A 108,221-nucleotide genomic window follows, 5' to 3' on the forward strand; every position below is an offset into this window, starting at 1 on the left:
CAGAATGTAACGTTTGTTCTACAGAAGATAAACACAGACCACACATTGCCCCAGTTTTTGGATAAACCTTCCTGTTACTTAATTGCCTTAAGCAACAGGAACAGGAAGAATTGCAGGGCTGAATCAATGAAAACACCAAAATGTTTTGTAATGGCAACTAGGAAATGAGACCCGGCAGCTGTTTGGAAGCTCTTGTGTATGTAAGGCTCAGTAGAACGGGTGATCAGTGATTTAGATAGGAAGCACTTCCATTGCTGTGCAGAAGGACTTACAATTAAGTACTTTCCCTTACAGTTTATTCACAATTGTTTTTTTAGCTCTTTTTTCCCAATTGAGGAGAAACACATTCTCAAATATTGATAAATTTGTAACTCACCTTGTAGCTCGGCTGGTTCGCTTTTGCTTTAAATAAAACCCCAGAGTACTTTCTCCAGAGTGTTGCACTGCCATGTTTCTCCTCACTCCTTGGGATTCCTGAAAATGCCTTACCCTACATTAACACTGGAGTCGCCAAAAGTAAATGATATTATTCGTGGCGATTTGGCTAAATTGCGAGTAAATGCAAAGGCATGCACTTCCCCACAATTAACACGAATCGCTGAGAGTAATATAATTTCCTTTCGGCGTCTTCAGTGTTCGCAAAGGGCAAAGCATTTTCAAGGTGATTTGTCGCCTGCTGTAACAATTATCTAACACGGTGGCAAATCTCGCCCTATTTCAACTTGAATGGCTACGCCGCAACTTATTTATATAACTATTTCTAGTTTAACCAGTGCAAGGCAACAGTACATTATATTTTAATTACTCTAAACACTTTCATTTTAGGTGTTACTGTTCTACTAAGAAAGCCACGTGCTCCCTGAGCCTGAAAAACTGTACATATACAGGTGTGGGACCTGTTATCCAGAATGCCCCAGATAAGCTGTCTTTCCATAATTTGGATCACCATACCTTTAGGGGCAGAACTATTAAAACTCGATTTTTAGCTGTTTTGGGACATATTACATTTAGAAAAAGTCTCAAATTCTTTTCTGTGACTTTTGGTGCTGAAAAATCAGAAAAAAAAATCTGAGCATTGGTAAATGACAAAAACATAATATAAACAGTAAATAACCCCGATAGGATTGTTTTGTCTCCAGTAAGAATTATATATATCTTAGTTGGGATAAAGTATAAGGTTTTGTTTTATTATTACAGAGAAAGGGAAAAACATTTGTCAAAATTTGAATTATTTAATTAAAATGGAGTCTTTGGAAGATGGCCTTCTGGTTATGTTATCTGGATGACAGGTTTCCAGATAACAGATCCCATATATGTGGTTTTAATATATAGCTACTAGGTGGATCTAATAGCAGGGTTGTTCTGAAAGCAAGTAGAACCAGAAGTCTTCCCTCTGGGTGAGGCTTAATAGGAAAAGAGTCTGTTTCCAAAAAAAGTCTGTCTGCAGGTTTGATGGATGCCATGAATCAAGCAAAGGGAACCTGCCTAGAAACTACCGCCTCCTCCTTGCAGATATTACATCGAGGACTCTCTTGTGTCCTTACGCCCTGTATATTGCAGTTGTTCATAATAAGAACAGACTGAACTGGTCCAGTCGCTACTCGCAGGTAGTAAGGAGCATGTATGGGAACAAGGTACATTTGTGAATAGCATCCAAACAAATATAATAACACATATAAGTTTTGCTGAGAAAGTACATGGTACTGAAATGTTGAGCTCTGCATATTTTTTATAGTCATGCAGATCCTGTTTACTAGGATTCCTCCTACACTTTGCAAGTGACTGATAATATATGGTGCATGATTTCTGGAACGGATGCTTTACTTATCATATCACATACGCACCTTTAAAGGGAAACGAAAGTCAAAGTCACTTGGGGGTGCCAAAATGTTAGGCACCCCCAAGTGACTTTAACCGCTTACCTCGTACCCCGGGCTGGTGCCCCTGTTAGGAGAAAACAGCACCAGCCCGGGGCACCTGGAGCGCAGCGCTTCCGTCTTCCTCGCTTCCTTTTCCTGAGTGCCAGCGGTGGGCGCATGCGCAGTAGAGTGAAAAGCCGACTTTAACATTTAAGTTCGGCTTTTCACTCTACTGCGCATGCGCGCGCAGCGAATCAGGAAAAGGAAGCGCCGGCAGCTACCCCGGGCTGGTGCTGTTCCTTCCTCACAGGGGCACCAGCCTGGGGTAAAAGGTAGGCGGTCAAAGTCACTTGGGGGTGCCTAACATTTTGGCACCCCCAAGTGACTTTGACTTTATTTTTCCTTTAACTCCTTGTATGCCATTTAGAATCTGAACACTGGTTCTTTAGGCGAACTAGGGATGCCACCATTTCTGGATAAATATACTGCCTATGTTTTTTTTTTATCTTTCTTCTCTATCAATAACTTTAGCATCAAGCATCCTTTTTGCTATTCAGAACCGATAAACACTGGTCAGATGGCAACCCTAATGTGACATGTCAAAAAACACCTCCCGTGCCCTTATAAACCCTGGTTTAATATGTAATGTTGAATACCCCTAAAAGAGATGTTAACATAAGGAAAAGCTAATACACGGGGTGTGCCAGTATGCTAAGCATCCCTAAGGGCATATTTATTATAGTGTGTTAGCTAACTTAACCAGTGATGTTGCGCAGTGATGCCTGTGTTAGGCAGTGCTATATCCAGAAGGGGCCGGTGGGGGGGAAGCATTCTGGAGTTTTCTCACCAAATGATATACATAGTAACTCCCAGATGTTATTGGTGTTTTTTTAGTCTCAGGGTCACCTCTAAGGCTTTGGCACAATATCTGCCTGACTGTTCTAGTAGCATTGTAGTACTGTGTTGCTAAACTAGTTATTTGCCTGATGCTGGGGTTTTCCAAGCACTGCAAATTTGTTAACGAAAACGTTACTCCTTTAGTTGCTACTCTTTGCTTGATTATTTACAATTTTGGATTAAATGGATCTGTTGAGGCTTCCCTGCTGCCTAATCTTTATGCTCCCATCCAGTTAGGCTGTCACTGCCTATAAATAGTCTATTATTTCTCTGTTCAGACCTCCATCCCCCATAGTAGCAGTGTCCGTTTTGAAGCTGTTCTCTTATGTATCACCATCATTTGGTTGTGTAGTGACAGAAAGTTACACATCGCCTTAAAATAAATATTTGAAACAGACCCTTGTTATCACTGGGGAGTCAGTTGGCTGAAGTGAGGTTCAGTGTTGAAAAGTGCAAAGTTATGCACTTTGGTAGAAATAATTTACATCTGAGTTACACACTAAATGGTAGTGTAGTTGTGAGTATCCTTAACTGAGAAGGTTCTGGGGATTTTTGTAGACAACAAGTTGTCTAATTCCAGGCAGTGTCATTCTGTGGCTACTAAAGCAAATAAAGTGCTGTCTTGCATAAAAAAGGGCATTGACTCAAGGGATGAGAACATAATTTTGCCCCTTTATAGGTCCCTGGTAAGGCCTCACCTTGAGTATGCAGTGCAGTTTTGGGCTCCAGTCCTTAAGAAGGATATTAATGAGCTGGAGAAAGTGCAGAGACGTGCAACTAAACTGGTAAAGGAAATGGAAGATGAGACTAGACTGTCAAAATTGGGGTTGTTTTCTCTGGAAAAAAGGCGCATGATTACTCTGTACAAGTACATTCGAGGGCAGTATAGACAGTTAGGTGAAGTTCTTCTTAACCATAAAAACAATCAGCGCACCAGACACCACCCCTAGATTAGCGGAACGGAACTTTCTTTTGACGGTGGTTTTTTATGATGAGGGCAAAGAGGTTGTAAAATGCAATTCCAAGTTATGTTGTGATGTGCTGGAATATATATATATATATATATATATACATGGTTTATGTATGTGAGTGTATAGATACCTACAGTGGCTTGCAAAAGTATTCGGCCCCCTTGAACTTTTCCACATTTTGTCACATTACAGCCACAAACATGAATCAATTTTATTGGAATTCCACGTGAAAGACCAATACAAAGTGGTGTACATGCGAGAAGTGGAACGAAAATCATACATGATTCCAAACATTTTTTACAAATAAATAACTGCAAAGTGGGGTGTGCGTAATTATTCAGCCCCCTGAGTCAATACTTTGTAGAACCACCTTTTGCTGCAATTACAGCTGCCAGGCTTTTAGGGTATGTCTCTACCAGCTTTGCACATCTAGAGACTGAAATCCTTGCCCATTCTTCTTTGCAAAACAGCTCCAGCTCAGTCAGATTAGATGGACAGCGTTTGTGAACAGCAGTTTTCAGATCTTGCCACAGATTCTCGATTGGATTTAGATCTGGACTGTAACTGGGCCATTCTAACACATGGATATGTTTTGTTTTAAACCATTCCATTGTTGCCCTGGCTTTATGTTTAGGGTCGTTGTCCTGCTGGAAGGTGAACCTCCACCCCAGTCTCAAGTCTTTTGCAGACTCCAAGAGGTTTTCTTCCAATATTGCCCTGTATTTGGCTCCATCCATCTTCCCATCAACTCTGACCAGCTTCCCTGTCCCTGCTGAAGAGAAGCCCCCAGAGCATGATGCTGCCACCACCATATGTGACAGTGGGGATGGTGTGTTCAGAGTGATGTGCAGTGTTAGTTTTCTGCCACACATAGCATTTTGCATTTTGGCCAAAAAGTTCCATTTTGGTCTCATCTGACCAGAGCACCTTCTTCCACATGTTTGCTGTGTCCCCCACATGGCTTGTGGCAAACTGCAAATGGGACTTCTTATGGTTTTCTGTTAACAATGGCTTTCTTCTTGCCACTCTTCCATAAAGGCCAACTTTGTGCAGTGCACGACTAATAGTTGTCCTATGGACAGATTCCCCCACCTGAGCTGTAGATCTCTGCAGCTCGTCCAGAGTCACCATGGGCCTCTTGGCTGCATTTCTGATCAGCGCTCTCCTTGTTCGGCCTGTGAGTTTAGGTGGACGGCCTTGTCTTGGTAGGTTTACAGTTGTACCATACTACTTCCATTTCTGAATGATCGCTTGAACAGTGCTCCGTGGGATGTTCAAGGCTTTGGAAATCTTTTTGTAGCCTTAGCCTGCTTTAAATTTCTCAATAACTTTATCCCTGACCTGTCTGGTGTGTTCTTTGGACTTCATGGTGTTGTTGCTCCCAATATTCTCTTAGACAACCTCTGAGGCCGTCACAGAGCAGCTGTATTTGTACTGACATTAGATTACACACAGGTGCACTCTATTTAGTCATTAGCACTCATCAGGCAATGTCTATGGGCAACTGACTGCACTCAGACCAAAGGGGGCTGAATAATTACGGACACCCCACTTTGCAGTTATTTATTTGTAAAAAATGTTTGGAATCATGTATGATTTTCATTCCACTTCTCACGTGTACACCACTTTGTATTGGTCTTTCACGTGGAATTCTAATAAAATTGATTCATGTGGCTGTAATGTGACAAAATGTGAAAAAGTTCAAGGGGGCCGAATACTTTTGCAAGCCACTGTAGGTATCTATACACTCACATACATAAACCATGTATATATATATTCCAGCACATCACAACATAACTTGGAAGAGCATTTTACAACCTCTTTGCCCTCATCATAAAAAACCACCTTCAAAAGAAAGTTCCGTTCCGCTAATCTAGGGGTGGTATCTGGTGGGCCGAATACTTTTGCAAGCCACTGTATCTATACACTCACATACATAAACTATATATATAGTTTATGTGTTTGCTGGGTCCGCTTGAAAGGGTTGAACTGGGTGGACTCAAACCTCAAACTTAACTATGTAAACAAGGGTTATAGAATAAAAGTAGGATAGGAGAGCCCTGCTCATAAGAGTTTACAATATAATTAGCCTGTACGTATTGTTTCCAATTCAGAGCAGTTCCTTAGGTCTGGGTGTTCTGCATCCATTTTGGAGCTATTTCCTTACTCTCTACTGTTGGCAGTGCCATTATTGTCTCTATATTATCTGTATTATCCTGGCAGTCCCAACACTAAGGATAATATAAAAATCGAACAGAATATAATACTGACTTAGAGACACGGATGTGGGATCATCCATGGGATTGCTCTAGTAACTGGGCCCTAATATAATAATTCCCTTCTGAGTCAGCAAGTAGTTGTATTAACGATTACGAGGTAACTGACATCTAAAAGGAACAATGTAGTATAAGGCCAAGTAGCTGTTTATTCTCATTGCAGCAATGATTGATTGCTTTGGTGCAATGTGACTTCTTCCTCACAGTGGGAATTCTGTTTTGTCTCTATATATTATTCATAGGCTGTAGTTTCATTTATTCCTCTCAGCACCTTCTTCTCTTGCATTATTCCTTTTTTTTTTTTGCACCATTCATATTCTATTAGCCCAAGCTGGTAGCAACTTCAGACAGATAACAGCCCGAATGGCTTATCTATATTTTTCTAAAGACAAAGTAGTTTAGTTGTGTGAGAAATTGATTCCTGAGTCAGGTAGCAGAGGTTCAATGGAAAGCTGCGTGGGAATGTGTACCGATGTTCCTGCTTTCCCGAGGCTCTTCTGGAGACAATAACAAGTTTTAGATGTGCTTGATTTGGAGAGAGAACTCAAATAAATCTTATAGATGATGAAAGTTATTAAAGAACAACACCGATAGTGCTGATATTTTATATCTGTAGTAGAAAAGCTGTCATGCGCCAAAGATTTATGAGGAACGCAAACACGTCTAATTGGTTTAAACAAAGCAGTAATTTTTAATCCAAAGCTTCTCTCAGACACAGGCGTGAATAGCCAGCTTATACACAAGCCTCAATATGTTCCGGCCCAGGGGCCAGACCAAAACTAGGAGACCCAATCAGAGTAGAATATGAACAGGACTGTCTTTAGAGAATGTAGGGTCTAAGGCAAACAAATTCCATTCTGTGGAGCTTCTTAATCAAGTCTTCTGCCATGGGAATGTTGGGTTATCAGGCTTTTTGTCATAATCTGTAGGAATTTTGCAGAGCCAAAGATTATTATTATTTAATGAGAGAAAGTCAACATGTTCAAGATCTCCCTACAATGCATTGGAGCCATAATATAATGTTTATGTATTTACATTATTCATTATTATTACATGGTTAATAGTTGTGTTTATATTTCATACCCAGGCCCGGATTTGTGGCGAGGCCACAAAGGCCCAGGCCTAGGGCAGCAAAAATTTAGGGGCAGCATGACACGCTGCCGCACCAGAAAATTTTGCCCACATACAGGGCAATGGGAAGAGGACGCACATAAACTTTAGCGTGTCCTCTCCCCAATGCTCAGTATGAGTTGTGATACGCATGGGCGCGGGGGGGAAGAGGGGTGGTGCGCTCATGCGCGATCGAGGTGGGCGGGCGGCCACGGGGCGCCCCAATCACAAATCCAGCCCTGTTTATACCAGCCTAACTGAATGTTAAATGTAGGCAATGTCCCTATCCACTTATGACTGGACATTCCAACAATTCCATCTCAAACCTGGCTTTTCTCTTGGAGAGCTCCTTTCCTTTTGGGGTATATAATTCATTACTTTCTCACCTAATTTGGGAGAACTGCATGTTAATCGCCCTTAAAATTGGTTATAAATTGAGAGCAGCTGCTGAAGACTGATTTCTAGCATTAAGACTATCTATTATTTTGGTGTGTTTGGTCTGTTTTAAAAACCAAGGTCTTTTCCAAGGAAAGGGGCCTTTAAGAAATAGAACCTTTAACAACAATGCCCTGGACTTTGAGTGTAGTAAAACTTCCAGCATCCATTGACTGTAGTGCAATGTGGCAGTTAGAGGGAAGCAGTTTGAAACTCCTATTGTTATTGCAAGCTGCAGTTTGGAATTGATGCCAGGCATTCCTTTCATTCATGCCAGGCAGAGGGTGCTGAGCTGCGCTGTTAGCAAGGGCCAGTATAATGAAAACACAGACTGACATTGGGTGAGAAAGAAAGAAGTTTTACATTCATTTCATTACTGGAATGGTCAGTCTGCCTCACAGACGCTGCTGTGTTGAAAGGCGATTTTCTCCATCCATCAGTAGTATTTTCACTTACCTGTGTGTGACTTGCATAGAAATGAGGCCCGAGCCTTACTAGGAAATACTCTGGATAATTCACACAAGACAGCAGCAGGTAGCGAATCACCCCCCGGCGGCCGTGAAAACAGCTCACATTATTTTAGCTGCCGTAGCACAGGCTTCTATTTCAGGTTGACCTTTGCGCCCATAGCTATTACTCTTTGGGGGAGGGTCACAAAAATCAATAGTTTTATTCTTTTTTTATTCATTTCTTTTGGTGACATTTAACCGGTGTCAGAGTGTGCTAGAGAACTTCGAGGACTCGCTCTTACAATCATTAGGTGATGTTAAATGTAATGGGTGTCATATAGCCTTATTGTTGAAATGAGAAAGGGCTGATGGAAATTGCCCTTGGCTGGGGCCCATTGGGGGATCCTCTGGTGCTCTGTCAGGCCACTTCAACCCTGATATTACCCATTACTGCAAGAAGTGCCTACATCTCTGACTAAAAAGGACTCCTAGCATGAAGAAGTTGAAGAAATAGCCTAGTTTGATTTGGGAATACATCTATTGCTGTCCCCCCATGTGCCAAGTTCTTGTACTATAGTAATCTTATGTCTCCCAAGTTTGGTATTAATTCCTCATTCCTTTGTAAACTAAGAAATTACAGTCCAAACTTTGCAAACCCAATAACCATGAAATTAAAGGTGCATGGAAATGTTTTCCATGTGCTAAACTGTTAACAATCCACTATAAACTGCATTCTGGTGTCTTGCAGATGGAAATCCAGTACATATGCGGAAGCCATTAGCACTGTAATTGCTGTCTGTCACTATGACAACCAGCCGCTGCAGTCACCTGCCTGAGGTCTTACCAGACTGCACAAGCTCGGCCCCTTCTGGAAAGACAGTGGAAGACTGTAGCAGTCTTGTGAATGGGCAGCCACAGTATGTCATGCAAGTTTCAGCAAAGGACGGTCAGCTGCTTTCAACTGTAGTGCGGACCCTCACAACCCAGAGGTAACACAATCTCATTATCTTTGTCATCGCCTGAGCTCCTGAGCATAGCTGCATCATTATACATGTCTACAAAAAATATACATTTAATGTGTTTGTCCTTTTTGTCAGAATTAGAGAGAGGATGGTTTACTTTGCATGTAAGTTCTTTTTATGCAGCAAGTGAATAGATTGTTTTAAGCACAGAACTTTCCTTGGCTTCATATTTGCCCCTGTATTGGGAGAGCTGTCTTTCTTGGGCCAGACTTTTTCCATCATTTATCCAATAAAGATGGAGCCTTTTATTTTGCAGTCTGCACACAATGCTCATGTGAAATATGGCAGCTCCCATTCATGTTTAACAATGAAATTATGCAGGGACGGAATGTTTTCTGCTCATAATAATCACATTATACATACTTTTGAACTTTTTGTGTGTTTGACTGGTTTTATCATCACTTACAAACTTATAAAAATGGCTGCTTAGGGTAGGGCAGAGAGCCAGGGGGATAATACAGCATTTGGTTGTTCAGCCTACACCCCTACAGAAGTTCTTAACCTACAGCTTCTATAATTCAATCCAATAACCTGTGAGAAGCAGACTGAATCTGTGAGCTGATGCTGACCTTGGCTATGGGCAGGGCATGATTGTCTTTATAAAATGCTGATTGGGGGAATCCATTGTTTTGGGTCTTTACATTATGAGCCAGTATACTGCCCATTTGGTCAGAGGATGCTGAATTGTGCATTGCTAGCTCTAATTTTCCTTTTGCCTTATGTCTATAAGCTTGAGACATTCTTTATCACCCCCATTGTTTTGTAATGGCCTCCAGTCTGCTAAATGAACCCTGACTTTAAAATTGTATTTTTTTATATATATATATATTTATAGTCATGCCCCAGAAAATGTGTTATAGCATACCTCCCAACATTTTGAAAATGGAAAGAGGGACAAAAAGAAAAATTTTAACTATGCCCATTTTTGCAACCACATCCCCTAAATACCACTCCCATTTGACGAAATATGGCAGGTTATTTCAAGTTTGAACACATTTCAGGGGGGTTTTGGGTTCTTATTTTATGTGTTATTACAGTTTTGTTAAGAAATTGCCCTTTAAGCTGCAAGTCTCAGTTCCCGCAAGAGACCTATTTAGATTATTAGTTACAATTGTATCTCAGTGCAGGGGCGGCTTGTTAACTTTCTGGGTTCTCTGCCAAAAGCCCACTTATTTAAATAAATGTGAGAAACAATGTATCTAAGTGCAGGTGCCGCTCATTAAGATTTCTGGGCTCTCTGCCAAAAGCTACTTTTTAATTAAATGTGAGAAACAATGTTTCTAAGTGCAGCTGAAGCTTGCACAAATAAGTACAATGTAAGTGATCTCTGGTCAGACCATATGTACAGTATTTTAACGACACATAAATCAAGTTTGTCAGGTCATCAAAAAATTAAATTAAATACGAAAAACTTTATTGAAGCTACATCTCTATCTTTAAGAATGTAGCTTCAATAAAGTTTTTTTGTTTTGAACTTAACGATTTGGTGACCTATGCATTTTTTTTGAGTGCTGAACTTGTGCATTGGTTTATATGGGTTTTTGCTCCCCTTTCTGAGGGTCTGGGGCTCCTGGACTACGTTTGTAAAAAAGATTTATTTTTCTTCTAATCCTATATACTGTGTAATGCATTATTTTACATCATATGTATTTTAGCCCAATAAAAGAAAGCAAATAATACACAGGCTAAAGTCACCAGCATGTAAAACACAGAGATTTTCACTGTATGTACATATATATTGCATTAAGGAGCTAACTTATTGAGAGAATAAAAATGCTGTAAGAAAATGAAATGTTTAGTCTTTAATATAAAGCTAAAGTATTGAATTAAGGAGTAGCAACCAAGAAGTTTAGTAAATATATTAGTTGTTGGCTGCAGAGGATGTTGCCTGCAATTATTCATAACCTAATCTTTAATATGAAGCTTTTGTTTTACTTTATTTTATGGCAATATACTATCAGCCCTATTTCTTAATTAACAGGCAAAGTGCAAAGCTCCCTGTCTTTCCTGCTTTGCACCCTGACCAGCAGGTTGCAACTGAGGTGTGACTATTTGCCCTCCTAGAATGGGTTGCAAGGAGTTGGGCCTCACTCTGTATGCAGTGCTCCAGAACTCTTTAATGGTAATTGCACATGGTATGCTTTGTCCCCTGCACTTAATCTCCTCCAGAACAGGCCACAAAATGACAGAATATACCTTTCCATTGCTGTCAGTGTGACTAGACTATAAGGGGCCCATTTATCATTGTACAATTGTGTCCAATTACTAAAAATTTGTTTTTTTTCCAAGTTTTAGAACTGTGCTTATTTTCTTTGATTTTATTCATTAATTTGCGCAACTTTTTCGTACTTTGCGACAATTTGTGAGGCAAAATTGTATTTGTAGCAACGAGTACGATAGTTTCGGAATTCATTCAAGTTTCGGTATCGTGACTTTCTTTTGCCCAGGTTGGAGCTGCAGAGTGCCATTGAATCCTATGGGAGGCGTCCAAAATCATGTACTGAAGGTTCAAAGGTTTTTGCGCTGTTTACGATCGTTCGGATGCGAAAATTTCGTAACTTTCAGATCGTACCACGATATTTTCGTATAAGCAAGACGTGACTTTTCACAAAATTAACGCACATCAGAAATTTTCGTATTTAAAGCAAATTGTCTCAAATCATACTCGTAATTTGCACGGAAATTTTCGTATCCGAACTATCGTAAACGGCGCAAAAGGCTTTCTGACTTTGAACCTTCTGTGCATGATTTTGGAAGCCTCCCATAGGACTCAGTGGCACTCTGCAGCTCCAACCTGGCCCAAGGAAAGTCTCCCATAGGGCTCAATGGCACTCTGCAGCTCCAACCTGGCCCAAGGAAAGTCTCCCATAGGGCTCAATGGCACTCTGCAGCTCCAACCTGGCCCAAGGAAAGTCTCCCATGGGACTCAATGGCACTCTGCAGCTCCAACCCGGCCCAAGGAAAGTCTCCCATAGGGCTCAATGGCACTCTGCAGCTCCAACCTGGCCCAAGGAAAGTCTCCCATAGGGCTCAATGGCACTCTGCAGCTCCAACCTGGCCCAAGGAAAGTCTCCCATAGGGCTCAATGGCACTCTGCAGCTCCAACCTGGCCAAAGGAAAGTCACGATACCGAAGCTGGAATGAATCTGAAGCTTTCGTACTTGTGACAAATACAATTTTGTTGCACAACAGTTCTAAAACTGTTAGTATTCAGACACAATCGTACATTGATAAGTGGGCCCCTAGGTGTGTAAAAAATTTGGATAGCATAACCACTAGAGAAGAAGGCAGAAAGAAGGCAATTTCTTTTGGTTATATAATTAAAATGTGTTACTGGTGGCAATTTACACTAACACCAGTGGAAAAGTATTTTTGGAGGATTAGTCTCCTTTAGCCCAGGCACAACAAAATGTACTTTGTGCCATGACAAAGAAACCTGAAATCCATGTATGAAATAACATACAACATACAACATACATATAATAATGGTAGGTGGGCAAACCCTTAGTAGGAGTAGGAGAGAATAAAGCCAAATGAACAGATCTTTTACCCATTTGCCCATTTTGAGGCAGGCAATATTGTTGTGCCCTTGGGCCAAACAATCAGATCACAACGCAGCATGAGCAGGCAGTTGGGTCAAGGACTGCATCAACAAGCTGATGTGTTTCTTGCCTCAACGGGATTTTTAAAACTGCCCAATTGATATCTGGCTGATTTTCAACCAGATATTGGTTGGGGAGGCCCCTCTGAGGGCACCATACACGGGCCAATAAGCTATCAGCATGGCCTCTCTGCAGCTTTTAATGCCTGAAGGTAGAAAGTGGAAAGATGCTTTTCCCTCTGAGATTCAATAGTATACAGTACATTCTATCTATCTATCTATCTATCTATCTGTCTGTCTGTCTATGTATCTATCTATCTATCCATCTGTCTAACTACTTAATTCAGAAGTGCAGTGTGTAATCCACTTGAAGTTACACGTGTATTCATAAACACAACTTGCACGTGATTTCTGCTGACTGCAGGTTTTACGGGCTGACTCATGAGCATTAAACTGCCTCTTCATTTATCCTGCAATTTATATAGAACAACAGTCTGTATAAGTACTCTCATCCTGCCAGTGCAGTTTCATAGACATTAATAAAGGGAAACTATGGCCAAGAACAAGGCATAATTAGCATTCCTTCAGATACTGAGTTTAATGTTTGTGTTTGCATCCTCCTATTTTATATGCCGAGTCAGTACATAGTGCTTTAAGGCAGGTGGAAGCAGCTTTTTAATTACCTCATTTAACTTCTATAATTAGACAATTAGACAATTCTATGGTTCCATGTAGAAACTTTAGAGGTTAGAAAGGCCCTAATTACTTACAAACAGCGATGACCAGATTAATTTACCCTTTCCGCACATATCATATATAGTTTGTGTCTCAAATGTGTGAGTATAAGAGTGTTAAGCTTTCTGTACTTAGATTTGGTTGGCAGTTTGACCAATATTGAACATGCTGGTCATGTATGGCAAATCTGTTGGCTGTTGAGAAAGATAATCCTGCAATCCTAGTGAATCAAGGATAATTGGTCCTGACAGAGGAGGCTTTAAGTCCCATTATCCTAATAGATGTGACAATATAATCCTAACAAACCACAGCTAAAGTCTCACAAGCATATGATGTAGCCAGCTGAACTTCTCTGTAAGTCAGCTGCCAATATCCACAAACTAAAGGGGTTAAAAAATGCAATGAGCATAATGATCCTAAAACCACATTTAGTTCACAAGGAGGCATACTGTGGGGCTGTTGCATGCACACTTTTTGTCTGAGAAACTATTATACTTGTTATTATAGTTAAAACCAAGCCTCCAGTTTTAACATTTTGAGATCAGAAAAACAAATCTATATTACCAAATAAGATCTGGAACAGGAAGGAAGAGGGAACCTTTACTTAAGGTCCCCGTACACGGTAAGATCTGCTCGCTTGGCGAGATAGCCAAGCGAGCGGATCTTCCCCCGATATCCCCCCTGGGGCCAAACGATCAGATTATGTAGGCAGCAATGGGGCACTCGGTTCGGGGACCGCATCAACGAGCCAATGCGGTCCCCGATCCGACTGGATTTTCTAACCTGGCCGACCTATAGCTGGCCAATTTTAGGCCAGATATCGCTCGTTTCTGCCCATACACGGGCAGATAAGCTGCCAAGTCGGTCCAAGGGACCCATATCGGCAGCTTCTATCGGCCCGTGTATGGGGGCCTTTAATCTCCATATAGAAAACCTTCCAGGGCCAATTTCATAAAGAGTTAATGACATCCCATATATTTTTTAGTTTCTAGATTATTTCCAAAATTATTTAGAAGACAGGAGAGGCCAAAGTCTAATGTCTCGTTTCCCCAATTTAAAATATTTTAATCTCCTAATTCCTAACTGCAAGTTCAGACAAGCCACAGCAGTTGTGTAGGGGATCAGAGAACCCTGTCCCCTGTTTCTCAGTCTGTGATCTCATCCAGCCTAGCTACAGCCTGGGGAGGGATCCGGTTGGCTGGCTGCCCCAGTGCACGTCTGGGAGAGGTGTGCCTAAGCTTTGGAGCCAAAAATCTAGGGGCGGGCCCAGCAGTTTATAAAGGGAGCCCCTGCTGTTGTTTGCCAGAGTTGAAAGAGATACAGTGTGAGCAGCCATATTGTGTGTTAGACTTGAAAGAATAAAAGTCTGCTGGGCTGCCAGGAAGGAATCAGTCCTCTGTGGTGTCTCTAGTGTGTGTCCCCTGCTGTGAACAGGTATTGTTCGTTTGCCTGCTACGTGGGAGCAGCCACCTTTATACAGGGAAGGTACTCTGGGGCAGGTAGCGCTACCTGGGGGGACTAAAGAGCTCTTGGGGAAGGGACTGAACTAACCTAAGGGTTGCGGTTTATCCGGATCCAAGTGGGGATTGGGCATCTATAGAGACTGTCGGTGCCAGCTGTGGATAAACTACATGGGTTCCTCAGAGCAGGAAAATCAGTTATACATAAAGTGTTAACTTCCAACTCCAACAGTTATATAAAGTTTAACATTTCTGCCAAACCTGTGTGTGATTATTTCCTAGTGGAAATCCCCTAGAGGTGTGTTCCTCAGTGTCCACTAGGTGGAGGCACTGCGCTGTTCCCAGTTCCCAGTATCAATATTCTTTGAGAACACACATCTCCTGAAAATACAGCCATATATAAGTGAATGTGCCAAGAAAGGGTTACAGTTGTATTGAAAGTACCATTATATTCCTCCACCAAAAATACTGTCCAGAAGGGAAGTAGGGTCTTCGCTCCCTGCTGATTCCAAAATCCTTAAACCACATGAGCTCTAGACCTTTTAGGCAGACTGTCCATAGGTTTAACCCAGGTTGGAGAAAAGTAAAATAGCACAAAATGTTGAAAACCTGCTTTGAATTTCCTGAAATTTTTATGGAAAAAAATCATCCGGCAGCTGAATAGTTTAAACAATCAGAAAATCCCAAAAAAAATAACCTTAGTTTGAAAGAGCCATCCTAGATTAGAAGCATCCTTCTGTTTAGTAATTTCTTTCATAGGCTTCTTAGAAATCAGACTGTCTTGTCTGCCACACACAAGAATATCTGATGAAATTCAGTAAATATCTTGCTAGAAAAAGTGATACAAAAGTAGGGAGAACAAGGGGTACAAGTCAAAAATAATTAGTAAGGAATGCATCCATTAATCACTTCTTGGCTCCAAAGAGCCTATGAAGTCTCCCTAGTCTTACTAGCGGTCAAAAGAGGAGCCCAGGTCAGGACAGCAGACATTGAGTAGACAAAGAGCTAAAACAAAACAGGTGAAGAGATGCTGCTCTGTCCCTTTCTGAAAATGATAGCAGCACTGCATACTCAAACATTGGCATTTGGCACCCAATAGAAGCAAACACCAGAATAAAACGTCTCCCTAGCTCCTCTGTATCTTGGAAAAGTACAGCACCTAGCAGCACAAAGCTACATGCAAGATGGCATTAGCTGCCAAGCAGGCAACAGGACAAGTTTGGGTTGCCACCTTATGAAAAGAATCTTAGCAGCCAATGGGGGGCACGAAAGTGGGCAGACTGTTGTAACATGGGAAGAGAAATGGTGTAAAAGAGGCGGGTAATGACACATAGATGGAAGGGGGGCTGATCATTGAGCACATTGGGGTGGATCTGAGGCGGGCCAGGCACTAAACTTAGGGGTATTACAAATTTACTACATTTCTGGTAAGTTTGTAATACTAGCACCCACCTTGAAAGGTGGTTTACCGACCAGTTGGCAAATCTAAGTATATGGCGGGTAGGGGTAGGGGGCAGAAGGGGGGAATGCACAACCTGAGTGTAAATAAATGATGGAAATAAATGATAAATTCTGTGTATTTCTTGGATAATATCTGTTTCTCTAGTGTCCGCTGCTCCATAACAATGATATTTAACATGTTTCACTAGTTTTTTTTTTTTTTACAAGGAGGAATCTAATAGACAGCAGTTTCAGAGTTTTGCTGTGATTTGTACAATTTATTCCCCAGCCAAACAGCGACGCAGACTGTTACCTTTTGTACAAATGTAAAATAGTCAGTAAGATGACCCCTGATATGCTCAGTTAGGATACGAGCTGAATTCAGAATTATCCAGGTTGGTTTCTCTTGAGGTTGCTTGCTTAAGGAATGATAATATGGCAAACCTTGGTTACCTCAAGTGTGAAGAGCTGAGCTTTAATTTGAGGTTATTGTAACTTTTTAAGTGTCCTTGAAATTTTGTAGTTTTTCCCAACAGAGACTGTGAATATTTTTGTTGAAAATATATTTTCATCTACACCGCTAAAATAAATTCCCAACTTAATAGCACTCAGAGTTCATATTCCAATTATAGTTTGTTGGAATATAATTAAATATTATACAGGGATAAATGTGGACTTTCCACAATTAAAAGAAAATGAGTTTAAGGTGTTGAGTAAGTATTAAAGGAACAGTAACACTAAAAAATGTAAATGCTTTAAAGTAATTAAAATATAATGTACTTTTGCCCTGCTCTGGTAAAGGTGGTGTGAATGCTGCAGAAACGCGACCATAGTTAATATTAATAAGCTGCTGTGTAGCCATGGGGGCAGCCATTCAAGCTGGCAAAAAGGAGAAAAGGCACAGGTTACATAGCAGATACCAGATAAATTCTGTAGAATACAATGGGAATATACACAGATTATCTGTTATATAACCTGTGCCTTTTTTCTTATCTTCAATTTGAATGGCTGCCCCCATGGCTACACAGCAGCTTTCTTTATATAAACTATAGTAGGGTTTCTGTAGCAAACAGACCACTTTTATCAGAGCAGGGCAACAGTACATTATATTTTAATTACTTAAAAGCATTTACATTTTTAGTGTTACTGTACCTTTAACTCCATGGTGGCTTTGCAGGGGACACCTATCATCACAAGCATCTGCCATAAACACAGAATTTGTCAGAAAAGTAACTCATTTTTTTAAAAATGAAAGCAAATCAAATTTTGTCCAGCACTAACCTATTTTACCAAACTATCCACACTACAGTTACACCTTTAAAGGAAAAGGAATGCTACTAAGTCAGTTTATTGCCAATAAATTAGCTACATAGTGCTAGCTAGAATGCAATATTTATTCTGAAGAAAGCTTTATCATACTTGAGTAAACAGCCCTAGAGTCTCTTTCTGTTTGTTTAAGATTGCAGCTGCCATTTTAGTTTGGTCTAACATCACTTCCCTGTAGGCACACTGCTGCCTGGAACAGCTGTCAGCTCAGATTACAGCAGGGAGGGGAGGGGGGTGGAAGGGGGAGAGGAGAGAGGAAGTTGCACAGACTCGTGCCATGCACAGAAGGATTTTGCTGAGAGAAGGAAGTCTGACTCAGAAGATCATGTGTACAGAATAGAAGGAAAGAAATGTGGTATTTCTTTTCACAAAGGACTAAGAGCATTGTTTCTGTAAGTGATTATGGCTGTATTTACATAGACCCTTCTGATAAAGCTTTGCATAAAGACCAAATGTTAGGCACCCTCAGTGATTTGTAATCGAATATATAAGACCCTGGGTCGGTGCTTCTTTCTTCGTGCCATATGCGTTGTAAGGTAAAAAGCAGAACTTGAAAAAAAGGCAGCCTTTTCACTCTTCAGTGCATGTGTTGGCCCTGGGATTTTGAAGAAATAACAAAGAAGGAAGAGCATCGCTCACTTGCAAGCACCCCAGGGCCGGCACAGTTTTGTACTAACAGGAGCACCAACCCAGGGTATCAAGTAAGGGATTATTTACACTGGGGGGTACCTACACCTTTAAGGGAAGTCAGTGTGCAATGTACAAACAAAACAGCCACAACTGGTTATCATTCTTGCACTTTGTATACTGCCTACATCTGTCCCTGAATTGCTGCAGATTATTCAGCATTTTGGCCGTCCCCATGAATAGAGTGCTGCCTGCAATCCGTATCGCTGTACTCATGAGGGATGGAAGGGTGGTAATACATAGGTGTCTAGCCTCTGGTCCTCTAACTTGCACATCCTCATTAAATTCCCACCATGATTTAATGGACTCTTCTCAGTGCTAGGGGCATATTTGGCTGTGCAGTCTAAAGGGTGTTTTTTTTTTTCTTGAGGTTTTTTTTTTCTGGTGTGGTGCTTTGAAAATTTAACATGATGATATAAATGATATCCATATAACTATCCATATATGTTGTGTCACGCTATGGAGCCATGGGCTTTCTACAGTAAATCCTTTATATTTTTGCTTGTATAATAAAATATGTTTCCAATATATTTCTCTATATTTTAAAATAGTATTTAGGGTTATTTTTCCTATTACAAAAAGCTGTCTCTAGACAAATTTAGAAAGCTGAGGTTTACATACATTATATCCTTTTCCTAGGTAGGCAATATATACCCCAAAGAAACCTCAATGTTGAAAAAATAGTTTGGCACTGAAAAAAAAGACAAATATGTATGTGTTGGGCATTTGTAGTCACATCTTTATTAATTCATTTATGCGTTTTTATGTAACCCCACAAATATATTTACTTGAATTTGAATTTGTTTATGTAAATGTAAAATCCTCTTTGTATTATTTAGATTCTGTAGGCAATACCCAATCGTTATCCTAGAAACTCAGTAATTAATGTTTTCATCCATTCATGTATAGCATTCCATAAATGTGCCACTAATTATTAGTGCTAAATTGTCTGTATTAATTGAACTATTGGTTAAAGTATGCATAATTTATGGTATTTAGTAAAAGAAATGGAAGTTAGATGTGGATACATCTAACTTGGATAAACACCAAATTGCAGTAAGAAATGCAAAATCTTGATGTCTGGAAATCCACTTTGCATTCTGCTTTATATAGGGAGGGAGTGTATAATTTGTAAGCATCTCAAAGTGTCAGGCCTCGACTGGCATTCAAAACAGGCCCTGGCATTTCAAGTACACAGAGGCCCAAACAGCCCCCCACCAGCCCAATAAATAGTGACTGTCTATGCTCTATGGCATCTTACAGCAGCACCTCCGACATATGATTTTCTAGAATCCATAGGGCCTCTAAAGTGCAATTTAGGGAATGAATCAGGTAAACACAGGGAAATGCATGAAAGGGGCAAAAACAAACAAAAGAGTCTCAGTTCAGTAGGCTAAATCAGAACTAAAATCCCCTTACAGTGATCTTATAGAACTAGTTCTGCTCTATGAAGCCCATTTTAAGTGCTAATTGGTCAGACAGGAGAGGTGTCCCCTAGCCGATTGGATCAGCTCAAATGTGTATCTGTTTGCATAGGAATTCAATTAAACATTTTAAACAATTAAAAAACATCATTCACATCTCTACCATGAAAAAATGAATATGAGCCAGCTGTTCATATTGATTGAACTGTATGTTTGAGCCACTTGCTCCAATGTGTTGTGTTCTGCTGCCTTTGTGATGAAGCAGATTTAACTAGCACTTTTGGTAGTTAAAGGGAACAGTGCCTGCTAATTCTTTCTACTTAATAAATTCTGCTGCATTTCATTTAAGGCCTAATGCAGTGAGCGTAAAAAAAGTTATCCTGTAACAACATTGCAGACTTGGTTTTTATCCCTGCCCCAGGCAAATGATTTTCTAAGCTAGCACCATAGTATACATAGAGCATTTTTATGGCATAACTTTTAAGCATTATGCTCACTTATTCTTTGTGTCCCATCTAAAAAAAAGTCTTGGAAAGGGGAAAGAGGAAAATGGGGCATTTCAGTATAGCTCATGTGGCTATTGGCAGGACTTCTATAGAACTATAAGTATTATAAATCTCATCCAGGAACCCAATATCCAGATTGCTCTAAATTACATAAAGGCCATCTGCCATAGAGTCAGTTTTAAGCTAATTCTATTTATATTTACCTGTAATAATTAATCTGGAAAAAAAAATGTGTTTCTCTTTACATACCTTCCCAATCAGAGTTGTAAAGATTGCAGCACTTCCCTTCAGTAGCAATAAAACTTCCTTTATTTTTCAACTTTCCCTATGGCAGCAGTGCCCCTGCGTATATGCCACAAATATAGAGCCATGCAGCTCAGATGTTACCGAGAAAAAGGAAATCAGCTTTAAAAATTGAAATTATTATCTTTAAAAGGAGTCTGTGGGAAAATATATTCCCATAATATATAATTTTCTGGATAACTGTTTCCTGAACTGTTTACAGAGTGCAGCCTTGTCCTGGACATTTTTCAAACCGCTCTGCTGATCTTTAATGATTTAGTTAGTTTTGCAAGTTATATTAACATTTATAAAAAAAACTGCATTAGAGAACAAATAGGGAGAATGCCTTACATGATTTAATCATACATTTAAGGATATTATTTTATATTTGCGGTTGCGACTGACATTAATGCGGTACTGATTTCAAGCTTTTTAGCAACATCAGTCATCATTTTAGGCAACAGTAATTGCACTGTAGGACATAATACTTTAAATTAAGAGGTTAGGTGCAATTACTGACATGTTATTAGATGGAACTTGAACTGGTATCTATCACCGAGCCCAGGATAATGAAGAACATAACTGGGGCATAGCTTTGCATGCATGGCTAGCCCCTACTTGGAAAAGAAAACATATATACAGGAAGGGAGTAGAAACTGCAGTGGAAGGGGAAAACAGATTTCGTACATGGTACCATGAAAATCAGGGAGGGGATGTGCTGTATTTTAATCAGGAGTCATTTATAATCCCCTGGGGAAAATGTAAAACCATATAAACTGTTAGTGGAGCAAATCACTGAAATGGACCTTAAGGGCAAGGTTGATAGATATGGGATATTTTAATTTGCCAGATGTGGTCTGGAATGAAAAAACTCAAAGGAGAATATATTTTTTCCCGTTACTGTTAATAATCATACGAATGGTTAATTAAAAGAGCCTATTAAAAGAGGAAATTCTGGATTCCTTTTGAAGTGAGAATTTAGCAAGGCTCCTGTTTATTACATACTCTTTCCCCTTTATTCTTTGACTGTGCTGGGGAGGTATCATGGAGGGGAGAAGCATAGGTTTCCCTGGGGCACAGCTACTTATACTTCTGGCAGATATCAGGCATAATGGAAAATCCTTTTGGCGAGCAGGCAGTTCTCTTCTGACGTGTGCCTGTAGTCCAACTAAATGGCCTGGTGGCCTTAGATTTGTCCACTTTGACCACTTTGACCCTCACTTAACAAGCCAATATTTAAATGCATGGCCAGATTAATAGAATATTTGCACCAATTTTCATTGCAACACATCTGTAAACTCCATACATTTAGGGGCAGATTTACTAAGACACGACACGCTCCAAGTGTATTTTTGCCGAATTGTTTCGGCGCCTGCACAACTTTTTCATACGCTTGCACGAAAAAAATCGTAAAAGGTTTTGCCGCTGTTTAAAAACGCTCAGTACGAAAATTTCGGGACTTTCGGATCGCCAATATGATATTATCGTGACTAATTCGATTTTTTCGTAAGCATTTTCGTGATATTTGCGATCTTCAGAAATTTTCGTATCCAATCTGAATTTATCCCATTCAGGATTCGAACTCGTGATTTCATGAATCTGCACCTTAGTATTTCTTGTTGCCTTTCTTCAGATATAAAGTACTGTAATATTGAGCAGCAACCAAGTGATCACAAAAGCTAGAAGAACCAAAATGACATTAGTATCAAGACTACAGGTTAACGAAAAGTGGATATCATTAGAGAAAACTACTCATGAATATTATATTCTGATAGTAATAAATTAGGATACTTGGTACATTGAAAGGTACTTGGCTATGAAGCAGAGGAGTGTAGAACAGATGGCAACATATTTAACATAACTCTATATTGCTTAGAAAAGAAAACATTTCCTGAATAGGGAAAAAGTTGCCAGAAAACAGATGATTTCTAACATAGTTTGACCAGTTATACAAAAAGACCTCTATGTTTCTATATAAATACCTTAATAGGGGTCAGACTGGTGAACTGGGGTACTGGGTATAGTCCTGGTAGACCCTAGTCCTGCTGAGTCTTGGCCCCCCTGGCTCATCCAAGATCCTGCTTCAAATCATCCCATAGATTTTTGATGATATTCAAGTTGGGGGACTGTGATGGCCATTCCAGAATAGTGTACTTCTCCCTCTGCATAAATGCCTTTGTAGATTTCCAACTGTGTTCAGGGTCATTGTCTTATTGAAATATCCAACCCCTGCGTAACTTCAATTTTATGACTGATGCTTGAACATTATCCTGAAGAATTTCTTGATATTAGGTTGAATTCATCCGACCCTCGACTTTAACAAGGGCGCCAGTCTCTGAACTAGACACACAGCATGATGGAACATCCACCAGATTTGACAGTAGGGAGCAGGTGTTTTTCTTGGAATGCGGAGTTCTTCTTCCGCCATGCAAAGCGCTTCTTGTCTCGAGAAGCACTTTGTCTCATCAGTCCAAAGCACTTTGTTCCAAAATGACTGTCGCTTGTCTAAATGAGCTTTTGCATACAATAAGCGACTGTTTGTGGTGTGAGTGCAGAAAGGGCTTCTTTCTCATCACCCTGCTATACAGATGTTCTTTCTGCAAATTGCGCTGAATTGTAGAATTATGTACAGATACACCATCTGCAGCAAGATGTTCTTGCAAGTCTTTGGAGGTGATCTTTGGATTGTCTGTAACCATTCTCAGAATCCTCCACATATGCCACACATATATGTATATAATGTTCACATTTTCTACATAGGACCAACTAAAGGAACTTGTGTAAAAAAAAAGGGTGTATTTTCCCTTTAAAGATTTTCAACATACGTGATTCTTCCTTGACAGTAAATGTCTAAATTGTGTATTCTGGATAAATTGAGAAATGGACACAAGAAAGAAAAATGTACATAATGGTTAGATAGAGCTGAAAACACTTGCATAATTAGCCATAATTTGCTGAAAGGAAGTAGCCTTGTAGCCTGTTGTGGATTTAATTGTAAGGAAACATAATTAACATTTTATCATAAAAAGGCATATTGCTGCTGGTGTATAATTAGTGACAAGTCCAAAGCATTTTTAAATATTTTTTTCAGTTGCTAAACTAATTTAACATCCTAATGAATTTGAATATCACAGCATGTTCTAAAGGAGATCTATTGTGCTTTTAAACCTTATATATTTATATTTAAAATGAATGGTTTATGCCAAAATTATACCTCAGCTAGCTGCATTTCTTGTTATTTAAGGGGATACTGGAACTATTTCCAGCCCATTTGAATGATATTTATTTACCTTAATATCATAAATTAGGCAATGAGTAATTGTCTAATGCTAAAAAGATTTATTTTTTTACTAATTTACTAATCCACGAATGCTCCGAGCGACGTATTTTGCGCGACTTTTTCGTACTTTGCGACAAAATCATATTGTTGAGCCGAGTAGGAAAGTTTCGGATTCATTCAAGCTTCGGTATCGTGACTTTCCTTGGCCAGGTTGGAGCTGCAGAGTGCCATTGAGCCCTATGGGAGACTTTCCTTTGGCCAGGTTGGAGCTGCAGAGTGCCATTGAGCCCTATGGGAGACTTTCCTTGGGCCAGGTTGGAGCTGCAGAGTGCCATTGAGCCCTATGGGAGACTTTCCTTGGGCCGGGTTGGAGCTGCAGAGTGCCATTGAGCCCTATGGGAGACTTTCCTTGGGCCAGGTTGGAGCTGCAGAGTGCCATTGAGTCCTATGGGAGACTTTCCTTGGGCCGGGTTGGAGCTGCAGAGTGCCATTGAGCCCTATGGGAGACTTTCCTTGGGCCAGGTTGGAGCTGCAGAGTGCCATTGAGTCCTATGGGAGACTTTCCTTGGGCCGGGTTGGAGCTGCAGAGTGCCATTGAGCCCTATGGGAGACTTTCCTTGGGCCGGGTTGGAGCTGCAGAGTGCCATTGAGCCCCATGGGAGACTTTCCTTGGGCCAGGTTGGAGCTGCAGAGTGCCATTGAGTCCTATGGGAGACTTTCCTTGGGCCAGGTTGGAGCTGCAGAGTGCCATTGAGTCCTATGGGAGACTTTCCTTGGGCCAGGTTGGAGCTGCAGAGTGCCATTGAGCCCTATGGGAGACTTTCCTTGGGCCAGGTTGGAGCTGCAGAGTGCCATTGAGCCCTATGGGAGACTTTCCTTGGGCCAGGTTGGAGCTGCAGAGTGCCATTGAGCCCTATGGGAGACTTTCCTTGGGCCAGGTTGGAGCTGCAGAGTGCCATTGAGCCCTATGGGAGACTTTCCTTGGGCCAGGTTGGAGCTGCAGAGTGCCATTGAGCCCTATGGGAGACTTTCCTTGGGCCAGGTTGGAGCTGCAGAGTGCCATTGAGCCCTATGGGAGACTTTCCTTGGGCCAGGTTGGAGCTGCAGAGTGTCATTGAGCCCTATGGGAGACTTTCCTTGGGCCAGGTTGGAGCTGCAGAGTGCCATTGAGCCCTATGGGAGACTTTCCTTGGGCCAGGTTGGAGCTGCAGAGTGCCATTGAGCCCTATGGGAGACTTTCCTTGGGCCAGGTTGGAGCTGCAGAGTGCCATTGAGCCCTATGGGAGACTTTCCTTGGGCCAGGTTGGAGCTGCAGAGTGCCATTGAGCCCTATGGGAGACTTTCCTTGGGCCAGGTTGGAGCTGCAGAGTGCCATTGAGTCCTATGGGAGGCTTCCAAAATCATGCACAGAAGGATCAAAGTTGGAACGGTTTTCCTGCATTTTACGATCGTTCGGTACGAAAATTTCGTAATTTTCGGATCGCCAAAACGATATTATCATGACTAATACGATTTTCCTTAAGCATATTGTTGATATTTGAGATCTTAAGAGATCGTATCCAATCCGAATTTCGTATCGTATCCAATCCGAATTTATCCCATTCGGGAATGTGCCCTAATGTGCCCCTCAGTGGAACTTAAACAGGTCTGTGCCTGTATTTTATTCACAGCATGGTTTACGGCCCTTTCCACTGGCAGTTTGGATATTTAGAAAACCTTCTTTATTTGAAGTGCCTCAGTCATTATTAGTGAACTGCAAACCAAGTATATACAGTATTCCACTCATAGTCTTTTTGTGAGCCTCACCCCTTTTAACAGGTGATGATTAATTCCAACACCTGCCCTGGCGTTTCAGCCTGACTAAACACAGTTCCTGTTATTCTCCACATTTGCTCTGACAAAGCATTCCGGGAGAAACATACCTTTCCTCTGGGGTTTTCTGGTTACTGTGATACAGCACCTAATGATTTTGCAACTGCTGAACAACTATTTTTCCCAGCATGCATTTATTAATGCTGGTTATCATCATAGCACTAACTGCTATGCTATATTTTTATGTTTGGATTAAAATGAATAGTCTCCATGCTATATTTTTATGTTTGGATTAAAATGAATAGTCTTTTCCAATCACTCATCATATTCTCTTTAGGGGATTCCATATGTCTGTGCTTTTGAGCTGCCCTATGGCTGCTTTATTCCTGCAGGATAAATGTAGATCCCTACAGCCACAAGCCAAGGCACACAAGTTCCTAAATAAATGCCAGGCTTATCCACCTTTTCCCTGAGAACTTAGATGATCAGTTCCAGACATGCCTCAGTGCTTACTCCCATAAATACACGGAGCTACCCAACATTCCTGCTTAGCATCTAGTAGATGTGTGCTGTAATAGAATAGGAACAGAGCACTGACTGATCTGACAGCATTAGGCACAGTACAAAATGGTACATCATCTTATTGCATACAGAAACCTAATGCAAACTGTAGCTTTGTTCATATTTAAAGAGCCTTACTAATCTCTCAGTTAGCAATGCACTGCACCTAATCATATTTCCATGGCTATATAAAGAAATGCCATTTTAAAAATGAGACAGCCTAGATCTTTTCTTTTTATTAAGCTTAAAATCTCCCAGCCTGCCGCATACATAGATGCTGCTAAAGCCTGTAATGCTTTTTGACATGCATTCAGAGCTGGAGCATAAAGGCCTGCATGTTCTCTCAGACAACAGAATATCTTCTTTTAAACTGTTGGCATAGGATTTTAGAAGAAGCATCAATCTCGCTGGTGTAGTTTAAAACTATTTTAACTAATTAACTAACTAACTATAAATTCCATATCTCACAAAAGACAGTGCTGTATAAAGGGCCCATAGCATGAAAGAGCCAGTAGTACAATGAAAATTCACCTATGTCTAATCACTTCTTCTGCATTATCTGTAGATAGCTTGGGTGTCTGCATTAAGAAAATAGTTTATTTGCAGGAAACATGACCCAACCTAATACCATGTATGGATCTGTAATCCAGAATGCTCGGGACGTGGGGTTTTCCAGATAATGGGTCTTTCCATAATTTTGATCTTCATACTTTGTCTACTAAAGAATAAGATAAACTTTAGATAAACCCAATAGGATTATTTAGCTCCAATAAAGATTAATTATATCTTAGTTGGGATCAAGTACAAGGTACTGTTTTATTGTTACATAGAAAAAGGAAAATAGTTTTAAAATTTTGAACTGTTTGGTTAAAAAAGGGTCTATGGGAGATGAGATGACCTGTAATTCGGAGCCCTCTGGATAACAGATCGCATACATGTATATCTAATTTCCAGAGTGTGTGTGGAGTCAATAATGGACTTTGCCCATGTGGAGCACAATGCGTATAGGGAGCCCAGTACTCTGCACTGAGTGTCTGCTCGAGGCAGGTACAAAGTAAGCCAGAACATGCTGCACCTTTTGCCATGTATACATTGTGCATATAGGGGAAAGTACCTTCCTAAATTCTACTTTTAAGGACACAGTTCTCATCCTGTTATTGAACCATGCCCTGTGTTTAAATGAGCCTTCTATACTGCTGCAGCTTGGTAATAGACACTGGAGCCTCTTGTTGTGGCATCTCAGGAACACTTTGTGAGGTATGTGTACTGAAAGCACTGAGAACTCCTATTGGAAGCTTGTCTTGTCATGTATATGTAGAAGACTTTTTTGCATTTTTTTCTTGCGACATTGTGTTGTAGTTAGTTTGCTGTCTGCATTTGTGGGCTTCAGAAATGTGCTTGCTGTTATGTTCCCCATTCTTTTATGCTTACTGAAGCTTATCCAGGTGTCTTGTCCTAGCTCAAATCTGGGGGCAACATAAGAACAAGGATCACTGGCAGAATGGACTTATGCACCACCTACCTGGCCGACTGTCAAGTGTCTATCCAAAATGACTAGTGATTTGGCTGACTGCCCCAAGCTTAATAAGATGTACTTTATACATTTATTTACTTCAATATATTGGTGTGAGATGCAGGGCCTTCCTTTAAAAGGCACAAGAGAGAGAAAAAGAGAAATTAAAAATTATTTTCTGACTTAGAAAAGGGTTTTGGATTATTTGGATTAGATTGGCCTACAGCATATTCTAAAGATGCTTTAATGTATTTGTATTTTTTAAAATTAAAAAGAATACTGTGATTGTAATTTTACAAATACAATAAAGTAAAAAAAGCATTCTTATTGATGGGTTCTGTGACCCTATACAGTATTTTGTTAGTGTCGGGCAATGTTAGGCCCACTGGGAACAAAGTTGCTGCTATTAGGGGTCCAAGTCACGCTTGCATCTAGTTTGTGTGCTCAGGGGATCACCTGGAATAGCAAGTGAATTATTTGGAAATGCCAAGCCAGAAATAGAACAGCGCTTTTCTTGCTGCCATTTCTATATTTTCATCTGCAGAGCAAATCACAAATCTAATTTTCAGCCATAATTTCTCTCTCCACAGCTATCATTGTAGAACTACCTCAGAAGGATCATTTTCAATAACAAATTTGCTTCTTTCACAGCAGCTTCAATGACCGCCCAATGTGCAGGATTTGCCATGAAGGAAGTACCCAAGAGGATCTCCTTTCTCCATGTGAATGCACTGGAACGTTAGGAACAATACACCGAAGCTGCCTGGAGCACTGGCTTTCCTCCTCTAACACCAGCTACTGTGAACTCTGTCACTTCAGGTTTTCTGTGGAGCGCAAACCTCGGCCCTTAGTAGAGGTCAGTAAATGCCCAGCAGCGGGAATGTCCATTTACTAATGAATTCTCTTTATTTTGATATATTAGAATATTCTTATTAGGCACACCATTTACCTGCTAGTAAATATATGAAATACACATCATTTCCTATAAATTACTGCTTTCTTTTAAAAAAAACTTCAGATACCACAGCAGCTGCTCATCCTCTAATACCACTTTTCAGTGATAATGATAATCTTATTGATATGCTGATTTTCGGCTTAAAGTGCTGAAAGTGCTGTACAGATGCAAAATAAAAGAACACCATTATAATAATCTGCTGGGCGTGCCTGTAGCATGCTTTCTGATGGATCACTGAGGAAATCAAAATGCTGTAGAAGAATGCCATGCGGTTTTATTTCCATGGAAAATGTTGAACTGCTCACATTAGGGAAGGGCTACGCATGACTTGCTGTTACAGTGACCTGGGATTTCCCAAAGTATCATCCAAAAAATGCACCCACTCACTTTGTGCTAGAGAAAGCAAAAAGTAGAGTCTTTTGTATTGAGACAGAAGTATCATTCTACAGTTCATTTGAACCCTACAGGAAAATGCGTGATGCCATCCTCACTCACTGCTTAAAGGATAACTAAATTTTAAAAATGAAGTGGGCTAGAAATGCTACAGAAAATACCTTACCCCAATTATAGTTGTGGTTTTGAACCAGCCAAAAGCAACCGCAGCCCTTTATCAGGGAAGAGTTGTGCCTGCAAAGATGCCCCAGTAGCTCCCCATCTTCCTTTCTGCTGATTCACTGCACATGCTCTGTGCTGCTGTCACTTACTGAGCTTAGTGACCAATGCAGGATATACAAAATATATACAGGAATAGGATCTGGAAACCCGTTATTCAGAAAGCTCTGAAATGCAAGGAGGCATGTGCATTTTAATCAAATAATTCAAACTTTTAAACCTTTTTCTGTAACAATAATACAGTAGCTTGTTCTTGATCCCAACCAAGATATAATTGATCTTTATTGGAAGCAAAACAATTCTAATGAGTTAAAGTAATGTTTAAATGATTTTTCAGTAGATTTATGGTGATCCAATTAAAGTTAATGTCATAACTTTTCTGCTGTCCAGTATATATAATACAGTATTTTTAGACTAATTTAATTGTAGGCATTAGTTCTCCTTCACGTTATCTTCCTTAGGTAGAGGAATGAGTTGAGAGCAAAATGTAAGGTGTATTACTTGGCCTTGAAAGGTTGTTGGCAACAAAAAGTAGAATCTCACCATGATAATTTAATCGAATGGGTGGTGATTTATTCTTACTAAGTTTTGGAACAGATTTATTAAGCGAGTCTTTGTGGGTTTCTTTGAGGTACTTTGGTTTCCTTACACACTCCTAAACAGGTTAATTCAAAAATATAACAATTGTCTCTCAATGAAATTGCCATTGATGTGTGTATTCTTGTTGTGTGAATGTGAAAGAAATTGAACTGTAACCTACACTGAACCTGATATAAATGTGGGTGAAGTATTGCATAAACATGTCATATAAAATGATATAGTGGTATATTAAGGGTAATCTGAGGGGGCTGCTATACCACACGTGGCCCCATTTATGCTCCCCGCCTGTTTGGCCTGATTGTTAGGAGAACAATCTGATCAGCCTGTGTATGCAGGCCCGGATTTGTGGCGAGGCCACAAAGGCCCGGGCCTAGGGCGGCACAAATTTAGGGGTGGCATGCCGCCCCACCGCAAAAAATTTTGACATTTTGCTCCCATACGGAGCAATGGGGATTTCTCCCCACTGCTCCGTATGGGAGTTAAATGCCTGCGCATGCGCTCTTGTGTCGACGCGACGTAGCGCGGCACGGGGGGTGGGGTTTGGTCGCGCATGCGCAGGGGGGTGCGAGTGGGGGGCGGCCTAGGGGCGGCAGAATTTGAAATCCGGCGCTGTGTGTATGGCCACCTTTACTCATTAAGGGACATGGTCATCGACCTTTACAACATGGCTTTAATGTATTAAACGTGATGCACTGGAACATATTCTGTCAAATAATTGCGTAAAATTCTTTATAAATATGCACAGAAGTGATAAAAATTGCATTGTATTACTCTTTAAATATATCTTTACTGTTTTATAATTAAATGGAATGTATCATAAAAACTTTATAATCCTATTAGCCTTTTAGCCTTTAAACACAGCCTCCAGCAGAAAATTTTTCTTTAATATGGGGCTCGGTTGGCATTAAATACTATTAAATAAGTCTTAAGTGCTGGATTTCTGGGATCAATCTCTCCAGCTTGTGCTTCTAACTCCCCTGGAAACCATATTGTGTATATGTGTGGGTATGGGGGTTCAGCAAATGGAGTATAATGGGGATGTAAAGGTTCTGTAAAATCAATTTCTGTTATATTTGTTATGTGTTATATGTGTAAATTCTTTATAATGCATTACTCCTTTTCTCTAAGGTTCAACCTTCGGACCACATAATTCCTCAGTTTTTTTGTTGTATTTTTCTGTCATCATATTTTGTTTCATTGTTTCATTTTATTTCTAGTTGGTCACACACCTGCCAAAACTCCAGTACTTTTCATTTTTTATTAGATGGGGAATAAATATTACTTCTTGACTTTGTATCAATGCCCCACAGTATTGGGGTCATTTACGGAACAGAAGGCAGTGTGCAAAGTACAAAAGGCTACAATCGGCCATTTTTATGCACTCGCCTGTGCTGACTGTGGTTATCAGTTCTGTATTGATGAGGGGTGGGAGGGCAAGTTAGGCAGTGGCAGTGGTTCTAGGTGTGAGTGCAGCATTTCCTGGGGGGGCAAAGCTAGTGGGGTGTGTTCTCCTTAGTGCTTTAGCATTGGTGCTCCAGGGAAAAGAAAATGAAGCCTTATGGGTGAACATCATGTAGCCCCTGTGTATTCTAAATTGCACCCAAACTATTCCTAATACCATTTGCTGTATCTGCCATCACAACGAGTCCAGAGACTGCATTACGAACGCCTTTAATTTTCCCTCTCTGAAAGGGGAAAAAATTATTTTGCCCGCCATGAAGGGCTTTTTTATCTAGAAGGCCTGCCATAGTGCAATTTGCATTTAATTCAAGGGGAGAAGCTAATAGAGCTGTCGGCAGTATAATTGCTAACACTTTTATGTTTTTTTTTCTGCTGCTAATAGTAAAAACAATTTATTTTCATTGCTTGTTGAAAATGGTTCCAATGATTGCCTGCATTTGTTTAAATCATTTTTATGATGCCAAATATTTTACTTCTAGAAAACGGGAACAAAAGGCAATGGTTCTGCATTACTGATGTGTAGCATCAGGTCCCTTTCAAAGGCACTAAATTCATGTGGATTTTTGTACATGTCATATGAAACCATTGCTATATCAGTTCTTCTGCTCTGGTGCCCAGAGAGAAATCTGTTTTGCTCTCCCTAAGCCTCACAGTTGATTGAAATCTTCAGGCATTTTTCCCCTTCTCCTCCAAGAGCTGCAGACAAGCAGGCAAAATTAGAATGTATACTCTGTAACGCTTCTTAAGATGCAGAAGAATTTGCGAGATTAAAGTTGAGACAGACTAAATCACATCATTATAATAGTTTTTTTTACCCTGCTTGTACTGATTATGCATGTGCCTTGCCTGTTATAAAAGATAATTCAATCTCAGCTTCACTGCTTGGAAATTAACACTGTCTCAGCTAAGGGAGTCCATTGAATTCTCCTTCCTGAATGTGCCACAGGCTGCATCAACCCTGATATTGATTAGTAACTAAAAGCTCATATATCACCTACTGGGTGATAGTGCTTGATGCACTTGCTTGATTTTTTTTTTATATTGTGTCTCTGTGAATAGGTGTTGAAAAGTGGTAAATGGTTGAGTTACACTTCTGAGAAAGCTTTTTTTGCCACTAGATGTTGATATATTGTTTGCTTCCATTCAGCCACAAGAGTATTAGTGAGATTGGCACAGATGTTGGGCAATCAGGCCTTTGCAGTTCATCCCACAGGGGGTGAGTTGGGCTTTGTGCAGACCAGTCAAGTTCTTTTAATCCTCAGCAAACCTATTCCTTATAGACCTTGCTTTATGCAAAATGACATTATTGTGCTGGAACAGGAAGGACTTTCTCCAAACTGTTACTATAAGGTTCAAAGAGGAAAATTGTCAAGAATTTCTTTGTATGCTTTAATGCTGAAGATCTAGTAGAATTAAGCCTAAAGCAACAGGACTGTTTGGGTCTCTTGAGGTTTGTTGAGGTTTTGCTTTCACTGGAACCCACAAACCGTAAAGAACAATCCTAGAGCATTATTATTTCGGCAGTATGTATCCAGACAGATAGCATCCTCTTGGCATCCACCATTGCCATACCCAGATTTGTTGATCAGACAGGCAGGTGGTGTAGTGCAGTTTTTCACTCCTGTTCATCATTACAAGGTCCAGTGGTAGCATCCCATGCATTGCTTTTCTTCAACACAAGGGAGGGAAGAAATGGATGCAGTTTTCTTACAGTGGGACCATTTATTTCTCATAAATCATCTTACTGTGCAACTTAGTCAGTCCAGTACTTTTGGCCATCGCTTGTGTTAAAGTTGCAGACACCTACATAGCTATGAATACTATCTAGGCAATATTTGTGGCAGAAGCTGAAATGCAGGAAAATGACTAGTTGGACTATATGTACATATGGTAGATATCTTCATCTCTTGGATATAGCTAATAAATCAAGAGAAAACTGAAAAGGGGAACCCAAAGACATGGCAGATTGAGAGCCAAGTGCCTTGCTTATGTACAGAGTGATGGACTGCAGGATGTCATTTTGCTTTAAAGCTTTATATTATTCTGCGAGGTGCTTAGGCCTTGTTTGAACAGTGTTTTGCTTCTGATCTAATATTAGCCTTAGCCAACTTGGGTAGCAGAGTCGCACAGTATTATTTGATGAAAGGAGTGTCCATGAGGTACAATAAATATAATTTATCCTCATACGAGAGGCATACACAATGCTAATGCATGATGTCACTGGGAGGACAGCCAACTTCTAAACAGACATCGTCTGCCCTTTGTTGCTGTGTTCCATACAAACCGGAGAAAAATGGGAAAGATTTTGTCTTTCCTGCAGAAGAAACAATACGTGCATATTAACAAATATTTCTTCTGCCACGTGTAAAGTGGAATACATCCCTGGCATGGCAATTCTTCACGTACAAATGTCAGACGTCGGTCATTCGTCTCTTTCAGATCTTTTCAGGTTTTAGGTTTAGAATTTGAGTTTAGATGCTGATATACAGCTTGGGGGTTAAAGAAGGGGGTAGCTAGAGTCTGTGGTCGGCTGCGCCGGGGAGAGTAGTCTGCCTCTGTCTGTCATACTGTGCTAGCAAGAACAATACACTTATAAGGGATAGATTTCCCATCTGACAATCGATTGCTGGCAACATTACTCTTGTCCAAGATCATTCTAGCTTTGATTAAATGGCAGTTTTCTCTGCAATCCTGTGCTTTACAATAGAAAAAATATTATGGAACTGTTTTATGCAGTGCATTGTAGGAATAAACTTTTTAAATGATTTTAAATAAGCAACGTATCTATTACTTGACTTCCTAGGGAATTAAATGCTGAAGACCGATTTGCAATGTTAGTAAATAAGCAATCAACAAGATCAACCAAAGAAAGGCCTAATGAAACCAGTGCTCCGGTGAATTTATTTCCCTTATGCAAGTGGAAAAATACATTTTGTAACTCAAATTTACCGCATCAGCAATATGCTAAGTAGGGAATACAACTACTATCACAGGACTATTTACACTGAATACAAAATGCCTTCTCTTCATGGCACTTTCCTCAGTTCTGTCTCCCTTTAGGGATTCTAGGCACATTATTTGGTTATTACTAATCATGCATCTTTTTTCAGGCTTGATGGTGTTTAAGAAAAAATATCCCAGAACTCTATTCAAATGAACTCAAAATGCTACCAAACTTAAATGTTTGCTTATTTGCTGAAAATTTTGAATATAAAAAACATGATTGAATAAAACCATGAAAGAAAAGTCGTGTGCATCAAATTCATATTTTGCTCATCATTTTCAAAAGTGCAAAGTGAAAAACTCAAATGATTATGGTACCTAAAGTTTTACTCAAAATTAAACAAGTCTCCAGGGCCAGATGCAATATACCCTCAGGTACTGAGAGAGCTTAGTTTGGTTTTATCCAGGTCTCCTTTTCTGATTTTCTCAGATTCACTTTTATCTGGTATGGTACTTATTGACTGAAGGAAAGCCAATATCATTTCTTTATTTAAAAAGGCATTATGATTATAAAAAGGGTTTGTAAACACTCTTGTAAGGTCTCCATTGCTCAAGTGGGATACAATTGAATTGGAAAGAACCAAAGAAGGGCAACTATGCTGGAAAAAGAAAAAGGAAAGTCTCTGTTATGAAAAAAGGCTAGCCAGGTTCGGGTTGTTTATGTTAGAGAACAGGCCCTTAGGGTGAGATAATAACTATGTATAAATATATAAGGGGATCATATTATAATCTTTATAGTGAGAGCTGTGAAGTTATAGAAGTCCCTCCCTGAATAAGTCGTACTGGCTGATACATTAGATAGCCTCAAGAAGGGGTTGGATGGTTTTTCAGCAAGTATGGAAATACAGGGTTATTAATAATAGCCCCTAATACCAATTTGATCCACAGACTTAACTGATTATAATTTTGGGGTCAGGAAGGAATTTCCCCCCCCTAGAATATTTGCGTTTTGGAAGCCCTAATTCAAATGTACGGGTTTTAGCACAAAGAATTTGAATTGCAGCAAAAATTTGAATTCAGACCTTGATAAATCAACCCCTTAGTGTCTCATCCATTTAATGTTGCAAACATACCACTGTCCCTATAGCTAATGGGTGTATTACATTATGTTTTGTTAACGAAGAATGCATGAATGCATAATTTAATTATATGTTGAAGTAATAGTAACTTGCATAGACAATTAAGAGAATAAGTGATTTCTGTAATAGCTGACACAACAGAATAAGCAGTACCCATAATGGACTTGAATCCAACACAATAGAAGTGTTACTTATAATGGACTCATAGACGACACAAAAGAGTAAGTTAGTTGGTGCAAACAAATAAGTTATCCCCGTAGTATACTAAAAGCCAAAGCAATAGATTATGTGGTACCTGCAATAGACTTGAATAGACTCGTGGAATAAGTTATTCCCATAATAGTTTTGCAGCCAACACAAGATAATAAATAGTACACGTAATGGACTCACAGCCCATACAGGAGAATAAATGATAACCTATAATGGACATGCAGCTGACACCACAGAACAATTAATTCCTATAACAGACTCATACCTGGCACAACAAATATGTGATTCCCACAATAGTCTCACAGCCAACACAAGTGGCACCCATAATGAACTTATAGCTGATACAGTGAATAGGTGATACCAATAGTAGACTTGTAGCCAACAAAACAAAATAAGCTGTACTTTGGCCAAGCTGTAACCTTCTGTATCTGATGTTTATGTGGCAGCTGGAGCAGGTGAAAGAGAATATGTGTTGCTTATGGTGGCTAAAGGTGACCTAACAGAAATGGAACAGAGGCTAAAATATACTTCTCTATAATTGCACACTAATGAAAAAGGCATGTAGGGAACCAGATGATAACAAGCCTAGCAAAATAAGTATTTTTATACAGCTTATATATATGGTACATTTAAGAGTTGCAAATAAAGTGATGTACAAGTAAGGTGTGCATACTGTATGTGGCCTCTTATCAAGATCCTATATCCCTTTTTTGTAGCCTTTACGTGTTTCAGATATATATATATATATATATATATATATATATATATCCAAAAAAGACCAGCAACACCGAGTTATGTTCCAAAAACAATCAATTGTGTATTAAAAACGCATGAACAGCCAACGTTACGTTTCGGTCCCCATCGGGACCTTTCTCAAGGCCTTCAAGGGATGTGTTAACCCCTTCCCATGTTGGACAGAGTGCAGTGAATGCACACACTCTATTCAGGGGTAGCCACAGGTCTCTATGATCTGATACGAGCAGAAGGCAGTGTGCAAAGTGCAAAAACAGGTTCATTGTGGCATTATTGGCTCAGTGGCTCAGAGGTTATGATCATTGGGATGTAACTTTAGGATCTAAGCACAAAGCCACTAGGGTGCACCCAATGTGTAAAAAACATAACTTTGAATGTAGGACAATTTAAAACAAAAATTGAAACAACTATAAACCCTTAATTTTAGGGACAGGGCTTTAGTAGGGGGTACAGTGGGTAACTGGTAATCTATCCTGGTGGCAGCGATTAACTAGTGATTGACTGGTGTCTGACTGGTGTAGAGCAGGGGGTGCAGTGAGATTGTACATGACAGTCAATATTATGCAATGTAAGAAGGGAAATTCAAGGCTGTCCTAATTAATTGTCTAAGGACTGTACATAAGGAAAGAACACAATACTCATTAGCAGCAGGATGAACTTATTTTACTTCATTGCTGTTTTATACATTCTAGGTAGTGATGTGCGGGTCAGGAAGATCTCAAGCTGCACCCCTCCCTAACTGTTAAAATGTGGCCATTATAGGATCAGCACCCACCCATACTTGCACCTTTCTGTTCCATATGCAACTTCTGGTTCCAAGTCAGGAATCTTCAGTCTGAACAGCACCCACCTCAAACCTGTATTGTTTGCCCAAACCCGCAGGTTTCAGAAGAAGGAATCTCCGGTGTACATGTGCCACAGCACTTATAAAATCAATGTGCTCATATTGGCATTACATAAGGTATCTAATTTAAACCACCCAGTTTTTAAGCACAAATCCTCACCCTAAACATTGCCTCCCCATGTATATCCCATGTATTGATTTCAATTGTTCGTTCTTTAAATTTGTAACTTCTTGGTTTTTGAATTGTATCATATTAAAAGTTACAATTAACTATCTACAGAGTGCCCAGTAGACGCTGAATGTCACATCTTTGTGTTTCCACTGTTTACTGTTATTGACAGGTTAATAACATAGTAATTGGCAGAGAAAGTATTGGAACATGAAATCAGCTTGTTTTGCAGATTGGGTTTAGCTGCAGATTTTCTCATGGCACGGGTTTGGAAATGGCCCCTTTATTTATGGATAACTTCTAGCCCAAGGTTATTCCAACCTTCTGTTTCAAGCCTCTCCTCCATGCGCATATCTCTCTGACTACTTATCAACTTCATTTTAGTCCACATTCAATCCTGATGTTTTTCTTTAGTCACTTTGACAAATGATTTAGAAAAATATGAAAAGTGTTGAAAAAAGATTCAATATATTCTAAACTGAAAATCATGTCAAAAAGCCAATAAACTATTTTCCTTTGTTTTAAAAGCATATTATTTACTGTCGTACGAATGTCACATTAGCACCAACAAATCTATCTCTGTGAAACTCAACTCTGTAGCTTCTCTTCACTGTTATTACTTTAGCTATCATTTATTTTCTGCCAAACGGCAGTGGCAATGACATGCTGCTGGGGTGAATTCATATCATTTCCATGAATATTATGCTATAGGTATATACATATGTCACTGTTCTCAACTGTTTGGAAAACAAAGCAATTGAAAAAACTTTTGATGCAGTAAACTACACACATTCATTTTCGTTGTTATTTATGAGCCTGGTATCTTCAGTTGCCTTAAAGGAGCAGGAAAGTCATTTTGCCATTTTACTGCCAATAGATTTGCCACATTAGTACCACCTAGAACGCTATATTTATTGTGCAGAAAGCTTTACCACAACGAGTAAAGAGCCCTCAAATTTTGCTCTGTTTGTTTGCAGCTGCCATTTTAAGTAGCTTCCTGCTTGCAGCTCTAGCTGTTGGTAGCTCAGATCACAAATTCCTAAGGGTGGGGGAGTGAGTTTTATGAATTCTTATGGAAGGGGGGAGGAGCAGGAGAGGGGAGAGAACTGCGCAGTCTCTGGCCCTGGGAATGAAGGATTTTTCTGAGAGAGGAAGTCAGATAGCCAAGAACAAGGAGACACAAAATCCTGTGTTTCTTTTAATAGAGGACTTAGTGCAGCTTTTCTGTGAGTGCTTATGGCTGTATTTACATAGACCTTTCTGATAAAGCTTTCTTAGTTTTTACCTTTCCTTCTCCTTTAATAAACAATTGGCTGGGACCATTTAATCTAATACCTATAATTGGATGACAGTATGGAAAGTGATGCCAAGTTGCCTTTACAGTGTAGATGCAGCTACTTGTAATATTATCAGAAGGTGACAACGTATTCTGAATGTCAAAATAATATACTTAAGTACTGGAAGTAAAGTACTTACTCCCAACTGAAGGACCTGTGCCAGATGCAGAGACACCCCAGTGAATGCCATCCAGAGAATATCCTGGGTCCCTTTGCACTGTGGTCCCTATTGAAGGCCAGTATTGCCTGGAGGATACTTACCACACTGTTTGGGGCACTGAGCTGCCCTTGCTCACTAACCCAGCCTGCCTTATACCCTTGGGATGTAGTATAACAGGGTCTGACTGTCATCAATAACTATTCCTCATTCACAGAATCCTACCACCTAATCCAGAAAGGATCTAGTTCATCCTCTGGGCTCTCAGCACTCCTGTCTGCTCCTCAGACAGAGCATCAAAAGCCAAGCACCTGATAATTCCATCCCTTTTATTTTCTAGGAAAAAGGACATCCCATAATATCACAGAGCTAAGGAGAAACACTTCTCTTAAGATGAGGGCCACTCCTATTTCACCTCCTGTCAGAGAGAAAAAAAACAGCCATTTCACATCCTTACATCAGGAACAGCATCTGACAAAGATAAATACTGCCTTTATTCTGACAGATATCTTCCATTTTGTTACCAGAATGTAAAAATAGTTTTATGGCATGTAGGGAAATTGGGAGCTGCTATTGGTACATTTATCAGAGCTAATGAACGTCAGTTTGTTTCAATGTGTTCAACTTCTTGGCTCTGTTAGATACACTCTGTATCAGAAAGCAGCACTGAGCACTAACGCCCATTAGAATCATTAATCCCAGATGCATATTGCATTTGGGGATTAAAAATTCGGAACATTTAATTTACCTTTGAATTTAGTCAATAATCAAGTGTTAAATATTATCATTTTTGTTTTTGGTGTTTTTGCAAATGGAATGGATTGGTAGCACTCATAACATTATTTTTGGGAGTGAAAACATAAATTACAGTAAAAATAACATTCCTGCAAATAGAAGAGTTAGACTTCTGGTTTAAACTGGAGGTTTGGCTTTATGAAAGAGACTACGGTAAGGCTTTTGCCTATAGGAACCAACCCTGAGACTTAACTGGCAGATGGGATTGATAGGTGGGGGCCCTATAGCATCTGCAGCACTCTGAAGCACAATGGTACATCTTCCCGGTCCAGAGACAAATGAAAGGTGTGTTTGATGGCGTTGGGAATCCTTCCCCTAATTTATCAGCAGAACATTTAGTAGAACATTATCTGCTTTGTTGAGTTTTGATATTTGATCACTTTTTATAAAATTCATCATGGAATTGTAGATAGAAATCAAAGTGAGGACCAACTGAGCATTTGTTATATGGTTTGGCCTGCTCATATAGGTTCTTTTATCTGTAAAGCTTCTGAAAATGTGCTTTATAAATAGCTTTTAATACTACAGTAACAAGCTTTGTCGCTCTGGGAAGCTACATGCCATCTTTTAAGTCTTTTACTTTCTTCTCTGTAGAACACTGAATTCATGGCTCAGCAGATGTTACAGTCTAGGAATCTTTGTCTCATTCCTTTAGTCTGATGTATTTTTTGCTTGGGAATTGTAGGTCTGCGTGTCTGTTCACATATTGTATATGTCAGTATACACAATGGCTTAGGGCCAATGAGGCTACAATCCAGAATTCTTATCTGCTGAGTCTGAAATAAGGTAGAAGTGCAAGTGGTGATGTAACAGTTAGCTCATGGGCCTGGATACTAAATTAGTGCCTGGATCCTTCCTCATTCTTTCCACCCAGCACATCGAGCGTTGGCCTTGCTATGTTTTTTACTGCAGGATGGGAGAAGCAGATCCACTATCTTCTGCCTTTCCAAATAGCTGTATTGGCGATCACAGCTTCTGCCTGCATGTAGCTACCCCAAGCAGGGCAAAAGCGGAGTTTGGCCAAAAAATCCCTGCTTTTAAGTTTTTGGGCCAATCTACGCTTCCACTCTGCTACGTGCAGCTACACACAGGCAGAAGCTGTGATTGCCAATACAGCTATATGGAAAGGCAGAAGGGAGTGGACTTGCTTCTCTCATCCTGCAGTAAAAAAAACATATCGAAGTCAACCCTCCTTGTGCCATTGCCCCTATAGTTCCACTATAGTTAGATCATTTTCCTTTACTTCTAAATCCCTGAAGAGTGTGCTAACAGGTACAGAGTATTCTTATGGCAGAGGGAATACTACAGAAGTAACAGGAAGCTGGAAAGCCGAACCATCACCATAGGTATTGTGATTGCATGCATATAGAGAATGTGGTGATGAGCAGGTGGGCCCTGTACTAGGTGCAGTCCAGCAAAATACATTATTAAGGTTAGAAAGCCTTGCGAGTGCGTCTCATCTAGTTTAATGCTAAGGATGCTCAACCAGGCCGGCTTGTTAAGTGCTCTAATTAGAGGCTTAGCTTCTCCAGTGCTCAGATACAGACTGTGTGTATAACCCAGAGGAATGGATGGGGCCTCGGAGAATTCTGCACTCAATATATTATGATTATAATAATCCGTTGTTAAAGTGAGCCAAGGAATTTTACAGATGTAAATTAAAACTGGTTACGGCTACTGCTACATAAAAGGGGAGCCAAGGGTTCTGCCTAGTGGAGGTAGAATACTGATGGAGTAACATGTCAGATGTTCCACAAGTTGCGCTTAGCACTTCTGCATAGTTGCGCTTAGCACTTCTGCATAGTTGCGCTTAGCACTTCTGCATAGTTGCGCTTAGCACTTCTGCATAGTTGCGCTTAGCACTTCGGCATAGTTGCGCTTAGCACTTCGGCATAGTTGCGCTTAGCACTTCGGCATAGTTGCGCTTAGCACTTCTGCCTTTGTCCCACTTCCTCTTCTAAATTTTGCATCTGTTGACGCTGTGGAACCATCACCTCAAAGTGCTAGCGCAACTACCCCTGTTTAAACACAAGAGCTGCAACTGTGTCAATAGTTGCGCTTGAACTATGACGAAAAAACTCATTGTAGGTACAAAACATAGCGACTGAAGCCTGAAATTGCATTCTACCCCTTGGTAGTTAATGACTAGTGTTGCCACTTGGCTAGTGCAAATGATGCCAGTGTTATTAGTAGAGCAGAAATGAGCCCTATTGTTTTGGTAAGGTTTGGGTGCCATTTGATAGCTGTTATGTGAGATAGTAAAAGCAAAGAAATCCAAGATCCAGAACTGTGCTCATCCCTAGCACAAGCGGTCTTGCTACTGAGATTTGCATTGATTGGCTGGGAACCTGTATGGTATCATCTCATTCATTTGCTTCCCCTGTGTTTTTCATTACGCTGAAGATCATTTATTAAGAATTGATTGCAGAATCTGCAGGAATATTTCTCATGAGTATGGGCTTGATTATGCTTATCAGAGGGACAAATGCCTTTCCTGTCAGTGCCCTGGGCCTGTTCTATTGTGTTGCTGCTGAATGAATGTTATGTGGAACCAAATGAAAGAAATTGTAGTTTGAAGCATCTTCCCAGTATAAATTAATTAACATTTTTGCAGTAAATTAAAAATAGCATATGCCTGTCCCTTTCTGCACTGCTGGTTCTAACTCTTCATACAATTTAGCAGTAGTCAGCTCTCCTTCAGCCAAAACTCAGTTTCTTGCAATACCCTGGTCATCTTAGCAGTATTCTGCTTGTTAGTTTCAATAGTCAGAACCATCAGTGCAGAAAGTAGCAGCAGACTGATAATGATTTTAAAAGCAGTATGGCTGGAAAGACAGATTGAAGTTTCAGCATTCTTGTGGCTATTAAACTCAATAGGCTGGTCAGCTGAGCAGCATATTTTCAGATTCCAGGGTATGATGCAAACAACATTGCACAGGCAGCTATACAAATGCACACTTCATTGCTTGAATGCCCCGATCACTATTGTCATAGCAGAAGAATGTGAATAGGAAGTTCAAAGTTTGCATTGGTCTAGTAACCCATAGCAACCTATCATAACAGTTGGCGTGTTTGTGATCATTATAGGGTCTTTAGATTGTAAACTCTCGTGGGACTGGGTCTGATATGAATGTTGCATCCAGTGCAGCTTTTTTGAAGACATTTTTATAGAAGATGTGCACCAGCCTGAGCCACAAGGCTAGCAATTTGACTCACTGGACAGAGGCCTTTAAAATGTTCTTTAAACATAGACCTGTATTATTGTATTTATGTAGAATATTTATGGAGTGTTCCAGGGAATTTCCAGAGAGATGAGATTGTACAAAGAATTTGTCAGAATGTTGCATGATTTTGTATTTTTCACTTTCAGCAACAGGCGGATGAGCAAATGTATCATACTGGTAGGAAATCAACTCAGTCACATAAATCACACTGGGTAGTCACTAGTGTATTTGCTACAAAGCATTCTAGATTATAGGTAAAAGTGTCGGAATGTGACCCTGGGCAGTCCCTGTAATATGTTATTCTTGTGTAGAATGTTAGGAAGGATGTTAATTGTGCTTGGTTTCCTATTGTCCTACTGTTCCCTTTGAGAACATTCCAGTCAATGGGATTTCAGCATGCAAGCCTTGGCCTCGGCACCCCTGGGTATGTGCTGCTGACAAGTACAAAGCCACATTGCTACAGACCGGAGTTTCTCAGGCAGAAGCATGATTCATATAAAAATCCCACTTATAACAGAAGCTTAATTAAACTCATAAACATGATCGATGCCATGGATTAAAGCCAATCCATAAGCAACTAAATAGCATCTCAGTTCTCTAGCAGTTATATACAAATATGATGGAGTCTAGGACAACTTTAGTGGTGGAGTGGCCTGGGGTTAAAATCATCTTTATGTGGCTTCATTATTCCTATAAATTAGAGCTATCCAATCTATGGCCTTTCTTGGGGGGGGGGCTTAGTCTATGTAAAGGACCCAAGGCAGTCGCTCCCTACTTTCACTCCTTGTAAAGACATTTCTGGATTGAGTTAGGAGAAGAAAAACCAACACTGCCGACACAAAGCAAGTGTTTACTAAATGCCTATTCCTGCAGCAGTTGTTAGCCAGTGATCTGCCTGCCGTACCAGATATCACTCATAAGGAATTTACAGAGCTCTTTGCAAAGATTCAGTAGAAGCCAGAAAGATCTGTTTCTTTTTTCTGTACCTAGGAAAGGAAATCCCTTGTAGCGTTACGAGAGGCTGCAGTAACACACTGCATTAATGCCTGCTCCCTGCCTCAATTCATTTGCACTCATCTGCCGACATGCTTGGAATATGAATTCTCAGGGGTCACTGGGGGCACACGGAAAGCAGACTGTAGTGTTACAGCACAGGTGTGTGTATGTATATATATATATATATATATATATATATATATATATACATGACTTCTACCTTATGCTTATAATGCTCTGCTGACGAGTAGTGCTGAATACCGCTCAGTGTCAGACTGGGTCAGATGATTTTTCCTACTGCAGAGAGAGAGCCTATGAAATAGGTCACTTGAATGTACACAGTTCAAGACTAACAAATAGAGCTACTACTAAAGCTAAAAGGACAAATAAAAGCTTAAATACATTTTAAGCCTTGGTGCAGAATAGTGCATTATGTATTTCCCAGTGCATAATGACTGTTAAAGGGCAGCCTATAGCGAAAGTTGGTGCAAGCGGCGGTGTAAAATGTTTGTATTTTAGAGCTTTGTTATTAGCAAGAAAAATTGTTCTTGCATAAAACACAAAAGCATATTATTCTTGCCAAGTTTGAAGATACCATGGAAATATTTATCTTGTGATATATATAGGGTCCATAGATAAACATTTTTTTTACACATTTTGGCCCATAGGCTATGATAGTTTTTGCCATTTCAGGCTTGGCAAAAAAGTTGGGCAAGAAAAGAAATGGTAAGCTAAATATCCGAGGAAAATTGTAGTCAAAATAAAACTACAGTCTGGCCAGTCCTACACTCACAATTATTTGATTCATTAAGAATTCTACTGCATCAATATGCATTTAACAAAGGGACTAAGTTTTACCTGCAACTTGCTTGCTTTCAAGGTAAAACCCCCCAAATGGTTGGCCTTTTATTGGCTCCACTGCGATCACCTGACTGTAGCTTGGAAGGGAAGTTACAACATGGAGCTGGCCACTGGTCCTGTATAAATTATAGCAAACAAGGGAAAGTTATGCTCACCACTAAATTTTTAACCATTATTCAGGGGTGCAATGAGGTTGTGACCACAAAATTGTGTTGGCCAGACTGGGGATGACTTTGACGTAGTTGGCCAGCAGTATATTGCAATATATGGACAAACAACCCCTGTTTTGCTTAAAGGGGAGGGCATTTCTTGGTAGCTTAATGCACAGAATGTCTTAATGTCCTAATATATATTGATAATGGGTGAGTGCAGAGGATCTCTTGTTGTTGTCTGTATAAATTTTGTGGTCGCAGCCTTATTGGACCCTGAGCCTAATGATAAAAAATTTAGTGGTGAACACAATTTTCCCTTGCTTTTGATAAGATACAAATCATCCTTATTGGGGGCAATACAATCCTTCTGGGTTTAATTATTATTTAAATAATTTTTAGTAGATTTGAGATATGGTGATCCAAACTACAGAAAACCCCATGTCCTGAGCATTGTGGATAACAGGTCCCATACCTGTAAAACCTTACTCTGCATGACCAGATCCCATAAGAATAATGTTAACTAAGATTTTAAATAATGTTCAGTTTAGTATTATATAATGAGTGTGTGTGTGCACCTTTGTGTTGGATATGGCAGAAAAGAATAGGGTTCCCACTTTGTGTGCAATCCATCAGCAATGAGTAGGTATGATCAGTAATTCATTCAGCAAAAACACAGCATTGAAACCAGTGAGGGCTGCTGCATCCATCAGAGCTGATTAGGAACACTAATTAGTAACTCCACAGGAGCGTTATAGTATCATTATTGATTGTGCATCTCATGCAAAAAGTTTAATTTTATGTTTAATTACCCTTGAAAAGTGCAGTTAAATACACATTATCTCTCCAGAAGTGCAGCTCCTCCCGGCCTATCGTACATCCACTGCCAGGATCCACCAACGTCCCAATGGTGTGTAACCAGTTAGAGGATTCAAGTGCTGCTAATGGGCTGCACTTAAGGATAACATGACGGTGTTTATAAATATATTCATAAAATATTCATAGAATCAATAGAGACATATTCATTTACAGGATGGCAATATGCTTATTTATTGAAGAATTATGCACTGAAGTACAATCTCACAACTCTCTGTATCCTGCACTAGGCAGAAATGGCTGAAAATCCTGGGATTTATTAAAGAAAAATGTAGATGCAAATGAATAAAATAGTAGCCTAGCGGGCAATCAGAAGGATGTGCGGAGTTGCCCGAGTGCAGCTTGCATACACTTTTATTCTATTGCACACACAGTGCTTGTGATGCTCTTGTAAAAAAAATCAGTTTAGCAATAGGATATTATACGCACTAGGAAATGTGAGCAAAAGTGTTTTTTCAAATTACATAATTGTTGCAAAAGAAACGGGTCATTAGTGCTTCTAAAATGTTCAGTATTAGCCAACCTCTCCGAGCAGTGATGTCTGGGGCTGTTATTATATGATATACAGCTTCTAAATATATATAACAACAACATATAATAAAATTGGGGGGTGAAAAAATTGGAAAAGTTTGAACGTTTTATCCTCTGGGTCCTGTAATTCAGTACACACACTCTTTGAATATAGATTAAACAGATAGATGAATGGATATAATGTGGATAGTTTAGTAGAGCATTCAGAGTAAAGGGTGTGCTCCACTAAGTCAGTATTGTTAGTGGTTACCTCTACACATGGTAAAATTCTAACCCCTGTCTGGTTACTAGGGTAAATAGGACTTTACCAACCAAAGAACTGCTGACATTTCAAACTTTGAGCTGCTGAACAGAAAGTTAAATAATCTTAAAAAACATATGAATTAAAACATGAAGACCAGCAGTCACAGAAACACATTTATAAAATTTGTGCAGCGCAGAATTATTTGCACAGTGAACATATTTGCCCTGCCCATGTATGTGCACATTCTGCGTCCGAGTTATGCCATTTTTTAGTGGTGGAAAAATATATATTCACGCATATTAAACACGCACAGAGTGTATGTTCATGAAAGTCACAATTTCATTCATATATTTTTGTGCGCAATTCTAATTTCACTGCGATTTGCAGGAAAAGGAAAGACGGGTGCAGCAGTGCAAAATTTGAACGTTTAGGGGAAAACAAGCGCAAACAACCATTTGAGAAAAAAATATGTGCTGAGCTTTATAAATGAGCCCCAGTGTTGTATTATTTTTAAACAAGAAAAAAGAGTTATGTGGGTTGGATAATTCATATATTTGGTTCTTTTTCTGTGATTTGAAACACCATGGGCTTCAGTCATCTGAAAAACATGTTTTGAAATAAAAAATAAGTGCTAAGTAGCACGGATAATTCTGCCAAGAAATGTGTGTCCAGATCACATGAAATGTTGTGCTTTCCTTCTCCCCAGCAATCCCATAGAAAAACACAGCGGAACCTCTCCTTCCTAACTCCCCCGACTTTCAGTAGGCACCTTGTGTTTTTGTACTGTGAATCTGTGGCTTTGCTGCCATGAGGCGAGTTGAGAAGCTTGCTTCAGTCGGCAGCACCCCCAAACTTACATGGGGCAGCAAATAACTTACTGGTAACTTTAAGAGCAGAATTTTCATTTTGTAAACTGAAAATTGCGCTCTGCCAGTGCAGAGAGCAAAGTTGTGCTTGCTACACTAGCGATGCAGTCCCCAGAGTGGCATTGCAGGAGCTGCCTTTGGGTGGTTTAGGGGCCAGGGGCCTGACTGTGATCATGGGCAACACACTGGGTGATCATGGGCGACACTGCCACAGGGCTCCCCGGCCCCACCAAATAACATGGCATCCAGGCTCCACTCTTACAACAAAAAGATAGAGAAAATGGCAAGTGTCAAGCTGGCCATACACATTACAATTACGATCTGGTCCAGTACAGATCATTCATTCCCTCCATTGGCGTTCAGAGCTGAATCAGATATTTCAGATATGGAGGTAGAAACAATAGCAATTCTACCCCTATCTGACAATTCAGCCCTAAATGCAGCTTTTGCTTGGGCACCCAATCAAAATGTTTTGTCCCGTCCGATCGGCGAGACAACTGATATCCAAGGCTTTTGCCAGTAACAGTCGCCTCGTGGATCTACCATACACTCCCCGAATATCATGCAAAACATTGTTTCATACTATAATGTTGGTGTGTGTATGGCCAGCTTGATAGATGCCTATAGAAGTGGAAATAACAAATGGCTGATACTAATTGACATAGACTTGGGGCCAATAGGGTCTGGGCCTGCTGGAAAATCCTTTGGTGACCGGGCCAGCAGCAGCACTGAAGGCACTATCATCACTACACTCGGATCACAGTTACTCTCTTGCAGACAATCTGCCATACACATAAGGAAGCCATGTAGGACACTGGCACAGTGTAGTGTTAATGCCCTTCACAACAGACAATTTGCAGTGCTTTACTGTTTTCTATTAAATCTTTTCTGCATTCTTTTGTTCTTAGGATCGGTGACTGAAGAGGGGTCACAGTTATTAAAGTTAGTTGAGAACACCCAACCCTTATCAGCCCAGACAGACTTTAATTGTGCTCGTAGAACAAGGCAAAGGATCTGATATCCGGTAGATTTGACTCACAATCATCGCTCACCTGTTAATATAGCACTGCATGTACTGGAAACACCAGGGCACATGTGTCAGGGGCATTCATTTGGCCATGTAGGACACAATGGCACGTATAATTCATTTATATTCTTTTAATTAATTCTAACTTCAAAACTCTCAAACCTTACAAATTGCTCCCTAATATTTTCTGAAAATAAATCAAAATAGCCGTATATCCTGTTACTCCAGTTTTATTATTATTTCATCGTCAAGCTGACTGCCAATATTCCTAATTACCACTGAGCGTGGCTGTAAATCTGTAGTGGCTCCTATTGCCAGGGGAAATTTATGTACCAGTTCAGACCTGCTCCAATAGTTATACAGTATATTACAGAGTTAGACATGTACAGTAAATACAGCACTTGGCCAAAAGTGCTAAAGCAATAGCGTCAAGTATTCTGGGACAGGGCTCATTGACAAGGGGTTCTCAGAGATCCATGATCACTTTCTGCCTGCCAACAGGCTTGAAGGATGAACTGGGCTTGGGAAATAAAGGTTGTTTTTTTTCTATTGTTAAGAGTTTAAACCAAGGGCAGACATCTAGAGGAAGCAGACCCTGTGGCTGCCTGGGACCCAGTGGTGCAATCTCAATATACGTTTATGAAAAATGTCTTATTTCTAAAGACTACAGGGCCCTAATGTAATTTTGCTGTTGGGACACTTAACTTCTGCTTACTCCACTGCTTTTAAAATTCTACCTTGTATTATTCATCCATTGCCTCTTCCATGTTCTCCTAGGGTAATGGCACATGGGTATTGTACAGTGCCACGGTCCTGTCAAAACACCTGTTGCTACTTATGAACCTTTTCAGTATCTCGTCGTCTCCTTGGGCAATGGAAGTGGAAACTCTTGACAGCTTAAAGTTTAAACCATTGGTTTTGACATGATGGAAGGAGGCACGCAGTGAGGTTGATTTACTAACATAGGCACTGACCTATGGATTCATAAAACCCAATATTAATATTTACATTATAAATACATACAGAATTATATATACCAATTAGGGTTTGGATTCAGTTCAGTATATTTTGTAGAGAGTTCAGAATTTTGCCCAATCTAAAAAATGATATTGGTGCATCCCTAGGCGCCAGTAACAAACCTGCACTGTTGTTGCTTCTGCGGCTCTCTAGTAAATAGAGTGTACATGTATTGCACTGCCTCTTCCTCTTCTAAACTGTTCCTTCTGATTTTATTTGATATCTCCCCCTCCCCCCAGTTCCCAGCTGTACTCCATTCATGTTGAAACATTCTCCTCTACACCTTTTAAAGCTTTTTCTGTGCTTCTCTTTTATTTCACCCATGAACTCCTCTGCCTGTACTCACCTCCATCACTGAACTTTAGGCCAGCTTTTATCCACCCCAGCCCTCCCCTGAGCACTGCCTCTTAAAAACCCCTTCTCATTTCTTGCTCAGCACCCCTAAACACATTCCTTCTTGATATATCTCAGGCTTCTACCTCTGGTAACTACACAAATTATATACGCTCTGGGAGCGTAAGCTTATGTTGAATTTCCCGCTGCAAAAAATCAAATTAAATTAATGAAATATAACTAATATATTGAACCAATATATAAAAACGAACAGCCGACCAAATTAGCTATGATAAGCACAGTCTGGCCGCTGAAACCAATTTAGTAAATAGAATGTTAAATAAGTACCAAACAGTTAGTTCGACTCGGGTGTAGAAACCCCGAGTCAGTCGCTTAGGGTCTGGATATGATCAGCCAGTAACTCAGAGGCAAAGAAATCAACGAATGCTCACCAAAATTCCGTGGTGGTCCGGGTGCTTGCAGCCCTGAACCCGCAGCTGTAGGGAGATTTCTTCAAATTTTTGAAAAGGACGACAAGCATTCCGGACTCTGAGGGATCTTGTAAAAACTCAAACTTTATTCCATCATGTTTAAAAACAAAGGCCTGACGCGTTTCGTGCGTTCGGGGCACTTAATCATAGAGCCTATGATTAAGTGCCCCGAACGCACGAAACGCGTCAGGCCTTTGTTTTTAAACATGATGGAATAAAGTTTGAGTTTCTACCTCTGGTAACACTCCTTCCCTATGCACACGTCAGTACTCCAGATAAGTGAGCTTGTCTTAAGGCCCCCCCATACACGGGCCGATTTTTTACTGTCAAACGACCGATTCCCAAACGATCCGATACTATCGTTATAAGTTATCGTATAGTTGATGGTGTGTGAACGATCGTTGGCCCACTAATCGACCCGACATTATCGTCCCCAAAATCGATCGGCCAGGTTTAAAAATTTTAGTTGTTTAACGATAAAATCTGCCAGTTGGTGTGAGTGTCAGACATTTGTCTTCTAACGATTGTTCTCTACGCATGTCATGATTGCCAGCAGCGGAAGTCAACGAACATAAATAAATAAATACCGCTTCCGCAACGACATTTGATCGTACGTAGATGTACGATCGTACGTATTTTACGATAATGTTGCGATGAAATCTTTTGCAAATTATCGTTGCCCGTGGATGGCATATTGTATGGAAACCCGTTCGCCATACGATCATTTGTCAATATAATCGTTCGTCGCACAACGAGTGAAATCGCCTCGTGTATGGGGACCTTTAGGTATGTCTTAGGTTTGGGTTTTTCCCAAGGATTGATACCTGTCTGCAGGATATGTCTGCATGTAGAACTGTATAGTGCACTGACATTTACACAGTGTTAGTCAATGGAAAATTACAGTAATAGTGTAATCAGGGGGACAGACTTTGCAATAAATAAATATGCATGGTGACAAACATTAAGGTGGAATGCGGAAGAGACACAGGGGTAAGGAGGTCTCGGAATTAAGTATTGGCCAACACTGATACTAGCGGTGAGGAACATGTTAGCCCCCTGGGAAGCAAGGAAGAAGCAGCAGTGCATGCAAGGAACAAGGGGCCCCGTGCTGCTTTAGGCAGGAATTCAGTCCCTTGTGCCTATCTGCTCTCTTGTCTGTGCCCCTTAGCAATCCAATTTTCCATTTCAGAAAAATACTTACATTTAAATTCTGTTCATACAGCTTATCTGTAAAAGACATTACAGGATAATTTCCATTTATTAAAAGGAACTATATCTTTGCAAAAGTTTGTTTTACTTAGTATGGCTTAAAGTAAGCCACCCGTGCTGTAAAAGAGGCAGGGTCATGCCTAAAGCAAAAATCATTTATACCACACTAGCACCTGAAAGCAGCCACACATCAGCCATACTGAATCACATAATGTATGAAGCAGTGATGCCACAGAGGGTGGCAGCACATTGTATAGCTGATATTGTCATTTATACAGATTAATGAATGAAGACCATACTGTAAAATGTAGAGTTCACTGTCTTTTCACCCTTTGATAAAAATACCCCTAGCAATGCTATACAGGTGAATAGTGACCTGCTAGTGCACTGCTAGATAAACTGTAGGTACACTGGCAAGCCACTGAGTAATAAGCATGTTTCCTGGTGTAGAGAGCCACAAATATGGTGTTTGCTTTACTAAATAAAACTTTCCCCCTTCCTTCTGAATGCGGCAAACACAATACAGCGCCAGTAATACACACTTCTCATTACACTGTAGTTATTCCTTCATTGGCCTGATGCCTCGGAACAGCCAGGCTTTAAGGAATCCGCTCACTTCATTTCTTTGCTATTCTTTTAATTAAAGAGCTCTGGTTTGGGGAATGGTAATGGCAATGCTTGATGTAATGGCTCTAATGAGCTTCTTTGCTGTTATAATTAGAAATGAAAATGAATGCCCTGCTTCTGTCCATGAATCATATTTGGACTCATGATATCGGCTGTGGATCTCATCTATACAGTCGCTTAACAATATAATTCAACATTTTCCTTCTTGCCGCCCCCCCAACTGTTTCCTTAACATTTTAATTGCTGAATTAAATTGCTTCCAATTGTTCTGCCTCTCTCTCTCTACAGACCATGCCCATCTCTCTGGGGCTTTATTAATGTCTGGAACTGGAACTAAAAGTCATTCTAGTATAAATGCCTACTTATTATTTTTTATATACATTGTAAGCGCAGTGTTTGCTGCTTTACTACACTGGGGATCATGTTGAAAAGCTAGCATGGGCAATTTTCACATGATTCTTGTGTTTTTGACAAGAGTAACATAAAATCATAGCATGGAACAAGTACAACAGGCAAATTGCAAAAACTGTGCTCTTGGTTTAGCACTTCAGCCTGGCCTCAAGGAGGCTATGACAGTAGAATGCAGAGATAAACTTAACCCTGTTGGGCTTATTTCATGTTTAAATTAGTTTTAAGTAGACTTATCTAAATTACGGAAAGACCCCTTGTAAGAAAAAAACCAAGGTCCTAAGTATATATATATATATATATATATATATATATATATATATATATATATATATATATATATATATATATATATATATATAAAATAATGAATTTTTTTCTAACTACAACATACAGGCACAGTATCAGGGAGGCAATTGTAGCTCTAGGGTAACAGTGCCATCTGGTGGTTGCTAGTGATAGCACATAGCTTCAGCATTGTTCACACAAACTGGTGTCTGCTTATAAGATTAAAAAAAAAAGCACACATTGTGGGTATAGTGGATATAGTTATAAGTCACTACTGAACATGATGGGACAGGTTTGTTAGAGGGATCTCTGTGAGCAGATAGCCATGCAGTAAATCATATTTAGCAATGGCGGGATGTGGGGTTTATGATCACTAATGAGTTAATTATGTTATCATTATTGTGACCCTGCTTGTGGCTCCAGAGCTCCCAAAACAGCAAATTATCATTAACCCCCAAATTGTTCAGTTTGCTACCCATGCTGCCCCCACTTTAGACCAGCACCCTCACTGTGTGGAGGGGTTTTTGTTACAGCAAAGCTGCTATTATTGTTGACCCCCAGCTTACAGCAGTTAATACAAATAATAAATCAGTTGAGAAAATGATATTGCTATAGAATAACATTTGCCTTTTTGTGTGCGCAGTGGCTCCGGAACCCAGGCCCCCAGCATGAGAAAAGGACTCTGTTTGGAGACATGGTGTGCTTCCTCTTCATTACCCCATTAGCCACAATCTCTGGCTGGTTGTGCCTCCGGGGGGCAGTGGATCACCTGCACTTCAGCAGCCGACTAGAAGCAGTTGGACTTATTGCATTAACAGTTGCACTCTTTACTATTTACCTCTTTTGGACACTCGTAAGTATATCTAGGACTGCCCGTATACAGTGGCAGTGTGACTATAGGTGCTGTGTGATTATAGGTACCGTTTTATTATAGATACTATATGGTTAAAGGTGCTGTGTGACTATCGGTGCTGTATGATTAGAGATACTATATAGTTATAGGTGCTATATGACTATAGGTGCTGTACTGAAAGCAGTTAGGGTACCAGAGAGCAGTAGCATGGATACAGAATAAATGTTTACACATTTTTGCTATTTTTATTAATCTTATATATAGATGGCAAGTAGATGCAGAATGCATTTCCCCCAATGCAGGTTCACTGGCTGCTGATGTCAATGACAATTGTGGGGCATATTAATTATAGTGTGTAAGCCAACATCTCCAGTGATGTTGCCCATAACAACCAATCAGTTCTTTGCTTTTTTCTACCTTGTAGGTGACTATACTGATTTGTTGCGATGTGTGTGAATGTGATAAGGATTAGATTGTAAGTTCCAATGGGCAGGGACTGTGCAGGGCACACTGGCACCACTGAAATCACTTATGTGGAAGTATAGTTGCGACACAGAATATAGCTGCATGTTACAATCCAAGTTCTGTTCTTATTGCATGATTCTGCTTCTTCTTTCAGGTGTCTTTCAGATACCACTGTAGATTATACAATGAATGGCGTCGGACCAATCAAAGGGTTATTCTGGTGATCCCTAAATCAGCCAATTTACCTTCCGCTCAGCAGTCTCTGTTGGGCCTGCACTCATTCAAAAGGAACTCGAAAGAAACCATAGTGTGACTGATACAGAACCGGGACTCCCCCTCCTGTTCCTATACCTTGCATTGCAGCACTCGGACTTCACTCACAGACTGTTACCCCTATCTTGGACACGTAACCTCCATTTCCCGGAAAGACAACTTTAAGTGAAAAGATGGATGCTCCGGTTATGTATTTGCTAACATGCCAAACATTTTTATTTAGCCTCTGGCGCCTCACATACACTTCTGTAGTAAAACTGCCAACAAGTAGCCTTTGACCTTCTGATATAATAATGCTATTTTTTTTATAATGTGTTTTCTATATTTTATTTTGGGGGACCCTTCCATTCAGAGTGAAACACTGCAGGTCCCCTGTTCAACTGAAGGCATTCTCAGAATCTAGCACAATATTTACCATTGACTAGCCTCCTGACTGTGGCACTGTACACTGCACATCAGTCAGGTTTTATTTATATGGAATATTTTCTATATCTTATCTTTATTGTTTCTGATACCATATTAATTCAGCCACATCTGATTCTTTTGTTTTGGTTTCACTTTTTTTTTTAATCTACAGCTTTAAACATTCTACTTTTTGCAGCAAATATTATTCTGCTCCCCCCCCATCCCATTCGCTGCTGAATGGCCGGAGATCACCGAGTTGGACTTCATCAGCAGTAACAGGGAACAGAAATTCACATAGGAAATGCAATTACTGGGCTCTTTTTAACAACTGGTTTGCACATACAGGGGACATTATGAATTATAAAGAGAAAACTGTACATTATTTAAATAATAAATATTCCATAAAAGCTTTCTACTAAACATTTGTTATTTTTTTTATTCTTTATTGAGGATTGTTACACCAAATATAAACAAGCCACAATAATATTGTGCTTCTCAGACTGTGGGGCTTCCCCATTGGGGTGTATATGAATGGAACTACATGTATAAAATCTGTTATTCTGAAACCTATAATCCAGTAAGATCTAAATTAAGGGAAGGCTATTTCCTATACATGCAATTATAAAAGAATAATTCAGAATTTTAAAACTGCTTTTCTCTGTGATAACAAAACAGTACCATGTAAAACTGTTTTGTCAATAATAAGTGTAGCTTTAGTTGTCTATCCATGGTGCCCATTTATCTTCCTTTAGTCATGGTATTGTGAAAGGCGTCTGTCTAGGAGTATGTTAAAAACTCCTTATGGGCCTGGTCTGAAGTCTTTAAAGGAACAGTAACACTAAAAAATGAAAGAGCTTTAAAGTAATAAAAATATAATGCACTGTTGCCCTGCACTGGTAAAACTGGTGTGTTTGCTACAGTAACACTACTATAATTTATATAATAAGCTGCTGTGTAGCCTTGGGGGCAGCCATTCAAGCTGGAAAAAAGGCACAGTTTACATAGCAGATAACAGATAAGTTCTGTACAATACAATTGTGTTTTATCTGTTATCTGCTATGTGCCTGTGTCTTTTCCCCTTTGAATGGCTGCCTCCATGGCTACATAGCAGCTTATTTATATAAATTATAGTAGATTTTCTGAAATAAACACACAACTTTTACAAGTGCAGGGCAGCAGCACATTATATTTTAGTTACTTTTATACACTTTCATTTTTTGGTGTTACTGTTCCTTTAAAGCCAAAAGGCAGGCCTGGCATGATTGGCTGATATCGCTATTCTATGTGCTTGTATGGTTTATACAAATGCTGGATCTGAATGACTTTAAGGTGCATATTATATTTTTTTATATTGTCCAGAATGCACATAAGCCGGTTGTTAAAATTTTTTTATTTTTTTGAATTGCCAAAACATAAGCTTCCCCAACTGCACAGGGCAAGCGTGCCAGTTCATCCCAACTGGTGCATATTGACAATCACTGGGGTCAGGGGGAGCACAACATTTGGAGGAAAGGGTGCCCTGCTCTACACTGGGAGTGTCTCAAAAAAAAGTGAACAGTAAAATGATTGGATATAACTGAAGGTTAAGCATTAACCTTGTGTATATTCACCAATCACCTTGCACCTCACGCACACCAGCAGAGATACCCTTATTGAGAGGACAGGTACAGGGTGAATAAACATTAAATAATTGTAAGGGTTACTGACATAGACTGCTGGTACCATGGAATATGCTGGCTTTAATGTGTTACAGTTAAGTTCAGAATGATAGCAGTCTGACATCACTAACCTGATCAATCACTGTTTTTGCCATTTCTAAATGGCAAATAATTTACAAGTAGGTTGTAGTAAAGTAATTCAAAACCAACATGCTACCGATTTGGTGTAATTGAATAATTGATTCAATAACACAGATTGTTGTTCACAATAATAGATTATTGTGGAGTCCAATTAGTGAGGTCATTCATTAATTCTGTGAAAAAACAGGTGTCAATTATGGCCCTTATTTAAGGGAAAAAAAAAGCAGCAAATATTGTGCATGCTGGTTATAGTGCATTTCTCTCTGAAAATGGGTCGTTCCAGACAATGTTAAAGGAAAAGTAACAATTTTTTTTTAAGTAAAATATCTATTCTACCCTGCTCCAATAATTGCCCTATCCTTCCCAGCTTTTATTATTTAAATGCTTTATTAGAAAATACCTTGTAAAAACATTGCATCCGGTCATTTCAAATACAGTGATCCAGAATCCACTATGTGATAATCAACATTTCCTTCTAGCCCGACTCCTTCCTGTAAGAAGGAAGGCTATAGGAGATGTCGATCGTCGTATAGTGGATTCTGCATCTTCTGGATCACCATATTTGAAATGACCGGATGCAATGTTTTTACAAGATATTTTCTAATAAAGGATTTGAAATAATAGCTGGGAAGGATAGGGTAATTATTAGAAGAATAGATTTTTTTACTTTTATTTAAGAAAAACAGCATACTTTGATTAAAAAGTTGATTGGAGGGGAAAACATATAAGGAAGAGCAGAAAATGATAGCCTGCTCAGCTATAATACTAAAACTGCAACCAAAACCTGAAAGAAGTGGAAGAAAACTGAAAACTACCATTCAAATGACAGAAGAATTATTCTGAACACATCTGTGTGTAATGCTGTGCATTATGGAGTTATGTGGACTTTAAAAGTGGGTGTATATAAACTGTGGCTACACATTTTACAGTGCACTGCATACAAATGTTCCACCTGCCTCTCAAGGTTGGGGGTGGAGGTGGTGTCTGGCCAAAGCCCCGATATATGGCTACTAGTTTCGGTTGCTGATCTGCAGCCTTGATTACAGACTCACGCATGGTTCAGCTTTCCTGGGAACCTGGTAAGAAAAAAAGATGTGCTATGTTCCCTGGGACAAAGACTTACTGTGTTTTATCCACATACATACTGTGTCATTTCTAGTAACGTGCACTTTGTTTTGTACGAAAAGACAAGGCCCAGAAATGATTTAGCATCAAGGGAGATGTAATGTTAAGTGTTAAAATATGAAGTCACCATAGAATGTTACCAAGTGATTATGAGTGAGTATTGATAAAATATGATGGGACCAGATAAAATGACTGCATGAACACTTCATGATAGGTAAGACATCCTCTTGGAATTTTTTTTTTTTTTTTTTAAATCTTAAGCTTGAATGTGACTTACTAATTACCCCACAGGAGAAGCAACGGTAACTTGAATGCCTCTGTGCACTGAACCTGAATTCAGCTTAGCACCGATGACCTAAAGCAGCTAAAATTTATATTTCTATTCCTTCAGACAGCTTTGGGGGTAATGATGTGAGCATATATTTAAGGAAATGGTAAATGAATGCAATGAGTGGCTTATGGCCACAAAATGTACTGGGATATTTAACAGCAAATTTATTGCCATTGTGTAGTGTGTATTGCAGTTTCATGACCTGCCTTCTGTATTACTTAGGCTGATCCTGTCCCCCATAGCCCACCGATAAAGGAGCAAAATACCCCTTTGGTTCAACTTGAGTCCAATAAATAGCACTTGGCCTGAGTAACATAACGTAAAGCAGAGGTTTATATACGTTTCTGGTGAGCAATTACAGGAGGAGACAGTCGATAATCAGATCACCAGGGTGCAAATACACCCCTCTCCCCTCAGAGATAAAACCTTGCGTGCAATAAGCCTATCAGGCACAACAAAGGGGAAGCTGGGGAAAGCTGTTCATAAGAGCTCATTATCTCTGGTTAGTAACTAGAGGGATGTGCATAGAAGATGAAATCAAAACAATGACTCACTATCACTGACCACAGCATCCAAACAAAACCACTGCACAGCTTTAATTTTATTTTCCAGCCCTGTTAAATCTTAATTTTGAATTCAGAACAAGTTTCCTGGAGATTAGCAATCTCCTATCTATGCAGAGTAAGCAGCAGAGTCCATTAGGCGCCATCTTCTGGATCCGGATTAGCGCACTGTGCATGTGCCAAAAAGCTCAGTGTCAGGGAATTTACCCAATGAAATTTTGTTCTTCAGACATTTTGATATTTAGTGTTTCTATTAATAATTCCATTCAAGTTGTGAACAGACTGATGGCAAACATTAGACACAGTTTTTGTGGAACTGGAAAGGGAAGGAATAGGAAACCTTCAGTGCTAGTTCGAGTCCTCCAGCAGCTGGGAGTGCAGTCATGTTCCTTTCAACAATGTGTATATAGTAGGGGAACTAGCAGGGCTGCATATAGACACATGTATATCTAGCTCAGATTCCTCCCACACTGTACAGTGCCAAGTTAGACCGACACTGGACTCCTAAATGCTGTTACTATCCACTAACAAAGCATTGTTTTGTGAGTCAGTTTTGAGGGTTTTTTAGGACACACAGGATCTATGTTTTGTGCATAACAGATGTGTGAGACAACTGTTGCAGAACATGTGCAGATATTATGGTATCCAATTCCCCACCATGTTGCAGCTGCCACTTATACAAATATCACCATATCAGCCAAAGTATAGGCACCTGCTAAGGAACATCTGGTACAGAGAGATGCCTGCTAGCCATCAACTCACCACTGCCTCTTTAAATCAGAGGTTTTTTCCCTAAGGGCTCTGGCACACGGGGGAGATAAGTCGCCCGCGATTAACTCCCTGTTCGCGGGCGACTAATCTCCCCGAGTTGCCTACCCCTGCCATCCCGCCGGCGACTAATCTCCCCCGTGTGCCAGAGCCCTAAAGCATCAAGTTTTTCCCCTATTAGGCACCAAGACAGAGCACCCTAAATTATGAATATCAGGGGTCTTTCCAATTAGGATGACCAAAGCATGTGCCATGTAATCAAACATACTGGGCATCAGAGGGCCCAAAATAAGAATGCTTATAAAGTTTTCACTGACTGATGAAAACCAAGCACCCAGGATGCCGTTTGCCAAACAGCCTAAGGGTATATAGACTCTAGAAAGCAATGATTGGTAAATTATTTTGTATTCCAAACTACCTATCTGCAAAGCTTTGCTAAATTTAGTAACTTAAATTTCTGTAAATCGTAATAAACCCTACACATTACATAGGAATATGTGGGAAATAAGATGTGAAGTTGAGACATCCTTAATATGAACACCGGCACTCTTCAGAACAGTAAGTATAGGATTACAAAGCATGTAAGGTTTAGAGCTCCCAAAACAAAAATGGATACGTTCAAAGAAAACCACAAGATAATTAGTTTCTTTAAACCCCCTTTTATTTTGTTCTGTTTATGTAAACAAACAAAAGTTTTGCTACCCCCCCCCCCCCCCATAAAAAAAGCTACTTTCCCCACCAGTTACCTAAAATGTCATGATAAAACATGTTGTATTTTTTTCCACAATAAAAAATTAAAACAAAGCTTCAAAAAAAAAAAAAAAAAAATTAAAATTCTTGATTTTGTGCTAGAAAATAAAACTCAGTACAAAAGATGGAAGTGAGGGAGACTGAGATCCTGCAAGCACCTTTGCACACAGTGCCTTGGAAGTGTGACAAGTGGATAAGCAATAGGCAGTAGATATGTTCCTGCCACAAGTAACAAAAAATATCTACTCCAGGACCCACCGTCCAGGACAGTGTACAAAATACAGTCAATTCACATTTTTGCAAAATCAGATTCTAGTACAAAATGCCCCTGCATTACATTGGTAGAAAAGATATTAAGGCAGTCAATGCTGACACTGTAAATTGTACATGATACAAAAATAGGCTGTGCTTCCAGAAGGCTCAGATCTGTAGGACAATGTGGAACACTGGTATTACATGATGGCGCAGTTTCTATTTCCTGACTTCTGTGGGGGTAAAAGACAACAAGTCAGTAGAGACATATAACAGGGAGCAGAACATTGGAAGTGCCTGTGAACTTTTGCCTGGCTTACACAACAGGGCCAAAATGCTTCAGGAGTAGAGTACAGACAACATTTAAGCCTAATGGAAAGTACAGGTACTGTCAGTTCTGCGACAGAGGGCATGTCTGGGCTGCACCTGCATTCATGCATTTCCCATTGCTAATGGATACTTTGCTGAAGCATTTATGTTTTATTAAAACACACTTATTTAGAATGGGATAGCAATACAAGATGTGAGGTATATCATTAGATGCATGATCAAAGAGCCCTTACTGTTGTCTACTGACAAAAAACAAAGAATTTTTATGTACCTGCTGAGAGTAGTGAGATTCTTTAGTGATCTCCTCCAACATTTCTTCTTCTTCTTCCAGCTCCTCTTCAGGTATGGTGGTAGTATATACTGTTGTGCGCTGTGCTACGTCCTAACATGCAAATACATATTCTCATGTTAACTTATAGCAACATTCTATTCAAGGGAGCTGTACAATTAAGAAAAAAGGGAAATTAAAAAGGCATACCAACACATTTACACAGGATTACGATAGTGCCATATGGTGTTATTGCCTTTTCTACCGAGCTACTTAAGGGATAAAAATCTGGCCATTTAAGTAGCTCCCTGTAGGGAGAAGGCCACACTGGCACACTGATGCAGTCCATCAGTTCAGCACAATTTGGCCCAGTGCATGCGTCAAACAGTGGTATGTGCGTGTTTGGCCAATAATGTAATTTGATCAATGTGACAACATGCAAGAATCTTGCAAGACATTACCCAGATGGCAGATTTTTTTAGGCAAGAGCAAAAGGCATTGAGTCATTGCAATAAGCTGAAAAATTTCTTTCCAGCACCCAACAGGTATACACTGTTAGGACAGGGTAGTATGCTTGTCTGCAGTCCAAAGCACAGGCCCATATGCTAAAGGATGTCTCTATATAGTCCTTTCAAGAAAGAACACTAAAACACTGCATTCCTTAAGTGCTGTAAGCATGGGCCTCCCACAGGATCTATGGCACCTTTTAGCTACCTTCAAGTTACTGGTTAATATTTTGACTTATAATTCTATAGAAAATAGACAAATTCTAAAGCCTTGAGCGAACTGAACAAAATAACTGTACTTGCCTCTCCCTGAGAATTCTTCAGTATGACCTTCACATCTTCTCCTGTTGCCCATGAGTTCTGGTTCTTCCAGATTAGGTCAGAGGGTGGACTCGCTGTAACTCCTGCATCAGCAGCCCAGATCTGTTGGTCAAGAATATAAATAAAAGTTAAAATCAGACTTGTGTCACATAAATTGGCAACATATAAAGAGCCGGTCTAATTATAATTTGGCCAACATTAATTTAAGTTATAAAATATTTTATATTTCAATCATAAACCACTCTTCCATGGTTCTTAACATAAGCACCCCCCATATATTTCAAAGGAAAAGATAAAGGCAGGTAAAACGTGGAGGGTGCAAGGAACAAGACATTTCCTGAGAGCCATTGGCATTTAACACAAAATATAGCATTTGTGCCAAAGTGGATGGCACACTCTGGCCAGCTTCAGCACACACTTATTTGCAGCCAGTACTGCTGGGCAACGAACAGCAGCAAAGCAACAACTATTTGCCTTATATAGCTATTGCGTGCATTAGCAGAGTTACTAACACAGGGGAGCAGGGATTTTGCATTGATCCCCTCTTTTGTATGTATGTTCTAAATAATACTTCCCTTGAAGTATTATGAGGTCAGCACCATTCAAAGTCCGTCACAGCAACAGCACTATCCTTTTATGACCAGTATAACCTACAAATTACACCATTTAAATGTTACCTGCAAATTACATTGGTTTACCTTCTGAGACTTTATACAGATGATTTGGCAAAATATGGTTAAAAGTATAAAAAAAAACAAAAAACAACCCAGGTCAGAAAGAATAAGTGCAAAGAATCAACTTACTGTGACAGTCTGTCCTGCTTTAAGTACGTATCTTGAGGTAAACTTGAAATTCACAGATGCTTCTCCAATTGTTCTGGTCAGTTCCCAACCTCCTAAAGGATGATCCTGTGAAGCATTTTAGATATAGGTTAGTAAAACAAAAAACATTAGTAAAAATGTTGCTGTTGAACAATGATAGAAGCAGGGAAAATGGAAACAAGGAAGTCAATCCAGATGTGTTACATGGAAATGTTAAAGGAACAATAACACCAAAAAATGAAAGTGTAGACTACTATAGTTTATATAAGTAAGTTGCTGTGTAGCCATGGGGGCAGCCATTCAAAGGAGAAAAGGCACAGGTTACTTAGCAGATCACAGATAAACCCCCATTATATGGGGCTTATCTACTAGTTATCTGCTATGTAACCTGTGCCTTTTCTCCTTTTTTCCAGCTTGAATGGCTGCCCCCATGGCTACACAGCAGCTTATTTATATAGTAGCTTTTCTGTAGCAAAAACACCAGTTTTTTGCAGAGCAACAGCACATTATATTTTAATTACTTTAAAACACTAATTTTTTGATGTTACTGTTCCTTTAAACTTTATTTTCAGTGGTGCAGATTTTTCTAAACTGCAGTGCCCACTTAAGCTAAAATATGTAGGTCTGATGGGCATAATACAGCCCATTCCGTTTCAATTTTTGCTTTTGTACAATGGCACAGGAAAGGTTATCCCAATGCTGTTGTAATACTCTTTTCTGCTGCTACCAATTGTCCATAGTCAAAAGTACTGCACTGAGCCAAAAATTTGGATGGATACTCGATATTTTCAGTTCTTGTGCAGCTCTCCTTAGCTACAATTACTAAGTGATTACATTCTGCCAAATACAGACTGTGCTTTATGTTTAAGAGTTACCTGCTCTGAATTGTTTTTCAGTCTGATATATTTGCCATCCACATCAACTTCTTCGATGCTCACATCCCCAGTGGCGGATGCAGAATGAGAAATGCTAACACTGCTGCTGGCCTCAGACTCTTCTACATCAATTCTCTTTCTTTTGCCTTTAGCTGTGCGCACACTGCGACTTGAAGAAGCCCTAGAAACAGTCACGCGGGAAGGGGGGCTCGGAGATAACTTCAGCCTAGAAATAAAAAAAACAAAACTCTTAGCACCATTTGCTAACACAATGCAGCCATTGCCAGTGATTAGATCCTGTACACTGGCTTTAATATCAATCTTTTTCTTTGTAGCAATAGAGAGGCCAGTAGCCATCAGCTCCTGGCAGGGAGGTGCAGGCATCCCTTGGACAACAGGGAATCATGCCTCCAAATACTGTCCTCATCCCTGGTCTTGAGAACTTGTCCAACCCATAATTGGTTATTACATCTGCAAGCTTGGAGGCACTACAGCTATTACTTTACCTAGGTTAGTACTGCCTTGATTACCACCCTGTACAAGGATTCATCCAAAACACACTTAGGGGTATATTTATATCATGCTGTGTAAAAAGTGAAGTGAAACATTACTGATGTTGCCACCCAGAGCAACCAATCAGCAATTGGATTTCAACAGTTAGAAGCCAATCAGATGCTTTGCTTTTCTATGAGCAACATCACTGGACATTTTTTACTCCACTTTTTACACAGCATGATAAATAAACCCCTAAGTAAAATACATTACCAGACACTGCTTCTCACTAACTTTATTAGGCAAAACATGAGTTAAAATTAAGCAGCTAGGACTTTTGTTTAAGTTCAGACTGGTGCACCTCTTGCCTGATACAGCAACAAATGTGTTTGCACTGTTCAAATGTTTAACAGCTTGCTTAATACTTTAAATAAGGTTGTGAGTTTGCACAACAATAAATACGATTTTGCGTCTGTATAGATAACAGCTAAAGAGACAGCAAAATAAATATTAAAACTAAAGTTAGGGGGTATCTATAGAAGCAAATCAGAAAAAAAAAGGTTACAAGAAGACGGCTTTAAAGCAGTACTATTAGCACTAAACTGAGATGAGCAGTTAGTTTCTTGATTTTGTTTTTCCTATTTAACACCGCCTTTGGCAAAATGCTTACAAGAATTTGGCTTTGTTTCATGTTTCTATAGAAGCTCCTTGTTGCCGGCTTCTTTTGGCTTTACTCTACTGAGCATGTGAGAAGTAAAATAAAAAATCTGGCCTTTTAACTCTACTATGCATGCCTAGGGTTGAAGAAAAGACAGAAGCAATAACTTTGGTCAGCAGTTTTCTGGTAACAGGGGGAAACTGGGTGTCAGGTAAGCAGTTATAATCATTGGGGGTGCCTAACATTTTGGGACTTGGCCTCTTGATTTTAGAGCCAGACCTTAAAAGTTACGAGCCAGCAACTGAAAAGTAAAAATCTCAAGACCCAGGTCCCATGCAAATGTTGCAGCAAACTCTCAAAGACGTTAAGGGTGAAGACACACTGAGCTACCTATCATGACTACTAAATGCCAGAAAATACCCTGCCATAGACAACACAAGAGAGCTGCCTCTGGTAAAACACATGTAGAGACAATTAGCAGTAAATGACCAGCATTGTATATTTTAGTAGCTGTGAAAGGTAGCTGCTACTAGTAGCTCCGTGTGTCTTCACAGTTCATGCTTTAAGATACTTTATTTCTTACCTTTCCTCTTCACCTTCCAGCAGTTTCCTGTATGCACTTATTTCCATGTCCAGTGCCAATTTAACATCTAGAAGCTGCTCATAGTCATTAAGCTGTTGCTGCATCTGATCTCTTATATCAGCCATTTCTCTCTCCCTCTCTGCAAGCATCTTGCGACTGTTGTCCTTTTCCTTAGCCAGCATATCCTCTAGTTCTTGCATCCGATCATGCCATGCTCTAGACTAATATTAAGAAAGATAAATCCGTATAAAATGTATCACATGCATATCACTCAAAGAACCAGGACTTTATTTCAATGTCTAGTCACCACATGGTCCCAAAGCTATACAGGATTTTGAATGTCACTGTCCTCCAACACAAAACAGCCGTGGTCAAAATGCCTATACATCCTCTTAAGTAAACATTTTGGCATGGAGATCCTGTCACCACTTTGTTTGCATTGCTCAGGTTGCTTATCATTAACGAATATTAGAAGTGGTGATAAGTATGGCTTTTTGTCGTTCAATGTTTCCAATAGAAAAACTGGGGCATTATAACAATCTCTTCCTTAATAAAAACATTAGATGTGAAAAAGGTACTTAAGTATCCATTACATAGCATAGCCGCCAACGAAAAATTTGTATGTTAAAAATTTACATGGAAGCTTATGATAAAATATGCCTCCCTTGGCTAGCCCAGTAAAATGATCCCCAGTTCTTCATGGCTGAATCGCTTAACCTCCTCACAAATATGAACTACAGAACTTATAGATGACAGTTATTTCTCTTTCAATAATACCTAGATCCTTGCCGCTATACTTATGTCACGTATTTACACCTGTTTAACCCCTTTTTATTTTTCAGTACTACTGATCAATAGCACTATTACAGCAGAAAATGGCACCAAGCAGTCTCCTATGTGTAGGTCAAAAAAAAAAAAAATTGTAGGTCTTATAATTTTACAAATAAACTTGCAGTGTCAAGGAATGAGCATTAATGAGGCTGCTTATTTTTACCTCTTTTTGGAGCTCAGAAAGCTGGGATGTGAGGCTGTCAATTCGATATCGACTTTCCATAAGCTCCTCTCGAGTACTATTTACAGCAGAGCTGTTCATTTCTGAGGATAGTCGTGCATTCTCCAGCTAGAAGAATAATTTTGTAAAGACACAATTTCAGAATACTTTATGAAAAATGAGGAAATGCACCAAATATGGACATTTAAAGAAAAACCACCTAGTCATGTGACTAAACAGAAATTGGCTATTTCCTAAGGAAATGCAGTAATAACACCGTTTGCAACATACTGAATGTTACAATCCAAATACAAATCTAGATGTTTGTAAATAAACAATACCATAAACAAACCCATAACCCTGTTTTATTAAGTAAATGTAGGTGCTAGGCCCCACTGCATTTGAAGAGATTAAAGGGCAAAATCTTATCACTATAAAGGGCTATGGCAGGGCCCACCTTAGATTGGTAGGTGTGTTCAAGTTCTTCTTTGTACAGTGTAACTTGAGAATCATGTTGCTCCCTCATGTCTGCAAGCGCTTGTGATAGTTTATGTTCATACTCTATTTGCTTGCCAGAATCAACCTCCACCAAGCGAGTCTCGTGTCTTCTTCTAGTCTCCTTTATTTCCTGTAATAAATGGGGACAGATGTGTGAAGTAACATATGGTTTAGAAATTCATTCAGGCTGTGTAGGCATTTGCTACTTAGCTGCACTGTAAAGGTTGAACCAGAACAAGTATAGAGATTTGATTAAAAGGCAAAATAGGTCACACATAAGAAAGGACAGACTGATAAAACAGAAGCACTGCTCGACAAAAGCAGATTTGGTTAACCACTCTTTGGTTCACTCACCTCTTCATAAACGTTTTTACGGAAATCTAGTTCCTCAATTAAGGACTGACACCGGTTTTCAAGATCCACCTTTATCAAGATTTCTTCTTCAAGCTGTTTCTTTGCAAGAGCCAAAGCGGATTCCAGCTTTATGATAAATAAAATATTAAAAGATTTAGGATAGATATCACAAACTAGATCCATATGGATATAGTACCTTACAACAAGGGCTTACACTTAAACATTTATTGAAGCATATTAGCCAGGGATAGTCAAACATAAACCTAAATAAAAGGATGAACAAGGAGGAAACCTTTTTTCACAAGTCTGCCTTTACTATACACAGGAGGTATTACACAAGCGGTCAACACATTAAAAAAAAACACCTGTTTTTTGTGCTTTCCCCTCTTTCTGCTAAATGCAGAGCTGCCGGCATTCAGCAGAACTGCATCCCTCTAAAGTGCCCCCTAGCTTTCAAGTCATTTAGGTACAAGCAGGCTTACGCCTGATAGCACTGCACTGTTGGGATTGTTCTGCAATTAGTAATTAACCCTAGTAATCAAGTCACATGTATGTTCTGCACAAGTCAAAGAAACTGGTTTTAAGCACTAACACTGGAAAAAAACAACAGGTATGGGACCTATTGTTCTGAATGCTTGGGGCTTTCCATCTGTAAGATAGGATGGAGAAAGGAGTGCACATTGTACTGGCAATTTTAAAGGGGTCATTCGATCAGACACAAAGATCGGCACATAACGGCCTTAAAGCATTTACAACGCATACCTACCTGCCCAATTTCAGCTTTCAAGTCCTCAACCTCTCCTTGCAGTGACTTATTCTCACTCTGTGTAGTTGCAAGGGCAGCATTTTTTGAGTTGAGAAGAGCTTCAGTTTCTCTAAATCTAGCTTGTGCCGACTCCAATTCAGATTCTTTCTTTGAGAAACTGCATGAAAAACAAATTAAATCAGCACTTAAAACACCAGATATGATATATGGTAATGGAGGTAAATTAGATCATTTAAAATTAGCAAATGTTGCAATAGTGCAATACAAAATATACATATAAATCCTGTGTTGCCAATTATAAAACTTTGGACAGCAGTCTTTGGGTATCCTTAGAAAGTCAGTAATGCTACTCAAAGGGTTAGTATACATCAATTATTTCCATATACCTATGGGTTTGTCAAGAGAAAGACTACTACATAAAGTTATTTGCAGGGACAGGTTAAGGTGGCAGCATGTTTAATTTTTATAAAGAGGAAGCTTTGTGGTTTAGCTTCCCCCAAATTTATAGAAGCAGTGATTCTTACACATCATTCTGTGCTAAATCAGCAATACAGTTAAAGCTATCACGGAACGGGCAATATAAGACTGGCAAAACTCCTCCATTGGCATGACAAAAGTGTCAAGACTGATGAAACAGAGGTGATGTACGGTGGCTGGAAGGGTAGTGAAAAAGCAAAAGACTGTATCCAACTCATTTACATGGTAGAGCAACCTCCTTCATAGACTAAGATTAAGCACTAATACAATGAAAAGGATCGCTTTTTGCTGCATTAATATGTCTGGACAAGGGAAACAAATACCTGCCCAACACTGCAGCCTGACCCAAACCAACATATAATGAACCACTATAAACAGGGTGTCTGACTATTCAGTAGAAATATGCTGCCACAAAATGCTGCAAAGAGCGACTATGGAACTACTTGAATTTAAACATCACCAACCCTGGACTTCATAAAGTGGTGGAAGAATAACGGAAAATTAAAAAAAAGATTCTTTACATTCCTTGCTTAACCTATCTCCAGATGTCCTCTCAAAATCTAGAGAGATGTAAATTCTAAACTCATCATTATGGATTATAATAGGGGACCAGGATTTCCTAAAGGAACCTGGTGCCCCATTATTGTTAGTGAACCAATTTCTAATGACCGTAAAGTGTTAGACACTTTTTTTTTTTTTAAGAAATTGGAATCCCAGCCCAGCATTACCTAAAGGTTTGACATTTAAAGGACCTAAACTGTGTGCAGGTCACAGATGGTCAGACCTGTCAGTCAAGCTGTGCTGGGACACAGTGATCCTCCTATAGGCTCCAGTACAAACCTAAACAGCACTCCAGTCTACTGAAGGATTGCACCAGCCTAGCCCAGTGAGTGACAGATCTGACTCTTTACTTGTCAGACCATAGCTGGGGGCAGGGATGGCTGGAATAGGAATAGGTCAGTAAATAAGTAAATCCCGACATATGATCCAGCAATATAGCATCGGTAGTATCCGCCTGCCCGTTTATATTCTGCTAATTTTTCAGGAATCAGAACCTGAGATACATTTAAACTGAATTTACATTTTAAATGAATTAAACATTCAATCTTTTAAAAGTTGGGTCATAATGGAAAGGTGCTTAGAATTACAAAAAAAAAAAAAAAAAAAAAAAGGCTTTGGGGGGACATCTCCCATAAGCTAAAGGAATTAGTTGAAAGGCAAAAGTGAGCAATTACTTTATCATCTACAATTTAAAGATACTTCTGTAGAACTCGGCAATCAAAAGGCATTTGAAAGTTGTTTCTTTAAGTCATGCATTAAGAACTTAATATGCATCACTTGCGGAAGTCTATACATGAAATTAGCGCCAAAAGGAAGCCAGCAGCTTTGCACCGCAGGAAGGAAATTAAATATGTTAGGGTTTTGCAGAGTGAAGTTGTTTTCTGGCTCGCAATGAATGAATCACGGCAGATTAAGGGGATCAAATTCACGCCACTAAGAGAATGGCACAAAACCGACAACATGAACGAAACACAGAACAAGCAAGATAAAGTGGGAAATCTCACTATTACACTGAAAATGGTTGCTCCCCTGCCACTCCCATGTGCATATTTTACTGTAGGATAACCAATCGTAAGGGACGACAGTCTGCCAAGAGGAGCTAAGAAACAGCCCCTCCCTCATTAACAGACACCTGCTCAAAGGAGGATGTTCCAGAGGATTTTAAAGGCCACCCCCTTTGAGCTAAAATTTGTTGGTAAGCGGGAGAATGAATAATGGGCGTTTACTACAACCAAGATTAACCCCAAACACCAAGTGACTGCAGAATTTCCAGAGCACATATTTGATATGGGCATCTAGATCTATGCAACCCAGGCTGAAAATACTTTGCAGTTCCTCCCATCCGTCTCTAATGAGCAAGGGGACAACAGACACTAACCTGGATTTTAGCACAAGATCTACAATTAAAGGGGATGTAAAGCCAAACATATTGGACTTAAAGATAATTCTATACAAATATACATTCATTACAAAATTCCACTGATCTTACAGAAACCATTAAGTGTAATTGGAACTGAAAGAGTTCCCTTCTGTACATTGCTAGTGCTTTTGAAAAAATCTAGCAGAAGCCAGCCTTGCCATCTTCTTCCCAACTGGCTTCTGCTACATTGTTCCCAATGTCAGTGTCACTAGGGCAGAGAATAGTAAAGGACAGCACTTTCAATAAGAGTTATAGTTGCACATAGCTTTTACTGCCCCTTGGGTAGCTGCAGAAGAAAACGATTAGATACAGAATTATGCCCATCACTCAGCCACAGGGAAGGTTGTTATGTCCATGGACTAGCCTGGAGAGGGTTCTGGCAGGGCACTGATTGCCAGGGCAGCAGGAGCCAAGCTAACTAGCCCTGTCTTTTGATTACATTGCCTTCCCCCATATGGAACCGTGTCTTTGTACACTGCGGGTATAGGGCAGGGAATTCCAGCCGGCAGAACTATAACAAAAGCGAGGAGGGGGGTGATGGGAGTTGTAGTTCCACAGCAGGACCTGGTACTGACCTGGCACGGAGATCCTCATGTTCCACGGAGATCTTACTGAGCTCCAGCTGCAGGCGGGCTCTCTCCCGGGCAGTGTCATCCAGGCTCCTGCGGGCATCGGCCAGCTCGGTCTCATACAGCTCCTTGATGCCGCTCACTTCCCGGCTCCGCACCTCTTCCCGCTCGGTGACCTGTACATGGAGCAGGCTATTCTCGCTCTCCAGGCTGCGCACCTTGTCTATATACACGGCCAAGCGGTCATTCAGCTCCTGCAGATCCACTTTCTCCTGCAGGCGGCTGATACGAGTCGGGCTGAGCGGGGTGTTCATGCTGCTTCGACGGCCGGAGCTCCTGGGGCCGCTTGGCGTGGCGGTGGCCATTGCACAGTTGGCTTCTTCTAATGGTTATATAAAAGAGCGACGGTACCGGTTCTCAGGCTAAACTCTCCTTTATACTTGACGGCCGACACACACTCACCGCCGCACTGCCTGCAAACTTTCCCCTCCTGGGCACTCCACCCGTAGTAGCACACGCAGTCTAAAATACAAGTACTTTTTAAAATTGAAAAACCCCGCAAGGATTAAAATGTAAAATGTGCATACAATCGAATGGGTAATTTTGCAGCGAATCCCCCGCACATGCACTCGCACAGCACCTCCCCCACTCAGCGCCTCACACACTGCCACAGGCTCGGCCTCAATATGGCGCCAGAAAGGTCACGTGCTGCGCCCCGCCAATCACACAGCAGGACGCGCCCACTTTGTTTCCCTGAGACTAAATTCAAATTGAACATGATAATAGGGAAGGGAGGGTGCGGTGTATGTGATGGGGGTGAGGCGCTGCACACAATGGGCGAGGGAGCTGCACCGCCGCCTGTTTAATACGACTGATATCCCTCTGCTTCATACTGCGCGATCTAGGGTTAGCGTTCTTTTGTAGTGACCACATAGTCGTCAGTCGCTGTTTGAGAGCCCTATAGCGCTCGCAAAATTACCCCCGCCCTCAGTGGCCTGTTACTGTACTATATATACAGTTTGTTAGGAACATTCACTAGTAAAAAAAAACGTATTAATATATAGTAAAGCAGTAAGATATTTAAAAATCCATTGGGTTCAATAAAGACAATCATGGTGGATGTGTCTTTTGTGACCCTTTTATAAAAACCATAACTGCTCAAAATAACAATAACATTCTGAGTGGGCCGGGCTTGTCCGTTGCTGTGACAGGGCCCCAGCCCCTAAAGCAAAATAGCTTTGAGAAAGGAATGTATCTTCCATGGTCGTGTTACAGTGCTGGGGAGCCAGTAGATGTTTAATGACACTACCTGTTGTTTTACTCTCTGGTGTAGACTGGTTTCACTCAATGTCACTGTAGTCCCCATCCTTTATAAGTGTCCTTAATTTTATTTCACACCAACATATGCTATAGTGCCTTACATAGTCTACATGGCTCCCATCAGTCCCTTCCCCAACGGAGTTTACAATCCTATGGTCCTTATTGTAAACACTGAAAAACAAATACCCAAAAAGAAAGTTTTTGAGGGAGGAATAATCCCCCCCAAAATCATAGAGCTTGCCACAGCAGGCATAGCAACAACATGCATAAAAATATAACTTTTATTATCATTAACTAAAAAGAAACCAAAGCACGCAGAATACTAAAGTTAAATTATGTACCAGACTCCCCAATCACATAAAGAGCTATTTTACATTTATCCAAAGAACAGCTTCTGACAACATGATCTCAAACAATTTAGGCACAATCACACAACAAGATAAAATATATTTTAAATAAATCTCTGCCATAACGTCCTTGCTGTGAATACATACATAACATCCTGAAAATATGAAGTTCCGGATATGTAATATACAGTATGACGGTTGGTTACATTACCAAATTTGCATTAGAAGGAACATAACCACCCTACACGATAATCTCATTCAGCACCTGGGATTTGTAGTTAGATTTCGGGACAATAGCTCATGGCAGTCCAATGTGCATTTGTTGTATTCTGGTAACAACACTGGTCATGTAGTGCAGTATTTGTTGTTTTTGACTTCACCATATCAGCCACTGATGATTTGGGGGCACATTTATCAAAGTACGATTGTTTCCAAATGCAAAAAAAATTTAAGTTTTCGTAGTGTGTGTATTTTTTGCGACTTTTTCGTTAATTTGTGCAACTTTTTTGTACTTTGCGACAATTTGTGCAACAAAATCGTATTTGTCGCAAGGAGTATGAAAGTTTCGGCTTCATTAAAGCTTCGTTATCGTGACTTTCCTTGGGCCAGGTTGAAGCTGCAGAGTGCCATTGAGTCCTATGGGAGACTTTCCTTGGGCCAGGTTGGAGCTGCAGAGTGCCATTGAGTCCTATGGGAGACTTTCCTTGGGCCAGGTTGGAGCTGCAGAGCCATTGAGTCCTATGGGAGGCTTCCAAAAACATGCACAGAAGGATCAAAGTCAGAAAGGTTTTCCCACAGTTTATGATCATTCAGATACGAAAATTTTGTGACTTTCGGATCGCCATTACAATATTATTGTGACTATTATGATTTTTTCATAAGCATTTTCGTGACATTTCCGATCATCAGAAATTATCGTATCTAACCCGAATTTTACCCATTTTGGAATTCAAACTCATACTTTGATTAATCTGCCCCTTGGAGTAGTAGGGCAACAATAACTATATGGTAACTACAGGTTGGCCTGAACTGATGTAATGTATATTGTGAACCTATTCACCCTTCACCGCAGCCAGTTCCCAAAATATAGGTAAATCTGAGGAGCATATACAACTGTTGATCTACTGGACACCAGTAGTTTGTTACACACAGCCACTTCCTAAAGACTGCTCTTTGTGTTGTTATGCTCAGTAAATTCAGATTTGTTTTCTGCATTTATTTTATTTTCCATATTTCTGTCACCTCTCAGGCGGCTGTACATAGGATAATAATTGTGAAATTCTAACGCAGAATGTTAAAACCTGTGACTGTAACCATGTAATCATCCTGTAGTGATGAATTATTGTGTTGGTGTAGTGGGGTGGCAGAATTTTTTTTTATTATGAAAAGTGCCAAGTGCACCTTGATTTTTATTGTCAGTCACTAATAGCTTGCTCTAATTTATTGATAATATTACCTTTCATTACTGTGGTCTATGCATTTTTTAAATTCTTTACAAAAATCCCTATAATACAGTTTTGACAAAGGGATACATTAAATGGATTCTGCTTTTTATTTCTAACTTACACTGTTTACATAGCAAATAATTCACTCTACGATTTAAAATCTTATTCTTCAACCCATACATTTATTTGTTTTGTGTATTGGTGTGTAGGCAGCCATATCAGTGCATTGTGCCTGAATCTGAGCTTTTTAGATGGAGCCAATGCTACAGATTAGAATTGCTTTCAGATAACCTATTTTTTTCTCCTACTCCCATGTAACTGGAGGAGTTCCAAGCCGTATTTCTTAAGGTGCCCATACACCTTAAGATCCGCTCGCTTGGCGATGTCGCCAAGCGAGCGGATCTTCTCCCGATATCCCCGTGTATGGGGACCTTTACTATTGAGTGCTATTCTGATATCTACTGGGAGCTGCTATCTTGCTGCCTTCCCATTGTTCTGCTGATCAGCTGCTAGGAGTGGGGTAATATCACTCCAACTTGCAGCACAGCAGTAAAATGTGACAGAAGTTTATCAGAGTACAGGTCACATGGCTGTGGCACCCTGGAAAATGAAGAATATGGCTATCCCCATGTGAAATTTTTACATTAAATATAAAAAAAAAATCCGTTTGTGTTTTTGGATTCTACTGGAGAAGCTCTATTAACTGATGCATATTGAAAAAAAACATGTTTTCAAATGACAATATACCTTTAAATCCATGCACATTTTACAATATTCATATTCAGTTGGTATTGAATATGTATTTATGTGAACAAAATCCTTTATGTGAACTGAAACATATTTCTGAGACAGCTGAGAGGTATTCCATAATAATGTACAAAGAGTGCAACTTTCATATTATTTCCATGGTACATTTATTTGCAGATCCTCCAATACAAACACGCTGTGCCCCTGGCATTATTTCTTCAGTTGCTTTCACAGCAAATATTGACCCTCTTACCACCCTATTTCACTTACTTCTAGTGCAGAAGTGACTTTTTGAAACTGTTTGTGAAATGTTCCTCCTATTTCATGCAGGCAAACTGCCAGATGATGAGAGCTCCTTTCAGTTATGGGCAGCTGACTTAACATAAAAGTCAGGTTAAATTACCTGAGTATGAGAAGTGCGGTGCAGCAGAAACATGCCCTGGTTGACATGTGGATTAAAAGTACCCATTGGCTATACCCACCTCTGCCATGCAATTTAAATTCTCATAAATACAGCACAGTAGTTGTTATAGAACAGCAACTAATTTCTGGGGCCCTGTAGCAGAAGGGGGCCCAAGATAAAAAAAACAAAACATGTTCTGCGAGTCAGGGGAGTAGATGGATAGCAGTTTTGACATAATTGGGGAGTGAAGAGTTCACAATAGCTATCTAAAACGGAGACTTACACACCATCCACTTCACGCTTTTCATGGCTTCACGCCACTTCCTCACAAGCTAATATGAATATATAGTAGTTTCTAAGGAAGCACCCTGATTAAGTTTACATCAATTCATGTTTTGGGTTTAGATGGTTCCCCTTTAAATGGTTTTGGAGATATTAATTTTAGATTTTCTGAGATATTTGCAGTTTTAAACTACTAACAGCAGGCATTTTTAAGGCACTGAGTGTTAGCGACCCTTATTTTACTTACACTTTCTGTGCACTTGCTGTATTTAGTCAACCCTCATGTTGCTGGTTCTCGGTTGATCCAAAAGCCTGCTATTTGGTGTTGTGGCCATAGACAATAAGAGGTGAGGACCTTACTGATGACACTATGGGGCAGATTCATCAAAGTACGAGATCGAATCCCGAAATGGGTAAAATTTGGATTAGATACAATAATTTTTGATGATCGAAAATGTCACGAATATGCTTACGAAAAAATCGTAATAGTCACAAAAATATCGTATTGGCAATCCGGAAGTCAGAAAATGTTCATATCCAAACAATCGTAAACGGGGTAAAACCTTTCTGACTTTGATCCTTTTGTGCATGTTTTTGGAAGCCTCCCATAGGACTCAATGGCATTCTGCAGCTTCAACCTGGCCCTGGAAAGTCACGATAACAAAGCTTCAATGAATCCGAAACTTCAGCACGACAAATACGATTTTGTTGCATAAATTGTTGCGCAAATTGTGGCAAAATACGAAAAGGTTGGGCAAATTAACGAAAAAGTCGCAAAAATGTGCACAGTACAAAAACTTTGAAAAATACAAATTTTTTGTAATCGGAAACAATTGTACTTTGATAAATGTGCCCCTATGCCTGAGGTTTTCTATTAGGTGCTATTGCAACTGTGAATGTAAGGTATTGGGAATTAATATATGCCTATGTGGGATCAACATCATTGAGTTGTGGATTTAATTCACTTTAAAAGTGTGGAGGAATAAGTTTGATTCCCCACAGACAGTACCAGGGTACAAAGTTTTAAGGGTCATGTATTTTAAAAAATTGTACACAACCTCAGGAAAGATATCACCATTATTAATGTGTTTTTTGTATTTTAATAACTTTCTAAATAAAGTGTGTCTTTATATTCTAACTACCAGCAGTGAGAGCCCTTTATGGGCAGTTTCTTTAATGGGTTGGGTTTTTTTTTTTTGTGTGTGTACATATTAGCAGTCTAAAACTGAAAACATCTCAGAAAACACTAAAAATAGAAAAGTAATGTAAATTGCAAAAGTGAAACATCCTGAGTAAAATTACTTTAATTATTTTTTAGGGTTTGGGTCCCCTTTAAAACATTTTTACAAATGCCCGCATAGAGCCTTCTCAAGGATAGAGATAGGATAAAGCAGAAACAAAGCCTAAGGAACAAAGAAAAAGGTATGCATTCAGATAAAAGGGAAGCATAAAAGGGAATACATGGAAGGAGGCAACCATACCAGGACATGGGCACCTAATAGATAAACACAAGTATGGAAAGGGATACTAAAGGATGTATACATCATACCATCTTCTACTTATGCATACCCCTGCTGTAAATGCTAGTTGGGAAACAGTGCCCAAAACCTTGCATTTAATACTTATTGGGTACTACACTGTGTAAGTTTGTGTTTTGGGGTATAAGCAGCTGTTTCCCCCTTAAATTACAGTCCATAATTTACATGGTTTAAGGGAAGGTTTATCACAATTTAGAAATTGGAACAAATCACACTTGAGAAATGTTGGGTTAGGTTTTTTCTTTTTTGTTTTTTATGCAATTTTCGCTTGACTTTTCTTGAACGATAAACCCATTGAGATTTTTTTTCTACCATTGTGGATAGACTTTTGTTTAAAGAACTTTATAAAGTGAAGGAAGTTTTTCATTCAAACACCTGTGTGATTTTTGATAAATCTAGATCCGCAGTAGAAAAGAGACAATTTTAGGGAAGTTGCAGTCATATGCTGTAATTATGGTCACAGTTACCCGTGATTTCAGGCCTTGTTTGCCATTTGATAAGACAGAAAGTGTATTGTATAGGATTTGCACACAATGTTTAGATCAAGAATAGGGGTTTTGGTGTAAGTAGGGAGGATTCTGTGACAGAGAATAATGGCTTTGATAGGCAAGCAAAAAAATTGCCACAAAAATGTAACATTAGTATATTTTCTTATATTAATATTTCAGTTACGTGCAAATGAAAAATATTAAATATTGAATGAATGCAGCTTAACAGGAGTGTGTCTGCTGAGGTGGTGATCTGCTTATGGATGGAATTACTTAGTTGTGTTTGTTTATTACAGTACTATATTCTTGCTTGGCCTTTGACAGAGCAGAATTGAGGCATGACAGGAGAAATGTATAATGCTTGCACAGATTTTGTACTGGATTACATGAATCTAGTGAGTTCACATGGGGTTTTGACCATCATTGCACTGAAATTGTCAGCATGAGTGCTTTTAAGTCAATTGTGGAAGAAAGAATGTTGTCATAGACAGTAACGAGACTTGAACGAGTAAGCAAAGAATTGCTGGTCAATAGTATGGGTATTCCAAATTAGGGCAGCGGGGAGACCAGTATATGAATTTCAGACAAAATAAGTTAAAAAGTGATAATTGGAAAGAGGGAAGGGTCACTGCTAAAGGCAGAAAGAGCAGATTATTGGTAAAGACTGAAGCCAGAAAGTGGCCATCCTTGGGTTGATGTGTCTTGTGTGTCCTTAGAGGTTAGATGACGAAAACAAGAAGGCCAAGGTTGAGATGGTTTATCATAGTAGCAGTTAAAATAACCAAGGATGGCGGCAGGGCTGTCAGCACAAAAGAAAAAAAAAAGTTAGTTTTCAAAAAGAAAAGAGGTGTTGGATATTCTGTAAACAACAGTCACATGTACATAAAGAAAGTGAAAGATTTCAAAAGCTTGTGCTTAAAAATAATTGAATGAGAGGGCTGGAGAGATGGAAGTATGTGTGAGCTGAAAGTGAGAAGAGAGGAGAGTTCCTATACTCCCACCCAGCCAGTGGTCTGAGGGGAATAACAAAAAGAGATTGCCACCATGAACGATGGCAGTATCATTCGGGTAAAGCCAACATTTTATTAGCGTAAGAGAAAAACAGATCATGGATCCAATTTTTAGAAGGACTGAGAAGGTAGAAAGAGAAAAGAGTTGGAACCTGAACATGGTTAGAAAGGATATAGAAGAGAAAGGTTCTGAATACGGGTGAAGAATAGCAAGGGTGAAAGCAGGTAAGTATGGAGCAATGGAGGGGGGGGGGGGGGTTACATTACTTCCAGAAAAGATATCTCCTATGATCAGCAGTGAGAGTCAAAGGATATGGGAAGAGAATTCACAGTGACCACACATTTCTCTAATGGGAGTAAGTAGACGGGAATTGTGTTACAAAAGTTGTTTAATGTATAAGAGCTGGAATATGTACAGCAGGGATAAAGATATTGGAATAGAATAATGTCAGTCAATGAGAGGGTAAAAAGGAGAGACTACTTTGGGAAGCACTATAAAGGCAAGTACAACAAATATAAATACCTTTGGCATTGTTGTTCTGGAATAACAGGTAATTTGTAGAATATATAACAAGGAGTGCTGATGAAGCAAAGTGCTGTTAATTGCAAACATTATCAGAACTTGTGTAAAAAATATATAATATTATAATTAAACTGGGTAATTATGTGATGTCTGTATGCCTTTAATCTCTGATTTTATTATTCTACCAGTAATTGGCTCAGTTTTCTGAAAATCATGTTCTGCCAAGAAAGTGCCCAACCCATTTTGAAGGTATGCAATGTACCTGCCAGGACATCTTCCTCTGGTAGAGAATGCCAAAATGTTTCTGTTTTCACTGTAAAAACCCCAGTTGTTCGAGGGAAAATTTGGTTAATAGCTTGAACTTCCTCATATATTTAGATTTAGCCTTGTACTGTGACAAGCTCCTTGCAAATATTGCCCGGGCTGGAATAAAGAGTAGGACTCCAGTGTTGCACTTTGGGGCCCTCAGCAAATCACTTACTTTTTTTTTCGTTCTTCAGATACCAAGCGCCCAAAATAATGTCACTTAAGATGCTGAATACAGCAGCCATTTTTTTCTTTCCTGTTGATATTAATATTGATGAACAGTTATTTCTTACTGGCCAAACACAATTAGAATTTCAGAATAATTTATTTAGTATCAAACTAATTTGATCAGATTGTAAATCCCCAAATCACTGTATGATGTTTTACATGGCAGGGACTCCATCAAGTAGATGTATCAAGTAGTAATAAATGTAAAGAAACATTATTGTTGTTATTCAAAAAGGGCCAACATTATAAAGCCTGTAACAAAATGTACTACAGGTGTATGATCTATTATCTGCCATCAAGCATGGGCTGCTTTAGGTGCTTTAAAGGGGTGGTTCACCTTTAAACTAGCATATAGTATGTTATAGAATGACCTATTATCCTATTATAAGCAACTTTTCAATAGGCCATCATTATTTATTTGTTATAGTTTTTTAATTATTTGTCTTCTTCTTGCAACTCTTTGCAGCTTTTAAATGGGGGTCACTGCCAAAAAAAACTATTGCTCTGAGAAGCTATGTTTTATTGTTATTGTTACTTTTTGCAACTTTCTTTTCTGTTCAGGCCCTCTCCTATTCATATAAAAAAGGAATTTTATGGCAACCAGTCTGTTTAAAGGCTCCATATATACCATATATAACATCATAATTGTATTTTGTCTGGCCCTCGGATATGTTAAATGAGATATCATTGGCCCAATACATGTAGTAAGTTGGCAGCACTGATCCAGTGGGAAACAGAATACAAGAAAAGTGGCCTTTAAAGGAGACATATTGGATAAATGGAAAAAAACCTAATTTTATAGGCAATTATGAATAATATATGGTGCTGGTTTCACTTTGGGCTAAAAATGAACCCTATCTGTAAAAATTGCCCCTTTATTGGAGCTCCCTATAGATCCTATCAGTTCTCTGTCTTTGTTTCAAATGAAGGGTGGGCGTGTCTTAACGGTCCCTGCCAGAAACACAATAAGAGGGGGAGAGCCAATCACAGCCCTGCACTCACACAAGAAAAGACAGGCTTCAGTTCCCTATCAGGTCAGCCTAGCTGCTGATTGGTTCCTATCCTACAGTGCAGTGTACTGAGTGCCACTGCTCCCTTGCACATCCAGAGTATTCAGCCAGCAGGAAGCGGAACAGATGGGCGGGACTAGTGTGGGTTTGGGGTATTTTCTCAATAAATCTGTCCGAAACGCATTTTTTTTAAGCTCAATCCTTCTATATTTAGAGGAGTATAATTCACTGGTACATTCTTAATTTTTATGTGATACGTCTCCTTTAAAAAGTATGTATTAACATGCATATTCTGCAGAGCTGTACAATAAATGGGTGTATACACTGAGTGATTGCAAACAATCTATTACTAATAAGCTACAGAATGTACATAATGTATACATCCAGCACTGGACTGGCCTGCCAGTACACCGGAGAAAACCCAGTAGACCCTCGGTCTGGGCACAGGGGAAAGCTATGTAGCATGGTGGTGGAGCGCGGGGGGGGGGGGGACCAGAATGCAGTAAATAATAATTGACAGCTAATATTATCTGTGCTAGAAAGGTAGCATCTGGTTGTGTGCCAGGGGGCCCTTAGCTAGGGGGTTTTGTGGTTTTTGAATTATTTAGCTCTTTGTTCAGCAGATATCTGGTAGCTAAGGTCTTGTTTACTTTAGCAACCAGGCAGCGGTTTGAATGAGAGACTGAAATATGAATAAGAGGGAGCCTGAATAGAAAGATAAGGAATAAAAAGTAACAATAATAATAATAATAAAATTGATAGAAGAGGAAGGCAACTAATTAAAAAAATATATAAAATAAATAATGAAGACAAAGTGCAAAGATGCTAGAAACAGGACATTCTATAACATATTTAAAGTTAACTTAAACTGAACTAGGTCTTTAAAAAAGCCCCCATGTGTCAAAGTAAATAAATGTATAACGCAGTGACCACTTGCTTATTTGGCATATAAACTCTTATTTTTTTTTAAACTAACTTGTGGCAGACAAATGGTTAATCAGGAACATTCTTTAAAGGAACAGTAACACCAAAAAATTAAAGCGTTTTAAAGTAAATGAAATATAATGTACTGTTGCCCTGCACTGGTAAAAGTTGTGTGTTTGCTACAGTAACACTACTATAGTTTATATATAATAAGCTGCTGTGTAGCCCCGGGGGCAGCCATTAAAGCTGGAAAAAGGGAGAAAAGGCACAGGTTACATTGCAGATAACTGATAAGCTCTGTATAATACAATAGTGTTTTATCTGTTATCTGCTAAGTGCCTGTGCCTTTTCTCCTTTGAATGGCTGCCCCCATGGCTACATAGCTGCATTCTTTATATAAACCATAGTAGTGTTTCTGAGGCAAAACACCAGTTATACCATCGCAGGGCAACAGTACATTATATTGGAATTTCTTTCATACACTTGAATTTTTTGGTGTTACTGTTCCTTTAAGCATGTAACCTCCTTTTGTTTCCTGTACAATGGGAAACCATGATAAGCCGTATGCTTGGCAAATGAAACTAAGCTGTTGATTGGCCCCTCCAGACCCAGGCTTATCAGGCTTATCAACCCTTGTGTGTTCACTTGTCCAGAGAAGTGGAATCTGTAAGTGCCTGTTAACATTTTATTGTTAGCATAATATTGTGGGATTTAACAAGGAGAATTAAGAGGAAAAAACAGAAACAAATACTTGTTTCTTTTGTTGGGTCAATGCCTAGATCTTACTCTGCCGGCAGTATAAACACACCGGTTGATCATAGCAACAGTAACTATGTTGAGGTGTTGTCAGAGGAAACTTCCAGGGCCGGAGGTCTATAGTCAGTTACAGGAGCATAAATAAGTGGGGAAACAAAAGGAAGGGGAACAGGTACAAGAAGATAGGAAGGAAAGGTAAAGGGGTAACGGAGGTGAGAAACCTGACATTTGAGATGACAGAGTGAGTGCAATGTATTGCAGAGAGAGGGGACATAATCAACCATAGACAAACAGCAGCAAGAGAAATGTGCTAAAAGCTATTTGTGCAGGGAGAAGAGTGTAGCTCAGTTACAATAGGAAGTGTGTGCCCTAAAACACATACTGTAATTCCAGGGGGCAACTTATATCATTAACTACAGAGCCCATGTCAGCCAGGAGCAGAGCTACACCAGGTAGTCATGTAATGACTCAGGAGCACTCAGATGCCGACAGCCATCTAAAGGAACAGCCTGACATCTGTCAGCCGGAACCTAGAGCCATGGCCTGCGCAGCAACTGTTACAGATATAAAAGGGTGAGTGCATTTGTTTGTATCATGCTTCATTTCTAACATGGAGAAGTCATACTGTGACCTGTCATTCAGCTTTTCTCTATATTCAGCAGTCCACTGAGAAGCCTTAGTATAACAACCTTTATACCCCAACTACAGCCATTAGACTTTTCAGATTTTGCCATAGCTAGTGCAAGAAATATAAACCACATACACATTTCATAATAAAAATTCTAGGCAAAAACTATGCTTAGCACAAGCCCAATCTATTAAACTAATTTGAAATAGGGGGGTATGCTGTCCCTTTACTATCATATTTTCATAAATCAATTATATAGTACTATTTACAGGAAAGTAAACAATGGTATCCATAAGATCACATATTCAACAAAATGTTGATTGTGGTATCTGTAAGATAGGCTGAATACTGTACTTTAAAACAATAGCTTAAAAAGCCACCTTTAAGTACACCTTGATATAACTGGAGAATAACAGGTAATGACAAAAAGCTGATCCTAGCGGCTAGACCAGTTAATAATTCTTTTTCACAGCCACATCACCAAACCAAACGTGTGAGTGCCACATGGTTACGATAGTAATAGAAAAAACTAGGATCATTAGGTTGGTATGTTTGAAATATGACATTTGGATCTGTGTCTCTTTTACAGACTAGCTCACACACATGTTCCTGAGCTTTCCAGAAGGCATCCATTAATACCCAAGCTTTATGTGATGCCATGGAAACATGATATGGTCAACAGGAAGCTGATATTAAAGGTAGGTAGTAAAAAATCTTGCACTGGACATGCCCTAGTTTTACATCTATGGATTTGCAAGGAACTCCTCAGTGATTTCTAATGTTTTTAGAAATTATATTAGGACATGCATTATTCATTATATTATCAGTGCCTAATGTTGTCACTTTTGTCACCTCACCAACTGGAACTTGTGTATTGTAACAACTAATGTCCCCACTGCCTTAGGGCTCTGGCACACGGGGAGATTAGTCGCCCGCGACAAATCTCCCTTGTCATGGTCGACTAATCTCCCCGAGTTGCCATGACCGGCCATCCCACCGGCGAACATGTAAGTTGCCGGCGGGATGGCACACGCGGCAGCGAGATTTCCCGAAATCGGCAAAAAAAGACTTGCGAGTCTTTTTCGGCGATTTCGGGAAATCGCGCCGCCGCGTGTGCCATCCCGCCGGCGACTTACATGTTCGCCGGTGGGATGGTGGGTCATGACAACTCAGGGAGATTAGTCGCCCGCGAACATGGAGTTTTGTCGCGGGCGACTAATTTCCCCGTGTGCCAGAGCCCTTAAACTAGAAACTAGTCACCTTGGAGTTCCATGATCTTTTTAAAAGCACTCACCTGTGGCCTTGGGCCTTTACAGTATGTGATAAGAAAACGCCTCTTGGAACTCCTAAGGGAGCTATAAGTAAAAAAAAACGTCACTTGTCAAACATGTCAAGTTGCCTGAAATTGCCTCTCAAGGAAACTTGTATATTTTCCCCAAAGACAGTTAACATTATCAACGGTGGGAAGGTATTTGCAGGAGACTAGTTACTAGAATTGTACTGTACAGGACAGAGACCTCCTTCCTCCTGTGTATAAACACATGACACTTTGTAACTGTATAATTATATATTGAATGTTTTTTCTAACCTATCTGTATCATTATTATATTAATGTTGTGTACTGTATACAAATAGCACTATATAAATTAAGATATACATTGGGGGTACATAATTTCATATACAGGTAAGGGATCTGGTATCTGAAAACCTGTTATCCAGAAAGGCCATCTTCCATAGACTCCAATCAAATAATCAAATAATTTAAGATTTTAAAACATATTTCCTTTTTTCTTTTTCTGTAATATTGTACTTGATCCTAACTAAGATAATTAATTTTTCTTTTCTAAATATTTGACATTATTTATAAATGTATCACACTATTACCGAACAGGGCATACAATTAGTAAGGTTGGTAGTTCCTATTAAACCACTTGCATAATCCTGAATCATTTTTTTTTGATCATTGTAGTGAGTGCCAGAGAGAGTAATTATTGATCAGTAGAATGTGCTAAAATAGTATAATTATCAGAACTATTCCTACATCAAAATGTTCCTTTTTCACAAAAAATCATAAATCATGCCTAATCATAGGCCTGCTCTTCTGCTATCGTTGACTTTGAAAATGCACACTGCTATTAATTCTGCTATGAGTGACTAAATGACTATTTTCTGATATTCAGCATGCAGGTCTGGCCGGGGTGTATAAAGGTCCCCATGAAGATACTCTATTTCTGGAAAACAAAGAGAGGCTGTGTCATGGAGAGGAGAGCAACATTGTCACACAGAAAATGAAACTCCCATCACAAAAACAGATCACAAATTTTCCATCATACTCTCCTCTGTCCAAGTATCAAGGATACCTAATCAAGCAGAAAAGCAGACAGCACTGCATTGCTCAAAATGCACCCAGCAGTAGTTTGACCACTGAACAGTCTAGAAGCACATGATGGATTAACAATATTTAATCCTATTAGTAAATGAACCATGCAAATACATGCTAATAACACTGAGCATGCTCTAGGGTGAATAAAGTATAGCTGTGTGAACCTAAAAATTATGATTTCTGGAATGAACGGATAACTACTACACTGCTTTTCTTAAATCCCCTCCTCACACCCCCCCCCCCCAAACCAGGGTTGATATTATTCACGTATATCATTGTTAAAATAAGGCAAATACTAGAATGGAGTCCTAAACTGTAAATCAGTTTCAAATGTGGGATTAAAAGCTCATACAATTAAGAAATGTAAAAGATGAGTGGTCTTTCTAAATGACCGAGATACATTTTCACATGTATTGCTTTGTAACATGGCGATTTCACATATAATACCCTAGGAACATGTCTGGATAAATGCAGACCCACATTTGTATGCATAATGGCCCTAGAACACATGGTAGGAAAATACAGAGCCTGTTTCATCTACAATTATCCCATAACACATTGTAGAATAAATGCAGTACCTCCCAGATCACATGGCAACAAGTCCCAACTACCCGTATCATACCTACATCTTTTTGTTGTTGGACATTCATTGGCGTTGGTTTAGGGAGGATTAGCCCTACAAAACTTCATTAAAATCCACCTATGCAAACATCTTCTGGTTAGTTTAAATGACCAGAACTTTTATTCTCGCTGAGGCTCATTTATCAACACTGGGCAAATTTGCCCATGGGATGTAACCTATAGCAGCCGATCAGTGGTTGGCTTTTTTCAGTTAGCTTCATGAAGAACAACAAATGCAACAATTTCATTGGTTACTGCCCATGGGCAAAAGTGTCCAGTGTTGATAAATGACCCCCACTGTTATATAAATACTAAATGCTAGTGTCACACTTTTTTCCACTCTTCCTTTTTTAGAATGCACTGATAGACTTAATAGAATTTCACTTACTTAAACAACTACATAATAAACCAAAGGAAAAGAGACACACCAACTGGAAAGTGCTTCAGAGATCCAGATTATTGTCTCTCAGATATGGTATAAAGTAAAAGTAAGAGGAAGAAAGATTTGGAAATTTAAACTTAGCAAATTGACGCAGAGGAATGAACTTGGACCTTGTTTTTATATTTTTTTTATGACTTAAAAATGTGCCGTTCTTCTTCCATCACTCTATCAAGGTCACTTAGAATTCTAATTAATATGACCACTGATCTTTCTCGTTTTTTTTTTCTATTCGACAGTCCAGAACAACTTTTTTATCCCACACTTGAAACTTGTTTAAGGCTAATGACATACAGGCTGATTCTCAGCCTGTGGAAAAACAACACAGTGGATATCGGGTCTGAAATGCGAACACATTTTTTTGTGAATATTCACCATGTATGCCTCCAAACGGGCGGAGACAATGCTTGAGGGTGCAGGAAGGAGGCTGATGCCTGCTTAGGAGCTGATTCTCGGCAAGCATATTTTCGCAGGCTGTGAATCAGCCCCATGTGGTATCAGCCTTAAATGTATAACTTCATTAGGCTTATTTGACTTTTGTCTGCGTTTAAACAATGATTTATGTTTATAGGTTTCTGTACATATTGATAGTGAAATATAAGGATAGTAGTTGTCAAAGAGGAGTTCCATGACCATAACTCACAAAGGAGTTCCAAGAATACATTTTATACACAGGAAATACAAGTATGAGATCCAGAATCCAGAATAATATTATCCAGAAAGCTCCGAATTATGGGAAGGCCATTTCCCATGTACAGAATTTTATTCAAATAATTCTAAATTTTAAAATATATTTCCTTGTCTAAGATATAATTAATCCTTACTGGAGGCAAAACAATCCTATTGGGTTTATTTAATGTTTAAATACTTTTTTGGTAGACAATGTATGGAGATCCAAATTACAGAATGACCTCTTAACCAGAAAACCCTAGGTCCTGAACATTTTAGTTAACAGGTTCCATCCCTGTAATTTATTATTGTAAGTAATGTGACAGAAATTACATCACTAAGTACATATATTAACTAATGGCTTAAGCACCATTTATAAATACCATTTTTAATCACTAAGCACCATTTATAAGTACCATTTTTAATCACTAAGCACCATTTATAAGGATATAATTTATAGGATATTCATGGTTTTTGTGTATTATGTATATCAGTATTTTTACCCTGGTGCATGGTATACTAGTATAAATTTCACGAAAGGCCTAACACTTAAGCTGGCCATACACTTACAGATCAACTAATTCAGTGAAGTCACCCAATGAGCAGATCAGCTGGGCAATATCAGGCAGATGCAATTATTTGACCCTTGGTGCAACAATACATACATGGCCATGTATGGTTACCTTAAAAATCTTGCAACCTTGTTAGCTATTCTTCCACAATAACTATACATGTCCTGATGTCCTGTGTCCTTTTATTTGCATTTTCCCCTCAGGTTGCCAGGGTCCCATTGTAAATGCCCTTTTCCCCTATTCTAAAACCATCCCAATCCAGCCCAGTGTTACCCTGAGGACAGCACATTCCTCTGACAGAATTTGTTCTGTAGCCTATAGGCGGATAACCCTGCCCCCAGTCAGTGTGACTGACTGATCAGCTGCTGGCGGAACTACCCAGTTAGGTTTAAAAAGATAAATAACCATTCTTTAGTTCTTCTTTCATCATCATCATCATCATAATCATCATCATCATCATCTATTTATTCATTGATATAGAAACAGCTGGTATACTTACAATTTACTAAGTGGATCACTGTTACTGGTAAATGTTTAGGGTATAGCTAGGGCTTAAACTGCTCTTGCAGAATTATTATCACCCCTCATAATCCTGTATAGTAAGTATAGCAACGGAAGTCTGAGCTGGCCTGTAATGCCTTTATTGTTTGTGTAAGGATTTCTTTATTTTTACATAGGCAAACGGAAACCAGATACTTAAAATGCAAGCACTAAATACAGATAATGAGTTAGATTACACGAAGCAATAATGGATACCAGTTTATACACCAGTTAAATAAGACTTTTCTACTCATCTGTTTATTATGTAATTATGGTATCTATCTTGTAACAATAAGGGATCTGCTAAAGCAATGCCAATACTCTATGTTACTGGTCACAGAGCAGCAATTTTAATGTTATATTATGTCAGTACAATCAGAATGAAGGTAATATAGTCCCAGGATTATTACCTGTAGTTTGTTTTTTATTCTCTGCATAGCTGAGCAGAACATTCCAAGCACAAAGCTGTGCAAATTGATGTGGAATGTTGGGATTGCATTTCTGGCATTCCTGGCCACATTAACCAAATGAACATGAGTAGTAACTGCAAGCAGCCACATTAGTACTCTCTGTGGTTTATCCAAAATGCTTTAATAACAGGGGAAAACGCACAAATAACATACTGCTGACCGAGGTGACAGAATAATTACATATTACAGAAACCTATATGGTCATTACTATTATTCCTAACCAGCTTAGCTGGTTCTTGTAATCTTTTCTTATATTTCTCTCTTGCTCTACTGTCTTTTTTTCCTCTATAATAAAATGTTCTTTTTAGTCATCTCTGGTCCACATAGGGTGCTATATGTGCAAAAAAGTGTAGGGCACCATTAGGCACTCTTAAATTATCCATTGCCAGCACATCTGCTGCCCCAATAGCGAGCCCAACCCTTATTCGTCCACTATGGTAAGAATAAAAACGTTTCTTACTGAATACGTAGCAACTTTACAATTGGTCTTTATTATTTATTTTTTATATTTTTAAATCATTTGCTGTTCTTTCCTGAATCTTTCCAGTTCTTAAAAAGGCAGCCAAAAAACTATTGCTGTATCATTTTATTATTATTCTTATTTTTTTATACCTTATCTTTCTATTCAAACTACTACCTTATTGCTAAGGTTACAAGGTCCTAACAACCAGATAGCTGCTGAAATTCCAAAGTGAAGAGCTACGGAACAAAAAGTGAAATAACAGAAAAAAAATTGTCCCAGAACAGCAGTCTATGCCATACATAAGTTAATTTAAAGCAACAGTTCAGTGTAAAAATTAAACTGGATAAAATAGATAGACGCAAAATAAAGGCTGGAGCAAGCAGATGTCTAACGTAATAGCCAGAACTCTACTTCCTGCTTTCAGCTCTCTAAGCTGTTAGTTAGTCAGTGACTTTAGGTGGGGGCACATGGGACTTAACTGTTCAGTTAGTTTGTGAGCACCCTGCTCAGATTCAATAGCAAACTAACTGAGCAGTTACCGGTATGTCCCATATGCCTCCCCCTGATGGTTACTGACTGCTAACAGCTTAGAGAGCTGTAAAGGAGGAAGTAGTGTTCTGGCCATTATGACATCTGCCCACTCCTGCCTTTATAGATTACATTTTTGGCTAACTAACCATATTGAATTTTTTTTTGCAGTCCATCCAGTCCAGTCCAGTTTTATTCAGTTTCATTTTTACACTGAACTATTCCTTTAAAGGTAAAAAAACAATTTAAACTGCACATTTAATGGGGGTGGGGATAGCAAAAAGAAGGAGTGTCAGTAGCTAGTCACCTCCTAGCATGCACTCCTATTAATTACAAGTCTTTGTTGTGTCTGAGAGCGATGTGCCTTGTACTGAATTTGCAATTAACTGTTTTGGTTCTGCAGATTGTAGAACTGGCATAGAAGTATCAGCATAACAGCCCTGTAGATGAAATGTTTCTGAGTTATGGATTACACTATGTGGGTCCTAAATTGTCCAGATTGCAACTAAGGGTGGTCATACACAGCCCCATAAAAGCTGTGGCCTACCTGACCAAAAATTGGTCAGATATCGTTTTGACAGTTTAAAAAATCCCATTGGGGTGAAAAACACATTGGCTCCTTGATGCAGTTCTCACCCCAACACCATCCTCTCAATGTTGGATTAATCTGATATTGCCCACTAATCAGTCCTAATCACCCTGATTTTAAAAATACAGCTGCGGCGACTAATTGCATGGTTGCAGCGGCTTGTATATTTAAGCATGGAGGTTAGTCACAGTGACTGAAGGGGGCATATTGAGGAAGTATCCGCTCCAACTTCACCAAACCAATGGATCTCTTAGCATTTATTGCTAGCTTAACCTAGGACTCAAAGTGCAGCTGCAATACACCTGTTACAAGTGTTTGTATATTTCACAGCTGCACTTTCCAGGCTACCTTGCCTTTTGCTGCATTACTAGAAGCCTAACATGCTTTTCTCTATGGTTTTCTTCCCCATTAAGGAAACACAATTTGAAGGCAAACAATGACACCATGTTTCCTTTATTATGAATGAAAGCATTGCTGAGTGAAGCGCAGCACAAAACACCTTAATTCATCTCTTTCACTATGCTTTATAATCGTTAGCTCAATCATGAGAGATTATTATACATGTGTTTTTATTAGCCACTGGCACCAGTGCTGCATTATAGAAAGTTTGTTTCTGTCCTGTTTTTGCAGTAGCAGCAATATATTGCATCAAGCTGTGGAACACATAGGTGCGTGACACTTCTGCAAGTAAGAAAGATGGTCACATGCTACAGACTGTTGGCCTTGGGACACTTGAATATTGCACATTTTTGGAAATAATGAAATAATAAAAGTTGCAGCAACCAGAGATAGACAAGAACCAGTTTCAAGTTGAGGAAATGGCATCTTAAATTCACACCATTTTCAGTAGGGCTTAGGATAGTATCATGTGGTGCACATTATTCTGCTGCATTCTCCCTTCAGCGCACAAATGGTGAATTTCATTGTAAAAATGTATACTTTCACGTTTTTGCTTAAAACGCACCATATGACACTGGCCTTAACTGTCACTTAACGTTTCTATTAGTGGTCAGTAAACTATAAGTATGTTATTCCACTATGTATAATTATGTTAGTCCCTTGTTTACAGTTTTTTCTAACATACAGTAAATTGCCCCCACAGTTAAGGTCAATCTGGCCGGTTTGATTATACAAGATTTAAAAAATCGCTTCAACAAATCGCCCCATCTGTCTTCACCCTTAAATTGACATTTTGTTATTAGAATCTTCTAATATAGCAATTGTTTTTATGCAAGAGATTGCATGGATCGTGTCCAGTTTGTAACACTGAGAGAGCAGCTCATTGTTTGGCAGAATATGATGAATGATTAATGGGAGGCAGTTCCATACTATAAACCAAATGGGTGGCTTCCTCTGGCGAGTGAGTTAGCCCTATACAAGCATGCAGTAAAGCTTTGTCTTTGTCTTAGTCAGCACTAGGATATCCTTATGGAAACAGATGCAGAAAAGACATTGTTGGAAACAGCTTGACAGAAATGTCAGTATCTGGTAAACTGAGAAGACATAAAAGCTTAGGGCTAAGGCATACAGAGAAATCTGATATAATAAAAAGATTTTTTATTGTTTATATGAACTCTAGATAGTAAGGGCAATAACACACAGAGCTGCTTGTAGCCACAGCTACAAAATAGACAATACTACCTGTGTTTTAGCAGAAACAATTCTAGTTATTGTCTATGGCAGGGTATTTTCTGGCGTTTTGTAGCTGCAACTAGTAGCTGGCTTCAAGTAGCTCTGTGTGTCATAGCCCTAAGACTGGTGCCAGGGAAGGATGTCACTCAAGAGAGAAAAAACGCTATTACACATGATTGAAATGCATCTACTAAAACCTTTAAGGATATGTCAACCTCGAAAATAAGTTTTTGCTTTATAAAAGAAACAACTTTGCAATATGAATTTATTACAAATCTTTAGTGCTATTAAAGTTATTTGTAAATATAAAAGCAGCATTTGCTGAACTGGTTGTTACTTTTAAAACACTTTTAAATACTTAAATAAAGTCTCCTCCAGCAAGTCAGGTCTGTCAGTCTGCTGCCTTGTGTTACATTGTTTCAGAGCCACCAGGGCAGAGAATAGAAAAGGACAGACAAACACTGCTTTTAATAGCAGTTATACAGGTATGGGATCCATTATCCGGAATCCCGGAACCCAGAAAGTTCTCCCATAGACCCCATTGTATGCAAATAATTATAATTTTTGAAAATGATTTCCTTTTTCTCTGTAATAATAAAACAGTAGCTTGTACTTGATCCCAACTAAGATATAATCAATCCTTATTGGAGGCAACACAATCCTATTGGGTTTATTCAATATTGAAATGATTTTTTAGCAAACTTAAGGTATGGAGATCCAAATTACAGAAAAACCATTCAAAATTTTTAAGGAATATATTGCAAAGTTGCTTAGAATTTTGTTTTGTTTTATTAGGCAAAAAATTATATTCTGGGTTGACTTGTCCTTTAAGACTAATGTCCCACGGAGCGAGACCTCTGCTAATGCGGGTGACTAGCCACTTCGAAATGCGGCTTCGGAAAGCCAACTCCTATTGTTGCTGCGGAAAGGCCTACACATTGCTTCGACTTTCCGAAGTTGTACAAAGTTTCCTTCTGCAGGCAATTTCGCGACTCACTTAGGATAATGCCAGATGGGGCTGTTTCTGTAAGTAAGTGTTGCATAACATATCAGCATTAAAGGTTGGACATTTTAGTTTGAATATATCAGTATAAACTACAATTATCTCATTCTGGGGTTTTAGCCTTCTTTTGTGAATCAGAAACACATGACCATTTCATGGAATTCCAGAGTGATGTAGCACGCGAGCATTCCAGTCAGTGATTCTCAGATCAGCTCTGCAAAGCAAAAGGATTTTGACCAATTTCCTTTGAGAAACACAGGAACGCTGAACTCTGGAAAGCACTTATATTACTTCAACATGGCTTTGCTAGAGAAAACATGCAATAAAGTCTACATTTCTGGGTTCTTTGTTGTTTTACATTAATTGTTCAAATAGTGGTTGCAATTTCTGGACTGAGATTCAATTTAGGCCTGTGGGCCCAAACAGTTCTACACATTCTTATTATAAAGCACTAGTCTAGGGCATCTAACCACTTATTAGTGGGTGGGTCTAACTGGTCTCTTAGTGGGTCATTTATAACTGCAAGTGCAGTTACACTCATGATGCAAATTTCCTCCACTGTCAGTTGCATTTAGAATCACATCCATTAAAGGTACTTGTGTCAAAATGTACTCTTTGCACTTTCATATTGTTATGCTCAGTACTGCTTAGCCATTCCTGTCCCTGTTCCAAATCAAGTGCAGTTGCACTTATTGACCCAGGGATACCTGGACGCCTGGAGCCTCTGCCACCTCTGCACCAGGCAGAAGCTCCAGGGTCCTTTTAGTACCTTGCATCAATAGGCACAGAATGGGGCATAGAATCAGGTGTGGAATTGGGTTTGTACATCACCTTCATGCTGAACCAAACAATCCTATGTCTAGCAATCTTTTATCCGACATCAGTCAGAAAATTGATCAGACAGGTTTAAAAATGTTCATATTTTACAATGAAATTTGCCAATTGTGCGATTGTTTGCTGAACCAAGCAGGCATTTTTCCAATGGTCACAGGAAAGATCGTAATTGTTTAGTGTATGGCCACCTTAAGAGTATTTTTAAGCCTTCCCAACCGAGTGTAACTTGTAGAGAGAGCCAGTTCCGTCAGTCATGCTGGGGTGTTCCATCCTTCTGTAGGCAGCAGTAGTAATGTAAACAGCACTCTTCCCTATTGAAGTATTGTGCCTCCCCCGCACAATGTGAGAGACAGATTTAGCGCTCAGCAGAGTCTCAGACTGTGACTTAAGTAATTCTGGGCTGGGGCTGGGCTAAAAAGTGAATTCTGCACTCCTTTCTCGCACTAGTAATACTGACATATATTTATAAAATATAGGAATGTGCAAGCAGTATTTCTTTAAATATTGGCACCACATCAGCTTTCTACCTGTGGCATTAATCATGGTAACACAGGAGGAGTAAATTAATATCAGAAATGGCAGTGCGTCCACCACTGACCTTAATCACCTCTCATCTCTTGGCTGCATTTTAGTGGGGTCAGGCAACAGGGTCGGACTGGGGGGTGCAGGGTCCCCAAAGAGGCCCCTGTCATGGCCCCCACAAACTTTCCCAGCAGCCCTTGCTGCTCGCCCAACCCCCTCCCCTGGGTGCACATACAATATAGATACTTTTGGGTGTACAAGGGGAGGGAGACGAGCAGCCGGCGGGACCTCTGGGGATCAGGTCTTGGCTGGGTTGAAATTAAAATACTCTCCTGTATCGTGATTCTCTGGCATTGAACCAATGTAAAAGAAAAAGCATTTGCCTGCAACTTTATCCTTATGGTAACTGTAGTTTCCTTCCATTTGCTTCCAATTTCAAATTCTTTAGGTGGAGACAGCTGGAGCACGGAGGATTTCACATCCCTGTTTTATAGCCCCTCTGTGTTACACTGTTGCAGTAAATAGCAAGCCTTCTTCTACTGGATAGGCACCCATACATGCTCTGTTAAAAGGTTTTGTTGAACTAAAATACATTAAAAACTTCAGACTTTAGCATTATTATAATTATCCTTTGTTTATATCTGACATATTACATAGCAATTCTGTACATAATGTTTGTCATTCACATCAGTCTCTGTCCCAATGCAGCATAAGGTCCCCACTGTACACACATGTACACAAGGATTGATTTAATCAGCATTAACTGACAAAATATGTTTCAGAGTTTAAAGTGGAATCCAGAAAACCCGGAGAAGCCTGCACAGACACTTGTAGGGCCCATATTAGGCACATTTGCAACTGGTCTTTAAGCCATAGCAACCAGTTAGCGATTAGCTTTTTTTCAGCCAATAGCATGCAGACTAATGAAAAAATATGACTGGTTGTCATTGATTACTGCCAAGTGTTGAAAACATACAAACTCCACAACCAGGTCAGAAATGAAGACACTGGGATTTGAAGGAGAAGCTTCAAGTCACATGATCACTAGGAAATCATATTTTACAGAAATAAAAGAACAACATTATCTCGATATTATACCTAAGCCAGAAGCACCACTAACTATTTTGTGTACATTGCTTTTTTCCAAGAAACCTGGATGAGATAAATAACAATAGCTATGGAGTCACTGTGGAAACTGCAACAATTACTCAGCACCAGATTTACTCCAATGTCTCTTTTATTTGTCTTGCCCACAGCTATGGCACACAGGACATGCCTGCTGGTTCACATTTTCTAATTATAATCATAATACCGTAGTGTTTGCGACTGATGCTGATTCAAAGTGATTTTCACCAAGTAGTCGACATTTTGACTGGTGCTGCAACTAGTAGTGGTCAAAACATCTTAGACAAGACTTTATGAAATCCCAGACATAGGCAATAAGCTACCCCTAAATTCTATTGCAAAATTAGATTCATTAATGTTCCATTCTGCATAAAATCTAAGAATTGATGCGCCCCTTAAATCATTAAACACATTTTTATTGATTTCATCAGTGTGTCCATTATCAGCTGACTGGGAAAGGACGGTTCCTTCCAATCTTGTTGTATATCGAATAAAGGACTAATACCTAATTAGTGTAACATTAAGCAAGTTAGGGGCATTGACTTAAAGATGGATCTGTGCCAACAGTGAAATCAGTGGCCTACAGACTGACCCAGGTTCCATATTATTTTTGTTATAATTTACTCTCTAGAATAGTACACTGACCAGTGGGAACATGCAGGTCTGGTCCTTGATCTGACAGGAAAATCAAACCTACCTGATCAACATCTGCCCAATTTTCAGCCAGATATTGGTCAGGTAGGACAGCTGTTGGAGGGCCCCATACACGAGCCAATAAGCTGCTGACTTGGTCCATTGGCAGCACTTCCGTATATACTCGAGTATAAGCCGATCCAAATATAAGCCGAGGTACCTAATTTTACCTAAGAAAACTGGAAAAACGTATTGACTCGAGTATAAGCCTAAAGTGGGAAATGCAGCAGCTACTGTTAAGTTTTAATAATCAAAATAAATGCCAATAAAATTACATTAATTGAGGCATCAGTGGGGTATATGTTTTCAATATTTATTTCAAAGAAAAACAGTAAACTAGCTCTGTAAGCGGAGAAGAGGGTCAACAAAACCAATATGAGTACTACCCCACGCTCATTGCACATTGGCAAACTGGCAGCAGACCCAGTCCCAGAGGAGATGTAAGGGGAAATAAGTATTGCTAGTGGGAGCCTAGGCCAGGGCACTGGAGGGTCTGGTTGCGGGTGGCCTAATTTGCACACAAAGGAGAGAGGGTGCTAGTCTAGAGGGACCCATGGCACCCGACTTGAGTTTAAGCCGAGGGTGACTTTTTCAGCACATTTTGGGTGCTGAAAAACTAGCTTTATACTCAAGTATATACAGTACTTTACCATAAGATGCCATAGACAGTCAATATTTATTGGGCTGGTGAAGAGTTAGTTTGGGCCTCTGTGTACTTGAAATACCAAATGAATCCTACTTCAGGCCTGTAGGCTTACTGCTTGTGTCAGGCCTAAGCTACAAGTTCCATATGTTTTGATCATGCAGCACCTTCTCTTATGCAAATCATGACGATGTCTTCTACATGAAAAATATATACAGTATATATATTTTATGAGTCAGACAAAAGCTGGCCATACACGTACTGGTATAATCATTTCATATGATTTTGGACCGTGTGTGTGCTCTGAATTATCATCCTAATAAATTTCGTACCGTGGTGATCGATCAGCTTAGTTGATCAGGTTACAAAATTTCAGTCTGATAATAATAAATTAAATGGAAGTTTTATTTAGGGCAATAAATTGATTTTCCCACTCACAGAAAATAGCTAGGGTACAGCAGTACATACCAAAATAAGATCAGTACGGTGATGATTTGTACATAACCATATATGGGCATGGGCTCACATCTGTGTAACATAAATACTGCTATGAGGGAACAGAACAGATGGTTTTCTGCATGAGGGGCTTGGTGCCAGACAGAGTTTTTTTTCAGCTGTACATCTTGCAAATTGTGTGCTATCCTTTAACTGACCAGGATATGTCATAATGGAGGGTGTTCTAAAAAAAAGGGGGGCCTTTTGGATCTTTATAGTGTTCTTCGTACATTTTTTGATAGACTTCCAACAGATGAAAAATTTAGCTTAGTTTTAAAAATTATCATAGCCAATGCTGCATTTTGCCGAGTCTCTCTGTTAAAAGGAACAACCAGTCACTAAAGCTGGCCATACACGTGGCGATCTGACGATGTTTCGTACGACCATCTTAAGATCCGCCACACACCATTCAGGGCTGAATCGGCAGGTAAGGAGGTAGAAACAATAGGATTTCTACCTCCTTCTGCTGATTCAGATCTGAAGGGAGAATTTTGGTCAGGCGCCTTCTATGGCGCCCGATCAAAATTTTCAAACTGGTCCGATCGGCGAGTTGGACGATATCAGCAGCTTCCTGCGATATCGGTCGACTCGCCGATATACCATACACGCACCGATTATAGTACGAAACGAGGTTTCGTACGATAATATCGGTGCGTGTATGGCCACCTTAAGACTAATTTACTAACACTGGCAAATTTGCCCTAATGCAGTAACAACTACCAACCAATCAGTAGTAATCCCTGATCAGTCTACTGCAAGGAGAAAAAGTTACCAACCTATCAGACACAGGGTATGTATGTATGTATATCTTTATTTATAAAGCGCTACTTACATACGCAGCGCTGTACAGTAGAATACATTAATACAAACAGGGGATTATTAAGATAACAATAGATCAATACAAAGTATAACAATAAATACAGATAGATACAAGATAAATACAGTTGCAATAAGTTAAGAGTCAAAGGCACAAGAGGATGGAGGTCCCTGCCCCGCAGAGCTTACAATCTATATGGGAGGGTAACTTACAGACACAAATGGGCAAATGCAGTAAAGACATCCTTCCTACAGTGTCTCATACCACAGAGCACTTAATCTCTGTGTATTTATACTTATTACTTGTAGCGTTTTATAAATAAAGTTATACATACATATTCTACTGGGGCAAGTTTGCCCAATGTTGAGTAAATGAGCGCCACAGTGTTCCTACACTGCTCCCAGGCATGTAGTAAAACAGTAAAACTTTATGAAAAAATACAATTCAATGTTTAACCTGTTTAGGAAGATTAAGCAAGCATTAATTATTATTAATTTAATTTTGTTCATGCCATTACGTATTGATACAACTATTTTAAAATAGGAATAAATAATATTAAGGAATATCTTGTTACTTTAAAAATATAAAGATAAGCATTTGCGATATTAAAGTGCAAACATTTCCTTCATAGGGGGCAGTGCTGCAAATAAGGGTCTCTGTTCCTTTGTTTTTGCAGCTGCTTCTCAGAAAAAAAACTTCCATGTGGTACTCTTTCCTATGTCTGTGTGAACAACCACTCACTGGGCAGTGGGAGTGCATTGAACAGATCAAAAGAGAGGTGTCTGGAGGGTGTTAAACTGTTATATGAATGTATATTTAAGGATGAAAAGCATTTTTTCTTTGAAGGAGCAGTTTACCTTTTGCTTAACTTTTAATATGATATAGACAGTGACATTCTGAGACAGATTTGTAATTGGTTTTCATTTTTTATCTTTTTTTGTAGCTTTTTATACAGCAGCTCTCCAGTTTAGAATTTCAGCAGCTATCTGGTTGTTAGGGTCCAATTTACCCTAGCAACAAGGCCAGTGACATAACTATAAAGGAAGCAGACTTCCTATACATTTTTAATTAAAAAACTTGTGTCCCCTGCAACCACTGAATGGAAGCAGGGGACACAAGCAGGCGGGTGGGTTTAGAGAGGGCTGGGTAGGGTCTACTGTGTACCCCAGGCCCCTCTGAAGATTTTCTGCGGAAGGACCATTTGTGCTGTTGTTACGCCACTGAAACAAATAGTAGGGAACTGAGAGATAAGTAAAAAAAACTAGCAATATTAATAAAAGTCTCACAGAGCAATACATTTTTGGCTGTTGGAGTCATTGGCCCCCAATTAAAAGCTGGAAAGAAGAAGAAGAAGGCACATAATTTAAAACTATATAAAATAAAAAATGATAAGCAATTGAAAAGTTACTAAGAATATTACATTCTACAACATACTAACCCTCATGTGTAATAAAAGGCACTAATACTTTAGATGTTTATATTTGATCTCTTTGTGGTAAGCAGAATGCGGACACTGTGGAACGGGGACATTTTTCTTGTGTTATTCTAAAAATGTAGTTTTACGACAAAAGCCATTATGTAAATCAATCTGTCTATTTTGTGCTACTATGTTAGTACATCAGTACAAGCAAGCAATAGTGGGGATAAGCAACATCTTCATAGTAAAGACAGATTCTTTCCATTCCATAAATTTTCATGTTCTACCAGGTTTCTAGAATTTTTATAACCACCCCACAAAAAAAAAAAAAAGATGAAATACCATGGATTGTGGGCGGGTATATCTTAATCAATGCATTTTTAGGCATGTCACCCATTGCTATTATCTGTACAGAATGTTGCCTTAAGCAAATTCCCACAACTAAATCATACAGCATTTCAGATAAGTGCTGAGGGGTAAGCCAAAATAAAAAATGAAAATGCATGCTATGAAATATACACTTTTTAACAAAATCTGTTGTAAAGCTCAGCCCATCCAGGCAGAGGTGGCAGTTTATTTGACTGTGTATAGGACCAAGGAGTGCCCAGCTGGTATCTATGGCACAAATTCTATGCTATCCTATCCTTATCCTAGCTATGGCATAATTTCTGTTGGTCAGCCTTGCCAAATAAGCGGACCTGTAAGTATATGGACCACTTAACGCATGGTCACTCGAATATGATGTTAAAATTGCTGGGTTTCTGTCCCTCATTTGTTTGCAATAGACAAGGTGAACAAAATATAGCTTTATTACTGTGGGATGAAAAGACCATTGGCACAATATTATATATATATATATATATATATATATATATATATATATATATATATATATATATATATATATATATATAATATATATATATATATATATATAGTATATATATATATTATATTATTATTTATATAATACAAACAAGAGTTTTTGAGCAAGCATATTCAGTAATTCAGTTTCCAGGTGTGCCACTCTGTACCAATAGTCATGGTAGAGCAGTGATCTAAATGTTGCTCACCAACCCCTTGGATGTTGCTCCCAGTGGCCCAGGTGCTTATTTTTGATTTCCCTGCTTGAAAGCAAGTCTTGGTTGCATAAAACCCAGATGTACTGCAAAGAGCCTAGAGCAGAGCCTGCTGTAGGCTTCCAGTCCACAGAGAGGCTACCAAATAACCAACCACAGCCATTATTGGGCACCCCCATGAACATTTTTTATGGCTGTATAATTTGTAATCATGAAATGGGGGGTCTACAATTTTCACATCATTTGTGCCAAGTTCTGCACTGCTCTGCTGTCATAAATTGCCTTCACTGGGTTAAATCTGCTGACATAGTTTTAATCTAATTTATATCAACCCACATAAGAAAAAGAACTATATCTTCTCTCTTAAAATGTGGAAGAGTTGCGAGTGATTTCTGTACTGTAATTGTTTGGTCAGGTTCCTCTTCTCTTAGCCACAAGTCACAGGAACTTTCTATACAAAATTCTGTATATTGATGTGCTCTCTGTGTATCGAAAGGGATGTAGGGGCCCTATCACTTATTCACATTATGAACATATAATGACCACGTGTATACTATTTTCCAAATAAGCAGAATATCACATTTCATTAAATAATTGACCAGAAAAGTCTTGAGATGTATATTATTGGATATATTGGCATTACTATTCATTAGAACACAAAAGAACCTCTGTGTTAGCAGGTCACATGCTTATAGCATAGGACTAAGTGTGCAAAATATAATTGACCACTAGTCTAGATATTCTGACTTGGCCTTATATATACTGTGTATAAGTAGGATTTTGCATCATTTTTTCAAATAGTATATTTGCCATACTAACCTAGATTGCACACTAAATCTTATTTATCTTCATTTTGTGTTTTGTTCTATGAGTGGGAGCTAACATAGTGGTTGCTCTGCTGAGGAAATAAAACACCAACTAAAACTGAATTTTAAGCATGATGTATTTTTGCTTGTTGTGGTAAGTGAGCTGCAAAAATTGTATTGATATTTGTACAGGAATGGGATCTGTTATCTAGAAACTCCTTATCTGACACAAATTGCTGAGTTCAATGTTATCAGGAGGAAGCCTATCCTTTATGTCACGGATCCCCAACCTTTTTTTCAGTAAGAAAATGCTGGGGAGCAACACAAGCACAAAACTTTCCTAGTTGGTGACCAGTAAGGACTCGGTAGTCAAGTGTAGACTGACAAACTACTAGAGGCTGTGTTTAGCAGTACACATGGTCTATATGCCTCTAAAACCTGCCTCCAAGTCAGAAATTAAAAAATGGGCACCAACTTTGAGGCCACTGGGAGCAACATCAAAGGGGTTGGTGAGCAACATGTTGCTCCTGAGCCACTGGTTGGGAATCACTGCTTATGTCATGCATGCTGTAGCCAGAAGATAATTACAGGGCTACCCCACCTGACAATCCCTAATTTTGCACCCTAGCACCTGACAATCCCTAATTGGGACAGGCAGGGCATCTATTATGGGCCCATAGGAAAAAGGAGGCATGTACTGCTCAGAAAGGTTAATGGTAAAGTTTGGGTGTGTTGGGGGCATGGCCATGCAATCATATGATAACTCTGTATTTGTAGTCAGGCACAACTCTTTGTGCTCCAGTTTAGTGCAGGGTTACCTGATCACTTGGAAATTCAGGGATTCGTCTAGAAAATCTAACATGAAGGGCTGCACTGTTTTTAATCAGTGCAGGTATACTTTTTGTAAAAAAAAAAGGTCAATTGACCAATAAAGATGTGCCTAGCTCATGTTCTTCATAGTTGTAATATGTGATAATTGTAACCTGCAATACCAGTAGTTAATAAGTAGTATTTTTGGCCATACCTACACAGTAGCACAGAAACCTTGAACTTTCTCAAACACTGGATTCCAATTGTGCCAATTAAAGAGCAGAGTAACTCCTGTGCTGCAGAACTGCCACGTACCTTGACATAAAAATGAAAGTACGTCATTCTCTTGTTTAATTAATGATTCACTGGGGCATACAATAAATGGTTTCATTGTACAAATTGGACTATGGACAAAAAACAATATCAATGTAAACTGACCAACCACACACAAGTTTGTTTGTAAGTTTGCACCGCCTTTCCCTGTTGCAGAGTTGACACAACAAAGCACAGAGACCTGCGGCTGCCCTCCAAGAACACAATCCTCCCTGCGTTGGCAGCGCTGTATTTATAAGAGGCAGGAGGCACATAAATGCAGAAGTCTTTCAGACACACAAGTTAGGGAGTGGCAGATGGTGCAAGCAATGGGTCCCTGTCCTTACTGACTGCCCTATGGCCTACCCTGCACCCCTACATGCTACAGACTGCACCTCATGGGAGATTTTGCAGATCACAGACAGAGTAGACCTACAAATATGCTCCTGCTGAACAAAGCTGGGCATAATGTATATAAGTCTAAAATACAAGCCCAGGCTGGATTTGTTTATCCTGATTTCAGTTATACATTGTCTACATGTGTGACATATTTGAGACATTGTTGCCCAACAATCAAGAAGGATCCAAAGACTGGGTATCGAAAAATACAATGTGGTTTCTCACATTGTAGGGCGCTTGTGTAGTCGCTACATGTGTTGCCCAAGCAAGAGATGGTCTTCTTTTGTCTTATTCTACCTTCTTAGCTACTGGTGTTATTTTTAAAAGTCCACAAAGGAGAAAAGCCTAAATCCTTTGTTGAAATAGTGTGTTCACATTCTAAAGTCAATTAGATCCAGGGTTTTTTAGTTTTTCTCTCTGGCTTTGTGTTAATGTGTGGTATTGGCACACTTCTGCTATAGCTGCTGTTGAATACAATGTGGCAGCAGCAGCACAGTTTGTAGAAAAGAAAGCAACCATGAAGGAATATAACAAACAAGGTTCCCTTTTCTCTTGCGGTTGCATCAAATACATTGCAGTTGTGCCAACAAAAAATTGTGCACGTCCAAAAATTGTGTGGTAGCTGTGTTTTGTGAATTTTCTGCCGTTTCACAAATTTTTCGGCCTTTACGTGAATTTTTCAGCAAAGTGAAATGGGACAAGTTTACACAAGTATATTGTTAAATACAGTAAAACCATAACCTAGTGGCCTTGGAAAACTTATCAAAGGGATGTTATTATAGTTAACATTGGATTATATCTGTGATGAAAAGGGAACAAAAAACAAGATGATTTGGCTTGTATCAATGTTTTCTATGGCTTAGGGCTGCTGTGCTGTTTCCCAACACAGCCAGCAACACCGTGCAACATGGAATACAACCCTGTGAGCAGCTTCATGTACCATCCATGATTAATCTGGTATGGCCCTCCTCCGCTAAATCCACTGTTAAGTAAGCATACAGGGAGTGCTGGCCAGGGCACACCCTGTGAGTGTCTGGGCATTGTGCCATGCAAACATATTATTGGTTGCTACAGGGTAGTAGTCCTGGGCAAGCTTTGCCCTTGTTGTTGCATTACCCCCAGTAGCCCCTAAAGGTGCACATTTCATAAAGAATGCAATTTCATATGTTATAATTCATAATTTTTAATTTCTTTTTTTTTTTTTTTACTAAACTGTGTTTACTAAAGATTAATGAGGGTAGGGTTGGAACCATCTAGGGCTTGGGAATATTTGTCAAATGTCTAAGAAAAAGCAACAAACACACACGTGAAACAAATCTCCATAAGACATTGTTTATATTTCCAATTCCACTGCTAGATAAGTGCCTGATGCTACTGCTGCCCCCACATGGACAAGTCTCACCCACTCCAGGTTGTTGGGATTTTGCAGCTTTAAGGCACCTGTACTTGCTTGGCTGGTACAGCAACTTTCACAGCTTTAACCTCTGGTACCATTTCTTAGTAGCACAGTCTCAAACAACATCCTATTATAGAGGGGGCAGGTAGCCTCTTAAGCAACTATGCCCCTTAAGGAAAAACCAATGGCCATCTAACCATTCACAGAGCACCCAGAGATTATTGCTTGATCCTACAGTAATCTACTTAGTAAGAACAGAATACCTTGTGCTTCCCAGCAACTTACCTTTCTGCTAACCTATCTGTGAGCCCTTGTGCTTCCCAGCAACTTACCTTTCTGCTAACCTATCTGTGAGCCCTTGTGCTTCCCAGCAACTTACCTTTCTGCTAACCTATCTGTGAGCCCTTGTGCTTCCCAGCAACTTACTTTTCTGCTAACCTATCTGTGAGCCCTTGTGCTTCCCAGCAACTTACCTTTCTGCTAACCTATCTGTGAGCCCTTGTGCTTCCCAGCAACTTACCTTTCTGCTAACCTATCTGTGAGCCCTTGTGCTTCCCAGCAACTTACCTTTCTTCTAACCTATCTGTGAACCCTTGTGCTTCCCAGCAACTTACCTTTCTGCTAACCTATCTGTGAGCCCTTGTGCTTCCCAGCAACTTACCTTTCTGATATCCTATCTGTGAGCCCTTGTGCTTCCCAGCAACTTACCTTTCTGATAACCTATCTGTGCCTGCAAGCACCAGTACAGACATGTTTGCTATGAAACCCAATTGTTTTAGAAGAACAGGGGCAATGAGGGGCTGCAAAGGGCAGCTGAGCCTGGAAGTCATATAACATTCATATTAACAATTGTAGCTTTAAATATCCTTTAATCAAAAATGCATGTAACGATCAGTCTGTAAGAAGACTGCATTTAAAGCTCCTTTTTTATTTTTTTTTTATATTACGTACAGTATATTAATGTAGTTGTAGATGTACTGTAGGTTTTAGTGTTTACTTGTTTCTCTGAAAATAAGGATCAACATTAGAACAGGTCACATCAAAGTTGGTGTGATTTTGAATGTACGGTACAGATCTGCCTCTGCTATGATGGTATGGTCTGACCCGCAGGCCTGGGCTATGTAGAAAACCTGTGTCACACTTATTTGTCGCTGAATACAGGGAAAGTAACCTTCTTAGTCTTTGTATGGAAGGAGCAAATTACAGTGTTCCTGTTTGACTGCCTCCGCATTCCTTGCATGAGCAACAGGTCAGCAGGTATGGAGCACACTAACATACCGGTGATACACATAACTACTTACATACGTTACATTCTTTTCATTTTTGAAAATGTTTTAAACAAATACTGCCACACTGAGGTGCCTTTGGCAATGTGACTTTAGATTTATTATGCACTTCTGCAAACCAGGGGCGTAAGTATAGAGGGAGCAGACCCAGCGGGGGGGGGGGGGGGGGTGGCAGGAGTGTAGGGGCTTAGTGAGCCCCTTATTATAATGCAATATCAGTATATCTTGGCAGAATAGATCAGCTTAAACTGAATTTGCTGTGAGGCCCATTAACATCTAATTAAACCATTGCTTCCAACTTGATAATTTTTCTTACTCTCATTAAAAAAATGACCCCCCAAAAAAGTTACTGGAACTTTATTTAAAAACAAATAAACAAAAAAGAACGGTGAGGTTGGCCACCGTATTTCTCATGTCACATTCAGTTTTAGGCTCTCTGGAAACAAAATGAGGGCACTGGAGCCAGGACAACAAGACTGACTTCCAGCTCAGCAATCCCTGCCAGATGTCACATGGCCAAGGATGGCAGCCACCATCCCTGAACGTGCAGAAAAAGTACCTGGGTTTCTTGTGTTTCCTAGCTCTTGGTTTACCTGGGTTTCCCGTGAGAGTAATGAAGTTGAGTAATTAAAATCATATGATGGGATGTAGTGATGGGCTGGTTGACAAAAAGCTGACCTGCACCCGACCTTAACTAAGCCATTTCCAACCTGCACTGGTCAACTGTCCCATCTCTGACTTCACTGAGATTGGGCAGGCAAGCAGGTAAAAGTCTTTAAATCCCAGATACCAGAGAAAGTGGGGCATAGTAAAGTCATGGGCATTGTGGGTGTGAGGAAGAGTTCAGCCTGAACCCACCTACAAAGGATGTGTGGATGCCAGTCCATTCCCACCTGAGCTTACACATCACTAGTGGGAGGCTTTAGTTCTACTTTAATTACATAGTGTATCATCTCACTTTACCATTATATTAATGGAAACTATTTGCAAAAGGTTATCGCACTGGGACAACATAAGCCCCACACTGGGACTAATGTACTGGGACTAATTACTAGATGCATCTCACTGTAAGGGTACTACCAGGATTAATGTAAATTGCTGGTGGTAAAACAAATGCATCAGTTCTCCTCCAAGTCTGGCCCATATTGATGAAGGGATCAGAACCACTATTGCAACAAATAGAAATAGCCAAACAGATAATGCCTCTTTGACATGCTTCAAACTCAGCAGGTTTTCTGAAGGAATGGAACATGATAGTAGAATTAGTGAAGAATGTAAAAACTGGGTGGGACTGCATGTAGTTGCTTGCCCTGAAATCCTGGCCCAGCCTCATACCGGTGACGTGCTCTACACTACTCTTCATAGATAAAGCACCGTACACAACACACCCTCCCATTCTCCAGCCCCCCTTTTCCTTAAGTAATGGAACAAACCATAACAGGAAAACGTGTGTAAAATTCAGAAAAGCAGACGGGACCAAACGACTGAACGCCTAAGTAGATTTATTGAATGATTTACCCACAGTGAATATCTTGTGCAGTGAAATTTACCAAATAAATGAGGTGAAAAAATCAAGCTTTACACTTTTATAAAGTACAATCTCGGAGAAGTAAGCTAACCTTACCCAAAAAGCACATTCAATTATTAGGAGGTCTTACTTGCAGGCACATTAATACCTTCCATTAATATACAGCCCTGCTATGGATATTGGTTTGTCAATGGGACAGGTTTAAAAATTGAATCTGCCATTGCATCATGTTGGCCAATGCACACTGCATCAGCAGATGAGGAATAAAAGCAGGTCTGCATCTCTTTTTCACTTCCTGCTGTTCTGATTTGAACATAATATAAAGATGGCCATACCCTTGTACTTTATGCAGCCTGGGGGCTGATCAGTTGAATACTCAGCATCATCAACCAGTATATGGCTGCCTTTATGGACATTCAAGAAAACCTGGGTGGCAAAGCAAAGAAAGCTATGATATATGGATCTCTAAAAATATAATTCTAGGAATCTGTACAGTTTTATACCTAATGCCCAAAGAATGTCAATGCTAGAAAATATCCAAAAGGCCTACATTAAGACTGAGGGCACACAGAGCATTCCCTGCGCTCCCTTATGCACATAAAACTGCATTGACAAGTACAGCTTCAGCCTCCCTCAGGGCTGAACTAGGGGAAGGCAAAAGAGGCACCTGCCTAGAATACAAAGCTGAGGGGGAGAGGGAGCCAGGCAAGTACCTCTCCTGCCCACACCTGGTCCATATGCTCCTTTGCCATTGTGAGACATTCCCTCACCCCACTATATTACTGTGGATGTGTGTGCATGTAGGGGGAGGGTGAAGGGGTGGAGGCGGCTAGCCAGGTTGCCTAGGGTTCTTGGTTTCGCTTAGCCAGCCCCTGGCCTCCGCTCAGCTACACTGGGTGGAGCAGAGTATGGATAGGCCCAAAAACACAAAAGCAGGCATTTTTGGGTCAGTCCTCACTCAGCTTCACTGTTCTTGTCAATGTAGTTTTTTTGGAGGTGAAGCAGCGCTGATCAGGGATCACCCTGAAAATGCCTGCTTGTGCGTTTTCAGGTCGACCTCTGCTCAGCTAAGTGGAGGCTGAAGCTGTACTTGTCAATGCAGTTTTATGTAGGTGCGTAAGGGAGTGGATCCACTTCTCTCAGCCTGTAAAAGAAAAACCAGACTGAAAAACCAGCCCTCAGCCTTAGCATACAGATGTAAGCTTGTTTCCCAATGTTTTTAGTTTAGGTGGGAGCAGCTAAAACAGTGCAACTTCAAATAACTACTTTTTGGGAACATCTAAAGTGTATTGTGTTCTTCAGAACGCAAGGGAAAGCTGGATAAATATATTTGATTAGAAAAAGAGATGCAAG

The 108,221-nt window shown here is 39.6% G+C and overlaps 3 protein-coding genes across 3 annotated transcripts; 2 read left to right on the forward strand and 1 right to left on the reverse strand.

Annotated features, from left to right (window-relative positions):
• Positions 1-8,745: 8,745 nt before the first annotated feature.
• Positions 8,746-55,184, forward strand: marchf3 (membrane associated ring-CH-type finger 3; the record flags this gene model as incomplete). The annotated part of the gene is given in 4 exon segments (NM_001007498.1): positions 8,746-8,986; positions 28,301-28,502; positions 53,412-53,621; positions 54,241-55,184. Coding segments are annotated over 4 exon segments (756 nt in total). The 3' UTR covers positions 54,400-55,184.
• Positions 55,185-59,993: 4,809 nt separating this feature from the next.
• On the reverse strand, positions 59,994-71,434 carry lmnb1 (lamin B1). The gene is given in 11 exon segments (NM_203867.1): positions 59,994-60,585; positions 60,954-61,064; positions 61,760-61,879; positions 62,581-62,685; positions 63,474-63,699; positions 65,207-65,427; positions 66,201-66,326; positions 66,655-66,825; positions 67,050-67,175; positions 67,816-67,972; positions 70,849-71,434. Coding segments are annotated over 11 exon segments (1,755 nt in total). The 5' UTR covers positions 71,208-71,434; the 3' UTR covers positions 59,994-60,552.
• A 10,540-nt stretch (positions 71,435-81,974) lies between these two features.
• Positions 81,975-85,351, forward strand: tex43 (testis expressed 43). Its single transcript, XM_002931712.5, has 4 exons — positions 81,975-82,079; positions 82,563-82,742; positions 83,387-83,495; positions 84,978-85,351. The coding sequence occupies exons 2-4, from the start codon at positions 82,594-82,596 to the stop codon at positions 85,242-85,244; spliced, it is 525 nt and encodes a 174-aa protein (XP_002931758.1). The 5' UTR covers positions 81,975-82,079; positions 82,563-82,593; the 3' UTR covers positions 85,245-85,351.
• The last annotated feature ends 22,870 nt before the right edge of the window (positions 85,352-108,221 follow it).

Source organism: Xenopus tropicalis, chromosome 1 (assembly GCF_000004195.4).
Source record: "Xenopus tropicalis strain Nigerian chromosome 1, UCB_Xtro_10.0, whole genome shotgun sequence".
Taxonomy (NCBI): domain Eukaryota; kingdom Metazoa; phylum Chordata; class Amphibia; order Anura; family Pipidae; genus Xenopus; species Xenopus tropicalis.

What these genes read in the sequence shown, in the direction of transcription:
- tex43 (XM_002931712.5), top strand. Translation starts at nt 82,594, where the DNA reads ATGTCAGCCAGGAGCAGAGCTACACCAGGTAGTCATGTAATGACTCAG. An exon ending in ACTGTTACAGATATAAAAGG is followed by an intron (nt 82,743 to 83,386) that starts GTGAGTGCATTT and finishes TCTCTTTTACAG; the next exon opens with ACTAGCTCACACACATGTTC. An exon ending in ACAGGAAGCTGATATTAAAG is followed by an intron (nt 83,496 to 84,977) that starts GTAGGTAGTAAA and finishes TCTGATATTCAG; the next exon opens with CATGCAGGTCTGGCCGGGGT.